At 40.5% G+C, this 144,179-nt stretch overlaps 2 protein-coding genes across 2 annotated transcripts; both read right to left on the reverse strand.

Annotated features, from left to right (window-relative positions):
• Positions 1-38,875: 38,875 nt before the first annotated feature.
• Positions 38,876-39,322, reverse strand: LOC139690473 (immediate early response gene 5-like protein). The gene has a single exon (XM_071587929.1). It carries the CDS (start codon positions 39,320-39,322, stop codon positions 38,876-38,878), a length of 447 nt encoding a protein of 148 aa, XP_071444030.1.
• Positions 39,218-116,167, reverse strand: LOC139690474 (homeotic protein Sex combs reduced-like). The gene is made up of 3 exons (XM_071587930.1): positions 115,114-116,167; positions 44,785-44,997; positions 39,218-39,483 (listed from the first exon to the last, which is right to left on the reverse strand). Exons 1-3 carry the CDS (start codon positions 116,165-116,167, stop codon positions 39,374-39,376), a joined length of 1,377 nt encoding a protein of 458 aa, XP_071444031.1. The 3' UTR covers positions 39,218-39,373.
• Between the last annotated feature and the right edge of the window lie 28,012 nt (positions 116,168-144,179).

A 144,179-nucleotide genomic window follows, 5' to 3' on the forward strand; every position in this document is an offset into this window, starting at 1 on the left:
GAAGGGTGAATTCAAGCTTTTCGATAATTTCACTTCCCGCGGTTCAGGAGAAGTGTAGTATCCATTTAGATTTGAACCCTTTATTCAGTTATTGATGGAAGTTATCTCCATCTTGCGTTCATACTTCCATTAGATTTCATATTAGGGCGTAGAAAGAGGTATTCTGAAATATTTTTATGCAAGGAGAACATTATTTTATTAAATTTTATCTCGTTACGGTTTTGCATGTTCATATTAGTTCATTCTTTCTCGGTTTATTGTGTAAACATTTCCTTATTGATTATTGTGATGGCCGTCATCAACGATAACTATACCAATGTATAATATACGTCCTTAAAAATGCTCTTTTTTAACATCGTTAAGGGAACATCACATTTCCTCTCATAACTCGTTAATATTTTGTAAAATGATTGAAAGTATTTGACCAAGTTGAATTTTCAAATTAAAAACTGGACTTGAACCATATAAATGACCATGAAATTGAGTTGAAGGATGAAGATGAGAATAAGTCCTATTAAATAATGCGTCGAAATTGTTCTTTTTAAAAATTATTTTGTATGGCAGTGATTGCTTTCATTGCATAAACGCAGTCTAAAGTGATGATACGATTGAATCAAACTTTTAAAGATGCAATTAATTGGTTTTCTCACCAAAACATAATTTCTTTGTCCTGATTCGTGTTAGCGGGTAATAATTCGGTTCAAGATTTTCGAAGGAAAGACCTGATACCACAAGACGTTTGAATACTAAAAAAAGCAAATAAATTAGACCAATTCGAAAAAAAATGCGAATAATAATGGATAAAAGGAGATGGGCACGAGTGAAAAAGAACTCACTCTTAAGTGAAATGCAAAATGAAACGGCTAGCATATTCGCCGGGCCAGGACAAGGTTATCTTTCCAAGGAACTGGAGAGATAAATCTCTCCTCCCTCTTGATGATCTGGTCATAAATGATGAACGAGGTCGGCTACAGGGCTGGGGGATTGTGCAAGTGCAGGTGCTAGGTAGAATATCGAGGTTCGAACGCGTAAGGAGATGTAGAGCGGGGAGGGATTCGCGCAGGGGCCGACGGGACGGCGGGAACCGGTAACGTCTCCCTGCGCCTTTTGACTGGACTCCGGTGAATTTACCCAGGAGCAGCTCTGGTATACGTTTGGGGGAGGTGGGCACTCGATTTGAGAAGCATGGAGAAGGAGAAAGGAAAGGGAAAGGGAAGAAGGGATTGTAGGGATTGTGAGAGAGAGTTGGGGGAGGAGACGGGGTCGCAGGAAGCGCGACCGAGGGGAAGCGTCAAATTGATTCCCACTGCGGTCGTCCCGACTTAAACTCCAATTTAAGGGCTTAAGTCATTCGGCTAGTGCCCTCCTACCTTGTCCGGTGGCCACTCTTTTATCTTGTCCGAGGTTGAGGTTGATCGAGAGTCCTTGACTCGTGAGAAATGAGAGACTGTGGACGGGTGCCGATGGGAAGAGGAGCGGCGAGAGAGGGGGTGGAAATTTGGAGGGCACGAAATGCATTCAAATCGGGGGAGGGGATTCCGGAGGGGGGTGTTCCGGGGGGGGGGAATAGGGTGCTGGAGTAGTGGGAGAGGGAGGTCGTGGGGGATGGGTGATCACGCGCGCAATGCACCTTGGACAAACTCCTTGATGGATTACCTCCGGGGAGACTGATAACACAGTAACGCCCGACGGCAGCTGTATCGAAGACCGTCGAGTCGCGGGAGGCGTCTCGCGGGCTTAGCCATCGCTATGCACGGGATGGGTTGGGAAGGAGAGGAAGAGGGCGGGCGAGGATGGTGCGGCCGCGGTGGCTGGTCAAGAATAAATCTGATTGCGGGTAAGCTAAGTTTCCGAAATATTGACGTTAAAAAATATTTGGCCAAAGTTTTAAATTTCTTTAAATGTCCCGATTTAGAAAATTAATTCCAGCTTGAAAATTATCATACTTCTTTCTTATATTATGAATCGATTTTCTTCAGACACGTACATTTTTTTAAGTAAAGAGCCCATTGGTGTCCTTCATTTTGTCATTTTTCCTCAGAAAAACGCTTCTAGTTTCCCGTCCAGCTTGTTTTCAAGTTCATTTCATCATTGAATAATATCTGTGCAATTAGCGCAACTCATGGAACCATTTATTACTCGTAAATTTAACGACAACAAGAAAAAATACGCCAATTCTTTGGTGGTGGAATTGAAATTTGTTACATTGATGTTCTAAATTTAATTTGTAATGCTTAAACGGTTAGAGTCGGTAGACCATGAAAAATCACATAATTAAGTCAGGGGCATCAGGAGGTGAAAATTGACGTTCCTCGTATAGTCCTGAATTTGGCTGCGGCTTCAATTGCAGCACTACTCGTGTGGTAGGGTCTCGAGTGCCACAATGCCAGTAGGAGGTCGGGGGTGGGGTCGTGGGGGGAAGGAGGTCCGTCCCCGGCGGTGGCGGCGAACGTAGGTGTGGGAGGCGGGCGGCGGCTGGTCAGGTGGTCTGGGGTTTGATGTTCCGGGAGGCGGAAGGAGACCCGCCGGGGTTATATTGGTAATGCGAAACAAGTTAATGCAAGTGCATTCGTTTATGAGCTGCGCCGGCGTACAGACGGCGCACCGAGAGCGTCCTTGGAGGCCCGCCGTTAAGCTCCATTCCTTCCCCTCTCTCCTAACGTCCGCCCCGCCCTTCAACGAGAGCAATGCAATGCTCGCTGCATACTCAATCTTGCGCTCTAGAATATATATCATTGCACGTGCACACGCTCGTCTGGGGGCTGCACCGCGAGGGGAGACGGTGTTGGGGAAGTGGCTGGTTGGTAGGGGGCGGGGGCAGTGAAGACCCCCTTGGGGGCGGCGGAGGGGGCTCCAGGGGTGGTGGTGGTCTGGCACGAGGAGAGGTGTCCAGACGGGGAGGGGTGGTGGAAGGTGAACAAAGAGGTACTTCGGTATGAACAAAGTGGGGCGGGGGGTGAAAATCCTGCGCTTCATTTTTACTCCGGCGATTTGCAATTTGCAACCAGCCTCCAACCCCTTTGTCTAATTCTCCCTTTCCATTATTTTGAGGGCCCCCTAGGGTCCCTTTCTCCACTTCTCCTTAGACCATAACTCACTTGAATGTCTCATTTTGATGAATGCCAACTTATACTCATCCACAATTTTTGAAAAGCTATGGAAAATTAAAAAGGTATTTAGTCGTGCTCAAGGCTAGTATTCCCTCCTCACATCTATTTTGTTACTTCACTCATATCAGAATTAGTCTTAGGCCCTTTGTCCTCTTTCTCCTTCCCAATTGCGAATCCAAAAGTCTAACATCTTTCTTTCCTTCTTTATTAATATTGCATATAAATAACAACGTTCAAACACAAAACTGCTGAGTGATATTAAACAGCCGCTGAGGCACTGATACATTTGTTGTTATCCCATTTTGGTTATTAATAATCTTATTTCCTACGTGGATTTACGAAATACAGTTTTATTAGTAAAAGTAGTTCAGAAAACGGGCGGTTAAGGTATTTAGCCCATTTAATAGAGAACACGTGCTACTAATCGAGAGTTCACCGTTGTGTGTCAAGTTGAATATTTTCAGCAAAACACCCGTCGTATGTTTCCATTAGAACTGGAACTTTCTGGGAAACTGTTGGTGGAAAAGGAAAAGAAGTGATTGTGCGTATCAAACGTCCCAATAGGCTTTGCAAGAGTTGAAATATATTCTCACCCATTTACGTGGCCTTGATTTTCGCGTGGAAACGCTGCGGTTTGGTTAAATGTAAATACATATTTTAAAATTGATTCACCTGATGGTTCCATTCATGCTTTAGTATATGTCAGACGTCAGTTCAACAATGCAGACTGAGTATTTGCCTCGTAGTTCAAGCGTTATTTCTGCTTAGCTTTAGGGAAATGACTTAAATTACTTCGTGCGCCATAGTAAAAGATTTTATTTCTACAGTTTTCATGCTACGGTTATATTGACTGAAAGAATAATTTGAATATTTAGTTGTAATTCTCTACTTTAATAGTAAATGAAGCAATCGTTTTGAGAATTCTGGAGGCAAATTGGTGTCACACGTTTTATTTAGTGGGTCATTTACGTAAAAAAAATTAGTAAAACTGTTGTTCTATTTCATTTTTGAACGTTCGCCCGAAAAAAATTAGTGAAAAAAAGAAGTTCAGGATTTAAGTTTATCGTTGAACTTCAGCTAATTTATTGGGACAGCCCTTAAGTGCTAAGTACCTCTTTCAAACCATATTACTGTTTTGAGTGACCTTTGGTGTGATAGAAGTTCATATTTGACAGTAATGACTATATTCTTTCACAAATTCCAAGAAACTCTGGGAGATGCCGCGACAGTAACTTTTAACGGCATAATCCGTTAAATGTGAATTAAATACAAAGCAACAATCACGGTCAAGGCGAGTAATATTTACTCTATGAAATTGTAATTTTATTTAACCTTCAGCCCTTCTATCATCTCAATAACCAAATTTTGGAATGCATTTAATTAGAGTCACTCTTCCTAGTATTTGAAAATCATCCCCAGTTTCACCAAAGGGAAGGATATGAGTGACAACAGAGGAGTTTAAGTCGTGAAAGTTTTAGTGGGTGGATGGTTGGGAAGGGGAGACGGAGAAAAGATGAGGGGATGGTCGATGTTTGAGGTGGAATGGGGCAGGGAGACGAGGACGACTCGGAAAAATGGAACGGGGGCATGCGTTGCAATTGGCTTATTTTTTGACTCCTTGTCTCCATGCGGGGAGCATCAGTTAGTGGGATTCGAAGGGAAACGAGCAAGGCGGGGGGTAAAGGTGGTGGCACGGGGGGCGGGGGATCAGGAGAGGGGGCAAGCTTCGGAAAGGCAAGGTTACTTTTCGATGTCTATGCACAAACAAACGACTGCAACGGCGGAGAAAAATCCATTGCAGCAGAGGAGGACTTGCACTCCGTCTCCTTCCATTGCATCGACTCGTTGAATTCATGAGAAGGAATTGAAATTAGCATTGCCCTCGATTTATACCGGGGAGCAGTGCAAGTGCCATGTCCAACTTCCTTGCACACACATCCCTTAAAATGTCAACTCGCCCCACTCCTACGCCTGTTTGTTCAGTCTTTATTCAACTGCTCTTGGTCTTGGCAAAAAACATTAAAACGCTTTGACGTTATTCAGAGAAATCTGCGTGAAACTATTTGTTATTTCACTGGTTCTACCTCGTCTTGTTTCACAAATATCGGGAATAGTCCCCTGAGGATTCAAGGACATATAACACGAATCTGATACAAATGGATTTTGGAAATTGCGCCAGAGTTCGATTGGAACCAGAAGGGTTGAGTTATGAATAAAGTACGTAGTTACATGCCGGTGACACCTGTATGTAAACTGGGATTATGGTTTTGGTCTATGAAAGTTTAGGGAGTATAAGCTCTTTTTCTTCTTGATGTCATAACCACCTTTCAATCTATATACATTATGTATGCAGATTATTGTAACGAGAGAGTTCACAATCACCTTAACTCAATGAATCATACTTTCGGGTTACTTATTAATTTACTCTTTTGATCGATTTATTTGAATATCTCTTAGTCATTATTTTACTATCATACTTTTTTAAAAGTAAAGTAAAAGTAAAAGAATTCTTATCAGCATAATTTTGCCATATCAATGAATCTATGTATCTCATTTTTGTGGTAATGTGAGATTTAATTGGTAGGTATTTCATAAAATCTAGATTTGAGGGTAACTCGTAAGGCTAAATATACATCAAGTATATTTTTTAAGATTAATAGAAATTATGAAGATCATATAGAAACGTTGTACAATTAATCCTTAAGAAAGGTAGTTTTTAATAACAGGTGGTATTTTTAATCATTCTGATAAAATTGAAACCAATCTAAACTATATTGAATAGCAAGCAAAACTGAAATCTAAACATGCACGATGGCAAAAACTAATAAATTTAGAATTCATCAAAGCTTTTCGTACTTAGTTATTTACTGTATAAGTTAATGGTATACATTTAGGTTTTATTCTATGAAGCAAAAGTATTCATGAAGCAAATAAATAAAACTCACAAAGCTCCCCACTCACTTCCCTCAAATTCTGTTTAAAATATTAATTGAATGAGAAAATAGTGATACATATTCAAATGTACCCAAATCTGAAAAAGTGAAAATTGTGTTCAAGTTTTATAACTTACCCTCCCTGATACATACTATATGTGCTTTGGTGAAAAATATTGGGTGGGACTCTAATTAAAATGTTATTTAGTTAGGTGGCATCACTGAAATGTAGAACATGGATTTGCTTCATCTGTTCAGAATTGTTTTCGTTCTCCCCCCATGGAGCTTTTAGGTAAGGGATCAGTTTTTTCCAAAATAATCCCAAACTTCCGATTAATGACTATATTTTGGTTTGAGACATTACAACTCTGGAGAAGGTTGACAAAATAATAATAAAAATAGCCTCTGTATAAAAAAAACGGAACATATAAAAAATGTCATCGCGTAATATATCGGCGGTCATGCCCCCTGCAAGAATACCAGTGGAACCGTGGGCACCTGAAGTCTATCAATGCGAAAAAACCTAATCCCTTTATTGAGAAATAACTTTTTCAAATATAGATTGAAAGAATCTTACTGTCCACATATCCTCTGGTAGTTACTTGTATAATAGGTGAAAGACCTAATGTTGGTTATTCGTTGATGCGGCTTTCCTCACTATTTTGACTTTGGAAATGTTTCTTATGCTGAGACTTCATTATAGTGATGTGTCTGCATAAGTTGTATACTTATTGAGTATAAGTACGCCATTATGCTATGATAGATGCGAGTATTTGGTCATTATGCTTTTGTGATGGTACAGGGTAAGACGTTTCTCCCTCCGCCTTCTGAATGTCCACATTTCATATCCTTTATAGAATGAGCTCTATTATTACCTATTAAAATTTTCTTCTTGGTTGATTGTTTTAGATGGATGGTAAGTTCACCGTGCATTTTATTTTTTAATCATCTTAAACGGTATTTAAGAGCTTTAGCATAAAAGTATTCTATATCTCTCGGATTCGGAATACATTTCTTGCACATAGATCAAATGATGAAGTGGTTATTGTATCTATCTACAACAAATTCCGAATGTACTTTTTTGATTGGTACAGTTATAAATGAATGGAAAAATTAAATAGAAACTGGGAAATGCTCAGTGATTGGTAGTGATAGCTTCCTTTAAGGGATATTATCGCGTTGGAACGCTTAGGAATTTTCCACACAAATTCCTATTACGACATATAGATATAATTTCTAGAAAATCTACTCATAGTGCGTAGGCAGTACAAGTAGTCTGGATTTATAATTTCAATATATCTTACGCTGAATCGTATTTACTTTTTGGTTATCACGATTGTATAAATGTGAGATTTTGTTATATGACTTCTGTATTGTTGCTTCATAAACATAAAGAAGCTTCCAAAGGAATAGCTTTAAAACGAAAATTGTTTTTATTGGCTGCGTCATAATGTTCGTAAAATAAGAAAATCAAAAGGAGATGCTATTTGCTAATTTCAGAAAACTCTTCCGAGATGAAATTCTGCTACACTATCACTGGCGATAGATATTATGAAAGTTTGTGTTTATATATACTTACTGCGAACATAAAATGCGAATCATATATGTATATAAAACCATAAACATAGTAATCAACCCGAAGGTCGGTTTGGTAGGAGATGGTAGAGTTCACCTAGTACTAAGCCTGACGGCGTGTGAAATTGTGAAATTCACACATCAGGGTAGGGGGGCCAGTTCCTTTCCCTGTGCCAGTTGTGGTTTCCAAGGAAGATCTGGCACCTAAAAAATTACATAGATTGGGTGGAGCTATACGTGCCCAGAGACTTGCCTGGGATACGAACCCAAGACCCTCCAGTCAGTAGTCCAGCGCTCTACCCCCTGGACTACCGCGACCCATATATATACAAAACATCCAAAACTTTGGACTCAATGTATCTCATCAGTTTAACATTTATGCTGCCAGATGTAATATTTTTTTCCACAAAGTTTTCATACAGCCTTCAGTTTTTTTCTTAGCATGAGATTAATTTATGAATGAAGCTCCTTGTAATACCTCTCTAGGTTTAAGTTTCAATGCACTTTCCTCACTGCATGCTTGCTTTTCTATTATTCTCCCTCAAGTTAATTATTTAGTTCTCAGTTCATTTAATTATCTCTCTGATTCCATATTTTGGTTCTTCCACATCCTGCTCTATCATATTTGTAAGCATATCTTTTGAGAGGAGTATCTTTGAACGTACATATGGTTTTTTATTCCATTAAGGCTCTTGCTTTCTCTTCTGGTCCGTAGACTTCCGCAAGATATTATAATAAAAGACCCTTTGACCATGCTCACTCAAGGCTTCTTGGTCCACTCTGTGCCATTAATGCTTCTCTTTGGTGCTTTTATGCTTATCAATTCTCTTAAGATAACAAAACCAGTTTAACACGTATTTCATAGGATTGTAATACTATCATTGTTGTTTCCAAACCACATTATATCATGACCAACACATTTCTCACCTTTTCCCTCCAATTTTCATCGAAAGCACTAGTCGAATTACTTTAACAAACTGCATTTATACTAAAATTTATTCTGTAATTGGCATCTTTTGCTTCTATTCAGTAATTGAGGAGGATCCAATGATGCCAATTTGGCTGTCAGAATAATTTTTATTATCTGATTTGCTCCACATACTAGTAACTACCTCTCTACAGAAACGTCTGTATATTTCCTCACATCTTCTACCACGTTTTAAGAATATTTTTCCAATATGTGCAACTCAATGAACCATTTTCATTATTTCGCCATTTGTATTACATATTCAAACACAAATTACTTTGCTAAAAGCACATTCAGCCTCAGTTTCATTCACTTTGTAACGCTACTAAAGCTAAAAATGGGGTTCAAATAAGTATAGATGTTACATAGTCATGGGGAAACATGAGTAAAACAAACGGGTGAATGTTTTTGGTTGGCATAATGTGTTTTTTTTTAACTTTTTTGGTTAACATAATGTGTTTTTATGAATGTTTTTGGTCAGTATAATGAAAGCACTTCGTATAATGAGTACCTATGCTATAGTTTAGGCGAAATGTGTCCATCCGCTACCCGATAAATGAGAAAATTATGTTTTTTTCATTATGGAACCTAAATGTAATGAAAACGGTAGATGGATAGATAGAGGTCTTTATTTGGGCGAAGTTGAGACCTAATTCCATTTAACCCATCGTCGTATACATATTATATTGGGCATGATCCTTATAGTTACATTCATACGTGCACATTAATACATATGCACAGGCACAAATTCATTTAGCACAGATTTGCGCATCGAAAAGAAAGGGAAAAACAATGTGTGTGTATATATATATGTATATGTATATATATGTATATATATATATATATATATATATATATATATATATATATATATATATATATATATATATATATATATAATATATCTTCGAAATGGAACGCTCTTCGGCGACGCACAAATATATGAAAACACAGATGTAGATTTTTAAACCATAGAAACACAAAGAAAGGACACTCACATATGTAGTTTTGACGTTGAGACGGCAAGGCCGTCGTCTTCAGAAGACGAGATGGCTTAAAAATCTACATTACGGTACATAACGGTAATTGGCTTAGAAACGAGAGGCAGGACACACAAAAGATCCATAACAGCGTGATACGACACGTGTACCTTGCCATCAATCCTTTTCATCTCGTACATTCAGGATGGATGTCAAACATTAGATACATATGCCAAGGAATATGCGAAGGTGTAAACATATAGGAGACAAATGTAGACATACTTATGCATACTTGTGCTTGTATTTGTGCATGATATAGTCGTCAAGATGAAAATGAAGATTTATTCACCAAGGAATATGGAAAAGTGGCAACAAATAAAAAAGAGTCAACAAATAAAAGCCGAAGGGAATCGTATGCGACGGAGATGGATAAAATACTTTTGAAATAAGGATACAAAGCAAGAACATGCATTTGGCCAAGGGAAACAAATACTTGGGATCCATAGTAACAAATTATTCTTTCCTTACTTTCACATTGTACTTTGTGGAAGTCATTCATTTTTAACTGAATGAAATCAATTTGTAATTTTCTACTCTAAGATAAACATTTCCTGCATTTGTTCAGCGTTTAAACGCCATTATCGAATAAACTCTCTAAAACATTGAAACTATGGCTATATGGAAGTACGAGGGTCATCCGGAAAGTAGTACCCGTTCGTGAAATAAAGACACAAAAGTAAATATTAACAAACATAAAAAATTTTATTTGAAAGAGGATACTTTAAACTACTTCTCAACATAATCTCCAAGCAAATTAAGGCATTTGTCATAACGTGTGACAAGTTTCTGTATTCCTGCTGCATAGTCCTTCGCCGCCAGCTCATTGAGATACGCGAGGGACCCATCTTGCACAAATTTTTGCATAATGCAGATGGTGTTTAACAATTTCATGAACAATTGTTCGAGAAACATTGGGAAGATGCTCACAGATGTCATCAATTGTGACGCGCCGATCGTTCCTCACGAATTCGTCAACTGAGCTCACCAGTTGGTCTGTAATGACAGACGGTCTCTCCGAACGCTCATCGTCGTGTGTGTTCCCCCTCCCCATGTTGAAGTTGCGACACCACCGCCGAACAGACGACTCGTCCATTACATTGTCTCCATACACCTCCTTTAATTGGCGATGAATATCACATGGGCGAACGTTTCTTGCATTGAGGAATTTAATCACTGCCCTCACTTCACAACTGGCGGCGTTCTCAATTTTTTTAAACATTGTAAACAATCACAGAAACAACACAGGCAATGCTAGCGTCACGCAACTTGGCTCAGAGAAGGCAGACAAGCCACTGAAGCTATCTGACCTCGTCCAGCGGCTACTCGCGTCGTCAGCACTTCATGCGGCACGAACGGGTACTACTTTCCGGATGACCCTCGTATTTAATCCTTGTTAAAGAGTACACGTCTTGTTTATTTCAGTCAAAATAAAACTATGATATAATAGGAAATGGAAAACCGTTGAAAAAAAGGGTTTAAATTTCCTTTAAGAAACAACTTTTTGAAGCATAAGAATTCTCGTAGTTTTAAGGTACATTTTCATATTATTTTTTGTATACCTTTATCTGGTATGAAAATCTAGGTCTGAGATAAGGGAGTAGAATTGAAGAAAGGGGAATGTAGAAGTCTTTGAAGTTTGGTGCTATCAACGAATGTTAGGCATTTTGGGAAAGTTACAAAAAGCGTTGTTTTAAAGAGACGGGGAGGTTGGGTCGTTATCATAGAGATAAGTAATGTAGTGCTAATTAGTCACACAATTAGAAATGACAGGTTACATATTGAGACATGAACATATATTCACTTTTCTCTTCCCTAATTTGGTTATCAACATTATGCCCATTCCTAGTAGACATGCTTCCCAAAACTCATTAATTACCCAACACCCATTTATCGAAATTTCCAAAGTTTTCCCAGCCCATTAGGAATCCATGCAATCGTTCTCCATTTTCTTTTTATATTTAGTGGTATTCTTACCCTGTAAATTGTACTGAAATTGCATTTCTAAGAGGCACCTTTTAGAGCATTTGACTTTCTTCTCTTCTGTTACCTTTCCACCTTTATGGTATTGCAAAATTAATATCCAAACCTAAATATTTGGTGAACATTTCGGGACAACTTACTTCCCAAGGCATGAGTATACATTACTATATTATCCCGGCCGTCTTTTATCTTTAGGAAATAACCGTATTGGCTTCCTCTGTTAACTCAAAATGCTTATTATCGTAACACTACCAGTTAAAAGTTTGCGTTAGTTGGATCAAATACTCCTCCAGCCAACTTAATTGGACACTAATAAATGCTGACCGGGCTATCTTTTGTGTGTCACCCAAATTTAGATTTTTCTGACATCAATTGTCCTTCCAGGAGCTTCATATTATTGCTACCGACAGTTGGGATCCATATTCACGATACAAAAGTCCTTACACACCAGAAAGGGTGTAGTCAAGGGGGCAGAAATAAATAAGCCTAGCAAGTGAACATTTCCTGAAATATTACATTATACCCTAGAGAAGCTATTACAAGTAATGTCTAAAATTTTCATTGATAGTAAAGATAATCCTCCATGGATTTTACAAAGGAGTATAATGCATTAATCCCATAACAAACGAACAGCCTTATTCTGGCCTCGGTTTACGTTGTTACGAAGTAAAAAAGGCCTATTAATAGGCTAGTATTCCATCACCATAACATAAAATTAATATAACAATCGTAACAAATTATTTCAAAATGAAATGTAACGGAGCAAATTTAATATTTTTACGGTATTTTTTTAAGAGGAATAGAAAATGAAATTTTGAATGGTGGGCCTGATTTGGAAGTTACACTTTGGATCCTACCTATTGGAAAGTATCTCTATGTAATGTTTAGGTGATTTAGTTATTCGACAGATACATCTATTATTCGCAATAAGCGATTATATTTGCACATGTTCTTTACTTTTGCTAAAATCAGAAAGCATTTGAACTAAAGAATAGTAATCATATAAATGTAATCCCGATTTATGAATATCATCCATAATATTTTACATCTATGTGATAAAGCGGGTAAAATTTACTGTACTTGACTTCTCTAAATAAATTTACAACTCTTCATCATGAGTAACTGGTATTCGAAGGTTTAAACAAAGAATAAGGAGATGGGATCAAACCAGGGGAGACAATTGGTTGGGACAACAATTTTACATTCAGAATTATAATTTTTATTTCATTCTTTGTAATCACAACTCGTTTAATCAGGTTGTGGAACTTTTTTGTCCCAAATTCGCAAAACAGAGACTACTGAGATGGATTATATTATTAAAGACTCCTGCACCAAATCGAAAACAACAGATAACATTCAGCCAGGCTCCCAGATTTTGAAGTAGTGATTTTTTCCGCAGGGTTTCGAAGATTCTATATTATTCTTTACAATTATGGTATGGGAGACAGGAATAAAATGTGGCAATTAAAGTTTCAATTTTAGTATATCTGCGCAAACGCAGTTTAGGACACGCTATAAGATAGACTTAATAGGGTTATCTGAATATCTCGGAACCATGAGTGCAAAATTACCATTGAAAACTGAGTCAATGGCATTCACGCGGGAAGGTTTTCGGCAAGGAAGGATAGGGGGAGATCGTGGGGAGTTGTATAAGAGGGCCACCGAAGACGGAAGTACCCATCGGGGGCGAGTGATGACGCTAAATACGTAAGAGATTGCTGATTGACGCCATAAAAACAGACGAGAGAGCATCTAAAATGCAAATTTCCTCGGAAAATGTGCCATTCTATAATACCATCTTTGTTTAAGTCAGTGATGACAAATATTAGCGAGAGAACTCGTGTGCCATTTAATATCGGTTTTCTTGTGGCAACTGTTTAGACAAGGAAACTATACCTCACAATCAGGGTCGAAACGCTTCCTCGTTCGGGATGCGTCGATATATACACAGGAAAAATGTAAGAAAAATTAGAAATTCTATCAAAATGCATCGAATAAAATCAACTTTTATCACTATTTATTGCCAGCAAATCAAACTAGTGATTTCATTTTTTGTGATAGAATTTATAATCATAATCCTAATTCTAATAATTTATATATGTAGTCTATAAATTTGATAATTAATTTGTTTGTCTAGGGACGCATCGCGCTAAGTTGGTACGAAGTAAGAACTTTTAAATTTTTGCACAAATAAGGAAAAAATAGACTAGGTCTGAAGGTTCCGTTCTCTGGAAGTTTTTGGAAGCAAAAATTCCGGTTAAAAAAAAGTTTCTTATTTTTCCGCATACGGATAACAGCACATGTTTGTGTCAGAATTCTGATTTAATGCCATTCACTTCAACAATGAGGGACAATTAAATCACATTATCCTTTATCTGGCTATTATATCTTTTATAAACGCATGTGATGATCATTTCCGACCGCTGAGCATACGATACGGATGGTTCATACGATATACGAGCAGCAAACAGATGCTGGAAAACCAAATTTCATAGTCTCCAATTATTACTTTAAAAAATAACTTCAAAAGTGCATCGTTTTTCCGGTAAACTGCTGCTGCTAAATCTCAATGGATTCGATTTATTTATGAAAACTTTAAAAGTGCATCAGTTCGTTTTTCCGAATTGGATGTTCACTATGCCTCCCAATCTACCTGGTACCCGTAAGCAACCGCTTGGTTGTGGAACAGGAGATGATTATTCACAGGCATGCCTTATCAAAAAGTTATTTTTTCTTAACCTTTAATTAGAAGATAGTTTTGTAAAATAACCCAAATATTATAGATCATGTTAATTAGAGGTACATACAATACAATACCCAATTTGGAGCATTTAGTTCTAGATGTCATGAGAACACAAACACCCATCTACAACGTCATAGTTGTAGTGCATACGAAGGGGTATGTCACTTAGTTATTTGTATTTATGTAATCTTTTCTTGAAATCCTTTTCTTCCTATTAAACACCTTAAGATATCTTTTAGCCAAGAAGAATCTTTCAAGCTTGACTTTGCGTTAGATCAAGGCATATTAAATGGAGATATTTAAAAGACTTGGGGAGGCGAGAGGAGTTTTGGGACAAATCAAGGAGATAGGAAACTTTGATTCAGAGCTCTCTGCAATCGAAACGCATCTTTCCATAGAATCTGCAAAATCATGTTTTGAAAAACGTCATTCTGACAAAAAATACCTATGTACGGAAATCCTATAGTGCGAATTTATTCTATTTAAAGCTGTGCAGATAAATTGGTCTGGCAATGTCGAGCATAGCCGCTAGTAATACTACCTTGATCAAAAATTTCCCGGAATTTATTCAGAAAATTAAAAATACAAGTTTATTCATCTAAATCTATATTGTCCCCTTCAAAGTAATCCCCATCGACTGCAACACACTTATGCCAGCGCTTGATCCAATCCTCGAAACATTTTTTATATTCGGTTTTCGGTATGTCCATCAGTGCTTCCTGCGATTTTTCCATTACTTCCTCTCGGCTGCTAAAACGCGTTCCCCGTAATGGTTTTTTAACTCGATTGAACAGAAAGAAGTCACAGGGAGCCAAATCAGGTGAATTCGGTGGCTGTTGGATGGTATTTGTTGCATTTTTCGTCAAAAAATTACGAATAATGATAGCACTGTGCGACGGTGCGTTATCATGGTGCAAAATCCACGAGTTTTCTGCCCACATTTCTGGTCTCTTTCGGCGAATTGCTTCACGCAAACGTCTCATAACGCCCAAATAATACTCTTTGTTTACTGTCTGGCCTTCTGGCAAAAATTCATGATGCACTACACCGTTGTAATCCATGAAAACCGTCAGCATTGCCTTCTTTTTTGACTGAAAACGACGTGGTTTTTTTGGTCTCGGCTCATTTGGTGAACGCCATTCACTTGCCTGATGTCTGGATTGCGTGTCGTACTCATAAACCCACGTCTCGTCTCCAGTAATGATCCTTTTGATGAATGTGGGATCGGATTCAGCCTCGCAAATCATGTCTTTTGCGACGTCAACACGGTCTCTTTTTTGCATGAAATTGAGGTCTTTTGGCATGCTACACGACGGAAACCCAAATCATTAACCACAATGTCTTGGGCGGATCCATAGGCAATGTTCAAGTCCTCCGCTATTTCTCTGATGGTTAATTTGCGGTTATTGACCAACATTTCTTTTACTTTATCAATTTTTCACCGACTTTCGATGTCGATGGTCTGCCACTGCGTTCATCATCTTCGATTGACTCACGACCACTTCTGAACCGCTCGTGCCACTGGTAAACGACCGTTTTTTTTATAGAATCGTTGCCGAAACACTTTTCCAACATTTCCAACGTCCGTGCGCCACTAAATCCGTTTTTTACGCAAAATTTAATACAAGTTCGTTGTTGCAAATTTAAATCCATTTCTGAAATTGTAAAAAATCGCCAACACACACAGAGATAGATGTACTCTTGGCTACGTAACTTTTGCAAATGTCAAGTTATGACACTAAGATTTAAAGGGAATATCAACAACAGATGTACCAATTTAACAAAAAAAACAGAACTCAAATCGGAACGATGGGAGCGCCACACGGTGGTTATTCCGGGAACTTTTTGATCAAGGTAGTATATACCCTATGATTTTCTTAAAAAACTTGCCTACCTTTAAAATATTACTATTTCATGAAATAATTCTATCATTTTTTACAATAAATAATTACTTTTTCCAAATACGGTATTGTTCAAAGGTGAATGAAAATTTCTAGAGCTTAGGATGGTCAATTAAATTTGCCTCTAAAACCCTTAGGTAAAAAGAATCACCGTCTTCATTTTTGCCGTATACTCTAGTTTCTGTACTGACACTCTATTTTGGGCTTTAGATGTTTGATAGTACTACTTATATTTGACTAGTTAAAGAAATAGAACAATCTTTTGGTATTTCTTTGTAGATATTGTGTGTCTTAGCTATATCAAAAAGCGATGAATGTCGTTTAGGTAACCCATTATATTCCAGATATGGGTTGCCTCTTTATTGCTGATTTTTTTTTCAAAAAACATGGCCACAACCTAGTTTAGAGTATTTCCATTACGTACGTAAACCTGATACATTTTTTTGAACCTTTCGATAAAGTAGATACTTTATCGAAAGGTTCAAAAGTTCCAGGTGGCCAAGAAACTTTAACATTCATTTTATTCAAAACTTTAGCATGTAAAGAAGCATCCTCTTTCCTTTTAAACTGAGGAACAACAGTTCCATTCTTTAAATCGAGGACATTATACCGAGCTTTATACAATGAAAATTTAGGTTTAAAAGGTTCCAATACAGATTCAACAACAGTTCCCTTTAAATTTGTAGGCATAATACCAGATTCACCGAATTCTTTACAAACCTCTAGAGCATTACCACCCTTAAAAGTGTATTGCCGAACTTCAGAATACATTTGACGAATGTACAAATCAATTCGCCCAATCATTATCTTTCGATAGCTGCTCACTAAAGATTTGACCAAACCCCAAGCTTCCTTCGCAAAATATATAGAGGGATTACACAAATAATAGTTGTCGTCCCAGTGATCATCACGCTTATAGAACACATAATCTTCCTCTAGATAAGTACATAAATTATTCCTTAAACGAACAACGGGAGCAGCATATATGCTACAAATTTTGGGAAACTTTCGTCGGGGACGAAAAAGCCGTTTCCGAGGATTGCGACGAGAGCGTAATGACCTCCACTTCGTCCGTACATACTTCCGAAATCCACTCCTCCTTCGGAAGTAAGGCCTTCTCCTCAAGCCAATACGGCCTCGTCGCTTCCACATACTTCACTCGGTTGCGAAGTGCTTCCTCAGTAAAACTGTCGTAATTAGAAACAAATATTACTATTCCCTTAAATTCAATTCGTCTCGCTAATCCACATTTCACCGAAGCCATAAAAGCTTTGCCTTCCAACAAACGTTTCAACATAGACGTACAATGATACTTACAGTCAAACTCTTCAAATAAAACAACATTATGGTAACCGGGGTATAAATCCTGATACGCAAACTTCCCAACATCGGGTAAAAAAACGTATTCCATATTACGTGATCCAATTATGTGTTCAACGTAAGACGTTTTTCCACAATTACTAGAACCAAACAAATATAACTGACTCCTTTTATGGGAAAAATCTTTAATGGCTTCGTTAAACCAATTGGCAACCTCAAAAGCCCATCCCAAATAAGTTACTTCAATACTTTTAAAAGTTAAGGGACATTTTAACTTAGCTTTAAACTCATTAAAATAAGACTGTAAAAATTTATAACGAGAATGATGCTCCGTTACAAAAGGATGTAAAAAAGAAAACTTTTCATTACTAGACGCCCAATGAAATAAACGATAATTAAAATTTAATCTACTAATACTTACATTGGTCAACAAACCAGTATCCTCCTTAGATATGTACTTTAAACAGGATCTGGCAGATCTACAAGGTTGAACATCTATATTTACACCAGGGAAATATGCTTGAATAACTTCACGCACTTGTGAACAGCACAACTTTTCCTTAAAGTTCAACCAACAATGTACATGATAATCAATGTTATTAGATGATTCAGAACTTTCTTTAGATATGCAATAACTAATGAGATCAGTTCTAAAAACATCTAAAACATCAACTCTAGTCAAACTTTTCAGCGGGTCGCTAAGAGTGACAAAAAACTGCAACCCACCCGTTCGATGTCCTGAAAGGAAGTGAAAAAATTCTAAGTATTTTCATTTCCGTACGCGCATAGGTTATTCTAGTGCGCGTACGGAAATCTCCCCGCCAGTTTTCTTATCTGCAAACAGGAAGACCCCCTACCCAATCCACAACACCACGATAATGACGCCGGAAACCACGTCCCCATGACAAAGTAAAACGTTGACGGTTATAATCCCAAATAGTATTCCTTTTTAAATCAAAATATATAGCATAAGGAATATAATCCAAACGTCCCGATATCACAATAAATATAGTAACTAGCTTACCTACATCATAAGGCATAACACGATAAAACATAATACAAGCAAAAAAAATATCCACTGGCAAACCATTACAAATACTAAATAAAGCTAACTCGCGTATTTGTCGAGCCAACAATCTTCCACAGTACATTGAATAATTGATATATTGGGGCCATCTTTCACAAGGCACAGTCGAAATTCTGGATATTGCCCGTATACATGCGGAAGGTTCAGCACGCATAAATCCCACCATTCTACCCATGTTAAAATTGGGTATTGCAGACAATTGTAAAAGCACATTCTGAGGGAGCGACAAGAGCCGCACCAAGCGAGAGTTACCTCGTCGCTTAAGAATTGTTTGTTGAAGTTCGCCGTCCGGTATATTTGCAGCCATCCTCTTATAGATTTTTTTCCAATTTCACGTCCCGTGATAAATGACACAACAGAGTCTGAAATTTTAAAAGTTATCGTTTATTTCTCGACCTGATAAAATATCTCGACCTTAGAATAATTGAGTTAAATTTCTTCCTAAAAAAACTAGGGGTCACAATATTTGCCCTTGAATTCTTCAAGGAGGTTCTCATTAAACTCGATTGCCTAACTTTTAGCCATCAATATATGTAGCCGTCAGTTTTATCAGCTGCTAACAGTCAGTCTGACATGTTTTGAATAATAGATAAATCTTAAATGATGTGCCACTTGTAAAGATGTCGTTTAATCTAGTGACTTAATCACTCAATCGCTCGAATCATATTACTTGCCAGTTTCTTACTAGTATTTTAATAGCATGTAGAATGGATTGTGCACGCCTACAAAAATCATTCACTGTCACACACAAACACCAGCAGCTGCTTCTAGAGTATTACGTAAGAGCAAATGTATACCTTTATCTAATGTTTAATGGGAATGTTAGAAGAACAAATGTGCGGGAATAGAAAACGTTTACTCTTTGGATTTAGGAATCATATTCGGTGAAAGTCTTTATATTTTTGTCAACAGTTTTTCCACTTTATTTCCTTAACGCTATAAATTATATAACCGAAATTAAATTATCAAAAAAATATATGAAATATAGACGTTATCAAATTGAAAACGTCTGAACAATTAAGCATACTGGATTCACTATCCCCTAATAATATCCATGGGACAACAAATTACGCGTATATCTGCTTTTACCAACTTTTTCTGCTGCATCTGCTTTTACCAACACCTTAAACATGAAATTAAATAAAAGAAACGGTCAAAACTTGAATCCAGATTCATCATAGAGGTTCTCAAGCTAGTAGTGTAGAATTATTGTGATATGATCTGAGCATCGTTTTCCTAATCTATCGTCTTAACTCATAAATGAATTAAACTCGGTCCTCGTACTGAGAACTTCGATATTAAAGAGAAATAGTAGTCCTTCTTAAAATTCAGGGTAAACTAAATTAAGTAAAAACACCTTTCTCCATCCCCAAAAGACAAGATCTTTCATATTCTTTGAAAGGGTATGAATTTATACTGGAAGTAAAATCGTGAATTCATATCGTAATATCTGCAGTGCGACGTTTCATTACAGAATAGCTTTCATGTGACATAGTTTTGAGATCTGCAAGGCCGTCATGGAAAGGTAAGTACGCATAGTCCATGAAGGACTCATTAAGTAGTCCATCGCATGTTCCATTAGAAATGACTGCATCGAGCTATGCATTTTTGTAGGAGCGAACTTATTTTCCTATGAAATTTTTCTGACGTAAGGAATATGAAATATTAAATTCCTACGGTATTTGATAAGTTATTTTCAAATTACTGCATTTCAAGTATCTTTGAAATAGCAATATGAAATTTATTTACGCAGTGATAGTTCTTCCATATTTATTAAAGTTTAAAGCCCAAAAGCCAAAAAATTCCAAAAAAAGTCAAAAAAAGGTTTTATCGAAATATTTCTTATTTGAAAAATATACTCTCTCTGTACAATCGTCGCAAATGTTCGTCTTCTTCCATTTTTTTAAGCGTCCGCTAGTAACACTACTACATGCTATCGAGAACAATACAGATTTACGAATTTATAAAAGATTATCTCTTTGCCAATGATTTTACACTAACTGCGAGGCCCAACTTATAAAATCTACCTTTCTCTCCGCTAATTTTGATTTTAGAAATATTGAGCTAGGCGTCGTATGCATTTCCCCACGTTAAATTAATCTGCGTAAATCTCATGCACGATCGTCCAAGCTTTACCCATGATACTCTGCAGGTATATGAATATTGGAGATGGAAAAGAACAGGGTTAAATGAAACGAAAGTGTTCTCGCTGACGTGTTTATTCACAGTAGTTTTTGCAAATTCACCCAATTGTGGTGCTGATCCCATTGAAGAAATATGCGCGGATGCGAAACCAACCCTTCGACATTGTAACTTATTCGAAACGAGTGTGCGGTTGCAGTGCGGATTAGCAAGTCAAAGTGAACGCCGCTCGCCATCCCGTTTCCCACCTTACGCCACTCACGATTGTATGTTTATTCCTCCATCATCTCCATCTTCTTAAGCTAAGCTTCCCAGCACTAGAAACGCCAGTGACAACACGGCTGTGTTCCCGTTGCCCCCAAGAGTTCTTCTTACTAAACTCTGTTTTTTAAAACCCTCAAGCAAAAGTTTTTGAAAACTCATTTGATTCAACTCTAAATTTGAAACTTCAAATTTAGAAGCCATGACGACTTCCGATAAAACAGATCGGCCAAAGAAATGGACCAACAATTGGCCCGTTTCTTTATTCGGGTTCTTGTCGGAGAAGAGGGCAAGCAAATAATTGATATTTTTAGGTTATAATAAAGCATACATTAAAATTCAGCATTTAAGATAGGTTTTTCCGCAAAGTTTGGAATTAAAAATAAGTTAATAAACTGGATTCAGAAATGTCTTTCCAAACACTAAATTGGTCTTAAAAATCTATTTGGAAAGAAGAAATGTCTTTTTTCTTTCCGAGAAAGATAATAGGATGTTTTGTGATTCCAATGCTTATTCTTAAGATAGAAAAAGGAAGATAGAAAAGGTGTTTGGTTGATGATCTAAAATATTCTGGGAATCTCCCAATAAAATTAGATACAGCAAGTCGTACTGATAAAAAATAGTCAATACGCATCACACAGTTTACTGAAGAATGCTACCTTGATGTGTATGTGAATTTTAGATTGAAAATGTAATGCGACTATAACTTTATGGTTACCATTCATGTAGTAACAGTTTGCAGGTGATAATAAATTTTCCTTAAGGCTTCTCATATAATATTGGAAATCTGATAGAAAATTTCCAAAGACTGAAAAATATTATCTCTAATTTATTTTGCAATTCCCTCCACAAAATCACCTGGAAAATAAAGGAATATCTTTCCTTTTATTTTCTTCAAAAGATTTCTTTTCTTTCACATATAATCTTCGATGATCTCAAACGATTATTTTACCCACACGTATGTTCTATTGAATAAAAGGCTATTTATTTCCTTTTCTTCTGAATAGCTAAACAGTCAATACATACATAAAGATATTGAACGTGCATTGCTACGCGTGCATTGCTACGCGTGCATTGCTATGTCTTATTGTCAAAAATTGCTAGAGAAGTCCACCTATTAAAATATCTATTTAAAAACTTTTCATCTTGCTTTTACACTTAAATCCTAATTTACACTACAATTATGGATGACGAGACTTTTTTGTTGATTTGGGCCAGATGCTGTTTTCATGCGTGCCACCTGCTCAACAGCATTTTCTCTGTATGAGTTCATTGACAATTGTTTTAAAAGCCTGAGGAAATTTCAGGACACTCAATCCCTGAAAATGTGGAAGGATATTTCATCCATGACCAAGTGGTGTTAGAAATTACTAAGTGTAATATTACTTTATTCCAATAGGGAGTATAATTACTTCATTCCGATATTAATTTTTCTTCAGTGTAGTATTTCTGTAATTCAGTCAGCAGGAAGAGGCCGCTGTGCTAATGTCAGCTGAGATACCTCCTATATAGATTGTAATATACGTTTTACGCTATTTTCTTTCAAAAAATTGTCCATCAAACAAATGGGATATAAATTGAATTTTTTATCTCCGGATAAACTAGACACATTCACGGATGGTCTGAGAGTGGGCTTTAAGTATGCACATACTACCAAGTGGTTTTGTCAAAATCTTATTTTCTTTATCCATCTCTTCTCTTGTCTCCCTAATATCCTCTCCAAATTTTTGGCTTAAAAGCCACTTATCCTCTCGGGATTTGCCGTCGGCCGTGTTCGACCAATGTTTTATTTCCTTAACCCTCCTCCTCCCGGCCACCCTCGCAACCCTCTCCCCTAGCTCGTCAGCTGATTTTTTTTCTTCGAAACCCCGGCATGGGAGAGTGTTTCGGAGGGAGAAGGGATTTCGGTGTGTCGGGGGTTGAAGAAGGTGGGACACTCCTCGGCTAGAGGGTTCGCTCCCCCAAAGGAGGCGGGGAAGGACGCGTGGGGGAGGGCACACTTTTTAATTACTCTTCCCTTCGGCGTATATGGAGGAATGGCAGAGGCAGGGGAGAGCAAGCGGTGAGGGGAAGGGGGCGAGGGACGAAGGTGGGCTTGTGTCGGAGTGGTGGGAAGGGGTTCGTTGACGCGAAGACCCAATCTCCCCGCCGGGTAATCAATCAGGGACACTTCTCCTGTCCGCGCCCGCTTCGATTCCTCCCCCATCCTCCATGTCCCCCCCCCGCAGCCCCTTTCGCCGACCAATCCTCCACCCTCCTCTCAACGCACGACACCCCCTCACACCTCCCTACCTAACCCACTACTCTTTCTTCGCCCTCCCGAGCAATCCGAAGCTCTCTACTTCTCCCCCCGCCCACACGACGCTACTGCGGAAAGCTATTTCTTGTGCTGCTGCTGCCGGGGCAGTGGAGTAGTCTTGGGATCGGGAGGGGGGAGGAGAGTGCCAAGTGCGGGCGGGGAGGTTGGTTAGGTGGTAGGAATGTCGTTTGCTCTTCGATCGGCGAGGGGAACCAGGGAAGGGGGGAGCGGTCGAGCGGGAGGAAGACGGGGAGAGGGATTGTTGTAGTGCGTGCCTGTGAGGGTGGAAGGGGGCGGCATAGGTATTTGCCGCCGCACAGAAGGCGGCTCTCAAAATTCCCCGACATTTCTATGCATTTTTAATTCCGAGTTTAAAAAATGTGCCGATACTTGTCTTCAACACGTAGAAAAAACCATGAACCCTTTTGTCATGGTGGTAAATTGATAGACCTAAACGGATTTGACAGGAAATACAATGAATATTATTCAATGCTCCAAAGCGGTATCTGCAAGTAAGAAATTTTTCAATTTTAATGTTTTTCTGGTAAACATCGAAAACGTTCCTGTCATTGAATGTTATAGGCTACCTATACTTGGTTAGATCTAGCGTGTGAGAGTAATTTTCACCTGATATCTTATTTTTTTATTTTATTTGATTAGTATACCCTCTGGTTTTATCTCCCCCAATACTAATAATGATGCTGAAATTTGAAATACTCGTTTGAGCCCCATTTATAAATGTAGTTTTTGTCATTAATTTTTAATTATAGGGTATTATGCGAAAAATGATGTACATTATCATGATGATGTAGCCAATACTTTTTAGCATTTATTTCTCTTTCTATTTTTAGCCAGGTGAAAGTTTTGAACATCACTCAAGAACACAAATAATTACGAAAAATTTTGAAATTAATTGACATGCAAGCTCAATAATACATATGGTGCAAAATTAATCCTAATCCTCAACTCCCTGTTAAGTTCACAGCATGTCAATATACATGACGAAACTGGTTTCGACTCATCCACCTTCTGGGATTGCACTACAGGTAGCTGGATAAAGGATGTATAAATATAAAAATGCATATATATCCACACATATATATATACATGTACATATATGTGTATATATATGTGTTTATATATATATATATATATATATATATATATATATATGTATATATGTATATGTGGGTCGCGGTAGTCCAGTGGGTAGAGCGTTGGACTGCTGACCGGAGGGTCCCGGGTTCGATTCCCGGGCGAGGCACTCTGGGCACCTGCAGCTCCACCCAAGCTGTAGTGATTCTTCGGGTACCAGATCTTCCTGGGAAACCATAACCGGCACAGGGAAAGGAACTGACCCCCTACCCTGATGTGTGAATTTTCACATGCCCTAAGGGCTTAATACTGGGTGATCTCTACCACCACCTACTAAACCGACCTTCGGGTTGATTACTGTGTTTATGGTTATATATATATATATATATATAAATGTATATATATATATATATATATATATATATATAAGTATATATATAAAATTAACTGCCTTTTAAAGGAACATCAACCGCGTCCACCAATTATTTTTGTTATTACAGCTATGGGTGCTGAATTAGTGAGACGATAGTTCCATTGTAATTCGTTTAAAGAATTAATTTTCCAGTAATTTTGATGATGGTAATTTTTTGTCGCTTTCTTTCTACTTCAATACTCGTGTACATAAAATCGTAATATGCGTATAATGGAAAATTTTCATTTATCAAATATTAAACGCAACAATTTCAGAGTGTAAAAATCATTCGCCTTGACTGGGACTCGAACCCAGATCCCTCAATATCCGGTCGAGTGCTTTAGCCACTTAAGCTACCGAGGCGTCCTCTTAAACTCTGAAATTTTTGGGGCTTTTAAAGGAACTAGATGTTATGACGAAATACCGTACATACAATGTCACATGCATTCGTAGTCGTGCGCGAGGCGCCACTGTCCACGAGGTTAAAGCCAACTTTAAACACTTATGGTGTTTTCCCTTTGACAAATTCCAAAGAAACTGCGGGAGATGCCGCAACAGTAACTTTTAACGGAGTCATCCGCTAATGTGCATTTCAAATGCAACAATTTCAGAGTGTAAAAAATCATTCGCCTTGACTGGGACTCGAACCCAGATCCCTCAATATCCGGTCGAGTGCTTTAGCCACTTAAGCTACCGAGGCGTCCTCTTAAACTCTGAAATTTTTGGGGCTTTTAAAGGAACTAGATGTTATGACGAAATACCGTACATACAATGTCACATGCATTCGTAGTCGTGCGCGAGGCGCCACTGTCCACGAGGTTAAAGCCAACTTTAAACACTTATGGTGTTTTCCCTTTGACAAATTCCAAAGAAACTGCGGGAGATGCCGCAACAGTAACTTTTAACGGAGTCATCCGCTAATGTGCATTTCAAATGCAACAATTTCAGAGTGTAAAAATCATTCGCCTTGACTGGGACTCGAACCCAGATCCCTCAATATCCGGTCGAGTGCTTTAGCCACTTAAGCTACCGAGGCGTCCTCTTAAACTCTGAAATTTTTGGGGCTTTTAAAGGAACTAGATGTTATGACGAAATACCGTACATACAATGTCACATGCATTCGTAGTCGTGCGCGAGGCGCCACTGTCCACGAGGTTAAGAGGACGCCTCGGTAGCTTAAGTGGCTAAAGCACTCGACCGGATATTGAGGGATCTGGGTTCGAGTCCCAGTCAAGGCGAATGATTTTTTACACTCTGAAATTGTTGCATTTGAAATGCACATTAGCGGATGACTCCGTTAAAAGTTACTGTTGCGGCATCTCCCGCAGTTTCTTTGGAATTTGTCAAATATTAAACATTACTGTTTCTAGAATTAAGCATATTAAACAAAATTCACCCTCAGCGGAGGGTACTTAATTTTCTAATCCAGAACAGCCATATCCGTGTCTACCTTTTTCTTCTGATATTCACGTTAAATTTTCGGAATCGACATGAAATTTTATTATTTTAAGGCGCTTTTGGTAAAGCTATCGCATTTTTATCTGAAAATGGTGATTTGTGATCCAATTGTAGAGCAACCCCTTTTCTCCAAAATTCATCAAATTATGAAAAATCCCTTTGTTAGTGTTGAAGGACGATGGAATGAGTGAACTCTATTTTACATACAGCATAGGTAACATAGTGCCAATCAGATTCTCGAACGCACTAAATACAATCAATGATAAAATTAGGCATAGGAAAATGCCAATTAGAAAATACTCAGTGATTTAATCAATGTCTACATCAAGTAATTACACTCTTCTTCTAACCATTGACGCGGTCATTAACCAAATAGATAAAATAGGTCCAGTTTTGCATGCTAATCTAAATATGCGACGACGATTTATAAAGGTACCAATCAGTGGATTGTATTGGGAAATAATCCATTACTTTTCTGTTATTTTGTTTACTATCACCTTGCCTCGCCCTGTACTTATCAATAAAAAATTGTATATCTTTTGCTAATGCACTTTCCAAACTATGCACTGGTTCCATTACGACCTTTTTGGAGCTATTACTAGAATATATGCATTACACGATCTGAGTGACGGTGAAGGAGAGATAAAAGAGGGAGGAATGGCTTTCTTCCCGACGAACCAGAGCCCAGGTAGATTGCCTTGCTTTTCAAGATTGCCGACAGCACATACTTCACTCAAAAAAACTATAAACGCCAGGCAATGTGGGTGCCGATTAAGGAAAGGGCCATTCGAGCACAGAAACTTGGAATGTGAGAAAATTTAACGGATTGGAGTTAGTGTCTTGTAGACTGCCAAACGGTTGTTGCGTGCCGAGGAAGGGGGCGTGGCGTTCCCTTTACAGACTCCCACGCCGCCGTTTCGGCGCATCAAAGGATGTGTTCTGTGGGAAAGTAACGAGATCGCAGAGAGCCAAGGGCGGGGGAGGGCGATTTACCTTCACCGGAGGGAGCTGGGCGGCGAGGAATGGCCGATGTGGTGAGTGCAAGAAGGGTGTATTAGAATGCCGAAGTACCATTCCTTATTTTGATATTCTATATCATTCGTCCACCCACATCTGTGGACGCGTGTGTGAAAAGAGGGTACATAAAGATGCACCGTTTATGACTTTAACTCCATCATGTTTGCTTGTTCGGAAACAGTTGACAAATTGGTTTCTTGGAGGTAATACCAGTAGTCTATCCAAACAGTTAAAGTGTGTTAAGCATATTTTCACTCGTGCATCATACAATAATGAGCACACGATATGTTTGTGAGTAGACGAGAAATGAACTATGGTCCGAGTCTTGGCATTATACAATTCACTAGCTTTATTTGACTTTTTAAAATGCTGATCACATTTATATGCTCCATATCCTACAATGATGAGGTTTCACCTACCCTTCCTTGATCACTAAATACTCCCTTGGCACTCCATTGTTATTGGAAATGTTTATCATTTATCATTAGTTATAGTAGTCACCAATATCCATCAAGTCTTGGCAAACGGAATTTTTAGTTGTTCAATTGACAATTATATCACATACAGTTGATTATTTTTAAAGAACATGTACAGTATTATAATGAGGAAAGTGTCGGGAGTCCATCATGGCTGTTATAAGTTGAAAAAAGGGAAAAAATAAAACTGAGACACTCCAAAAAGAGAGTGCGTGCTCTTCTATGGTATTCATGCGAGGTTAAAAAACGTTGTTTAAGAAATTCTACAACGCATAAAATAGTCTAATTTGGTATGCTTATGTGTTATTTATTAGCTATTCAGTATGTCTAGTTCTTTTACGGGTGTTTTCATCGAATTGAAAATAGTTAGCACTATAAGTTCAATGTGATGCATGGGAGAATATAAATACAGGGTGCGGCAACATAACTTCCTTTTTTGAAAGCGTTTTGCGTTTGAAAAGAGAAAGTTATGTTGCCGCACCCTATATGTTAAGGTTACATATCTCGCAAAATTAATCATTCATTGGCACACGCAACATTCATTTTGAATTTTATTTGATTCATAAACTAAGTTTATCAACAAACAGTAAAACTTATTTGGGAAAATAATTTTTATACGCAATTTTCACGCTTGTCTAATTGAAATTTCGTCATCATGATAGGTTATGAAACATCGGATTGGCTCATAGCAGCTCTCCAAGCTATTCTGCCTCCTGCAATTCCTTACATTCCTTCATATCTCCTTATTATGATATATCCCATCCATGGTTCTCGTAATTCAACCCTTGAACTTCTCCTGAAATTAACCCCTTTCAAGTATGGTTTCAGCAAACTATATTGCCTCTGGGTATGCCCAGTTGTTTTCATTTCTCTTCTTTGTAAGTGACATTCGTAGGATTCTCTCGCCTGCGTTTCTATGCACACATAGCATTGTAGATGATATCCAGATTCAAATTAGAAGCATTTTAAAAACTTAGCTCTTCTATTTGTTGCACATCATTGAAAATATTAAAATATCTTAAATTATGCCGAAGCAATAAAATTTGAGGTGAGTAGGAAGTTTCGTTTTCTGGAACGTAGATACTATTGCATAATATTTTGACTTAAAATTTTGGAAATACGTAATGTGTTGCCATTCTATGAGGGTAGGCTGATAACTAATGCACACATGCTTGTAGACCACAGAAAAAATGACCTTCAGAAGCACTCCTGGTGAAATGTAAAAGTAACATTTCCGCTTAACATGCATGCGCAGGTTTGAAGTCGTTTCATTCCTCCAGTGTATTTCGAGAAGCGGAAGTATGGAGACGTGTTCAAGTGCTATGTCTAAGCGAGTTAAACAGCGTGTTGTTATCGAATTTTTTAACTGCTGAAAAAGCGACTCCTACTGAGATTCATCGCCGTTTAAAGGCTATTTATGGTGACGATGCTGTTGATAGGTCTACTGTAAATCAATGGGTAGTAACATTTCGTGCTTTCGAGCCTGGAAAAGCCGTAATTGTTGATGAAACTTCTTTTGATTGTGTTTTCAGATGCTTACCGAGTATGTGACCGATTTTCTGGAACGAGTGGCAACTGTAAATTCTTCTAAGTGTATACAGACTCTAAAACACCTCCGACGTCGAGTTTGTCGTGCTGAAGGCAGCCTGGAGCTAATAATTTTGCAACATGACAACGCTCGTTCACACATCTCGCGCGCAACTGGAGAGGCACTGCGAAACCTGAAAATCGAACCGATTCCACACCCTCCTAATTCCCCCGATCTTGCTCCTTGTGATTTTTATTTTTTTCCTCAACTCAAGAGACTCCTCAATGGTAATAATTACACCTCGGAAGATGAGGTGGCAGCTGTCAAGTCCTGGATTCGAGAGTCCGAAGTCTGAAGAGTTTTTCAGTAACTGAATGAGAAACCTTGTTATACGTTGGGAGATATGTGCTAGACTTAATGTTGACTGTTTAAAAATAAATATATGATTTTGAAACTGAAGAATTGTACTTAAATGTACTTTTTGCTCGATCTTGCTATTTGCTTTTGTTTGTGGTCTACCAGAATCTGCACATTACTTCTCAGCCTACACTCGTGATTAAATGAAATCTTCAGAATTAAGTTCAAGTTCCCATTAGCAACTTCCTGCTTTTAACTAATTATTTCGTGGGGTGAGGAAGTCAGATCCAATTAACCACAATTAGTGGACGCCAGTGCGGTTCATGCATCAAAAGCAGTGTTTAGGATTTCTCACAGAACTAGATAATAAAGTTAACCATCGCGCTCACTAGAATTGGAATTTGAGTCACCGACCTTCTTCGTCTTCGTTTTCGTCGTTTAATTTGCGGGTACTTATTCCATGTGGGTGAACTGAGCTGACAATTCTAGCTCTAATTGAAAGTAACTTAGAGAAATACCAATCAAAACTCTTACTGTGTACCAAAGAAGCTCTTTTAAAGTGTTAAATATTAAAATACATTAAGTATTTTCCATCATATGCCGGAGTAAGGTTTACAATCACGCCAAATTTACAATATACCTTCGAATTCAACTATATAAAATTAGAAAATCCATATTTCAAGTTTTTAAAGCATATCTCAGGTTCATAAAATTTGACTGTTCTTTTGTGGAAGAACTCATTGCCGATTAAGGTCACATGCCTACAGGGTTTTATTCGAAGAGGAATATGAACAAAAATCTGAAACAAAACTTTTTTGGTGCAATTTATATGAGAGTAACATCCGCCGGGTACACTCGAAGCTACTGCTAAATTTTGAAAATTGAACACATTCTGTCATATCTTTCCCTCCATGCGACTCTCTTCCCCCTCCCCCCCCCTGCGCTTTCGCTTGCGAGCCTCATCCTTCCCTCCGAACCCCTCCGTCCGCGCTGCATCGCCCATCCACGCATCCCCGACTTCAGAAACCCACGGTGGACTCCTCACAACCATTGCACTTCCTTCGTTTTCAGCCAAAATCCTTCCGACTCCTCTATCCACCCCCCTCTACCCCATCATCGCCCCAATCTCCCTCCCGACTGAATCTCCCCCGCCTCTCCACCCCCTCCTCCCTTTTTTGGGCGCATTGTTTTGATCCCGGCAACCACCATTAATCATGCCGTCGTATCAATGACTGTCCGCCTCCGTGCGGGGTGGGGGCTGCAATGGAGGGGGTGGGGGCGAGGGGAAGGGGGGGGGGGCGCTTGATGTCTCGGGGGCGGTGGTCTGATGGGACGTGCGGGAGGAGAAGGAGGTGGTACGTCGGGATGGGTGGGGAACCAGGGAGTTGGAGATGGGTGGAGGAAGGGGGAGGTGGCCTCTGGGAGGTGGGGTGTGCACGGCGTGGGTGGGAGTGACGTGAGGGAAGTGGGGGAATGCGGGGTAGCTGGGAGGATGGGGGGAAGAAATCTTACGAAGGTTTCCCTTGGAACGGCTCCTGACGGCACCGGAGGCACTTGGAGCGCCGAGGAATGAAAATCGGGATCCACGGATTCCGATAGGATTTGACGAGGCGAAAATGTCGCCGCTCGTCCTTGGCATAAGAGTCTCCTCGGCAGGGATAGGGTGTTGGGAGCGTGAGATGAATGCCGCCAATGCAGGGGAGAGTGGGGTGCCATTGGTGTGGTAGACGTAGGGGTGAGGCCAGCTCCCAGATATTCAATGGAATCTCTCTAAAAGGTCTCTAAACTTTTTTTGTAAGAAATTAGATTTAGAAAAATGTTTAGAAATCCCATTAATTTGAAGGCTGAGTTGAACCCGTATCAATATAATCGAATTATCGACTACGAAATGATATACTAATCGTTTTTTGTAATAATTTAGGAATGCAAATGCGTCAAAGACTAGGCGAAAATATATCTTCTTTGAAAATATATACAAAATAACCAATTTACTGAGATACGCTATTATTTGCCATCATTTTTACAATTTGTTTATCGGTGGTACTCTTTAACGTTATAAGGAACAGTTAAGCCATTTGAAAATGATAGCGTCATATTATGCATGTCAAAAGGAAGGAAATTTTTATTGTTTAGAATTTAAAAAATGCTGTCATGCGCATTGAAATCTGCTGGTAAATATTCGGAAATATCGATTTAATTTGTTATATAAAACACAGTAATCAACCCGAAGGTCGGTTTAGTAGGTGACTAGCTGAATACGCGGCTTTGCACGGGTTAGGGAGAAACAATAATATAAATATGCTACATAAATAAAAACAACAAATTATAAAGTACAATAACACACTACTTCATACAAATTTAAGAATCTTTTTTATTTAACCCCTGTTAATAAACTACATTTTTTGTTTCATATCCAGGAGAAAGAATATATAAATTTTTAGGCGAACCTACTCTGGAGCAAGCAACATAAAGTTGCCCGTGGCTAAAACATGGCGATCTTAGATCAACACCACAAAACTTTAAAGACTGTCCCTGTGATTTATTAATGGTAATTGAAAAAGCTAGCCGGACTGGAAACTGTAATCTTTTAAAGTTGAAGGGAAGATCAGTTGAGATTAGAGGTATCCGTGGAATAAAAATTATTTCACCTTTTCCTTTTCCAGTTAAAATGACTGCCTGGATTATATTTTTCATTAATTTTGTCACACACAATCGTGTCCCATTGCAGAGTTTTGGTGGATCTAAATTTTGCAATAAAATGATTGGAGATCCTACTTTAAGTATAAGGCGATGTTGTGGCAATCCAGCTGGATCAAGTGAATTTAGGAATTCCGTTGGATAATTGACGGCTTCGTCAGCATCCACTACGGTATCAACCGATTTATATTCAATCAAGTCTCCTGGCAGCATGGCTAGTATCTCCTTGTTAATTTCATTAACATCATCGTTCTTAGGAGCAAGAATGGCTCTTTCTCGCAACCATTCTAAATTTTTATAATTTTGATTAACGTTAGGATAGACTGCTTGTATCATATCGCGGACAGTTTTCACCGATACACATAAATCTGATGACAATTTTATCATACCAGATGCTTCAATAACTAATCTATCTTCTCCAATCTCCAAAAGTGTATTTGCAAAATTTTGAGCATTCCCATCTCTTAAGAGGATTCGCATGTTTTGTTTAAGGCTAATTTCTTGGACATGATTCCATAGAACAGAATGTTTTAAACAGGCATAAATTTCATCGGCTGGAGTCGATTTTGGAATGACAGGCAGAGTTTGACGGAAGTCTCCACACAGGAGTACCAGAGCTCCTCCCATTAAACTGCAGTTTCCTCTAAGATCTTGAAGTGTTGCGTTGAGGGCCTCTAGAGATTTTTTATGAGCCATCGTACACTCATCTCATACTATCAATTTACATTCTATAAGAACTTGTGCCTGGCCGCTTTTTTTATTTATATGACATGTGGGATTTTCTTGTCGGGAAATATTAAGTGGCAACTTAAGGGCAGAGTGGGCTGTTCTTCCTCCTTCCATTAATGTCGCTGCAATACCTGAAGATGCAACGGCTAGAGCAATTTCTCCATGAACCCTGATTTCAGCGAGAACTAAATTAATTAAAAATGTTTTTCCCGTGCCACCAGCAGCATCAAGAAAAATGATACCTCCTTCTTGTTTATCTACTTGATCCATTATTGTTTCGTACGCGAATTTCTGATCTTCATTAAGAAGTGGCTTTTTATCCGCGATGTATGCTTCTAAGTCTAAGACATTGTAGCTAGTTTCACGTATATAATCTGGGTAAAATACACCCTGTTGATCTTGTAAAGGTGCAAAAAGACCGAGTTCCACTAAAGTCTTGTTAACCATGGTGATACCCTTTTCCTCCAAAATAATCAAAGTTTTATTAAAAATGTCGGAGTTAATCGTAATATCCAATGTAGGATTTTCACTTCGAATTTTAGCCAGTATATCCTCACTCATTGATTCTTTATATTTTTCCCATAATGTTTTTGGGTTAGATGGATTACAGAAGGTTATTATGATGGCAAACAAAATTCGGATTTGTCCTGGAAGAGAAATCAAACTGGCCTCTCGCAATGAGTCATCCCAGTGTTGATCTCCTTCTAGCAACCCTAAATTCTGGCAAGCTTCTCTGAATGTCTCACATATTTCTCCGTTTACCGTTCTTAATTCTGCAAATGAGCGAGGTCCTCTAATGGTATGTAGGAGCATTCTTAAAAAATAACATTCGGCGTTGTTAGGATGGACTGTGTAGACTCGGCCCAATGCGTCACATGAATAAATATTATTCTCAGGATCAAAGTTGCCCATTTATCTTCTACAAAAGACTTTCCTTGATGTATTCCACGTATAATATCTCGGCAATTCTGAATACAATAGTGTTCTTGCAAAAGTATCCTGCTGGCATAGTTGGAAAAATGCTGTTTCTATGACAGCAAAAAAGTAAACAAATTACATACATACAAACAAACACTCTCCTTTATATATATAGATGGTAGAGATCACCCAGTACTAAGCCCTATACGGCGTGTGACAATTCACACATCAGGGTAGGGGGGCCAGTTCCTTTCCCTGTGCCGGTTATGGTTTCCCAGGAAGACCTGGTACCCGAAAAATCACTTTAGCTTGGGTGGAGCTGCATGTGCCCAGAGTGCCTTGCCCGGGAATCGAACCCGGGACCCTCCGGTCAGCAGTCCAACGCTCTATCCACTGGGCTACCGCGACCCCGGTTGATATATAACATTTGTTATATATCAACTGACATTTAACCAATTGCTCATAATCATGAAGGTGATTTATTGAATTGATTCATCAAAAATTAAAGATACTGCTGGGTGGATAGTGGTTCTATCCTAAGGATATTATGTCAGTAGGCATTACAATTATTTTAACTTATTAATTTGGTGGTATAAGTATTTGTTAACATTCTTATTATGAACTTATTATCTTACAGCAATTCATCCGGGATTTTCACGGTTTTAAATGTTGTATGGTATCTCACTCAATTTAAAAAATGCGTATCTTGGGCTATCTTTTGGGAAAGGTATTGATGATTACAACCGTCTTATTACTTCACAATCGCAGAAGTATCTCTGCGAACTTTGATAACCGTTTTTAAATGGAATAAAAAATTGGGAATAAGTGTTGAAAAATCGAATTTATTCCCACCCTTTCTTGATTTGTTGACTGACATACTTTAGATACGAGTGTATAAGTTACACATGTATTTCTACTACTGTAATGAAATTCACCCGGTATATTATCTTGGCCAGAAGGCGTTCATAAAACGGTTAGCTTATAAGGATCTGCAATTTTAAGAAGACCAACTGGTTTAATTAACCAGTGAATTTTGAAGTATTAATAAGAACTTTTAAAACTATATAAAATACTCGGTCGCATTTTTATTATAATCACTTGTTTAAAATGCTGCTTTGTTAAAAGGAAAGAATTATATTGGTCTAGATAAATAAATCATTAGAATTAAAGGGAATAGTTTCCACTAAATTGGTAAAACAATCCCACGCGTTCTTCATTAAAATATGTGTGTAATTCTTGTCTAATTAATTTGTAAGGTACTCGTGTGATTAGAAAACCAGCATAAATGAAAACATAATTTGTTGAAGCTGATCTTCATTCATTGAAGCACTAAATTAACAACCTCAATGATAGAAGAAAGATTTTTCTCGATATTTTATTGACAGATGTCATTGATGCGTCCTTGTTAAAGGTTTTTCGAAAATAAAGTTATCAATAAAAACAAGTTGTTAAATTAACTGGAAACCCATGTATGATCCATTTTAGCGGAAATAAATTTTTAACGATTATTTTTAAATAAAAATGAATTCATTGAAATTAATGTGACAGAGATAAATACAATATTACACAGTACTCCTTCCATCCCTAAATTATAGTTAATAAAGTACAATTATAACTTACCTTTCAGTCGCTCTGGATTTGGAGAGCATGCAACCACGAGCCCTTCGAAGGGTTCGAGTAGGCATGGAATATGTCGTCAAAAGGGAGACAGTGAAACTCTCTTAATGAATAGCTCCTTGTTATGTACTCCGGTGACAAATCTCGGGAGAATAGGGAGATTGCCTTTTGATCCAGCCGGGATCTTCTTTGCCTTCTAATTTATTTTCCTCAGGATGTGGGTATATATAAAATTGTGACTTGAGTACGTAGGAAACCTGTGTGAGGAAGGTGGGGTGGGAAGAAGGGGTGGGGGGGCGAGGTAAGAATGGAAGGTCTGTTTCGTCGTGAAGTGAGGGTCTCAGAGTCGAGGAGGCGGGGAAGGACGGCGACAAGAGTGGAAATCCCTTCAGACTCGAAGATTTTATATTTAGGAGCGCGGTGGTGGAAATTGGAGGGGATCCTCGGGGCGAGGGCGGGGGGGAGGAGAGTCGAGAAGGGGGAGGGAATCGGGGTTGTGAAGGGGCGTGGAGGAGTTAGTGGGAGTGAAAGAGGTGTGGTGTAAGCCTTTGCCACTCCCCCCTTTCCTGCCCTTCGTCCTTCCCCCGTCCGTCCCCTCCCACCGCCTCTTTCCTCCCTTGCGCCCCTCGTCGAAAGAAACTCCTCGCACACACACACACACACAAATTTTCTCCCTCTCTCTTTCGTGGCGTCGCGGTGTCCTTATTTATAGTAGCAGCCCCTTGCGGTCGAGCATGGATTGCTCTGAGGCATCGTTCACGGGCGCCCGCTCACGCAAGGAACACAGCGAGGGACCCCCCCCCCCTCACTCCACGCCCTCAACCAGCCCTCCTCTCTCCTCCTTCACCATCTTCCCCCTCCTTTTCCCGCCCCCAAATGTCTCCCCTAACCCTTCGCCATCTCCGAGACCCGAATTCCCTTTCCTCTCTTCCCTCCGCACTCTTCACCTCCCTCTACCCGTAGCGCCTTCGTAAAAAAAAGCACGGGGGTCGGAGGACTGGTTGGGCACGAGGGAGCGTGGAGATACCCACACCCCAGACTTCATCCCCCCTCCCGCCATCCCGTCCCCCGCCCTCCAACCAGAAGGCACGGGACCGTGGAATTCTCCCACTCCCTCCCTCCCGCCCTCTCGTCTCTCATTCCAATTCCCTTCAACCCACTCTCTGATCATGGAGTCTCACTTCCACCCTCTGCTCCGATCCCTCCCACTCTAGGTACCCTTTTGGTAATGGCCATCAAACGTGACCTCGCGCTCAATGTTGTCAATGTATTTTTCAGGAATTTAGAATCAATTTCATAAATTTTTTTATGCTATAGGTTCTTTGCATGATGTGCAAACACTGATTTGCCCACGTTCCGTTCGGTGATGATTCAAAATATCGTGGATTTTGATATTTTATTAATATTTTTTGACTTATTTTCCTCAATTTATTAGTACAGAAAATTTCGAAGGACTTGGAGTAATTTTAGATTTTTTTCGACTTATTCTCTAGCCGTTCCATCGCTAGGAATGTAATGGTTACATTCCAAGCGATGGGTATGGTAATGGTAATGATATACATAGCCTTAAGAGCCGATCACTTTATAGTTAATGCGAAGATGCATGTGCTGTTGATGATGGTGATGATTAGGATATCCACTCGGAAATTAATGTTTAGAGATACTTGTGTTATCAACACATATTGTACTGTAGTGATTTTATTTTCAGCCATTTTTTTAAATTTTGATATATCCTCTCCTTCAAAGGTAAACTTACCTTGTAATCCTCCTCTTATCTGACTATTTTCACATATCTGATATTTCCAGTCTCTAAATCATCTTCCAAAAATATAGTTTTTTGGGCTTGGGTCCCGGAATACATTTTTGTTTTTGGTTCATCCCTGAACCCCGTTCACCGTCTCAGCTTCCTCGTATCCTCTCCCACCGCCGCCGCATTTTACCCCCAGCCCTCCGATACGAATCTCTCCCTCCTTCCCGCCCCACCACCTCCTCCAATGTTTTCCCATTCCCTTTCTAGAGGAAGGCGAGCACATCCCCCGTTCCAGTCGCGCCAAATGGGTTAATTAGGTAGGGTGCCATTTAAAACGCGTGGTGTTTCTAATAGATTTTCTAGATTTATAGAATACTTTACAATGTTTAAATACACAGGTCCACTCATTTCTGCCTAATGGATAAGGATGCAGCTGCTTCGCTTTCCTCTTCTCCTCCTCCTCATAATTAAGGTACACAGATTCTACTAAATGTCTCACGAACATCAATCATCAAATGAAAGGAATATAGTTGAACTATTGCAGAGTTTTCTTTTAAAGATAAGAAACTTCATTTCTTTCTCTCTCCCCGGAAAGAAACGTAAGTTGTAAATAGCCTCTTTCAGTACATAACCATGAGTTTTATTTGGGGAGAGAGATATTGTTCATCTGTACATTCAGATTTGTTCCATCCTTGTCAGAAGATCAGCGACAGAAGTCTTTTATTCATACCACAGAACAATTTGAAAACACTTTGACAAAAGTAACTGTTATTATAAATGGTCAACGGAGTGCCATATCAAATTCCGTTATTCTTGAAAATTTGAAATAGTAAAGTTTTTTAAACTCTCTAATAATGGAGTGTCGGTAAAGATACTGCATTCCTGCCAGTATTTATCACGTTGTAATAATTTGACAAATTAACCACTATATTCCCCCTTAGTGACATCCTTTCAGATTATTTAAATGGATGACATAATGCTATATATATGATTTCACTTTACAGTTTGAGGAAAAATCTTTTTCGACTATCGGCAGAAACACTTTGTTTGTGCTATCTTTTAATGCGAATGAAAATTTCATTTTCTCTTCATAAAATGACTAAATTTCCAACACTAGAGGGAGGAAAACATTTCGCGACATATTAAACACAACCTTTTACTGGTCTCACGGCTGAATCAGAGGTCTGCCCGGAATTTGAGGCAGATCTCGACACGAGAAGTCATCTTTGTCAGAGGAATGAGTCATCCTCCCACGTGGCCTGACGACCACCTGATTCACAGAGAACTCGATGCACTCCCCCCCTCCCGCCGGGCACCACACCATCGGGCGCATTCCGGCTGGGAGCACCACATTCCCCAACATCCATCCCTAACGCAATCATCACTCTCGCCTTCGAGCATCGCGACACAACCAATCGGGGGGAGGCGTTCCCGCCGAGCCTACCCCCCTCGCGCACCCGCACTCACTGGTTGTGCTGCTCGCTGTTCACCGAAAACTGTTCCTGCTGCAAGTGCTGCTGCAGCTGGCTCTGGATCTGCATCTGCAGGTCCTCGCCATCCGGAGTGGATCCCGGAGGGGAGGCGTAGGCGGCGTACGACAACTCGCCCCCGCCCGCGGCACCGCCCACGCCGCCACCGCCACCGGCCGCCGCCGCCGCCACCGCCGCCGCCGAGGACAGGCCCCCGAGGTGGGCGTGGTGCTGCGACTGCTGGTGCAGCTGGTGCGCCTGGTGGTGCGCGGCGAGGCCGTGGTGCGCGTGGTGCTGCTGCTGGGCGTAATAGTAAGAGGAGACCTCGTCGTCTCCTCCGCCCCCGCCCTGCGGGTGCCCCTGGTGCGCGTGGTGCAGCTGGCTCTGCTGCTGCTGGCCCAGGTGGTGGTGGTAAAAGTAGGCACCCGCGCGCGGGCCCATGGCACCGACGCCGCCTCCGCCTCCGATCCGGGGTCCACCCCCGGCGATGAGCTAGCTGTAGGGACTGCCGCAGGCGTAGAGGCCGCGCTGCATGGGCCCCGCGGCCCCCATGGAAGGGTGGAAGCAGAGGGCCTCGTCCTGGAGCGACGCCAGGTGCAGGTCTGCAAGGACGCGTGCCGGGTGGTGAGGGCATCGAAACGGGCCAACTACTCGCACTACTAAATGAACTCCATGCAGATTTTTAATAGAGGGCGTGCAGATGAGATTAATAGCACATATTTTCGTTAAAATGGAAATCCGGGATCTGCCAGCAGTGTTTTTTGTTCAGACTTGCTTTAAAATTCTTGAATTCATGTCAAACCTTTAACGTACTTATTCTCCTGGATCTGCTTTCGATTTATTTCTGTATTCTTATACCCGTCTCAATATACGCTTTTTAAATAAAAAAATAATTTATGATTATTATGTATTAATAGTCAAATAGAATTCGAAATATTTTGAATATGTTTTGGAAATGAGGATAATACTTCATCAGAATCTTTGGCGGTAAGTTAAGATTTTAGAGAGCAAAGTAATGGTATTCGCGAGCATGTTTGGAATTTGGAAAAGAAAGCAAAGTAATGCTCTAAAGAAACGCATATTCATTTCAGTAAAATAGTCAATCCATATTGCTAATAGTTCTCAAAATGTATGTTTATATTTCAAAACCAAATTTGATTCCAAATTTTTCTATTTGAAAATTCAATTTTGGCTCTAAATAGTTTCTTGAAGTGCAATATATATTTTAGATTGATCTTTGATCTACTATGTTCTTATATTTGTTGTTTTCTAATTTATTAATCCAGGATATGTTTTGTGTAAGCATATTTTTAAAGATGATATGATGGTTATTTTAGAAAACCAGTTAGAGGAATATTAATCTACCTACATTATTAATGACAAGAAAATTAAACACTAATACATGCCAGTTACATAATGTCTTGCATGGCTAATATAAAAAAAATAATCTGTAAGGCTTATATTTACAAATATTTTTGTATATTTTTATGGAATAGGACAATCAGAGTAGAATTAAAGCATCAAGTTTGAAGAATCAAGTTAATTGGTGTATGCAAATATTTTAAGGTTTCAATTGAATAATGGAAAATAAGCATATCATTAAATTATTTTCCATATTTTTGTTCATTTGAAGATGAAGGAGAAATTATTTAATAATATTTGCATTATTCAATATTTTCATTTGTATATCAGCATTGATACTTATAAAATCAAACAAACTAGTATAAAAATAAAGTTAATAACGTAAGTTTGAATTATAAGTAAAATTTGAGATCACAGTGAGTCTTATGCATAACTGATTTTTAAGCGATACATGAAGCAGTATTCCTTGAAATAGCTTTATTAAATTTGAAACGCGTTAAATTTTGCTACATTTACTTCAGTTTACTGAGTGAATTTTTCATGAACTAAATGTTTGTTCATTTGTGTTTATATTTCATTGTCTTTAGTCTTTGGATATCGATATGATTTGCTTTTAGCAAACATATTATACATCAAATAATGTTTTTCGATATAAAATGCAGATTTAATACGACTTTGTTGAATTCACTCAGAAATATCCTGGTGAACTTGTATGAAAATTAAAACCTTTACTTGATTTTCAAAAGGAAAATAATAACTTCGTAAATTTTTAATTATTCTATTTAATGATTTTAAGTTTAATTTATTACATGGAATGAAATCACAGTATCATGGCAATGGAGTATGACATGGTACACAATCTTGCGTACGATATAATAATAGAATACAGTAGAAATTGAAAATAATAATTTAACAGTACACATATCAATATACATAAAGATCTTTTTAAATTAATGTCCAAGACAAAACAACACTAATGACTTATATTCCAAGGGAAACTGCTCATTTTATAAGCAAATATAGGTATTTTTTTTAGTATTCCATCTATTTAAGCTTTGTTATATTTTTATTTAAAAAACTGCTGAGTTACTGGGTGTTGTGCAATGCATCAGACGATAGGTGGTGGGATTCCTTTTCTATACAAATCACTTATAACACAAACATAATAACATATCTAAAACTGTTTACACTATACAAGACACGATAACACAAAAAATAACATATACAGTCCTGTTATCTCAGGAAATTTATTTTCAACCGACAAAACCATGTTAAACATAAAGTTTTAAATGGATCATCGATTGTTAATAAAGTAAAAAAACAAAAGTATCTAAATGTTTAAGACGTGAAATGATACAAAAATAACAATTTTCATTGTTTTATGTTCGTGTATGTTTCACTTTTTCATAGAGACAAGTAAATACCGAAAGCGTTTGTACAATCTACATACATTTTTTAAACGTCGATCAACGATAAATGTTTCCATATTCACAAACACCAAGACCACATAGAATCCCTTAAATTCAGTCGTTATGTGCGCAATGGATGACTCTGTGTTTAATTAATGCCTCAGTAAAATTACTAATACCTTGAAAATCGAATAAGTTCCTATTTTATCTTTTTGAGGATAAAAGGCGCAGTAAAATGATATATCACGAGGGAATACATATGCTATATATCCTGGGGCTCTTTAATCCTCTTCTCTTGGAATCCCTGATGTTTATGATGAAATAGTTTTAGAGAGCATATACTGAAGATGAGCATCACTATTTTCCGATTGAATCTTACAAGAAAGTTTCTAATATTTAAATAATTTCCGTGTTCTAATAAAAGGGGTAAATTTAATGTTGTGCATAATTCATATTAATTGCGCCACGATAAAGAACCAGACAGCTATTTCTTTGGAGGCTGAGACAATGATATGGTCTTCAGCATAGACTCAAATTATATTAATATTATCCCTGTATGGTTCCGAATTTGTTTTTCAAAATATAACAGCCACTCCTCATACACATTTATCATTAAAACTTGGTTTTCCATATTTACATATATTCCGCACAACCGCGTCAAAATGGTGATGACAGAAATCATCCAATGACCTTACTATTTAACCAACGAAACAACCACCACAAAAATTAAGCATTCATTACTGTAGGCCATTAAATGACACTGGAGAGAAAATTTAACCACTCATTTCTTGAAATATTTCACACCATGATATTTTCAGTTGCAATTTGTTTTTAACTTGTATAGGCATTCATTTGTTACATGAGATAATTATGCTTCAAAATTAACTGTAATTTAGACTTGCGGAAATATTTCAGCATGGTGCACACATTAAATGGATACTGATTTTAATTTATGGTGATTATTTATTGTTCTTCTATATACATTCGATTTATATTGCAATTATCCGTCCCTCGTTTCAAATGGTTCCCAAACATATTCCTAGATTACATTCACACGAAGTGTACGATGCGTGTTTTACGTTCAAATGTACCTAAGCACTAACAGAAGCCATCGGGAAGGAACCTATTCATCGGGGCATCAGTTCATAAAAAGAAGCTGAGAAATCGTCAAGTGTATTTTGTTGTGTTGTTCAAAGACGGAGCTAGGGGATACACAGGGGGTGGCTTCGGCGTCCACGCCTCGAACATGCGTTCTTTGATTTACATCCTCCCGAAAGCACATCCCTCCGTATTTCTCCTCCCGCAATGGGATGTGGAGTCCTTACAGCGCGGTCCCCAAACCGAGCCAACCCTCCCTTCACCCCGACGCTCGCCCTCCTCCTCCACCTACCCCCATCCTCCCCCTAGATGCTTGGAATCTTCCGAGGGGGGGAGGGCGGGGGAGGAGGAGGGATTCGGGTTGGCGAGAGTGAGTGACATCGAACGGAGGGTGGGGGCCCAAAGGGATCCCCGCTGAGCACACCCCCTCTCCCCTCCCCTCTGTCCGTCTCCGATTGATTGACGCATGCGGGAAGGGTGGGGGCGGTTGAAGGAGAGGAGTATCTTCGAGATGGTTTGAGCAGGGAGAGATGGTTGAGAGGGAGGAGGAAGAGGGACTGCTTGTGGAGATCTCGGGCCAACCTCACTCCGCACACACCACCGCCGGGTGGATTTGGTCGCGGTGTGGCCCCCGGGGGGTATTTCGGGGGGGGGGGGGGGTGCCCAACAGCTTCCCTCCCGGACGAGGAACCCGCCGCACGCGTGAGAAGACTCGCGGGTCCAACACCCTCTTCCTTCCAACCCACTCGCTCCAAGCCCGTCAGATTTCTCCGACAATCCCCTCCTAACTCTCCGCGGCATCCCAAACGATCCCACTCCACTCCCTCCGTCCCCCCACACCTCCACTCCCTCGGCCATCTCACCTAACCACCTGGAGGGTGGGGTCAAGCGATAAAAATAACTCGTCGATGCTATTGAAATGTACCCACTGGTGGGAAGTGAAAAAAAATCCTATTGTGGCATCGTCACTCTCTCTCTTTTACTCTTTTTATATTCATTGTATTCGGTTTCTTTGATTAATGATTTGCAATTTATCTCGAGCTCATTAGGTGTCTCATTGGAAGTTTAATGCTTCGTACGTTGAAATACGCATCATAGAAAATATATTTTCTCCCTTTGCAGGTCTTGGCCGGGATAGTATAATCTGACCCGAATGAATTTCTATGAGGAAATATGCTGATTACTCCAGCTTAAATATTATTTTGTATTTTGAAATTCAGGAAAGGAAATTAGCTGTGGTTTAGTTGAATAATCAGTTTCAGTTCTAGGATGAAGTTCATGTAATAAGTAGATGGTATGCGCAATGAACAGAAATTTAAATATGATTTGTCTGATTTAGTCTTTTCTCTTTATTTTCTTACAAAGGTGTACGTTAAAGTTTCCCTAGTTTTTGAATGGCTGAAAATATTTCTAAAGAAATCCATATTAAATCATAGTTGTATGGTGGTGGTTCCCCGTCATTGTGTATTTTACTCTCTTACGCTCACACCAGATTGCCCTTCTGATATGCATAGGCCATGATATTTTTGTAATCTCGTTAGAAAAGTCTTCCATGAATTCAAATACCTAATTATTCTGCATGGGGAGGGCAATGCTAAAGTAATTAAGTTTTGCCAGAGGGGGGGGGGGCTCCGTTGAGTATTTTTCAGCAATGGCCGAACCACTCGAAGGTTAGGTTGGGCATTTATACTAATGTTTGGTGTCTCTCGGGAGATCATAGCAAGGTTGTGGGGGAGGATTGGCTCCTTGGGTTTCTCTGCAAAGAGTTAGAGTGGGGAGGGAGGTTCGGGGACGAGACTCTCTCCACGGAAAGCGGTAAGTCTACGGGACCTACAGGAAGGGATTCCCCCTAGCGAGATCAGCAGTTTGCGTCGCCAAGGTTGGCCAGGTGTGGGAAATGGTGCGGGTGTTGCAGATGGTGGTGGGAGAGAGGGTGGTGGTGAGCCTGGGAGAATGGGTGGTGGTGCGGGTGGTGTGAGGCGGGTCCGCCCGGCAGGTAGTGCGGGGGCATCTGGTAGGTAACGATGTTCATACTGGCCATCTTGTGCTCCTTCTTCCACTTCATCCTCCTGTTCTGGAACCAGATCTTTATCTGCCTCTCCGTGAGGCAGAGGGCGTGAGCGATCTCGATCCTCCTCCTCCGCGTCAGGTAACGGTTGAAGTGGAACTCCTTCTCCAGCTCCAGCGTTTGGTACCGCGTGTACGACGTCCGCTGTCGCTTTGTCTCTCCGTTGGCGTTCACAGTGCCTGCGAAGGAAAAAAGGATGGAGGGGAAATTAATTGCGGTCCTCGATGGTATAAGCCTCGAGTCGAAATCTCCTGGCTCGTATTCTCAGGCTTGTAGAGAATTTGTTGTATTCCAAGCTCAGAGGAGATCGAGTGAAACTTAAAAAACTGCTTTTCAATTAATGCGACATGAGTCCACACGTGTACTAGCATTTGACCGTTACTGATTGATATAAATTGCAAAGGCAGAAAGTCAGGAATAATTGTAGGTACAGTATTTACCTGCAAATGTTTTAATTGAACTTTCAAAGCTTAAGCTTAAAACTTCCTCTTTCATTCATTCATCTGTTAATCATACAATTTCGTTAGCCTTAACTGATTTGGGTCGTAGTGTGGATAGCAGTTAAAAATGAAACTATTCTCAGCTTTGGAAAATTTTTCTTGAAATAAATATGATTATTAATATTTCCGTTATTTCTAAGCAATTTTTCTACACATTATTAAGGCTAATTTTTAAGTAAATATTGATGAAAATAGGTCAAATGAATAATTAAACTTACTTTCTATTTTTTAAACCAAATTAAAATAAGACACTACTATCATAACGTTCCAAATAGAAGTCCCTCTTAAACTAAAACAATTTTGGATAGGCTAATAAATTCCATTCTTTATCTAAAAATAAAAAAAGTAGATGTTTATTATGATAAAGATAATGGTGACGATGGAAAAATTACATATACCTTTTCATTTCAAAGTCAGTGTAAGATGTCCAAGAATGAAAGTCATAGAAAATGCACACCATAATTTCTTACGTGGGAAAATGCATACATGAGTACTTACATTGTGTACGGAGGACTACAGAAAATATTTGCTGAATGTTTATTCTGGTCCTCAATAATATAATGATGCGTTAGTACCAATTTAAAAGATAATATTGATCACTATCTCAGGCTAGATAATATTTAAATATAAACCACAATATTGGAGTAAGCAACGTGATGCTGAAACCAAGTTTTTATATTTGAATCCGTAGCTGTTTTCCGATGACAGCAGCTAATTTTGGCATTTTATATATACAAGATATCCGATGCTGATCAAAGGATTTGCAGCTGTTTTTGAACGTCGCCATTCTGGAATAATTGAAGTGCAAAAACCTGCCTTCAGCGCTTATATGTATACGCCAGGGACGCAGCTCAAACTTCAGACGCCGTCGCAGGCGACGGGCACCAAAGAAAGCGGGCTTCCGCTCTGGCTGCATCTCCTGTTGATGACGGTGACGCGACGTGATACGCGGTACTCGCAACTGGGCGAAAAGAGAGAGGGGGGTGTGGGAGGGGGAGGGGCTCGGGGAGCAGGGAGGCCCTTCGCACGCATGGCCAGCAAACCTTTTCATGATCCCCGTCGCGGGAGGGGTCGTGCTCTGGCGGGTGCCGAAAGTCGCATGGCAATGGACCGCGGGAGATTGATGGAGGCGATGACGACAAGCGGATGGGAGCAGAATTGCCCCACTGCTCCCCCTCCCCCTTCCCGTCCTCCGTCTCACCATTCTCTCTCAGCCGCGGTCGCGGGCAGCGCTACTACTCATCCGAACGAATCAACCGCCCTCCGCCAACCGAGCCACGCACCGAACCCAGCGCGTTAGGAATGGTCCCCTTTTCCCCACAGGATTTCGATGCCATTCTCTTCATTGAGTTCATACCCCATGGAAGAGCGACAGGGAAAGGGAGTAACCCTATACTTTCGCTTTGAGTGAATAAAAAGTAAGCGTCGGCAAATGCTTGAATTTATCATGTTGGCTGAATGCCTGATGGATTAAAATCACCATTATTTAAGGATCGTGTCTTCAAAAATCCCCACTGATTGAAATCTCTGTCCCATATTGAAACAATTAAAGAAAGAAGAGTTCGTGAAATAAAATCGTACCTTTTCTTACTTTGCAATAAAGTTGAACGATACATTTTCAATTTTTATGGCTTTATAAAGAATTTTATAATTTTATATAATGAAAATTACCAGCATTAGTTTTTCTTGCAACTCAGAATAAAATATTAAGAAAGTCGTTGACCGAGTAAGGGTAATAATTAAAGATCCAAAATTTGAATTAATTTTTCCGTTAAATGCCTTATGGTTTCAATGCGTGATGTATTTTCCATTGAAAAAATGTAAAATATGCGTTGTAGATATGAAAGGAATTATTCCACGCATCAATTACTCTTGATTAGTTGCGTCAACGATGATGCTTTGGGTTCCTGTTCATAACTCATTTCATATCACTTCCACAAATTAAAAGGTAAATAACACTCCAAAAATGGCTGTAGAATTCACCGATGCAAAACTATAAAGGTTTTGGTTTAATAATATTTAAAGTGGGACTTATGATTTGAGTGAAAATTGAAGAAGATCGAAATGAAGATATACTTTCGACGTAAGTACACAGTGAACGGCTTCGGTAGACAGCGTGCCTTGTTCATGTTTGATTTCTCCACCGCGCTCTTAGCTGAGTGATGCAATGGCGTGATGTATTTGGAGGGAAGGGGGATTCACCATTTCATCTTGCGTCCGGTGCGATAGTACGACGCTTTAATTTGCTTCTTTAAGTGCCCGGCTCAACGACGAATTCATCGCTCGGCAGCTAACGAGTTTGAATTATTCCGGGAAGTGGCAAGTGGGGCGCATTTCGCGGACTCCCTCATCTGTGTTGAGCCAGCCCCCCTCCCCCAATCTATTTCCCGAGACACTCTTCAATGCCCCGTGGGTCTTTTTCCCTTCCCTTCCCCCATCCTTCCCTCTCTTTCCCCCCTCGGCGACTTCCGACACAGGAAGCGCGACGGCGGCGTTCCGTTGCTCCTGAGAGAGCGGGCCCGCGCATCCCCGACGAACTTTCGTAATTGCGTCCGCGTCATCTTGTGCGTGGGGACCGCCACTGAGCCAGGCTTTCACCGAAGGGACACAAACAAGGGCCCTCTTTCCCTCCTTTTTGATCTCTTCCGTGAAGAATGTCGTTGGATCCGTATTCGGGGTGTGTTCCGGGTTTAAATGGTTGCATTGTTTGATTTCCGAGGCGGAGGATGCGTGGGGCGTTCCTTTCCTTCTTATTTTTACTTTTTTTAAAGATTTGGATGGAGGATAAGGGAAGTGCTTATCCCGCGCCGAAGGTGGGTGGGAAGACGAAGGAGGTTGCGGGAATGGAGCGCGGGACGTTCGGAGAGAGGTTTGGGCGAAGGAGGAAGTGTATTAGATCGTCCCTCCCTTTCCCCTTCTCCCTCTTTATCTTCTCAAACGACTCCTCTCTCTCCCCTCCTTCTCTTCCCCTCCTCCTCAGCCCTTTCCCTCCCTCCACTCATCCCCCGATGGCTCCTCCAGTGGCGCCATTCCATTGGGGCAGGTCCGGAAACAGATGACGACGCTTAGGGGGTTGGAATCGAGGGAGTGATAGATTGGGAGGTTAAGAGGAACAGGAGGTGCGGTTATGACTGCGGAAAGGGTTTATTTGCCTTGTTACGTCGCTCGGGAAGGGGATACAAGGGCTGATCCAAGTCTAGAGCTTTTTTTTCCCTTTACCGATGATTTGCTGGTGACTCGCAAGTTACCGTATTACCACAGTACTAATGTAAAGGTTTTCTCAATATATCAGATTTGAGTGCGCTCATACTTTGGAAGTTTTGCATTTGGGTTACGGTGAAGGTATTCTGCTTACACCGCACTGCATGGGCAAGGTTTACATTTGGTAATCTTGTAATGATATTTATTACATACTCGATGACGATTTAACAAAGCTCTAAGTAAATATGCATGTTTTTATTTCGTACTTATAAATGGAAGGGTGATTATATATATATATATATATAATTATATATATACATATATATATATATAATGTGTGTGTGTGTATGTATATAAGATAGTAAGAACGAGTAAAATTTAACTTAGCATCATTATTACTTAATTTTTATTGATGAAGGATAGGAAATCAATAATAAATAATATTTTGATTGTGGAAATATTTGAATCTACCAATGATTCACATAATTTTCTCTCATTTTGGTATATGTCTGTTTCTTCACCATCCTTCTTAATAAATACATATTTTATCCAAAAAAAGGCGCGCATATTATTGCATTTGGGTGACAAGCCGTATTGTGTGATTGCTATTCGAAAGAGAGAGGTGGGAAACAACCGCCACCCCCGCGTTTTCATTTGAAAACGATGGTCGTCCTTCAGTCACAATTGCTGTCGCGAGTCCCGAACATGCTTACAAACTCGCGTGCACGCGTAATTAACCATCAGCATCGGTGGGAATTTCGAAACGACGGTTGGAAAGAATGAGCGAATGGAAATGGGTTTGCCCCACAGTGTCCACCCACCCACTCAGAAGGAGGATAGTGAAGAGAGGAAGAAAGAGGAATAGGGGTAGAGAACCGGCGGATGCCCGCTCCATAGGCTGAGACTAATCGGCGATCTTGGGGCGAAGAGCGGCAAGTTGTCAACGCGACTTTTGGTTTCCTAGGATGAGGGAGAGGAGGAGGGGAGGGAGGAGTGTTGGGGGTTAAAAGTTGTGGAGGAAGAAGAAGAGGATAGCTTGGGAGGGAGATGTGGAATGGGGGGGGAATGGGAATGTGGGGAGGAAGGGAACAAGAGGGCGGCGAGGAGTCAGAGCGGGGGAGCTGGTGATGGAATAGTGATGCTATGCAGAGTGACGGAGAATGGAGAGAGGCAGGAGGAGGGGGGGAGAGGTAGGAAATGGATGGTAATGAGACCAGTTTTGGAACTTGGCAACTCAGCTGACCCACTTCGCGCCCTTATGGGGGTTCATTTGGGGGATGGCGGTGGCGGGGGGGGGGTCATGGCGAATGGCAGAGGGCGAGTGCTGATCAGTGGTGCAAGGAGGCAGCCCAGGCTTGGAGAAATGCTCGGGAGTAAAATTAAAAGCGAATAATGTATAGAAGGTGATGGAAGTTGCTTAAAGAGTCATGTATGCGCACGGATGGAAGAGTCAAGGATTCGGTGCCCACTATTAATTAAAAACTTGACTTGGGCGAAGTCGACGAATAAGACGTAAAAATCGTTTGAATAGATAAATAATTGCATTGCGTAACTTTACGAGACGCCTCTTTGGGAAAAGGTTTGGATAGACTTTTGAGAAAGCGTAACTTTTACGCATTTTAAATGGCAAACTCGTACTGTGACGACTTCGTTGAAAATTAACGATATCAAAAAGTTCAAGTGAGGCAAAACAAATGACACCCACGTAAATAGAATAGGGGAAGCAATGCCGTAACTGTTATTGAAATCAGTTGAACGTATAATAAACTAAATGGAAGATTTAGGCGTTTAAAAAGCACTTTAGGAAAAATTCCTCGGCGTTCGTTCAATACAGCATTTCCTCCGGTGTTTTCTTTTCTCAGTATGCATCATTCACATGATAGAAGTGGCCTGCGTACTGGGGGCTTAAGCAAGAACAGTAATTTTTCTAACAAAGGCTTTCCCCTGGTTGCGCTTATTATGCGCAGACATCTTTGAGGATTTTTCTCCGCTCTTCCTCCCCTGAAAAAAACTAACTCTACCAACTTACCCACCTAGCTCTAATGGCGCACATGACTTAGTTGTCCGTTGTATCCCTCTAATAACGACGACTACTTTAGAACCCTGAAATGTTTAATTGAATTCCAAGGGAATTGAGAACGAATAAAACAATGAGAACTTAGATTGAATGAGAGGTTTGAAGTCTACTTCGATAAATCATAATATTTGATGTTACTACTTTCGCTCAAATAATTATTTAAGAGTTCAGTGAAGGAGAGAATAGTAATTAGGGAAGCGGTGATTGACTCCATCGAGGCTGTACCTCAGTGGACGAATTGAGCAGACGGAAATTTTGTGGCATTTAAATTCTTAATATTACTATCTTAAAATAACCATAGATGCCACATGAAAAAGAAAGATGATCAATTAAGTAAGGATACAATTTATAAATTGGTATTTGATGTCTGCTATGGTTTTACAAGGAAATTATAAGTTGAGAAAGACGATGTTATAATATATCATGCATTGTAGCTTAAGTGAACACATCCCACATCCTTTTTATCCAAAGAAAAACTAAAATACTAATAAAATTCAACCTTATTTCCAACAAATAAATTGCGAGAATATCATTTATCAATGAGTGAAATCAAACAATGACTTCTGCAGAGTTTTGTAAGACTTAATACTTTGAATTAGAGTTGTTAGTATTCAGGGTTGGGACAAATTTAAATTTTGAATGATTTCCATTAATTAACATTTAGCAAAAGAAAATTAAACTGCTATTAAAATGTAAATTGTGATTGCGGAAAAGACTAATCGTGAACAAAGCTGGTCATATTCGTCAACTTTAACGCGAAAAGAGAAAGTGGAAAGGCGAAAGGGAGTGAGTAGGGGGTTGGTGCTAACAGGTACAAAGACGACTTTGTCGAGAGCGGTAAGAGGGGAGATATGATGAAGAAATAGGAGCGGGAGAAGGATGGCAAAGGTGGAGCGGGCGAAGATGACAAGGTAGGGAGGGAGTGAGAGGCGGTGGAAGTTAGGAAGAAGGAAGAGAGGAGGATACGAAGAGGGGCGGAGGCAGGGAAAGGGAGCGAGGGGGTGGCCTGGCACCGTACAGCATTTTCCGCTAGAGACGACTAAGCGGCGTCTCGTCCCTCTCTCCAAGCCACCCACCCGCCAATCCCTCCCCTGCTTCCCTCCTCCTCTCTCCCGGGGGCCGCCCGTCCGACGATAAGTCATATTCTTCCTTTAAAACAGTGACGGGCTGGACGAAGTTGTGCCGACGGCCTCACTTCCCGATTCACTCGCCGCGCCTGTCATTCAAAACCAGCTTGGACGGAGTCGCCGTTTGGCCCGGGTCCCCTCCCACACTTTCACCCGGCCGCCCCCCCCCCCCTCTAGCCGGCCATGGAGAGATTGCATGAAATGCAGTGACAAGATTCGTGAGGGGGCCCCTGCGCTCGTGAAAGGGGTCCACGTCCGGCCCACTCTCGCAGCACCTTCAATCAATCCTCTCGAAGGACTCAATCGAAAAAGCGAACTCCCGCGTCGACAATGCACGCCTCTTTGATGACAGTTGCCGATGGAATAAAACATTTTTGAATTCGAGTGGGAGGGTGTCAATTCGGTGTGACACCGGTTCATAAACATCCCGGCGACTAAATGAATTTACTCGCCAAGATCTCTGTGACATTTTAAATTAATCTTCGAAAGTACAAATTAATGAATCTATACACACATTAGCTGAACTAGATAATTTATTTTTAAATGACTGGGTAAACCTCTCGTGCCATTTATCTTCCATGTAAGTATGGATTCCGATAATTGAAAGACCTCTCAGAAGTGGAATTCACGTGATTTGAGTGTAATGAGGTACTTAATCGTAACTTTTCTCTTTTTCATGAAAAATTATGCGAATTAAGTTGCTTATTTCTCATTAATATACTCAAGATTATTCATCATTAATTAAGCATAGGAAAATTAAAAAAACTAAAGCCCGTTTTTAGCAGGATTGATTACTAGAGAAGATTAGATCGCTTAAATGGCAAACTAATTGAATTTATCTTTATATGAGCATAAAATGTGGCATGGACATGTAGTATAGTACTTTAATGAAATTCGACATACTATATTGTATAATGATGAAATTGCTACTAAAGACGCAGTATTGGAGTAGGTGCAGTTTTCTTTAACAAACTGTTGGCCCCGTTGAAACGTGTTTTCGTAAAATCTCGTAGTCAGATTTTCGCAGTGGAAAATGCAAATGGAAAGAAACCCTTATGGTGCAAGTATTTATTTCAGAGCGTCAACAGAAATATTTTTTATCGATCTTGAAGCTCATTCTTTCAAAATATTTTGAACGAGTGGCTGAATTTCATGTTTATTACTGGCAAAATCGGTATTTGTTTGCTAATTTTAGAAAAATATTTTGATATTTGATTGAGTTATATCATCGTATAATTTGACCATTAGTGATGAAGATTAAGTGCTCTAAATTGATATTTTTGCTGAATTTAGAAAACCTAAGCGTCAATCCTAGGACCCTAGCTTCAGTCATATTTTTATCATTTCACTGACATCTTGATCAGGTGAAAAACTTTCATGCACGATATTCTCCAAATAAATACGAGAGTCATCCGGAAAGTAGTACCCGTTCGTGCCGCATGAAGTGCTGACGACGCGAGTAGCCGCTGGACGAGGTCAGATAGCTTCAGTGGCTTGTCTGCCTTCTCTGAGCCAAGTTGCGTGACGCTAGCATTGCCTGTGTTGTTTCTGTGATTGTTTACAATGTTTAAAAAAATTGAGAACGCCGCCAGTTGTGAAGTGAGGGCAGTGATTAAATTCCTCAATGCAAGAAACGTTCGCCCATGTGATATTCATCGCCAATTAAAGGAGGTGTATGGAGACAATGTAATGGACGAGTCGTCTGTTCGGCGGTGGTGTCGCAACTTCAACATGGGGAGGGGGAACACACACGACGATGAGCGTTCGGGGAGACCGTCTGTCATTACAGACCAACTGGTGAGCTCAGTTGACGAATTCGTGAGGAACGATCGGCGCGTCACAATTGATGACATCTGTGAGCATTTTCCCAATGTTTCTCGAACAATTGTTCATGAAATTGTTAAACGCCATCTGCATTATGCAAAAATTTGTGCAAGATGGGTCCCTCGCGTATCTCAATGAGCTGGCGGCGAAGGACTATGCAGCAGGAATACAGAAACTTGTCACACGTTATGACAAATGCCTTAATTTGCTTGGAGATTATGTTGAGAAGTAGTTTAAAGTATCCTCTTTCAAATAAAATTTTTTATGTTTGTTAATATTTACTTTTGTGTCTTTAATTCACGAACGGGTACTACTTTCCGGATGACCCTCGTACCTTAATTACCCAAAATCAATATTGGAATTTATTTAAATTATTTCAAATACGAGTAATGCGGATTTCACGCAAGAAAATTCATCAGCGAGCATTAAATGCTTCTATACTTTAAACTTACAGACTTCACTTCGTGGAATTGTTTGATATCAACAGTGAATGAGTTTGTAATTTAAGTTCGTGGAAAGTTACAAACTTATTTAATATGAACATCAAATGTTTCTGCATATTTGACAATCAATCGATCAAAAAAAATACGGTAACAGTGAAGCAAATTCAGACATGATGTGGTAATACGCAGGTTCTTTCAAATATGAGCACGGTATATATAGTATTTATTGCTCCAGACCCTGAGAACGATGGCAGAGTTAGCCGTCGAAATGACCGTCGATTACTTCTTGCTCGGCTGGAAACCCGTGGGGACTTCATAAATAGCATTCGCCGGGAAATTATCAGATCTTTCAGTACTTGTGTTTTAGTTACTTTTAGTTCTTTAGATATTTTTGCATATGTTATTCTGAGGTAAAATTTTCAAAAGGTGAATTGTTTGAAACAGAATTTTCTGACGCAAAATTTCAATGTTCGCAATAGAAAACTGTCTTCCATGTGCGATAAAACCTGTCAATAATTCTTTGCGGGAATTTTTCCGTCCGATACTTATTTTTTTCTTAAAAAACAGTCAGAGCTATGAAGTGGCTTAATCCAAAAATTGGTTCATCACTGCCCTTAATCCCTCCTTTTACAGCACTTAACTATCTTATGCCCCGTTGGCGCTTCTCACTGCGACCGTCTTTGCTTGGCCTGCGCACTTGTTCCGTTATCTATAAAGTCATATTAACATATATTTACATTTCAGAATAAATTTAATGTTCATATACATAAAAGGATATGACGTTGAACATTTTTCAATTTGCCTATTGAGAGAGTACATTTCTTTATTTTTTCAGAATATGGTACAGGTCTACCTTATGCATTTTTGGGAAAAATAAAAAAATGTGCATTTAAATGAAATAATTTTTGTACGCAGCATTGTCTAAGATGCTCGCGGTATATCTTCATAATGTGTTTGTAGGCAAGTATTAGACTTCTCTGATCATCACAAATTTTGAATCACGTGATCGTCAATATGACGATTTTTATATGTGACTTGCTTTATAAATATGGAACGAATTTCCGCCCTAGACAGTTTTAAGTTCTCCTCCACATTATTCATGCCAAGGACGAGATCGGGTGATTCATATGACAGCGTGCACTTTATATGGCTGATGTTATGGAAGATGGATCGCAGATAGAGCCAGTCCAAGTTTTGACCCTCAAAACGTTTTAAATCCCCAGTGCTCTCCGCATGACCACATCCTGGTCAATCAATTGGGCGAGCCACTACGCCCGGCTTTTCAGTACGGGAGCCACCGCTAGATGGCAACGTGTGCGCACCAGCTACTCCGAGGGTGGTTGGTAGGGAAAGTTGTATGCGGTGGGGGAGGAAGCGATCGAGTGGGGTTTGGGAGGGGCGGTTTCGGCGAAGGGGTCGGAGAGAGGGCCAGAGGCGGGGGAGAGAAAGAGATAAGAGGGCGGTTCTCGGTGGTCGTGGCGACGGATTTATGCGATGGACCCGCTTGCCGCGACCTCTCTCAATATCTCTTGCCATGTGCTGAGCAGGGTGAAAGGTTTGTCGACACAGGCAGCATCGTTTGTATGTCCACATATCTATCCATAAAACAGAATTTGAATCCCACAGTTAAATGTCCCACGGTTGTCATCCTCAAAGAGAATTATTTGCGCTTTCTTTGAATGAGATTTTCATTGAATGGAGGGCAAGATTTCCGTTCATAAATACCCTCTCTTCAGTGTTGAACGTACCTATTTTCACAGAAATGGAGGATAGTTTTATTCTCAAGCTTTTTGGTTTATAATTCTCTTTAGTTTTTCCCTTTACCAGTTTCAATGCGTGTAGTCTTCAAGGGTTTTCCATCGGGTCGGGTTTTTAGCTGCCTGGCGTATGGGTGGTTAACTCCACCATTGTCCCCCGTAACACCCTTAGAAAAATACAGTAGGTAGCTATCGAAACAATGGCAGTTGAAAACCTGACCGGGTTGAGAATAAAGAAACTTCACTAGAATTTCGGGCCGGGAATACAGCAAATCCTATGACCTAAATTAGTATCAAATTATTCTTTAAATTTTCAATCTCAAAACATTTTCAATGACACCCCGTGAGGTTAAGTCAGTTAGTTCATCATCCTCCATCCTCCCCTACATTGAAGTCAGGAATAATTATTTATAAAAAAAAGAAATTAAAAACCTTTTGAATTGAATTTTCAATTATTATGAGATCATGTTTATTTTAGCTTTTGACCTTAGACTTGTTAATGAATAAGAATTACTTAATTTTTCCACACAAACAAGTTTGTGTGGAAAAATTAAGTAATTCTTATTCATTATGAATCGTTTCCACAAAGTGACGGCGGATACTATACAGCTTAGACTTGTTATCTGATTACTGGTTTAGGAATATGCAATTGTCTTTTCATTATTTAAGGTAATAACTGATTTTGTAACATTAAGAAAGGAAAATGTAGCAAATTATAAGAATCAAAGTAGCAATAGCAAAGTATAATTCTATTTCGAATTATAATAATAATAATAAAATTTACTTTTACTTCATGTTGGCCTCTAACCTGAATTCACCAACACGGAATTCAAGCACGGTCATATTTATAAACATGCAATGTACATGCAGTACATACAGAGTACTAACACTTTTTAATTGTTAAAAGTCATAGGCAAAAAGGCACTATGAACCATACTAATTGCTTCAACCAAATACGGAGGACACCACTTATTTCGTAAACGGACAAAATCAAGTGTTGGTAAATGCAAAATTCTGCCCTTGTCCAATCAAGCTCCTACTCAACGTATATTTATTCGTGTGGCGTTACATGGCTTATTCGAAACAACCGCTAGGAAGGAAATATATCTTGATCCTCACTAATTCTCTGCCAATTTTTTCGGATGAAATGAATCTAAGGTTTTTGTTGGAACTTCCCAATTCACTGGTTTCTCAGCAGCAAGTTCTACCGCAAAAGCTCCCTCGAGATTTTCCATTAGCACACCAGTAAATGCACATTGATGGCATACACTATGGAATATTTCAATTGCCTCAATAACACGGTGAATAATAAATATGAGTGCATTCGTTTCATAAACTATTTTTTAGTACCAATGACGAATGAAATGCATATTTGTCATGGTACAAGATGATATACATCCTTCTCAAGTAACTTATGGAGGCCAAAAGTATAGATAAAAGAAACACAGCAATTCCACAGTTGATATTTATTGAAAACCATGAATTCACCTCTGTGTGGCATCATCAAGCGAAATGTCTGTTTCTCTTATTTACAAAATGGCGAAACTCCACCTAGTAACGGCGAAAACAAGGTCATATGAGGCAGAAGATCTTTAGCACGAAACTATGAAAACGTAATATATTGGGTAAGCTATATTTTGCGTAGACTTTAAAAAAAAATAAATTTCTTAATCTCCGAAAGGTAATTGGAAAATCCAGTAGGTTGGAGTATTACCTCAACAATGACCAAAGAATGCAGATTCACTTTGTTTCCCATCATTATGTGACCATGTGGCAAATATTTGGTAGTATCCTATTAGGACTCAAGTAGGAAATGAAAAAAAATAAATGCGTGCGGAAACTGAAGGCTTACGGGGAAAATAGTGTGCATCACGCATTAATATATTTTTAATTCGGTCAAATATAAGGTCAGTGCACGGAATAACTTTCTCATCTGATTCACTTCTCTTAGAAGACATACTGAGTGCATTGATTGAAACATGAAACTTTAAGGTTTAATTTCATATCCCAAAAATGAGCATGGGTGTTATCATGTCTAAATTTCCTACTTTTCGATAAATATAGTGTTATATGATGTCATTCCTTATGCAGGAGCATTAGTAGAGGGTATATTTGGTTCGTTGACAGCTAAGAGCATTATAAATCCGGTAGACGTTTCGAAATCACGGTTGATTTAAAATACTCCTCAATCTACAATACAAGAAAGTTCAATTTAATTCACCTCGTGGATAGAGTTTTTCATTCCTGTTTTTTGTTTGTTTGCTTTCACCTTCTTCCGACATTCGGAGACAGCCCTGCGTTTTCGTTTCGCTCCCGTTTCAAGAAAATTCTTTAATGCTCGCTTCTCCTCCTCCTTCCTCTCTCCCTTGCTTCCGTCTCATCTCAGCCTTCCACTTTTCCCGTCCCACGAAACCTCCCATCCTCGCCCTTCTCCCCCCGTATCTCTTCCCCCGCCACTCCGCTTGCACAACACGCCCACGCCTTAAGACGACCGCCGCGGCGGAATCTTCCCATTCCCCACTCATCCTCCAACCTCCTGCCTTTTCTTTCCCTTTTCCTTCCTCCGGGACAAGAACGAAGGGAGACGTGAAGTGCGGGGGGGGGGGGGAATCTCACGGGTACCTCAGCCATGAGGGGTGTGGCGAAGGAGGGAAACGGAGGAAGGGAATGCCGGAGAGTGGAGAAGGGACTAGGGTAGGCAGTGGGAGGCAAGAAGTGAGGAGGGGGCGAAGTAATGGGATCCTATTACAGAGGTGGGTGGAGGGGCTGCCACCGAAAAGAGACAGGATTTGAGAGGGGAGAAGAAATGGGAAAAGGAGAAACGGAAGCGAACGGTAATACTCGGAAGTGAAGGGAGAAAGTTCCAGAGAAGTTAGAAGAGGGCTCGAAGGACAAAGTGGTAGGATGAGTTTTTGAGAGAGAATATGGAACGGACGCACGGATGCCCAATTATAACCAAAGCTATCAAACTCTACTTTGGAAAAATCAGGAAAAGTGTCTGTGGTTGAAAACTGAGATGATTTTTGCCATATTTGTATTGTTCCTCTTGCTATATCGCCGTTGTACACGCCAAATACTCGCATCGTTTATATAACCAACTTAGAATAACAAAGCAGTTGAAAAACAAGGGCAATGGGAAAACGAAACAAAATAAGGGAAGTTTTACAAAGGTATAATAAAAGTATGGTATATGTACATTTAAAGGCATTCAGTGATCATTTAACAGGGTCATTCAGTTTAATGCACTGATTGAAGATCAAATCTTCAAGCATGCAACGAGAATATCTACCTAATCTGTCGGGAAGTGCCTAACTCTTGCGGCAATCAAACGCTTGACCTGATTTCACGGCAGGATAACTCTCTTGTATGGCTAAAACTTCCATCGTCATCGCCATGCTGCTCATGAACAGTGGTAGGTGGAAACAAATTGCGTCAAAATATGACATGCATGGCTGACAATATACCCGAAGGCTACGCAATTAAGGCCTTCCTTTAGTTTTTAAAAAAGATTTTCTTCTAGTAATGTATCACTTTGTTCTGCACGCAAAAAATCTGACATTTACGCCTCGGGGGACTTCTATAACTTTTGTACCGTTCCGCCACGCGATTCCCTCTCTCCTCCTTAGGCATCAACGACCAGTGACGTACTTTGTGACTCGTATGGCCCCATTACCACTGTCAAAATTCAGTTCAGATGAGTAAAACGCAAAATATGGGGGTTGACGGAAAACAACATATCACTGTGGAATGCAATTGTTTTCCTTTAATAGATACGTGGAAGAAATTCCATTTTTAAAAGCTTGAAATGAAAATATCCGATAACATTCTGAGTCGTTTAGTTGGCACTTGAAATAAGATAATGAAGGACATTCAGTCGAGCTAGAAAATGAACTGCCATCGGTGGAGGGTATCTGAGTTTTCAAACGCCAAATGAGCTATAAAATATTTCCAGGGAGATACAGGGAAAGAGAATAGGTAATGAAGTTCTCCAACTACTACGGTTATAACCATAATCGAGTTATCTCACTGAAATTAACTTAATATTTTTGTCGTTTCCTTCGAAGTGAGACCCGGAAATAAGTTGAGCAATGCTTCAACACTCAAACCAATTGTCGTGAACCAGTTGAATGCAGATGCGTGAGAGTTCTCGCCTTCGTTATCAGGTCTGGGGCTTGCATACCACAATGAGACAAGTGTTGGTTACAAATTAGTGAACAATTGAGTGACACATATGAAATCGCATTATAATAAACTGTTGATCTTTTAGCATGCGAACAAAATTCTCGAGGTTCCAGAAGATACCTTGTTCTGAAAAAATGAGATATTCTTGAATATATCCTGTGTAACTTCGAATATCCTTCCGTTGAGAGTGAACGCCCTTCAGCGTGACGCAAGCTGCAAGCATTCGGGGTAAGCTGGAGAGACACATTTGCACGCATATAAATAGAAGAGGTGGGGGTGCGCGTAGTACGAAGGGTGAACAATGTACAGGAAAATCATTGGAAATGAGAAATATGGGTGTAAAGGAGAAGAGAGAGAGAGAGAGAGCGGGGGTGGATGGGTGAGGGGAAGCGGGGACGCTTTCGGAGGGAGGAAGCGAAAGGCGTCGAGCGGGTGGAGGGTCGGTATGAGGAGGTGTGGTGTGGGAGGGGGCAAGAGGGAGGGAAGGGGGCTGGGATGTAACGGGATGGGTTGGTGGGGAAGGAGGGGGTTTGAGGGTGAGTGGCATGTATCGGCCGAGGAATACTTCAAAGGAGGGAGAAGGGGCGGGAGTGGGTTGGAGAGAGTTCGTTCCCACCCGAAAGGTTGCTAGGGAGGGGAGGAGGTTTTTCGAGGAAGGAAGGACGAGTGTCGTTCAAGATCCAATTTCTCTTCCCTTCGCTCTCCCTCTTTCCCGAGATCTCCCGGCCCTGTGCCTTTGCACGCATTCTCCCTTCTCTCTTTCCCTCCACCTCCTGCCTCCCGCCCACACCCGATTCTCTCTCCCCCCCCACCATCTCCGCGTCTCCTCTCTCTCTCTCTCTTCCACGTTTCCTGCTCCTCACTCGAGATATTCATCCCCCCCCGTTCCAGTCAGCCCTCTTCTTTCCTCATTCCCATGGATCACTTCGTCTCCCTCGGTCGGAGCTCGGTTGGGAGCTGGTTTGAAATTACGGAGAGACGAGTGCTGGAAGGGCCCTTACACTTGACGGCCGAAACACTGAGCTTCAAAATGGAGACTAATCTGATGATTCGAAAATCGCTTCCGAATTCACGCTCTCGTTTTGCTAACGGTTCCTCAAAACAGCCTTTTTTGTAAGGAAACTCGATGGAATAGTTATGATAGGGCGTTGGGCGATGGTGACCGTGAGTTATTAGTAGTAGTCCAGTTGTAGGCAGTGTAAATCTTGGAGATACCTGTATTTTTCGCAATAAATGAAGTCTCTAAATTTTTACCATGTTCTAATTTAATGTTATACATATTTTTATAGGCATGTATTATTTCAAAATTTTCACCAGCCTTATTTGCAGAAATGATCTTTCTTTAATTTGTGATGAAAAAAACCTCACAAACAATTTTCTTCAATGAAATTCATCGGTTAACTTAGAGAGATTTTCTATAATTTTGGCCATGCGATATATTAAGAAAGAATGAATTATCCACAAGTTTGGCTTAACTGAAGTGAAAATAGAGATGCTATCGAAGACCTAAATCTGAGTTACTGTTAGAATTGCTGAAATATACTGGAATAGTATGGCTGAATGCGGGGGGTAATCATGTTAAAACAATATTAGGCGTAAATATCAATATCATCGAAAGAATATTATCGGTATTTCGTCAGGCTAATAACAGAAGGGTTTCCAAGATTTTCAGTGTTGGTGGTGGAAAATATTTATGGCCGAATCAAATAACTAGGCATGGTTTTCATTTTCTTACTGGCACCAACTCCTTGTGTTGTGGAGAAGAATTTTTTCCCAAGGCGATTGATTAGGTGAGGAAATATTTTTGGCCAAATGTCACACAGCTTAAAACGTGTCCTCGATCTTTCACCGTAAAAGTTGCTTCAACAACACGGCTTCGCCCCCGCCCACCGCGTGCCCAGATCGCGCGGAACTCAAAAACACAAGACGGAAGCAGAGCGCGCGAGTCGGATGGCGATCCTTTCGACGAAAGGAGAATGCCTCAGGGGAGAGTGAGGCGAAGGCGGGAGAACGGGCACCCCATCCTTCGCTCCCCACGTCAACCCCACTCCCCCTATCACCACGGCGAGTGCTGGAGACAGTTTTTGCGTTATTTTAGCCCGCGCGCCTTTTCAATCCCTCGCAATGAAAGGGATGCTGTCGGGGCAGCGGGTGGGGTACGGGTGGGGTGGTGGTGGTGGAAGCATCGGGACGAGGAAGAGTGGGGCAAGTATTGGAAGTGAGGACTCGGGAGTGGAAGGGTGGTATCGGTGCATGGCTTGAGGAGGAGACGCGAAGACAGGTAGGATAACACGCGTCCAGAGAGCACCAAGGCTTCTCGTGGTTGCTTTTAGACATCCATACTCCTCCTGGTCGGATAGCAACATTAGGTATATGAACACATAAAACTCGAGTACTTGGCGCCAGATCCTAGTGTTTCCTCTCCTTTCTGCATTTACCCACGGCATCTCCCCAACCCACCCCCCGATAACCCTTCTGTTGTCCCGCACCGCCCACTCAAAACCCCTCCTTCGAGGTCTATTCCGTTACTGTCATCTCTTTCGCTCGTCACCCGTCGCGAGTCAAGGGGCTCAAGTTTTAATGATATCCTTCTCGCCGAGCCCATATGTACATGCCTACCGTTTCATCACACGGAGGGTCACGTGGAATGTGACATGGAAATATTTAATTCAATTTATGCTCGGTTTGAGACGTCCTCTCTAGTGAATTCCCCCGCGGATTTCTACATTGGTTGAAATTATAGTTTGAGGGATATTAGTTTTTTTTTAAATAGGGAAGGAACATTATTCACTTGAGTCTACTTTATGAAAGTATCAGTGAATGTAGAGGCCGATGGTGTGTCATTGAACGAAATGATGGTGAACCATTGAACAAAAAATAAGCACTTTCAAGTAAACTACTTTTTTATTCTGACTTTTTACGCAGGTAGTAATATGCAGTAGTGCATGTGAGAGTTTTTTATATCAATTTTGTTTTCATATAGCGTGATAGTATTTATTTTTTATGCGCAGCATCATATATATTTCAAATATACCGCAGATGCTTCTCGTGCTGAGTGAAACTCTCGTTAATACACCCACGAGTAAATTTGGCCAGCTTTTTGATTCTATTCTTTTCATTTAAAAGCTTGCAAGATAACCGAATGTACAGAAATTAATTTTTATCAGCGAGCCTACCATTTCTGACGGCTCGTTTTTGTCCTTCATATTATGGTTCTATTCTCATATAGAGTTTAATTCTGTAGGAAGAGCAGAGCATAAACGTTCAAGCTAGACTCATGGGATACAATACGTTCTATTAATTTAAAGAATATGTGACTTTGAAGTTTCTCTAAAAATTATGTTTCTACCCCATGATACTAACGCATGCTTACACGGCTACGATTTCGTTTTATTAACTTATTCCTTTAAGAAACGCTCGTAAGGGTTTTATCCTTGGGGAAAAAACTTGTTGTTGTATTGTAACATTGTACCAAACCATTGTAACAAACTTTCCATATTATATCCGTTTTGTTATTATAAGTTTTTCGTAGCAAGTATACTCTGCTTGGAAGCCATTATATTCATTGTGATGAGAGTCAAATATCTTAGATTAGCCTGCGTCTACGGAAATTCTTCATCGAGGATATCTACAGAAAGGGATGCTCGGCTGCCAAATAACCGGCTGACATCATTAAGCGTGCCTTGGCAGGTGATACACTTCTCCACTGCTTAACTGAGGCGTGAAGCGGGATAAATAGTAGTCAGTCTGTAATTCATGATGACGGGTTTAATGGCTATGTTTTGGCCAGCAGGTGCCATCGTGATACACAGTATCAGAGTGGCAAATGGGGACATGGGTATTAATTTGAAGAGAATATTGCCAACTACCAACAGAGTAATTATTTTACGTTCCTCGGTCCTAAGCATTTGAAAATGATAGAACGCATCGCATGAAGGATACTGCCACACCAAAGGTTTTCTGTGCAGACAAATTATTTAACTTTCCTCTTCCTTAACCCCCAAGGTTTGACAAAATATTCCGACCTCATTGATCACAGCGTACACTTTATGATGCCGAGGTTAAAATGTCAGCCTTATTTTTGGAATTTCCTATAAAAACACAGTATTGACACATTGTTATCAGATAATTATACTCGGAGATGGCATTTAAAACTACTTATTTATCTATATACTTATTTAAACACAGATAAACTTTAGTGACAAGAATTGACTCACGGTCGTAGATTCTTGAAAAATGTTTCAATCATTTCACCAAGGGCCAAAGTACTACGAGTTGTGTTGCCATGACGACGATCCGGCTGTTTCTAAAAATTTTGGATGGAAATGTGAGTGAAACCATATGTTGCCACCAAGTAAACATGTATGTTTCATGCTGAGATTGAGATGATTTTTATCTCTTCCATAATAAATCAATGAACGGTTGAGTAGGATAAACGAATTTTGATGATTGATATAATACCCAAAAATATACTTCAAAGTGGCTCAACTTGGCGTTACAATCTTTGCGGTGTCATCTCCAGGTGGGGCATTTCTGCTTCTCTTGCTTCATCATTTCCTCGGACAACAGAGGGAAATGAAACGGGTGATGAATAATCAATCTTAAAATACCTCATTCTGGCTTCATCAAGTGTGTGATCCACCTTAAACCGATGTAAAACTACATAATGCGTGGGATATTTGGCAGGCGTCATTTGGTTTGGCAGGCACATTTAGATGATGTCTATCTCTATTAGGAGACATCTCTCTACCTAAGGAGTAATGACAGCAAAAGGCATGTTTGAAATAGGAAGACGATGTGCACCAATATCAAGAGAGTAAGAAAATATAAACTATCTTTGAAATTTATCCAAAATAAAAACCAGTGGAATGGAGAGTTATGTTTTCAAGTTGTTTCCGAAAATACGAATACGCCATTGAACGAAATTCGTGTCATCATATGGTTGCTACTTTGCTGTATTCAAATTATGTTGGTGTTTTATTATGTCAGGAAGAATATTGTTTCTTAATGCCTAAAATTATTGTTTCGTAATATATATGGTGAGAATTCTTCAGTTATTCTCTCAAAACTTTCAAATAGATTTAACATTGTATCCATTTGCAACATAAATTTTTCATCAAAATTTCCGGAATGAATCACAAATTTGTGGATAAAGTAAATTAGTCAGAAAGAGTTTTGGGTCAAAAGGCTCAATATTATTGATAGTTAATGTTTCCTTCGTTTTAATCGTTAAATTAAATTTTGCCACGTCGTGCTCATAGAATGTCTAATACTTATTAGCTTATGTTTCCACAATATCAGCGCATTAAAAACACATAAATACTTGAGTAAATGATTTGAAGAAGTTGATCCAATCCATTTCATTAGATGCGGAAAGAGCGGCATTTCGGTTTTTCCGGCGGCAGTTAACCATCCGCTGCTTGTCTTTGTGACGTATTATTTCGCTCTCCTTCCTCTAAACTGGCATATTTAAATTACTTCCAATGACTTTCTATCTAAGGACTATCTCTCTTTTATTACTCAGCTCATTCTTTCAATTATTTGGTCGCCATGATATACTATTTTAATGCAAGGAAGCTAAGACTTGAGAAGAGAAAATTATTTTCTCTTCCTTCCTATATGCAGTCTAATAATCACTTAAGTGATTGCCAACAGCTAGCTCATTTTGTCATGGAGTGAAGAATCACATTGTTCTTCTCTTAACCCCGGCCCACCTTGCGTTCGATGCAGGACGCAATTAAGTGAGTGTCTGTCAACGTAGACCATAAATTTGTCTGTGGTAATTAACTACCAGTCCCGGAAGGATCGAGCTAAACATTCTACCCATTCCATTGAATTGAAGCATTTAAACATCCATTGGCGTCATCCTACCTATTTTCATTGACGTCATCGAATTTTCCGCAGCATTTCTTTCCTTGAAGATTTCGTTTCCGTCAAAAAATACGTACATCCGGGAGAGATCGCAAAGACCGAAGCTGTAGGGTGGAGATGCAGAAAACGGGCCGCTATGAGTGCGGGAAGGGAGCGAGGGCAGAGAGCCGACTGGGGAGAGAGCACGGGCGGGGGCAGGGCACTGGGAGGCTGCGTGCGGAGGCGCCGCAGGGGGAGGGGGTAGTCGCAGGAGCCGGGGTAATTTGGCGACGGGAGGGAATTAGCACGCGGCACGAGGAGGCGCCGTCTCGCGCGCTTGTCGCGTTTCGGTGGCCGAGGCGTGGCAAGAGGGACTCGTGGGAAGAGTTATTGGCGGCGTGGGGGATTTCCGAAGTCTCGCGACGGAGCCAGCCCTGCCTCCCTCCTGATCCCCCTCCGTCCTCCAATTTGATTCTCCGCCCCCCTCCCAACAAAGGAAGATATCGGGAGAACAGGACGCTTGGGCCTCCCTACCCTCCGTACGGGAGGGAGTTTCTCTTCCCCGGGATGAGAATTCGGAAGGCTCGGAGCTGGGAATGTTTTGGGATGAGAGACAAATGGAAGAGATAGAAGAGAACGAAAAGAATACATGAGAGGAATGGAGTACAAAGGGGATGGGGTGAAAGGTTGGTCAAAGAAACGGGGAGAGGGTCACGAAATGAGAAATGGAAGCAAAGGGGAGAAGGGAAGAGTGTTGTGGTAAATGGGTCCCAAACACGCGACTCCCAAGTCGGATGAAGTTAATCCACTTCGAAGGTTATGCTCAGAATTGTAAAACCCATTAATATGTTTGAGTTTTGACTTCTACTTAAGCTCCTGGAAACGGACCAGCTGAAGCAAAGCCTCCCTCGGCAGAATACTTCTTACTTTAAGGTCCCAAATTCAAACTCGATCAATTTTTAGTGTTATACATGCAAACTATAGCGTGAGCGACAAATATGGAGACACAGATGAATTTCCAGGGGTAAATTAAAAACGAAGTTATGGCCCCATTATTTGGTTTTTCTTTTTCGAAGACACCATATTCCCCAGTTTTATCATCGTTTAATATGAGAATCTAAGCCTAATGCTAAGCCTTTCCTATTTGAGAAATAATTTGAAAACTTATTCTTGTTCCAAATTATTGCCACATCTGAATTGCAATAGCCAATTAATTATTCGCTTATTGACAAAGTACATCTTAAATTATAAGGTTGAAGATGACCTTTGATAGAATAATTTATGTTATGTGATCATACTTTATGACTCAGTTTTTCAGAGAAATGAGATTTTAGGGAAACGTGTAGGAACACGTACCTTCGTATATTTCCCTCTAATAAGAGTCCACTCATCAGGATCGCGCGTATGATCTTAAAAACATAAGGAATGGCCTAAATTTTGCAAATAAATTGTTTTCTTGATGTGCATTTTTTTAATGATTGATTCACAATGAACTATTACAATATAGAATTAATTTCATATTACATCTAAACATTGTAATAAAATGTTTGGTTCACTGTATTTTATCTCTCTAAGGTGGCTAATCCGTACTTAGTATGTAGGCGCGATTTTCTAAAACGGGTGCCAAAAGTTTTAAAATTTATTTAAAGTGACTTAAAGATGAAATGTTTAAAAATATTTTATGGTATTATCGGATTAATATACTTTTGATGGAAGACGCTGATTTATTATATTAATAGAATTTGCATTTAAAAATTTTAAATAAATATGTTAACGACTTTTATATCAGTAGGTATACCGCTTTTCCAAAAGTTACAGTAACATGGAATTGTGAAAATGTCTCTTAATTATACTAATTACAAAAGTTTTTCGACAACGGTAAGCTGGATGACTGCTTCGAGCTAGGGGGTTGAAACGCCTCCAGAGGGATCAATGCTAATGGTATCCATTTAAATGTATTTAACGGTTTTAAAAAATATCTGGAGTTACACTGGGTCGTGTCATCCTGACAAAATGGCTTAAAAAATAATGAACTTATTAAACCCTCTTTTTGCAATCCTTACCACTGGAATAGACCCATTTTCCACGAGAAACATGATATATAAACTTAAGGAGAGCATTGGCTCTTTTCGTGCTCACTCTGAATCTCGCTTTCTCTTCCGCCCACTCTCCATTCCTCTCTCCCTTCTTTCCCCGCATCCCCCTCCTGGCTGGCCCTCTCGCCCGTCCCTGCCCTCCTTCATCCCTGCCCCTCCTCTCTCGGATCCCCTAATAATAGCATGGCGGCACATTCCTCAAGTGCGACGGGAAGACGCGATTTTAATCCCACCCCTGTGAAGTGGCATATGGGAGAGAAGGTGGGGGATGGATGGACGTCGTCGCCGTGGGGGGAAGGTGGGAGTGACGGCAGAGGGTGGCGGAGAGGGGAGTCGGAGGTGCACAGGGGGAAAGCGGCAAGCTCTCAGTTGATACGCATGGCAAGTGTTGGCAGCGTGTCGCCATTATCGAGTTGGATGCCCCATTACGATTCATATCTCACGAGCAATTCCGCCCTCCATTCACCAGCAGGTACAGGAAACACACTGCAATTTTCATGAGCTCGAGTTCCTAATGCGAATTTTTCTGGTTAGCAATTGGTCTTTCTGACTGTCACGTCGTGTTGCGCCTGTTTTATAAAATATGATGCACTTCATGAGAGTAGATTTTAAAGGGTAGTTTAATTTTGCACTTGAAAACTTTAAGCATCTCGTTTAAACTAATTAACTTTTAAGAGTCATAATGTTATGTTATGATTATATTGTTTTCTCTGATATTATGCAAAATATTTTATAAATATATCCATTTTAAAATAGGATAATTTATGAGTACATTAAAACTAAAAAGTATTTATTAATTATGTAATGATTGACAATTGAATGAAATAAAGAATTCTCAAGACCTTACTCTTCTAGACAAAACCTTTCTCCTAACTCGATATTCAACGTTGATATCTTCTTTGGATAGGACTTAAGGTAGTTTTCCTTTTAAATTAGAGCGGCCGTCGGAAGGTTCTTCATTTTAGTAGATAATGACACAGATGAATAATAAACAGCATAAAATACTATAGGAATGCCCTAAAGTATTACTTTATAATGGGAGGTTTATTGAATAGTTTAAGAGGTTCTTCACGGGAGACTTAATGGGAACATTTTATTAACAACAGCAAGGGAAAATATTTCAGTTTGAACTTGAAATCTCTCTGTTTGTAAAGTTTAAGAAACTTATCTTCAATGTACATGAATGTCAATTCAGCGGAGACAATTCAATTCTAAATTAATATCTAGTTTAGATTGTTATGCACCATCATTTTAATAACTAGAGCACTAGATATAAGTGTAAGCTATTAAATATCGAAACATTCTAAGAATGAGGGTAATATCGTAGAAGGATTAACTGTTAATAATACGGTGTTTACCCACCATGTATTTGTTCGAAACAATTTTAAGATCCTGTGTCTTTTTAATACAATGTGTGAAGTGAAATGCCTATTTTTTTAAATACTATTCATCAAGGGGGTGAATGGGGAAATTGCACATTTTCCTGCAGGTCTCTCCAAAATCACAAAAAAAGTTATTTTCCCGCAGCTAACTGGATAGTTATGTTTACGCAGAGGAGTAGCGTGGTTTTGTGATGCAGGATTTAAGATTAGCAGATTAGCAGGCCCGCTGGAATTATCCCTTAACTATAGGAACAAGAATAGGTCTAAAAGAAATTGGATGAATTTTTAGAACAGGAATGTTGTAAAAGGATAAGGATTTGGGCGAAGGAGAAAAGGAGAATGGTGCCGAGTGAGTTTGGAGGAAGAGGAGAGTGGAGTGGGACGTGGGTGAGAGCGAGAGAAGAAAGAGAAAATGTGAGGCATGATGGCGGAGGGAGGGCGAGGTAGATATTAGTAGAAGGCTATGTTATTGGAAAAGAGGGCAGGGAGAAAGAGAAAGAGGAGGGAGGGCAGGAGGGGGCTCGTAAAGCGAAACTCCATGTCTAACGTCACACACTTCCATCCACTCACTTCTTCCTCTCCACCCCAGCTTCCTCCCCCTCTCCCGTTCTCCCTCCACTCATGGGAAAGCATCCCTCTTCCCTCCTTCGCCAGTCAAACACCCCCGCGCACTCAGCCTTCCAATACTCCACCGCCTTACCCTTTCCCCTTCCCTCTTCTTCCAGTCTCCCTCTTCCTCCCTGTGCTTTGCGCACGCCTCCTCTGCCAGAACCGTTCAAACGTCAACCCACTCCCGACCTCACTTCCTAGCCTCGCAGGACCAAACCCCTTCCCTCTACAACTTTCGCCCATCGCCATTAGGTACCTTCAGCGTTTTCAGGTGCATAACTGATTTTTGAAGGAAACATGGAAAAATATTTTTTAAAACAGTCTTTATCACCAAAATACACTTAATTGAGAGGTAAATGGCGTTTCGAAAAAATATCTCGCTCAAGTAATCCAGTTCATTATGTTATAGTTAAAATCCTTCGTTGAAGATCCCAATTTAAATAATTTGAAAACAAGATAGAAGGTTTTCACGAATGGAACGAAAGGAAAAATGTTGCTGCAATCATTCGGTCTAAATTCGGTGCTTATTACCAATGTTTATTCCTCTTGATCCTCGATTAAATGCTTTCCCTCACCCACGGCAAGTATTTTAACCAGAGAAATGTTGACAAACTCAACTCATTACCAGTAAAACAAGCTACTGACCATTAGGAACGAAGCGCCATAGTTGGGAAGCTTTCCTTCAAAAAAATCTCTTTAAATTATTAAAACCCAAAGATCTTTTACGGAATACAAGGGAATGTGGACAAAGGTTACTTTTGCGGAGACCACCCATGAATTTACGCAATGGTTGGTAACATTAGGCAACACTACTTCCCTCCCTCCCTCCTTTACTCACTTCACCCCACCTTTTCCCCTACCCTCCCCGCCCTCTTGCGGCACTCCCTTCCGCCCTCGCGCCCTTCTCCGTGTCTTCTCCTCTTCCATACCCCCGTCACTCGAGTCTCACTGGAACCCGGGCATGCTCTTCAAAACCTGCCACGTTCACGGACTGTCAGAGGCATTTTAGTTTGTGTGCGTGAGAGGGGAGGAGCGGGACTATACGCGTCCCCTGCCTATAGCTGCTCTCTTCTCCCATTTCTCTACCCCCATGTTTCTTTCTTTTGGTGTGCCCACTCTTCAGTATGTCTGTCTTTCTCTGTCCCCACCTCGATCTGTACCTCGACTCTGTAACCACTTCCCTCGCTGCCTCTCAGTGAAACCTTAGCCCGTCCTACACTCGTTGCAACCTCCCAGGGCGGTGCTCCAACCAGTAAGCCCGCCGAACTCTCTCGCCACACCACTCTTCCCCGACCCTCATCCCCACTCTCCTGTCCGCTATGCAAACTATCCCTCTCGCTATTGCCTCTTTGTTAAATATAATCACTCTGCCCTCTCCGTGGGTAACTGTCACTCACTGCAGTGTCGCTCACCTCCGGAACGTCTTTTCCTCATCTATGATCTCTCCTTTCGATTTCCTGTTTTGGAGTCCACTCAGGCTCAACTCATGGTTTAATCGTCTTTGTAATAAAGATGAGGTAATTTTTATTTTACTTGCACACTTTATCAATTTCATTCTCTCTGTAAATGTGAAAAGATGAGAATCTAATTAATGACTGGTGTTCTAGATGAATACGTGACGGAATGATGGTGAAAAACTTTTATACGTGGCATCGTAGAGTAATGTAGGCAACTTGTCGACCAGGACAAATTGTCAATGGAGTCTATAGCCTTTAAGATGATGAAAAAAATTAGGCGAGAAGAAAATGACCAGTAAAGGGAGGATGAATAATTTGGGAGTTTTGTATAAGATTGTAGAAAAGATGTTGATGAAAGTTCGAAGGTGGGGATTAGAGATAGAAGAGTTAGAGAGGTAAAGAGAGAGAGAGAGAGAGAGAGAGAGAGAGACAAAAACGCTATTGACTACAGTATTGATGAATGAAAGCCAAATAAGCGAGCAGTTAGAGAGAGAGAAGAAATCGATTTGAGTTTCTGATAGCACGAAGTTTGGGGGACGGAATAACCCGAGAGGATGGATATGAAATATTAGGGCGGTAGGCTACCAAATATAATTACCATGTTTTGGTGCGTTACTATTAATCCTTTATAAAAATTCAAATTATTTAACCAGCGGGTTAACAGCTGCAGCAGATAACCACATTGCTACTGATTTCACGTGATGCCCTCTACGAGATGGAAAAAAGTTTGAATGAGAGAAGAAAAGAGAATTTTTGTTTTTTTGTCTCTGTCGTAGGACTCAATTTCATTCACGAAAAATTCATGGTAGGTCCACCATGTAGTCGTAGCCGTAGTAATTGCAACAGAATTAAAAAAATTACTTCTTGTCTGATCAATTGCAAAATGGATACCTAATACTCTTAAACATTGAGCCTGGTAAAACTACGGGTACATAAGAGAATTCTAGATTCAGTCTTCAGTAATCTGAAATCCACAGATACACATCTCTCTGTTTACCCCTAGAGTCTATAAATTACTTAGCTACCGATATGCGTCGATTGCTATATCAATCGTATCTTCTCGTCCTCCGCATATGTCTATGATTCATTTAATAAATAATACCTATATAATCACATATAATATTACAATTATTTGGAACGCACTTCTCAATGATATTAGTTTTTCGTATTATTATCAACATATAATGTTTTACTCATGGCAAATTAGTTCGTTTACGAAGAGGAATAACACATTTTACGATGTATTTATTTATAACGATTGCTTTCAGTGTATGAATACTGATATTAAAGTTTCATGGCGTAATGCACGAGAAATATCGTGCATTTCTGTCTAATTAGTTTTCAACTCCTACCACCTACTATCATCATTCCGCGTGTTCATTTTCTAGATATGATTTCCGTACATTTAGCACACATACTTGCAAGTGCTAAATACAAATATTCAAACAATAAACATGTTCAAAGAACTTTTTAGTTGTCGTGAATTACGGAATCGATTTTTACTATTAGTGTAATAACCGTTAAGTTAATTTGGTTCAGAATGACACGTACGTTGAATGACGCTTCTGAAAGGAATATGATCGTGGAGCTGCAAATGTACCTAATCCTGACGTATTAGATGATGAAGAATCATAAACTAGTCAGGTGCTGAAATCACCACGTCTACATAAATGACTTTGACGAAAAACAGAGGTGACGATGTTATATTGGAGAAAATTAGCGGATCTCATCGAGGCAGCTGAAAAACAGGTGGACTTGCGGAGATCTACAATCATTAGAAAGAATGAGTAAATAGCATAAGTGTAGGGAGAGAAGTAGTTACAGACGATGTAATAGAGTGGGGAAAGATTGTCGCACGAACCTTAGGGCTAGACAAATGTGAGCGGGATTGGACGAAAGCAAGAAAAGAGAAGAAAGAGAGTTTGAAGGGGAGAGACTCGTGTCCAGGATTCGAGAGGTCCAGGGTCGGCTAAAATTTTGTAGTGGAATTCGGGTCGGGGCGCTGCCATTATCACGCTCTTTCGGTAGAACCTTGTCCAAGCCCCTTGCCATTCCCCTCTCCCCGTTGGGTTTTTCTCCTTCTAAGCCCTCCTCCTCTCCGCCCCCTTTCTGTTGCAATCTGTCTCTCATCAGAGTGGGCATTAATCTCAAGTCAGCCTTTTACAAGGATTAGGAATTAATGTTGATCCTTATCGTTAATGGTAAAGAACCACCTCTCTTTTTTCTATTTTCGTTAATGATAATCTATCGGCCAAGATTGGATGTTATACAAACGACGCGTGCATCAAACTCGTCAAATTAATCACCCTACTAATTATCATTACAAGACATTAAATAAATTCAAAGGAATTGATTTATTTATTGTGTTTGCCTGGGTAACGGATCCATTTGTGAGTTATTTTAAGCATTATCATTAGCTGAAATTATGTAACTAAATTTATATTGTCGAGTAAAAGGAAGAATTCGAGCCTATGATACTAAAACTTCTTTCGAAATATGAAAGAGCTTGTGACATGTATTCTACAATAAAGTATGCATCATAATCAATTTCTTTTTCATAACAAATAAGCATCAATGTATGTTCATTTATAGATGTTTTCAAGCAACTATCTCTACAAATAAATGCCGATAACCTTTACTGAAAACCTTGTCAATCGATAACCTAATCTTCAGAATCGTTTGCAGATGACAAGTACGAGTATTGCTGAAAACTGTTAGCAGAGAACCTGGTAATAAGAGAATACTCTCCTAAAACACATGATATTAAATGAAGACATTTAACCACCAAAAAACTCGGTTGCAGTTATTAATAGTATAACAGTAGTCAAGCCAGTAGGCAGTAGAGTAAAAAATCCGAAAAATGACCCAAATTTGATCCATGTCGTTTTCACCGCTCTATCTACTTCAGATCCTTTCAATATATCGAGAATTCTAGTACGAATTCCACTGATAGCCCTCTGAAATATTTAGGGGGTTTTATTTGTAGCTCCCTTCAAGTAGAATAAAACTCCCATGCCCCTCGTCTCCCCCCCTCCTGCCTCACACTTCGCATTTCAATTTCACCTCCTCGGCTGCCTCCCCCTTCAACCCACCCCATCTACCCTCCCTCACCCACTCGACGTCCCCGCATTCCCTCTTCACCTGCCACTCCTGTCCCGGCATCTCCGCCTCGCATCTCCCAACAGTGAGACGCGGGACGGATTGGGGGAGGAGGGCGGGGAGGTGAGGGAGTGGATGGGGAAGGAGGGGCGGAGTGGGGAACGGCTAAAGGGGTTGATGATTGTGGCTGTGAACATTCGTCCCGAGGGAGGCGAACGTTTGTCTGCGCGAGGGGCAAGGGGGGAGCGGAGAGGGAGCCGGGGGTTGTGCGGGGACTGACGCCGGGGGAGGGGAAGCGGGGAGGTGGCTGTCGCGGAGGTGGTGGTGGTGGTGTATGCTGTCGGGTTTTTTTGGAAGCTGCGGGGAGGGGGAGGAGCCGGGAGGAGAGGAGTGCAGATGGGCGGGGGGAACGGGGTAGGTGTTGCTGGATAGATATGGCGGATCTATGAAGGGAGGGAGAGTGGCCGAGCTTTCGCTGATCTTTCCGGCCGAGTCCCTCGCAACAAACAGGGCAGGGTTAGATAAGAAGGGAGGGAGGGGTCGTGACTTTCACCGAGGGATGGAGCAGAGAGAGGGAGGCGAAAGGGGTGGATGTTTTGAGAAATCCTCCCCATTCCAGGCCGATCGGAGGGTTTTGACTTGACCCTAAGTACACTTCTGGTTTCTGCGATTTTTCTTTCCTTCCCCTTGTTGCGTCTTCTCCTCAACAAAGGCGTTCTCTCCCTTCCTTCTCTCCACTAAAAAACATCTATCTTTAAGAATCGTGTCATCTTGCTTCTCTTGGTGATTAATACCTTTATCTGATTTGAGCCCCTTAAGTAACATGCTATATGCTACAGTTTCGTCTTCACCGAATTAGTTTGGATATTTTAATGGAGCTGAATTTTTTATCAGAAAATTTTATTCAACCTTACTCAATATCTTGCTTACTCTTCATGATTGTTTTAATGAGCCAAATGTTTCGTGAGGCATGCAATAGCAAGTTACATAGAAGTTTGACCTTAGCGAATCAAACTTTCGATTTTTTTAATTCGCAAATGCAATTTCGCTGACTAAAAATCCGTTGTTTATCGAATTTAATCATACATTGTGGGGGCATAGGAATGAGAAGTCGGCTATTCTACAATGCGTAAATAGTAATTACCTTATATTCTATTTTTATGACATCAAAACTGTCGTCGAGACGTAATCTTCAAAAGGTAGAGACAAACGAGTAAATATTCTCATTTCCATTTATTGAAACCAAAATTCTGGGGGTGGGGGGCAACCTAGAGGACCGTCCCAAACACTCTGGAATGTATGCGATGACGTGAGCGTGTTCCACTGAATAAATCTCGCGGCCGATCTCCTGCGATCATCCCCTCTTCAAAGCTCCGCCGGCGGGTGCGATTGGAGCTGTCGCTGGGTTGCCAAGCAAGCGTGTGTTTGGAGCGAGACAGGGCAGATATTTCCGATGCGTTCTTCATTTCTACAGCCGTGAGAATTCTCGGTACACTCTCTCATTTCAACGTGGCGATCCTGCGTGTTGTTTTCATTTCCTCCTTCTTCTATTTACCGTCCGACTGAAAGGTAGTGTGGAAGAAGAGGCGTTTAAAGTCACCATCGGCCTTTTCTGGGACAGAAAGTTAATCTCCCGTGGAGGTGAAGTCATTAGTAAAAATCGCAGTTACACGCTAGAATAATGCAACGTTATTCCTCTGTAATCCATTGCTTTTCTAGAGTTTCTGCTTAATGATTTCAATCCGGAACGTCCCAGAGAGATTTAGCTGGATGATAATGAAACTACTGAGTTTGAATATATGTACCAATGCTGGTCAGTCGGAATATGAGTTTCCATTCGACCGTTCTGATTAATTGATTGCTTTTAGTGAGACATCTAGCTAACTACTCTATCTCATAAAAAGTAGTGCGTTATTTATTATTTTCGTGAGTTATTCATCAACAAGAAGGATGAAGTATATAGAAGAGCAGAAGAGGAAAGGACCATATGGAGAGCTCTAGGGCAAAGAAGAACTAGATGGATTGGACATACCTTGAGATGGATTGGTTAGAAACATAATAGAAGGAAAGATCCCGCGAGGAAGGCCAAGAGGCAAGTTAAGAAAAAAAGTCGTAAAACAGGGAACCAATCAGAGGATGAGGAAATTAACACTAAATAGGGAAGAATGGAGGGCTGCAATAAACCAATCTTAGGATTGAAATAATGATGATGATGATGTGAGTTATTATTATTTCTGGTTGGCCACTTACTTTGTCCCCTATTTACGAGTTATTTTCTGGTCTATAAACTTCCTACCCATTGGCTATTCAAATTGGGCCGTTATGGGTGTATCTTCCATTTGGTCGTATAGCTCTTTAAATATTGGGAATAACGAATCCTCCATTGAATGGAAAATATTCTGGGACGTAAATAATCTTAATGCGAGTAGCTATAAGATAGTAAGGGACTACTTCTGTAGACTGAACTACAATATATCTATTGGTGATTTAAACTCCATCGCCCGTCGAGGGGCACTCTAATGCTACAGCCAACGCAGTCTTTTTCAATTGGTGTATGGGCCATGAACATCGACCCCCCCCTCTCCTCTCATGCTTCCCCTCTTCCATTTCGCCGTCTGCCTCCCCCTTCTTTTTCGCCAGCCTTCTCTTTCCAACCCCCCCTCCGTCCCGTCCTCCGCCCCGACACCAGCACCGCCACCCACCGCCGCCTCTACCCTGTGCCCCAACGAGGGATTCTTTTCTTCCAGCGCGCCGCGCGCCCTCGCTCCATCGGGTGATTGATGGTTCTCCGCGGCGGAGTTCATGTCCTACCGCCCCACCGCCACCGATCCCTCGCCCTCAGCAGCCCCCAGGAACATCGCTCCTCCCTCCCCGCTGCCCTCCCACCCCATTCCCCCTCCTTGTTTTTTTCTCCCCCCCCACCACACCCTTTCTACCACCGCGCACCCACTCTCCTACCCTCTTTACTTCGCTATTTTCCCCAATATCTTTCTATTTTTTCACCACCTCTCCTTCTCCCACGTGAGCATGGCACCCTTCCTCCTTCTCACTCGTTCTCTCCGTCTCCATCTCCGTTGATGACAGACATCGACTCTCCCGACCCTGGAGCGGGTGTGGGAGTAAGACTCAGTTTGGGACACAGGACACCCGGTCCTTGACCACGCGAGTGATAACGCTTCGCGGCAGAACGATCCTGCCGTTTTGTGGGTGCAATCTTGGGGGTCCATACAGGCAGTTAAGTAATTTTAAGGTCTTTTGAATTGAGGTTATTTTTCTTCCAAACAATATTTAGATTATGATTTCTCTAAGAATGCTTGCTGAGATCACTCTGGAATTCAAATAGAATTACTCAAGGTATACCCATGAATGGCGGCTGCGGAATTTCCATAAAATGGCCATAAATATCTTATCCTGATAAAAATAATACTGATTTTCTGATTTTCCAAAACAAATTTACCAAATAACTTCTGCTACTACAATTTTCTTATTGAAATAACTGCACTCTCTTTGGACAGACACCTATAGGTAATTATAACTTTGAATGTTTACAATAATTTCTATTCGAATGGAACATTTTCTTATCATTGCTTAAGCTTTTGCTCGACCTTAAACTAATGCAAAACGGTTTAATACACGTTTCCAGTTTTTTAATTTTGCATTGATTTTATTCTATGAATTTTCATGTACGATCATAGCGTGAAAATTGAAATATTATTATCATTGAAAATAAAACAAAGCTCATGTACGTATTAAACTTTTACGTTTTGAATCAGGTGTTTTATACGTACTGTAGTGAATTCCAGAGTCTATTTAAATGGTGGTATATATATTTACTAATATCATAAAATCTAAGGCGCAATTTTGATTCAATGTCAATTACTTGTAGAAAAGATAGGCCGAGTGAAAAAAGGATAATTTTGAAATAATATCCTATGTATAACCCTTCGAAATATTTCCAAACATATTAAGCGATACATTTAAGCGTATGCAACTAAATATAAATCAGTCTCCCACGAAATATCTAGAAGTCCTTATTATATCTCGCTGCGGAATGATAATGAAAGTAATTTTTGCTCAATATTTGAAGGTTTCTGACTGTGTGGGAGGAACATTTAAGTACATTCGGTTCGAAAATGGCCGTAAACATTTGTCATCTTCGAGGGGCGTTTGAATGAATCTGAGCATTTTGCACCGTATTTATGTTCATGCCTTTCAAGAGTAAAAATAAATGAATTCCTTCTCACCTCTTACGCATTGCTGAAGCTCATAAGTACATAATTAGATGCGGCATCCGTCCAATCAGGTGAAAGGTCTATTTATCCTTGCTAACTTAAAGCGCTGAACCCAGGTAGTATCGCTTTGAAGAGTTAAGAGGCCTCCAGGCACCCTCTCGCTTTCAATCCTCTTTCTCTCCCTCCTCCTCCCGGCCCCTCCCTCCCTCCACCTCAGCGGCTCAGCTCGCAACTTGCGATAGTGAGGGAGAAAGAGTGAGAGGGAGAAGGAGGGGAGGGATGTTGATTGAGTGGCTTGTCGATCATGGACAGCGGCACCCTGGAATGGCTGACAACGGGGGAGAAGGGGGGAGAAAAGAGGAAAGTGACGAGATGAGGCTTGCACCCACGAGGATATCCGCACGGCGCTATATCTTAATTCACTCTGGTCAACGGTTAATAACACTTTTGTTATGTTCGTCGAAGATGGAAGGGAAATCCCTTTCCTTACAAGAACGCGTGTATTTACATGCACAGTCGCCACAAACAATGGAAGTAAAGAATTGAAATAAATATGTGCCTTTACAATCAAAACCTGTGCCTTATAAACAATATATCTATTTTATGCCGAAGTTAGTCATCAAATTCACTCTAATATGATCATTTAAAAATAATTAGTGGTAGCTTTTTCTGTACATAAATTTCAACTTTTTTGCTTGCTATTCATTTATGTAACCGGTTTTCTAATAGTTTCAGTTGGCAGTTCACTCGGTCATTTACTCCCGATATTTTCAACTCCTGGCTGCATTTTCCTTAACATAAATAGTCAGAAATGTAATTCCTTTAAAGAAAAATTATTCTGAGCTGCTATTTTTCATAGGAATGCCGGTCAGTAGGCAAGCATTTGGATAAACAGAACAAGGCCATGAAATTTCTGACAGTGCATTATTAAATCAATATTTCTTATTAGAATTATGTTTTTAATGAAAATAACTATTTACACATTAGAAATACTTTTTATTTTTCGTGGTAGGTCCAAATTTAAGTCCTTCAATATAGTATCTCTTCATTGATGACCAAATTAACTATGCGTGGAATAACGTGAAAAATTTCTGTAATTTGAATTATTAATTTATTTAATTAAATAATATAAATGCGATACAATAAATAAGTACAAACGTATATCTTTACCTTACTCATATCTGTAAATACGGATTCATGAACTGACAGAAATGTCGTGGATAGCACCCTGCTTGGTGGTCATCTGCCATAATGATAACGAATTATCAGGTGACCTAAGATGGAAACGTCTGCTAAGTACGAACTTTACATTACATTACAATATTACAAACGGATAAATATTTACGTTTTGTTGGCGCACAATTAGAAAAAATATTCAAGCTCCACAATGCATTGGTTGGTTGTAAAATAGTGAAAACAATTGAGAACATATCAGCGTAAAATGAAAATGAAAATAACACACAAAACGAAACAGTAAAGGGTGGTACGTATTTACTTTCTAATAACTTCTACCGCTCTATCCGTTTAGACGGTGCTTTAAAATTGCCTGCTCGACGCAACGCTCTCAAAGCGACATGCAGACATATGAGCAGGCAACGGATCTAGAGAGGTCACGTTTCTTATCAATTCAAAAAGAGTTGCGTAGAATATCAATAAAACATAAAAATGTTGATTTAAGATAAATTTCTTCATAATTTTAGTTGTCTTCACTTAATAAAGGTTCAAGGTACTTAGAAAAGTTTTAAGGAACGGAGTAATGGAGTTCATAAATATAATAAGTAACGCATTTTATCAGAGTATGGGCAGTACGTGCGTGTTACCTCTCACTCAAAAATTACTAGGTACGGCCACTTATGCGAGAGAATGTTTTCCTCTGTGGCCAAGGAATTGTAACGAATGAAACTTCGAAATTCAATTCAAATTCATTTTCGTTGTCCCTTCCCTCCCTATTCTTTTTTAAAGCTCCTTTGTGGCTCCGTCCGTGATGACAGGACGCGACTTCGAGAGAAACTCCTCCCCTCACGTTTGAAACCATCCCATATTATCCAGTGTGTCCCCTTCAACTCCCATCTCCCAAACCGCCCCATCCCCACCCCAACATCCCTCCAAACTTATCCTCACCCTCTCACTTCACCCGACTTCAAACCTCGTCTCTTTCGTATTCCTTTTCAGTCGATGCTCATTATTTTCCTTTTCCTCTCATCCCAGCTTTATTCAGACACTCTGCTATGAGATTATTTCATACTTTTACATATGATGTTTCTTCTTGCCATGGATGTGGAATATCCGTTTGTTTTCATTATTTATGCTTCATTCCAGTTGCCTTGTGCCGTTTAGAGAATTTTCACCCCTTGCATAACTCGAAAAATAATATGTTTTCCCGGGGTTTTTATATTTGGCCCCTAATGCAGTTTCACCTTAGAACCTTAACATTGTTACTAACCGTAGTCTGCTATTACGATAGGCCATGGTCTCACACATTGCCTTGCCACGTTAAACCACTGTTCAGGTAAGCCGCGGTTAATATCATTAATCCCTTTAAACAATAATAAGCTCGTATAAGATTTAATTTAAAATCTCAACGGGTTAATTGTCAAGATATCGGTCATTGGTGTCAATACGGCGCAAGACGCCTTTCTCCAGTTCGATTGTGGATTACGAATCATGAAATTATACCTACATATATATATTTATATATATATATGTATTAATATATATATATATATATATATATATATATGTATATATATATATATATATATATATATATATATATATATATATATATATTAGACAGATTCTGACCTGAAGAAGACCGAAAGCTTAAGCAATCTAAAATGCGAGCGTCCTTTGGCGTGTCATCTATTTTATTTTGTGTTCTATTGTGCCGTCCAAATGTTATACATGTATATTTATTCAGCTATACCTCGCTTTCATCCTACTCGTCATTCGAATTAATTTGCTAATTAGATTCATGATGATAATCTTTGGGTGCTCATACACAATATCTGTTGAAGTGGTATTGATAAAGAGTCGTAGAAGGTTTTTGAAGATTTAAGGTCCCTTCTTGTAATCCTATTTCGGAATGAAAAATTCTCAGAAGTAGGTAAAACTCTTTTGATGTCACCTTATCGTTTAAGAAATTAAAAGAATGCATTTATAGTCGATATAAACTTCGAAACAAGAGTGTGCACTATTCATTGAATTTATACAAACTTTGTGCCTTAGTTGAAGGGAGTAAAACGCCGAACCCTGTGTTACACTAAATTAATCACTGGAACCTCCTTTTAGGCAGCTCTGCGATCTGGACCGCACACATTTATTGCGTACGTGGTTCGTATTCCAGAAACGGAAAAAATCTTTATAAATTATTAACTTAGGAAAGCATTGACGGGGGTTGATTGAAAACTACTAAACACGTCGCTCCCTTGTTAAAGGTGATGCGGATTAACTGGAAATATTACAACGATCTTGTAAAAGTATATACATATAGTTTTGCTGTTAACTCTTGCGAATGGTATATCTGTGTGTAGAATTGTTTTCAAATAACGTAACCCTGAGGTTGGAAAGCACTCAATGAAACCTCGCATGTGAGAGTATTCACACATTTCAACAGTAATCGTACGAGGACGTTAGTAGAGCGGATAGGAATGGAAAGAATACGGCTGAATATAAAACTATCTAAATGAATTATTGATGAACGAGCTCTGAAAGGTTGAAGGGATTTGTGAAGCTGGAACGTCACAAATTAAATTGGCACATTCTGAATCACTGTGACTTGGTATAAACTGTAAAAAAGTCAATTTTGAATTGGGATCACTGCATAAAAATGGATTGGTGAAATACCACACGACAATAAATATTAATGAAGTAGCCATAAGGGTCGATTGACGTTTTTTTAGATGTAAGTAGTCTGACTCACCCTCGGACTGACCTGCTCTCCGCGATTATTTTGCTCCCAGCCAGGGCCAAGGGAAATAGTTTGAACGGAGTACTACCCAACCAGATGGCCCAAATTTCGCCTTGCACGGTGACATTGGTGCGCGCCCCTCCTTTCCATCCAAGTCAACGCCATCTGCATCGCTTTCCTTCATCTCTCTCCTCCGGAGCCGCTGTCGGTCTGTCTGTACACAAACGCACCCACCCTCCCCCTCCGCCCTCCTTCCATGGGCCCCCTAGAAACCTCTCGTCTTGTCCGGAGTCCCCCCCAACCTCCTACTCCACTCCCCCGTCCGCCGCCCCCCTCCCGACGGCCCCTGCCACCTGCTCATGTCCCTCTACCGCTCTTCCCTCCCTCCCTCCAGCCATCCGCCGCCCCTCCCTCCAGACCATCTCCCTCCCTTCCCCGTCCTGTCCACCCCCACCACGTGAGGTCCGCCGCCATTCCATCCCCGCCGTCCGATGCCTCTCCCCATTGGAGCTCCACGGTGACGTAGTGACAGCACTGCGGCCGCCCTGAGAGCTTGGTGCACTCCTACAAGGAACGCCCTCTCTCTCTCTCTTCAAACAGCACCCTTAAACGCTCCCACTCACTCGCATATTCCCAGCCGGTCTTTCCTCCCGCTCTTTCAACCCTCCACCCCGTTCTTCCCACTTTGTGTCCCTGCGCATTACGCCCCCGTCGCTACTAATTCTCTTCCTCTTTCTCTCTCCCCCTCACTCTCTCCATATCTTTTTCCCTCAGCACTTTTTTTCCATTTACAAATCCTTCCACTCCCGGAAACCCCCTCCTCCGCCCTCTATCATCTTGAGGGCACGAGAGGAGGAAAAAATTACCGCGCTATTATAGCCGCCTTGATTTGCGTCGCTTTGGCTGCGGAGATGGCGCCCACGTCGGGTCTTGGGGGTCGCGGTGATTGAGGCCACCTTCCCGAGTGATTTGGCTGGATGGACGGCTCATCTGAGTAGTCAGACTGATGGTGTGGATTTGAGCGTTTACTTCAGTTTAGTTCGGTTCGATAGATGGTGGTAATGATGTTGAGAGATGACATCGTGTTCTGCCGGCCAATTGGTTTTGGCTCCACAATGGCAATGATATGTTCTGCGATTTTGGCTGAGATTCAACTTATTCTATGCATATGTTTATCCACTTAATGACTTCTAAATGATTTATCTACTTTCATTTTCAGCATGAATAAAAGCAATTTTGTAATAAATTCACATGCAAACATGTGTGTGTGCCATTTGGTTTGGTGGCACTAATGCCTATTAAGATTCGACGTATATACGAATATATATGGTTAAGCACATAAAAAGAAACGTTTTATTCGTGTTCTTTGCAGTGAAAATGTAACTATACCGCCATTTCGTTTGTAGACCAGTAGCTCATAAAACTATACTAAAAAAATGGTTATTGCTTTTGTATATATTAATCTAATTGAGGAAACTTTTATGAAGAAATACTTGCATGGAGTTGCACACACAGATACAAGTATGTTGATTTTGCAGCTAAGTTAAATGTCCAAATTCAGCCCACTTTAGTAAACTATAGTTTGTTAATTTGCATGGCGAGGTGAAGTTAGGGTTTAAGTAGGGCAGCGTTCCATGTGAGGCTAGCGGTATGAAACCTTTGAACACATGACTTAAAATGAATCTCATTTTCCTTGAATTTATTTATTAAATAAGAAATATTGAAATATTGTTAAATGCATGCGGAAACTATAATTTATTGCTTTGGCCCATGTTACTCTGGCAGCATGCCCGAGTATGCCATGCCTTGCCCTGCACCCTGCCATGTTTAAGCATTTAGCATTTCCGTGCTTTATTTCTCCATTCATCGATAACGGAATGAAAGTGAATGGCCTAAGTATTGCATTTAGCAAGTGAAAACTAACGAATCTGAAAGAATTTTTGAAAATAGAAACTTTCCTCTATCGTTCCCGGAGGAACATGTAATTTATAATGAAAGAAAAAGGGTTTTTTGAATGAATTGAATTTTTACCAAAGGATTTAATTCAGAGGTCTTGTACAAAGAGCGATAATGAGATAAGGTAGAGGAGATAATCCCCCAAATGAAAAAGATTCGGAAAGGGAGGAGGCGGTGCCCTTGTGATTCATCTTATTTATCGCCACAAAGGGCTTTTCTGTTTCACCTTCACCGCCGCCGTCGCTCGACTACAATGGCTCTTCCGTGATCATTGTAACTCATAAACGTCCCCTCTGATGAATAATACATTATGTAGAAGGTATTGGAAGACTGATTTTAATGACATTTATGGGTCTTTAATAAATAGCTTTCGGAACTCATTTATTCACGTGAATCTGGATAAAAGAAACAAGAGCGCGAGAAATTTTATATAATTACTCTCAGGTGTGCATATAATTTTTTTCACGTCCCATTTCTATTAGAGTCAAGTGGATATAAACTTGAAGATAAATCTAATAAAATAGGGTATAGTGATGGCAATGTTCATTCGTAGGTAGCATACGCAATCATGAATGTATCTTGAAATTTAATCATGGATATTTTTATTAATTTGAACTTTATTTATTTTAAAATATGCTACGAAATCCTATGATTGAATACGCATCCACATTTTGTCATTCATTTTATAACCGAAGAAAATCGACCAAAATCCAAACATGAGTTACAATTTGTTTACTCGGTGCGACAACGATTTGACGGCATATACTCTTCTCAATTTTTTGTCAAATGCCTATTGGCTAAAATGCATTTGCGTTTTCATCAATATCCACGCAAGTAAATTTTTTAGGAAAACATTTATCATGTGGAAACAAAAGGAAATTTGGCAGAGTTACTGAAATAATGAATGCCTATCTTAAGCAAGTGAACCTGTCTCCTACAATAGCATTTCCTTCTTGGCTAAAAATTGAAGTGGGGATCGATTTGGCAGCTGCGTGATAAATGCGAGGGCAACCGTTACTCTCAAGCACAGAAGTAAGTGACACCGGTATCTTGTGATCTCAATATTGATTGGGGACCACAACCCTTGGCACATTTTTAGTCTCGGACCTCGGACAAATCCATACGCTGCCCTCCTCTCTTATCTGCCATCAACGGCGGCAAATCTCAGCCGACATCGCTTATTGGTCGGAGGCATTTTTCTGGTACCAGGGCAGATGACATGAGATCGGGGTGGATGGGGGCCTAAAAGGGGCGACATGGGGGTGTGAGGGACGGCACTGGCTGGAGGGCGAAATAAGGGGGCGGGCCACCCCGCAGGCCTACCAGACCCGCTCCCACACGCGGGCGTTCCCTCACTCTTCTACCCATCCGCGGTGGTCCCACCGAATGACTGTGCACTCCTGATGAGGCGCGTATGACGGCCGATCCGAGCATTGGTCCTCTGACAATGAAGATAATAAACGCTGAGATACGTCAAGGGTGAAAGGGAGGAGTGGTAGGGGTAGGATGAGGTGGGAGGGGAAAAGGAATGGATGGGGCAGGATGGGGAGTTGGAGGAGGGGGGGAGAGAGAGAAGAGAAGAGAATATCTCGCATTGTGAGGAGACAAGCCTTATGAGGGAAGGGTTGGAGAATGGGCAAACGGTCTTGGGTTGAGTGAATGAGTAGTTTGATGTGGACTGAAGGAATCAAAGGCGAGAAAAAATTTCAGCGAATTAAATGGGCACAAAAAGTGTTGTTGAATAAAGAGGTTGTCTAATTTGTACTGATACGGTACTTTCCATGTAGATTTGCCGAGCCATTTAACTAAGTAAACGTTGGAACATAGACAAATGAAATGTTTTAAGTGGAAAGTTAGAAAAGCTTTCTAAAGACAATACGATTTAAGACATTAATTCAAATTAGGCCAACGAATGGAAATTAAAATGTCTGAATGAAAGCTCTGAAAAGGGGTGGGATCGCATGAAATTAATGGGATCGATTTTATCCATTATTGAAATAGAAAGAAAGACTCGTACTTTGGACGGGATCGATTTTGATTGCAATTTTTTCGCCTTGCTGATGATGATAATATGATTACCTAGTAAACGGTCAGTTCCTACTTAAATAATAATGCAACTAAGTTGCTTTAATCTTATGAATAATATATCTCCAAAATGAACGTTGGAAATATTTCCGCGTGTTTTGAATTCATTGAAGGCCATGAGTATTTTAGTGCATGAGAGATCAGTACTTATTTTCATTGTTCATTTTTCACTTTGAACTGTAAATTACTATCATATTTTTGGTTCAAGATTGTTTGTAAGGTAGTCCTCGACAACTAACAGAAGGCTTTAAGGTTCCAATTATCCCTAGTAAATTATTACCGTTTTTTTTCCTCCAGAATCTAGGTTAGTTTTTGCGATTGCAACTTTTCTTATTTGAACTTTGAATTTACTTTTGTGTTTGAAGTTTCTTATTTTTTTCGTAATACGTATTAGGCGTAACATGAGTTTACTTGTTTTGATTATGTATCTCAAGCATGCAGAAATTAGAAAAAAATATTTCAGTATTTTTCTGGTTTAATAATAATTAGTTTATTCCAAGTGCATATGATTATTATGCAATGTATTTAATGATTTATTATAATTGATATAATATTTCATCAGACCCTTTTAATATCGTAACTACTAAATTTACCTTATAAATGTCCGTGATAACATTTAAAACCCAAATGATTTTAAAACATTCAATGTTGCATGAAGTAAATTATTCAATTTGCAAAAAAATGGTCAGACTGTAGTGTCGTGTGCAAAATACCAGATAGAAATGCCAAAGATTTTTGATGTATCTTACCCTCTGATGATACTTGATAGAAACATATTTTTGATATTCTTTTGTAATATTTCTTGGACGTAATTAGAATTTATATTACTGTTAGTGTCTATAAATTCGTTTATTAACATGAAACGCTAAAAGCGATGGATTAATTCCGATAGATATCGGACATTAATTTTCAGTGAGTGTCTCATTTCTATATCATATTGCCATCTGTGTGATTGGTTATCTTATTATATAGTCATACTTAATGGACAAGGTTTATTTAATCAGTGATGACATCTACAGTTGATTCGCCAAGCCAAATAAATCCGAATAAAAAATTTTGTCTTTCGGTGAAAATAGTGTGGTTGCTGTAAACCCCTAATAAATCATAAAAATTAATACTAACACCGGAAATTGGAAAACAGCCGATAAACATTTAGTGTTATCGTATTGTATCAATGTATTTTATTTTACAGGATTTTATGGTTACAGCTCAATCGATTTTATGTATTTATCATATCTAAATGAGATACTGAAGTTCAACTGGTGTTTTCCAGTCGTCATATCATTGTAATATATTACACCTACCGATGAGAAATATACATGATTAAAAGTGAGTGCATGGACAAGTGTAAAATTTATCAGTTAAAATTGTTGGTATTTATAATTTTGGGGCAACGCACTCGCTGACTGACTCACTGATGGCTAGTTATTATCTCGTAACAGTATGGATGTTGCTTCAGTTAAAAGCAACCCCACCACGTTGAGTAGGAGAAAGGGAGTACTAGTCTATGCCTTCTTAGTCAAACGCTTTGTTGTTTCAGGACTTCTCCTAATGAACGTGGAAAGGTGTATATTGAAAAGTTATGTGCCCTAAATGTTTTGGCATATGATCTAAAACATACGTTTTTTTAAAATATGTATAAACTAATATTTCTGCTTGTATAGCTAATACCCTAACACCTTCCGCCACTAGCTCTTTCTTCAGCTTGCAGGGTATTATGTTGATGTGGATGTCTCATATTCCTGATTACACTGACAAACGTCTAATTGAAATGCATCATGGCTAGAGTTTATATGAATATTATTGCAACATTGAACAAGAGGTAATAGGTTTTTCTACACGCGTACGTCCCCGCTGGCGACCACCATCTCGAAATTTCCTGAGGGCTGTGCTTGAAATGGATTCATGTAACTGCGAATTATTTTCTGAGAATAGTTTGATATTCTATATAAAACCATATTGTTTTGTGCAACTGAAGAACACTTAAGTTTAGCGCCCCTATTGTGTTGCTATGTTCGAAATTATATTTACCCCATTCGTTTGGATACTATATTATCATGATTGGTTTTTCGTCTGTTTCCACTCGCTGACCTAACCCTGCACGAACAATGAATTCTGTTTTTTAGGAAAATGTGGAGTCAGGAGATTATTCAAAGGATCTCTGTTCCTGTTTTCTCACGGAAAAATTGGTAAGAGGAGGGTGGAATCTATTCTGGAGAGGCTGGCAGAAGGTATCGGACGAAGATTGGGTTTTCCGTGCCGTGGAATGCTTCCAGGCGAGGTGACTTGCAAGTGTCGCCCGTGTGATGACCGGACCCCAGGGTGGTGGAGTGGTTTTTGGTGGGTGGGAAGGGTGAGAGGGAAGCATTTTCCAGGGGCCCCATGGGTGGTTGCAACGAATGGCTTCGTTAGAAGAAGCTAAGCTTGGCCGCACCGAGGATACTTTTCCCTAGCAGCGTGAGAAAAGGGGCGAGAGGGAGAGAGATAAAAGTCGGGAGATACGCTAAAGGGATCGACGGCCGTGCGTCTTTCGTTGAGGTCGAACTGAGATAAAAAGTAAGCCGTCTCTTCCTGATAGTGATGTCAAAACGTTTTCATGTATATTGCCTTTCTTTTTGCCTTTACTCTTATTCATTTTGAATTATTAACTTTCTATGACTGAAATTGTATTGAATAGTCTGCAGTCTGAAAATTGTATTGAATAGTCTGATTGCATTGAATAGTCTGCAGTGACCATGATATATATGTTGACGGAGCTTTAATAAACTATATGCATCACGCATGCAGCCAGATTTGTGTTCTAGGCCTTTATGAGAAAAGGACGGGTTATTGGGGCTAACCACCCCCATTATGCAATCAATTTTACCCCATACTCGAGTCAGTTTTGCGTATTTAATCGAAAAATGATGTATCATGCACAATTGTATCCAACTTTTGAATGGTGAATTCATACAAATAAGCATCTGGTTAGATATATAACCATGGGCCAATGTACGAATGGTTGCGGTTCTCGTAATGCTACAGGCATGTATTTATACACGTTTTTCCATTTTAACAACATTTTTGCAAATATTTTTAATAAAATACACACCTTCCAAGCGAATAACTCACAATTCATCAGTAAACATTAAATCTCTTAATATGTTTTGATTGATGTTGATAAAATAGCATATATATAGTAAAACATAAAAATGTTGTATATTTTTGGCAGAGTATGCATATACTGTTTTTCAAATATGGGTGACGGCTCCGGATTATCCAAACTTCATCGACCCCGATACATTTTCTGGTTTTAGATCTCATCGTTCCCTTAAAACCCTAACTGCGGTTTAAAGGAAGCAATATTTCATACACAGTTATGTGTTTGAATTATTCGTTAAATTTCTGAAGAATACATATTTTGAAAGCGTGCATTCGTATAGAGAAATAATGAAAATAAAGTATTTAAATTAATATTTTCAAGATAAATGAAACTACATTGGAATCGAAATCCTACCGTTTCTCCTCACCTATGCAAATGATTCCTCCTTTCTTTGCTTTAAAATGTTGTTCGGAATCTACCAGTGAATACAGGTTTGAAAAATATCTTGAGAAATTTCAATAAAAAAATCATTGAATTAATCACAGATTTTGAACATTTTCACTAAATCATAGAGAATAAAATACTATATGCAACTGAGAAAAATTTAAATCTTAGTGATTAGTTGCAGCTTCGCATCTATCATACTATATTCATCATCATAATTATCTTATAAAGTCGGAGCCTTATCGTTGCAGCCATTGGTCTCTCTCCATGGTCGTTCATTTCAGTTCATTGCAGGTTGTTACTCACATAGTACTTTTTATATCATCTATAAATTTCTTTCTTCGCCTTCAATTTCCTTTTTTGCCAATCATTTTCCCCTCCATTATATTTTCCTGGAAGTTGTTACCTAAATCGAAATTCAATTCGCTCGGAGAAAGTTTTAAGGCGTTAAAATTTACCTTATTAATGGAAAAAATTTGGACAGAATATGCCATTCCCAGCTGTAGCATATTATATCACATGCTTCTTTTGTATGTACTGTTTATCCTCTCGAATTGTGGCACACTGTTGCAAAACAGGAGGGCCACCAAGTGCGAGAATCGGGCCGCAGGCGATAAGCATATCATCAGTCACAGCGGGCAATATCTAAGTTTTAAAAACTGGCTGACAAGAAAAATAGATGTGTTGGATATCTCTGAGGATATCTGTAAATGAACTAACTTACATATGATAGCAAGGAGTTGAGTGAGTCGATTGGTCAGTTTAGCGGCATTCCAAAGAAACTTTTCTCCTTGGAGAAGTCAAAGTATTTTATCGTACAGCTCTATCTGCCAAACGCTGTAGGAAATATTGTTTGTAGAATGAAAACCATTTTACAAAGATTCTACAAAAATTATCTGAAAGCCTCAAGAAGGTTAGAATGTCTTTAGATTTTACATTGAAAATATTTTTTATCTGCGGTTCCGGTAAGTCATTTAAGGGTTCTATTTCCACGTTGCATGTAAAGAAAAAAGAATTGTGTCAAAATCGAAGATTCAGATTACAGGAGCTAGGGCTACAGGTAATGCGAATTAATTATTAAAATTACACCCACAGGGAAAATGTGCTGCTTCCAATGATATAACCGGTAACGATAACGAAAGCTAAATCCGTGGCAATCTGAAATACCCCAAGTTATCCGAAAATATCATTATCCGAAATAATCATTACCACCGAACTACGAGAACTTACGTTTAAAATTATTCATATAAAACAACTACTTACGTTGGAAGGAGCAGCCTGGAAGTGAATAATTGTCTATGTAAAATATCTATATTAAATTATAAAATTCATTTACAACAATAATTCTGATACGTAATTGATTACTTCTAAAAAAGTTACTCATTGTCATTATTCGCCACCTCAGTCTTAATCATTTGATGTCTCAATGTAATAGATAAATGTACTTGAATAACCTATACCAAAATCGCTTAATTAGAAATCGGATTGGGTATCGTACATTAATTTCCTTTTTGCCAAATATTCACGTTTTACTTCATGTAATCTTTGGAAAAAATTGAAAGAACCTTTACAGAAGCAAGTTACGAAATATCATAAAGCATTTATCTTTCTGGAAGTTATTACAGGCATAACGACCAGAGCACAACGATGAGCAAAAGTCACTTTAGTATTTTTAATTATAATTAATTGGATAAACGAGCCTATATGACTAAAATAAAATGGTAATTAACAAAGAGATTGACGAAATATCAGATAGAGTTTTTCTGACGAGCCTAAGATGGAGATGTGTAATAAGAAAAGTTGGTGAAAAGTTTTTAATAATGAAGGAATAATAAGAAATTAAGGAGAATATGATTCATTAAATTATTCCAGAATAATACAGGTCTAGTTTTCTCGACATCTTCGACTTTCAAATGAATTGGCTTGAACTGAAATCTTATTTTCCGGTAAAAGTAACATAGGTATCTTATACTAGTTTTACCTCTGTTATATTATTTTGCATGACTTCTTTGGCTAGAGGTTTTGAATACTCTATCTACCGTATTACTGAGTGAGGAAAATCTGGTGATAATAATACGTAGCAAAATTTAAATACAAAAATTGTAATTAAATAGCCTCCATTTTAAAATATCCCTGCTCATTGAGTTAAGGATACTCATCGTGGACAAAATCTAACAATAGCGATTACTTCTTCATCAAAGATTTGATAAAAAAATAAACATTATACGATGTTTTTGATTTTCGAAATGAATAGCCATTTTTAACCTAGGAGAAGTATTATTTGATCGCCTGTCCGTAGAGGTAAACTCAATTACTATTGGACAGTATAAGCAGGGTAAAACATCTATATAGGTTTTAGTCTAAATATTCTTTGAAAACAAAAACGGCTGCATATTCCCACAGGAGTCTTTGCAAATAATAATTTTGCATGTGAAATGTGTGTAATGTTACAGAATTTGAATGAATTCTCCTCTAAAATCCACGAAACACGCAATTGAAATGGAAATACTTATCCTACCGAGTGGTTCCGATCGTTGAAATCTCTTTTCTTCTCTCGATATCTTATGGACTAATTCACAAAAAAAAGTTATGCCAATATTAAATATAATAGGTTCATCGAATAATAGAATAATTTCACCGTAATTTAGTCTAAAAATTGCTTATATTTATCCACTATTTAGCGTGAATATGCCAACGTTTAATTGTAACTTGCGTGTAAAGTAAGTAATTTGGTCGGATCATTAAATATTTGAAACTGGAATAGCTATTAATTAAAATGAAAGGATTTAATAATTACTAATTTAAACTGTAGTGCATATGCAATTGTTTATTTTAGTTGTAGAATTAACACTTTTATGGGGAATTTCATGAATAAAGGAACGTAGTATAATATACATGCATTGGTAGAGAATCAAATCATACTTATCAATCTGCTTACGGTATTGAAAAAAAATGAAAATGACCATTAATTTTTCAAAACGGTCGCCAATTTGCTAGTGCTTAAGGAATCTTTTCATGTTAATCGAACCATGCATATCGTTAAAAAAATTAAGTTATTTAAAATGTAGTTAATTTATGATCATTATTTTTCCATTCTCACTTTTATAGCATATAAGAATAACAGTTTTATTACTTTACCATTTATCACATCAGTCGTGAAAATAGTCAAATTCTCGAATAGGGTACAAGCGGATTGGGTACTTTGATAGCTTGGTTTTTTTTAAAACTATGTTAATTCCCTGAATAAAATTCCAAATAATATTTCAAAGTAGAATGATACTTGATGTATATGCATTTCAATAGAAATAAAATGAGTATTCATCTCTAGCGTGGAATAATTATAAATATTTTCATTAATTCTACAGAACCGAATAAACAGTCTAGATTATGTACGTCTATTCAATAAATAGCGATCATAAATATATAATTTGCATAATATATTGTAAAACATTTTTTTAAAAGTCGTATTATTAACTTATTGTGTAATAAATATTTTTAGTTCATATATTTCACTTCAGTATTGCGCCAGGGCCACTGCTGTAAATGATACATTCAGTTCACTAATGCAACGATCCCCTTAGTAAATAACACGGTTCCAGGTGTAATACAGATAAAATCCTTTATGGTGAAAGTATGCATTTTGCTTTTTTACATAAAGTATTTTTATAACGGCCTAAGTTTTGCTACATCGTGACATCCTCAGGTGTTGGACCTGAAATGTTACGCTGTAACGAAACCTTGTTCGTGATAAAAATATTGTTTGTGGAAAAGCCAAGTATCTTCTTTCATCGCAACGATGCACGTTACGCGGGAAGAATAGTACCTACACAGCATTGAAATACTCTACAATTTTGCATTCAACTGATTCCTAAAATCCTAAATAATTCCACATGAGTCTTAAAAATAATCTGGTATTTCGTATAGAATAGTAATAAAATGGTTTTAAATTTTGAAAGAGTGGAAATAATCAATGCCAGAGGATGGTAGATTCAATCCCGACCGTTCGGAAGTAAATATTTACACCGAGAGAATATCGCCGTATAATGTTAAAAGCACAATAAAAAATATTGAAACTTTCAATGGATGCAATACAAATTTGATAACGATAAAATTTCAAGCGAGGTAGTGTATTGTATGCAATGAGATATTCTATACCTAACGCAAAATCACTAATACCGCTTAAGAATCGTCGTATAGTGTATACCTCATGCTTGCAGATGACCTAACCTCGTGTGGTTTCACCATGTTAGCAAGTATAGGCAAAAGTCTTCGTGGGAAGCATTTTCCGTTATCAGAAGTAGGATTGGTGAACTGAACATGTCCCAAATTGCAACAGCTGCTGCTAACCCAAAACTGGAGTCAAATCAATGCAAGAACATTTTATAATATGATATAGATGTAACATTTATATATTTGGAATCTTTATAATCTCAGGCCTTTCGATTTTTTGCACATAGGTGTAGCGCGCAGTCAACTTTTATACACCTTTTTGTCTTCTTTTAGCTTAGCGTACAACTACTTGAATACAACATTTTGAATCCCTATTTATTGGGAACAATATTAAACAGGTTGCACACGAACGCCGGGTCAGGCTTAGAAAAGATACAAAGTTCATTAACTGGCTAAAATTTATTATTAAAACTTGAATAACACCCAGTACTTTTTTATTCTTCCTCTTAACTAAAAACAGTAAATGTATCACTGCATTACTTGATAAGCTCCATTATATATCTGTATTACTTATATTGCTATGAATTAGTACAGTGTTTCAAAATTTATTTTGATTAAGATGCCAAATTATTTCATTTAGTCATGTATTAAGAGTAATTCATTTGACCAATGATAAGGGACAACGCATTTCACGGAAACAAGTTGAAACAATCATGCGGCATAATATAAATAAGGAGTGAATATTCAATTTCGTGTTTAATCAGATTGTGAATGATTTTTAATTATTTTACGATTTGTAAACATATGGATTATTAAATGTTTTATCACATAGAAAAATTGTCTTTCCACAAATTAACTTCAGCAAAGTACTTGATTACCACTGCATGCTATACGGGTAAATGGAAAACAACATTTTCAATGAAAGCTCCTTGGGTGCTTAACAAATAGAAATAAACCTCAGACGTCAGAGTTATCCTAATTTTAATGAAGCCTTGGCAAACGATTGCTATTGTATGAATTTATCGCAATGATTCATGTATTCAACTTTATACCGTACTATATTTTACAAAGTATGACTAATTAAATAGTATTAGTGCAAATGATGAATATTTTAAAATTTGAAACCAAATATATTTTCTTTTCTCTTCCCATTCTCTTTTCATTTTTAGTATCTGAAATAATTTTTCGTATATGATTTTAATGAGCATCATATTTTATAATTTAATTGTTTTCATTCCTAATGATTACCTCCTTAGGCCTTCTAATCGTTTTAAACTCAGTTAAGTAGTATTCTGCTTATAGTTAAAATAGAAGGAGAATATAACTATTTCAGAGAACACAGGATTACGAGGCATTTCACTGCAACATGAGGTGCCTCCATGATGATACATAAAAATAGTGAAATGTGTTTTGCAAGGAAGTAGTTGTAATGAATACTGTATTGTTTTTTTGTGGATAATAAAACCTAATAAGAATTAAAACCTTCATCTCCAGATTTAACGATTACTTCCGATTCTGTTAACTTTTCATCCTAATAGAATTGTTTCAAACTTCGTCAAATCTTGTTAAACCCATAGTTTGGCATTATATACCTATAAATTCAATTTTTTAGCTCGGTTTTGACCACAAACCGAGATTTATTCTCCAATGAGAAAATTGATCCGCGTTAACATCTGAATTTCACTGCGCTCATAGGTTTGTCTGTCGAAGTCCTAAAAGATACAGCGATACTCGAATATATGCCTAGGAGACCTCCAAATTTGAAATTAAACCTTTTTTTGTTCCCGTATTTCCTTCTAAAGCCACACTAATTTAAAAAAATATTCTCGTATGTGTGAGGTATAAGCAAAGTAAAAGCAATTATATCATTTTGTGTGTATTTATATTACCCATAAACCTAATGCTCGCCGAAGAAGAGAATTCTTTATATCCATAGGTATCGTGAAATCATTTCCTTTTTCTACATGAATTTAAACATTAAGTGATTACAGAAGTAAGCCTCACGATCTTATGTACACACTAGTCGTAATAGACATCCCACACGTTTATTATTTACTAAATGAAAATACTTTAACCTCCTTCAATTTTGCGTTCTCTCTTGTCGTTGAAATTCTATGTTGATAAATCTAAAAAAAGGTGATTGCAGTAGAAAATATCTCACTGATTTTTTCTCAGTTGAACTTGCCTGTTGCGCTGTTTATTTATTCATGTAACTTGACTTTCGTTATATTTACTACCGATGAAAGAGGCGTTGTTTCTTCTGTTTTGCTCTTGTCAGGGGGAACAAAATATTTAAGTATATATAAAAAGAACCTAAGAACCTGGTGTAGACCTCATTTTATGTACGGCATAGCTTTTTGGATACTCATGTGACTGATTTATGCAGCATATGAATGTTATTTATATTAAATAACTGCGTTTTCCAATACGACGATGGAAATGCGGCCCCTTACAAATATACATGTAAATGAAAACGTAATTTTAAGAATAAAATGTCTCCTCATCGGCAACTAATTTCCTTTTTAGTGAAACTAAAATGAGAAATTGCAGTTTATAGAGGCATATGGAATAGTGAATGAAATTAAATGATAGTTTAATATGTGAAATTTATAAACTAAAATGATCCAGAAACAATCAAGTTTAAGGATGCGCTGATGTGATATAAACCCTCATAGTAATACAAATAAAAGAAATTAAGAGTTATCGTTTCAATTAAAAATGCTGACAGGCATTTTATGTGAAACTATCCATTGTTTGATGAAATTTATATTATATGCATGGCATACTTCGAATTATTTCCGGGACTTAAAAATAATATTATGATCAATATAATTATATAATTTTTATGATAAAATATTTTGGCGTACAGACCATGCAATGCATATCTATTTCATTAGTCCATATAACTTACAAGATTTTTACAGTACACAATACGACTTGAATACTAAATTATTTATGTTTAGTTAAAAACGGTGTGCCCATAAAAATTCTTACCTGGACTTATACATATTCATCCTGGATGAGATATTTATAGTGGCTGAGCTTGTCCAAATGAATATATGCTATCTAAAAATGCATAATTTAGTACCTTATTGATTATATCTGATAAAAATAGTAATTTCGGTCAAAAGTCATGGGATGGTTTTTTAAATAAAACCTGCATATCACTTTGGCATCGAACGCAATGTGTCTCCTAGTCTCGTACAGAATTACGGCTATCTAGGCTGACCGGGTATTTCACTTGTACTGAGGAGAAATTGAAATTATCAGTATCAACGCATGCCTATGACTATGATATGATTCATTCAATACTTGTAATTTATTCCAAAGATAATTTTTACAAAATATCGGAAGTAATCTCGATGAAACATTACAGACCAATGCAGACTATTGCAACATAAACAAAAGCAATTGTGGGCATATTACCCAGCCGAGGTCTTCTCTTTTGCCGACGAATGCTTTGAAAATTTCATCTGATTCCATTCTAATCATTCCATCACTGGTTAAAACGTGTCAAAAACCGACATAAAGAAAAAATATGTAAGTTTATGTAACTATTTATTTCACGCTGGTACTGAAATACCAAACGTTGATATTTTAAAATTAAATTATCTTTTATTAACACATACACACAGTGGTAGTTACTTCGAGTATAGAAATACAGATTTTACTAAATAGGTATTTCCCGTTGGTGGTGTTATCTTCAGTTTGTATTCAATAGGCATTTAGCTACATTCAATGTATTCATTTCACATATAATTGTAAAATGGTGGGCATAAAATTATTTGATTAACAAATATTGGCTCAGCTATTTTCGTAATTGCTTGAGCATGCTACTTGTTTATTTCGCCGATAAAGCTGATATTATGGGAAAAACATTGCATGATAACAGGATCGCGATAAAACTAAAATTCATATTAATGAAAGGGGCAGTATAAATCTAATTAAAATGTTGAAGCAAAATTAACGGTTTCGGTCCTAATCCTTGAGAAATATATAATGCGTCAAACTGAAAATATAAAACTTTAGTTGCTTGAATTTTTTATGAAATATATGCTTTGAAGGGTGAAGAAGTATTGGTATTTCTTCACCCTTTAGAAGTACTGGTACTTCTCTCAGTGATGGTGTTGAAATTTATGGTGACATGATCTCACTTACCAGTCACAAGTGTTTAGCAATAAACTTTCAATTTGATGACCTTTTGAAAAGATTAATTCTATGTAAAGATGGGGTTTACTGTAGTTTCACCAAGCTTTTTAAATATTATAATAGGGAACAGATATCGTCATATGTCAGATCGTGCCACTGTAACTTCTTGCGTCGACGCTTGATTTTTTCCATCAAGCTTTTCTAACTCTTAAAAGGAAAACAAAAAAAAAACCCTAGCAAGAATGTAACGTGCAAAAGAGATGGTGGGGCCTTGCATATATTGGAGGATAATGGCATGCCAACATATTGCGTCCATTCGATCGATTATCCACCTGCACATCCAGATTGACACCGCTGCGCCATCGTCTCAGTTGAATAACCGTTCTTGTGTTTATATTTCGATCAATTCGAATAGCAAGAGTGATTCTGACCTTGATCCGAAACCATGCAGATACATTGGTGGAAATAAAAAGCTTAAGTTTGGGCTTTATAAGACTGAGAGCCAGGAAGGCAGAAAGGGGATCTCCGGCTTTTACCTATGCCCATATATTAACTTCTCCCTTGGGCCTCGGAAAAGGAGTTTTCGGTCGCGTTTAAGCGAGCTCCGGACAGCGTCCTTTGATTTCTTATTCATGTACGTTTGGCTGTTGGTTTTCCCGCGCAAGAGTTTTGGGAATAGCAGTTGTATGAATAACGGAAGTGGATGGGGGTCGATTGGAAAACGGGGAGAGGTAGGAAGTGAACTTGAGTTGTTGAGATCGAGGATGCGTGGGGATGTAAGATTGGTTCGGAATGAAATCTTATGGATTGAAGTTGAAGTCAATTTTAATACTATGGGAACATCGCATCGATAAAACAATTAATATATGAGAAATAAGGCTACTGTACAAATAGAAACTACCGGTAGTGATGACAACTAATGGACATTTTTGAAAATTTCTTTGCGAATGAACTAACCGTTCAAAGTACAAAAACCGCCACATGTACATGTATATAGACCATCAGCATTAATCATTTCAAGAAAACATTTCCACGAATTAATTTTTTAGATTCCATAAATGCATTTACGACATTTTTCTGTGTTTATTTTAGCGTTAAAAATATTGCCACCAGTTAATTATAGGGGAACGCTATTGTCCTTATACTCTTTTGTGAAACTGACCCAAGTATCATAATCTCACAGTTAAGTCGATTGACTCTATTTTGACAATCCTCAGATAAATCGATTCTATTCGATAGCCACCGCAAAACCTATATACTTGCATTTAGACAAGATATGCGTATTTTGGCTCTTGTATAATTTGAAGCAGAAGTTCATGTTAATGATATACAGCGGAGGGGAGGTTGATGATAAGCGATCTAAAAGAACGGACGAATTTGAACACGACGGAAATGAATAAAAGATTAGATATGCCTATGTCCGCAGTGGCTAAATCTCCTGACGACCACTGTGGCAAAATAGTTGTCTCAATTTGCCACCGACATATTTATGGTTACTTGATACAAATTGCGGCACACCTTCAGAACAGTACACATTCTAATCGCCATCCTGAAGGGTCAACTATTAGTGTGTGCAATGAAGCTTGCTTCTTTGATAGCTGCCATTCGTCTTAAGATGCCAATTCGTTTAGTTGATCGACGCCCGCGTATTTTGGTTAACTCAAATGCTCGCATGACGGGTGCGATGAAGTTCGCATCGTATTTCAGATACCAATTTAGCGATTCTATTTAGCGAAATTTTAAAAAGTTTATTGAAGAACAAAACTAATACCATCCCCTGAAACTCATGTAGTAATAAATTCCGCGCAGTTAACTAGAAAAACGATTTACCGGCCTACTAAATGAGTGTGAATGTGAGATTTATTACTCATAAAATTGATACACGAGATCTCTCCGGTCTGTTTCCAAACGTGAAGCTTAATACTAATCTTCTTCATTCATTTAGGAACATTTTTTACAGTTGTCTTAACATAACATGTCGTAATATAAAAAAGTGGCAAAATAGAGAATAAAATAATATTCCTTTGTGAAATAAAATGGCGATGAGTTATATTTGTATAGACCCAAAACATGTGATCGCATCAATAAACGAATTGCAGAATCTGTGACAATGAAGACAGAAATTGATCAATGTAGAAATTTCCGGAAGACAGATGAACAGCTTAGATTTACTTGAGAATCCTTTCCGGACAGTTATATATTGTTTTCGTGAAGTAGAAGGTATACTTTTACTATTCCAGTTAAAGATTAACTAACGTTGCTTCATTCTGGCTTCACAATTAGTTTAATTGAAGTTTGTTTATTTCCGAGAGATTAAGCTGAGTTTTAGAGAAATCAGCTGACCACATTTTGCAGTAAAACGCCAGGAAGCACAATTTTAATATACTTAACAATATTAAAATGCTAGTATACAATTGTCACGGCAGATATAAAAAATGTGAAAATCTGCACAATATGAAGCAATATGAAAAAAAATTAAGTGGTAAATTTGGCTGGGAAAGTTTTTACCCAGAGAAAATTGCAAGGCTTGTGAAAATAAATAGATGCCATATTGAGATTTTTCAAGATCTTAAATACTGGTTAGTCTACACTACATAAAAAGAGTTGACAGTACAAGGTAGTCATTGGTATAAGCTTTATACATATAAATTATTTTACAAAATTTATCACATCTATAAAAACTTCCGTCTCAAAAATTGAGTGGTCTCGTAGTTAGGTTAATAACGTGTCATCTGGGAAAACTGAAGGTTGATTTGCTATCCCGTCTCAGGTAATGACGCTGTTTTTATCGTTGAATATTTACCTTCAGGCTATATGCTACCATTTAAAAACTGCGTTTTGGCATTTAGCAGTAATATTTACTACCTAAGCATATATTCATCTACCCCGCGAGCATACTACTTGATCAAAAAGTTCCCGGAATAACCACCGTGTGGCGCTCCCATCGTTCCGATTTGAGTTCTGTTTTTTTTTGTTAAATTGGTACATCTGTTGTTGATATTCCCTTTAAATCTTAGTGTCATAACTTGACATTTGCAAAAGTTACGTAGCCAAGAGTACATCTATCTCTGTGTGTGTTGGCGATTTTTTACAATTTCAGAAATGGATTTAAATTTGCAACAACGAACTTGTATTAAATTTTGCGTAAAAAACGGATTTAGTGGCGCACGGACGTTGGAAATGTTGGAAAAGTGTTTCGGCAACGATTCTCTAAAAAAAACGGTCGTTTACCAGTGGCACGAGCGGTTCAGAAGTGGTCGTGAGTCAATCGAAGATGATGAACGCAGTGGCAGACCATCGACATCGAAAGTCGGTGAAAAAATTGATAAAGTAAAAGAAATGTTGGTCAATAACCGCAAATTAACCATCAGAGAAATAGCGGAGGACTTGAACATTGCCTATGGATCCGCCCAAGACATTGTGGTTAATGATTTGGGTTTCCGTCGTGTAGCAGCAAAGTTGGTTCCAAAAGACCTCAATTTCATGCAAAAAAGAGACCGTGTTGACGTCGCAAAAGACATGATTTGCGAGGCTGAATCCGATCCCACATTCATCAAAAGGATCATTACTGGAGACGAGACGTGGGTTTATGAGTACGACACGCAATCCAGACATCAGGCAAGTGAATGGCGTTCACCAAATGAGCCGAGACCAAAAAAACCACGTCGTTTTCAGTCAAAAAAGAAGGCAATGCTGACGGTTTTCATGGATTACAACGGTGTAGTGCATCATCAATTTTTGCCAGAAGGCCAGACAGTAAACAAAGAGTATTATTTGGGCGTTATGAGACGTTTGCGTGAAGCAATTCGCCGAAAGAGACCAGAAATGTGGGCAGAAAACTCGTGGATTTTGCACCATGATAACGCACCGTCGCACAGTGCTATCATTATTCGTAATTTTTTGACGAAAAATGCAACAAATACCATCCAACAGCCACCGAATTCACCTGATTTGGCTCCCTGTGACTTCTTTCTGTTCAATCGAGTTAAAAAACCATTACGGGGAACGCGTTTTAGCAGCCGAGAGGAAGTAATGGAAAAATCGCAGGAAGCACTGATGGACATACCGAAAACCGAATATAAAAAATGTTTCGAGGATTGGATCAAGCGCTGGCATAAGTGTGTTGCAGTCGATGGGGATTACTTTGAAGGGGACAATATAGATTTAGATGAATAAACTTGTATTTTTAATTTTCTGAATAAATTCCGGGAAATTTTTGATCAAGGTAGTATTTATAAACTGACTAAATGAGCACCATAAGAAAGTAACCGAAGCTATGCGAATTCTGAACACAGTACAATTAAAGTTAATGAAAATCGATAAATATAAGAAATTAATGTGTTTTTTACGCGGCTACTGATTTTATATATCCATGTGCAAACATGGACTCAATACTTTCTTCATGTTAATGCAGTATTCGAAACAATTCAAAATTACTGCAGTACAATAGAAATTCACGACTCTTGAAAAATTCAGACTCGATGAATTGGCTCAAAATGATCTAGTGTTTTATATTTTACTTGCAATTTAAGGTAAAAGGCTAATTTTCATATACTTTCTTTAATGGTATTTTAACTTAATTTCTCGAAGATTATGCGCATATATCCAGTATTTGAATTCACCACGATACGGTACCAACTGAACTAAATTAATATGAAAAAACACACTAGATAGGTAAATATATTCCATCCATTGACACTAAACTTCAGCATTTTGTAATTATAACTAACTTGTATTTAATTGATCTTTTTTCCATTCTTGCAGAGAATACAAACCCATTTATTTTTGCATACGGGAAACTAGCTTTACGCTGAATCGTGATTATAGCTGTCAAAAATGTACGATAAATTTCAGTTAACCATTACGCGGCGCCTTGGCGTCATCATCAGGTACCTGATGATGACGCCAAAGTAGTAGTACCAAAATTAAGAACAGTGGAATAATACATTCATTCCTTCATTTAATGAACTCTTACATGTTAGTGAAGGGGTATGAAAAGCAAGAGACGTCCCCATTGGCTAGCCACAGATATTAAGCTATAAATTCCACAATGACCTGATTACTGAGTATAAATCTTCTTTTGTCAGTGCATTTAGAGATGTAGGAATTATAGCAGTCTCTTAACTAACTTTCTTGAAACATCTATAATGAAATGCGAGAGTGAGAATAAAAGAGTTTAACTTGTAGGTTGATAACCTTAGGCAATGAAAGCGGTTAGACCTATAAAGTGCCTATGGTTATGTAACATTAGTAGGCGCAATGGTTTACGGAAATTTATAGTACATTGTTGACAACCACAATCACGACTCGGCGCAAAGCTAGTTTCCCTGATGCTACAGAATGGATTTAAATCCTCCGGTAGAATGCAAAAAAGATCAATTAAATACATGTCAGTTATAATTACAAAATGCTGAAGTATTATATCAATGGACGACATATTTCCACTTTTATAGTGTTTTTTTCATATTAATTCAGTTCAATTAGTACTAGTGGCAAATTCAAGTATTGAATATACACGCATAATCTTCGAGAAATTAATTTTAAATGCCATTAAAGAAAGTACGTATGCAAAAATCAGCCTTTTGTCTCAAATTGCAAGTAAAATATAAACACTAGAAAATTTCGAGCCAATTCATCGAGTCTGAAAAAATCATGAATTTCTATTGGACTTCCACAAAGTTGAGCCAGAAACCATCGAAAACATTTAAGGGGTTAAAAGTACGTATCAGTAGACTTTATCTTTAAAAATTGTTATGCAAACCGTTCCAAATTAGTATTTTTCTCGACAAAAACAAAATATTAATGAAAAATATTATGATATTGCCATAATAGCAAAACAAACGCATGAGAGTTAATTCATAAAAGCTTTACCTTTGATCAATTATTTATCAAATATGATAAATTTAGGCTTCAAATGAAGTTCAGCAAATATTTGATTATTTTTCTCTCTTTAAATTAAGGTATTTGCTATTTTTAGTTTAACTACCAGTGCTGGGTCACTTATTATTGATTATTTAAAATTCTTTCTTTTGAAGTTGACAAAAATATATTATGATAATATTTAGTATAGCCAATTGTTCATGTTGGTTGTAATTGAATATTACAAACTATTATCAATTATGATTATCGCAACGAATGAGTGACGAGTCTGTTCGGGATTTAAGGCTCAGATAAGTAATAAAGATGATCGGGGACCGAGTACAAATAACATGATTCTGACTCTTGAGAACAAATGTTTTATTCCGCATTGCACTAAATTTATCAATGTCTCACTTCAATGTTTAATAGTCAGTGCACATTTTTGTGGCATTATTTATTAGAAATTCATAATGCAATGTCATGTCAATAAAAAATTCCAGTAGTTTTTCTGACCGTTATTTTTACGGTAGAAAATCATGAAGTTTTGCGAATACGAGAATATACTTTTATAATATTCTCATTTATTTTCCATAATTTATTAATATGACGAAAAGAAAAGGAATTTCAGTTGATTTTTGAGGAATTTTATGTAATAGGCAGCCAAGTATTCCTATCTAATATGCAATGTTATTCATTGCCTTTTATATTTTGTGAACTAAAAGTGTTCTATCATCGGAGAGGAAGCCGCATTCTTTATATTTCTTATTATAAATATCACTAAGACTAATTTTCTAATTCAGACAAGGGTAATTTCCATATTTACCGCTATATATGCCGTGAAATTAGTACCATATTATATGAAAATATTTTAAGGAGGCATCTAAAACTGATTTGACGAAGATCGTGGGTGCTCCGTTTCTTCTTAAAAATATGTTTAAAAGTTTTATAAGTGTACATGGATTAATGTAAGTAATATAGCCAAGCGATTTTGTGTATCTGCTAAAGACTAAATTTTAGAAATTTAGATAGAGCTAGTTGTGGTGAAAATTTATATTTTTCAAGACATTGTGTTTGAGGAAACTCATTAGTGTAATAATTACTTGGCGATCATAAATATTTCAATCGACCCAATAAAACACAGATATTACTCATAAAAAAATTAAAAATTAAATAATGTCATTTTAATTGATTCAATATCCGCGTTCCTTTTTCAGCGGATGCTCAACGATTTTCCAGCGTATTCCCAAAATTTTGGAACCTGCGCCTCCTGAGCAACAGAGTTCACGTCAATTTACCCCGAGCCCCTTCGAGAGAGACAAATGTACCCATCCGCCATTATCTCCTGCAAGAGAGAGAGAGAGAGACCTCTTCTGCTTTTCGACTCAACAGGGCCATTCTATAACTGGGTTCTTTCCCCAACGTTTCCATTCTATTCCCAAAAATCCCACCACACACGCGGGTTCCACTCCCCAGCTTCTCTTCTTCTCCTCCTCCTCCCCCCTTTTTCCTTCCCCCCCAACGTTCACCTCTCCCCCCATTCTGTCGGTCCCACCCCAGAGGAGCATCTCTTCACCCCACCCCACCCTTTTCCAGGCCCACATCCAACCATCCTTCCGTTATTTATGGCAAGCGAGTCTGAGAGTCAACCTCACCGAGAGGAGCAAACGAAAGGGGGCTTCCCTTCCCCCCTACCACGTCTCCCTTCCTCTCCTCCTTTTCTGTTCCTTTCTGCTGCGCCCCCCGCCCCCTCTCGTTCTTCATCCGCCCTGCTGGCCCCACCCCAAAACAACACTCTTCACTAAACATGCATACCAAAGCCCCCTTAAACACATGAACGCGCAAACATTCGCGCGTACACTGTTGCCACTGGGGCAAATCGCTTTCTGACGGCACCCTCAGTAAACCAGACTGAGAATGTTATATCGTAGGCTAATTTTATTAATTGTTATCGAATAATTTTGACCTCGTTGGCCTCTTAATACGCGATGAAGTATCCTTTTGAACAAACCCTTGAGTATGAGGTCAGGTCCTTCTGCTAGTGCTACACTCACATATTTATCTCTGGCAGGAGGTTTTCGAATCGGGGGTGATAAATTGAAATTTTGTTAAAATATGTTAAAGACTTGATATGTTAAGCTCTTGATTATACAAGAACCCAATATTATATCTTGGGAATGAAAAAAAATTTACATGAATAACTGCTTTCCCTGTAAGTGAGCATATGGCAGTAGATATAAAATACGTCTTATTACGTCACCGTCTGAAATTTAATTCTAATTTCTTTATAACCGTCCGATCTGTAAGCGACGTGGCTATTGAAACAGCAAAACTTTTAAGATAAAATTATTATAAAAAGAATTCATTTCTACATCAAGAGCAGTTAATCAGGAGTGACCCAATGGAATGAAATTGAATCCATTTAAATAAATTATACTGTATCATAGTGCAAATAGTATTTAAGGGAATAATTATTTAAGTTGATTACTTCCCACTTCCCTCAAAGTTGTCGGCTTAAAAAATACACCCATGGTGAAGTTGTTTCCAAAAGAAGCATTTTTGAAAAAAATCTTTGAAAATAGTCCATTAATTTTGTATATTTCTTCTTTTTCTGAAAATAAACAAAGCATTTAGTTTCACTGTAAAGCTGAATCGGCTTCAGAAAATTAAACTTTGCAACCCTTGGGGTGGAGTGACTTTCAATCCCTACCAGCAGCACACTTGATTAAGTTGTTGGGGAAACCTTCCAGAATCTTCTCTCTCCTCCTCTATGTCGCCCTAACGTTCCCTCGACTCCTCCTCCGCCTTGCCCTATTTCTCAAGACCTTACTCACTATTCACTCGCACACTCCTCAGCCATTCTTCATTCACTTGACCTTCGGAAAAATTTCAAGCACGAGCGAAATTGCCACAGGCATAGCTACATTGGCCATCCATTCCCAAACTTGTTTGTTTTATTTGTCGTTTATTTGGGCTCGCTTACCCATAAGTCCCCAACCTTTCAGCCGATGCTCTTAAAAACTCACACTTCACTCGTCCTTAACCTACGGGAGCAGCTTAAAAACCACATCTTCGTCCTCCACTCGCCCCTCCCGAGAGTCACCCCTCCTCCACAATTCTTTACACCCTTTTTAACCCCTTACACCCTTTCCTTCCCCTCCTTTCTCACAAGCCCTTCCCATTTCAAAACAGCCCTTTACTTCGCCGTGTCGTAAATTTTGCCTCACTCCCCACACTTTCTCCCCTCACCCTCCGTGAAGAACAGGGAAAACCCTTTGCTGCACTCGTTCTGTCCTGTTCACCGAAAAACCCCCTCCAAAACCCCAGCACCACCATCTCATCTGCATCTCCACTTTCACCCCACACCTGCATCGCGAAATACTTTGCATCTTCCTGACCTCACGCCCCTTTCAAACATGCCCCTTGTATCCCCTCTTCCCATCCTGCTTATGTTTCCTTCTTTCTTAATTTCCCACCCCCCTCCACTCTCAAACCGGGCCTCGCACCCTTCACCGATTAAACCCCTCTCCCCATGAGCCTTCAAACGTTCCCTCTCTCCCCCAAATCACTCCTCCATCCCACCCTATCTCTCTCTTCCTCCTATTCGCGCATTTCATTTGCAATGACGCACTTTGCACCAATTTAAACCCGCCAAATGTACTACTAATTTCCCACTCTTTACACTTCCCACCCCTTCGTGTGTACCCAATGTCTGTCCCTCTACCCTCTCTCCATCTAGCTCGTTTTCTCTCTCCCCCCTGCCACAGGGAGAGTCCCTTGCAGCTTCCCTCTCACTCTTCCCCATCTCCCCCCCTCTGGTTGTCGCCTCCACCCCCCCACCCATCTCTTGCCCCACTCCCCGCTCGCCAGCGTCCTCATCCATCTTTCGTGGCCCGTTATGAAAGATCGTTTCAACTGCGGGGGAATGAAAACATTGCCCGATGAGTTAAAGTGTACATGGACCAAAAACACGGAGCTCATCTGCGCGTGCGAAATTATGAGACCGCGGGAAGGCCGACCGGCTCGCTCTCTCTCTCTCACGAGATGGAACGATTCATTCTCCTTACAAAAGCGTTAAACTGTTCGCTTTCTTTAGCTCGGCGACGGTCCGAGAGTCCCGGATCGAATTTGATTTCCTTGGTTCTCATCTTCCGGAAACGTTGCTTAGCCATCTCTTCATGCAAAACCTTCGTCCTGAATTCAGCTCTAGCTTTCCACTCGAAATCCGCCCAAGCGTATAAGAATTCTCTTGTTTTTGTTTGTAAACTTAAACAAACTGGTTTATCTTGAGTTATGTTATTGATTCTTCCGTCAAGGTGAACTCTGCTAAGCTCTGTGGGAGTTTATTGGTCTCTCTTCAAAATAATTTCTGTAGAAACGCAAACTTCTCATGTCCGATGAAGAGTTATTTTCCTATGACCACTAAATTAAATGAATATGTCTGCAGCTGGCGTTATATAATAACACTTATTGGAAAATGACTATGCATGGTTATTTTAACTTGTGCCACAGAAAATCAGTTGATAGGCAATTATAGATGCACCCATAAATGATGTATAAAATTATGCCCTTAGCAGTGTAAGGCTATATGTCCATGGTCTTTAAATTTGTATGATGATTCTACGATATATCATATTTTTATGTTTGGTCATCCTGATTTTGAATCAACACACAAGTATTTTAATTGAATGTTCTTGGAAAGTACAAATATGTTATTCCAGCTGTCCCTGGTTTTTTGGGACTTCTTCATTGAGTGATTTTGATACCACTGCATGGGGAATGGTATTTGCTTTCATGTTATTAGATTACATCGATCACGGAGAGCTTATGTGAAATAATCTTAAATGCGTTGCGATTCGCGTGGCCTTTTAATTGAGTCACCAAAACATGAGAACACCTTGAGATGATTTCTGGCCGTTGCTATCAATGCAAGTCTAAAAAATCTTTTTGATGTTCCCGGATCCCCGGTGGCTAAATTGCCAAAAGGCGAAATATTTCGGTCGGCACTGCCGACGGTTTCCACTCAAGGGGTGTTCAATTTTTTGTGGAAACCCAACACCACGGCGCCATGCGCACAATAGGCATATGTGTTTGTGTGTGCTTGTGCCTACGAATTACAGCCTCTCGAGTGGAGATTGGGGGGGGGGACGCTAAAATGTCTTCGGTCGAAGCATTCCACGTAACCCTCCCCTCATCCCCCGATCCATCCCACTTCTTTTCTCTCCTCGAGAGATATCAATCCACGCGTCTGACACGTGACCGGCCTCATATATATCCACCGCTCCTTGTGTACCTGTGCTGCCGTGGTCCCCGGGTCGGCATGACGTGTAAACTCCTCTCTCCCGTATAAGCGGTTGACAACTCCTGCGGGAGAGAAGAGGTGGTTGGTGGACGGGGATGAAGATTTACCCCGTAATACCCTCCCATCCTGTGTCCGCGTAAACCTCTCCCGCTTTCTTCCCCTCTCCCCGCTCCCTTGCCACATTTCTTATGTCTTCCCCGGTCTCTCTATACAAATGGATCGACTTCATTTGCGAAAATCCCCTCGAGGCGGGTGAGGTCATCGCTTATGACGTTCTTTATGGTTTATTTACTCTCCCACTTTCCCCAGCCCGCAGACCTCACTGCCTGTTGGATACTTCATCATCTCTCTTTCCGTGATTTCTTGATCACTCTCTGAGCATCAGATATCACTCGCATGTAGTTGAAAGTAAATGAAGGTTAATTCTCTAAAGCGATTAGGTATTTAACGGTAGCTACCCGAGTTGAGACGTTTCTTTGTAATTGAAATTGTGTCACAAAAAACGTACCTAGATAGTTCTTGGACTGCCCCATACGATAATTGACCACTGCACATAGATGCATCGGGAGTGTTTTTTAGAATATGGAGCAAAAATTATTTCATTAATATTTTCATTTATAATCCATCAATGCTGCTAGAAAATATTATCGGCTAAGAAAGGAAATTTAAAGGAGAAGACGCGTCGAAAATATTTAGATAATATACGCGCGTATTTCAGACATAATATATTACCTCAATTTGTTGTAAAGCATTACTCCCTTCCATTTCTAGATGATTGATCTTTCATGGTGAGATATTGTAGGAGAATTTACCAAGCTGGCAAGCCAAGGCCAAATTGCGAATGGAAACGTCACCTAGTTAAAAGATAAATTCTAGCTCTCTAAGTAGAAACTCTTTCACCTTCGTTATGAGACCTCCATTTTCTTCCATGTTTTCTGTCCCTCGAAGCTACATCTACCTCGATTGCGTTGAATTCTTCTATTACCCGGACGTGCGTTTCTTTTGCATCGACCTCGGGCCACGGATTCCATCCACCTATGCGCCCCCGACCCCCGAAGACGATCCAAAGGCGGGAGTGAGGCATCTCACTCCCGCCTTTGGATCCTGTCCGTTACACAGAACGGCCGAAGGAACGAAAAAAATCACAAGGAAGATATCCCTTTTCCCATTGTTTGGCAACGGACGCGCGCGCTTCGAGTCGTAAACCATGCTCCCTTCGGACCGACTGACCGAGCGGCGGGTGGTGCGCCGAGCCGGCGAGCGAGGTTCCCCTCTGCGGCCGAAACCGCCCGCCGCCTCTCGCATCCACCTCACCCGCCCCCGCCTCCGCGAAAAGGCCTTTGAATCCGCGGCCGTCGTCCCACGGCCCCCACCGCGATGCTCCTTAGCGCGCGTCGGGAGACGGGACCCCTCCTAGACGGCGGGCGCGTCCTCCGTCGGGCCGATCAAACAATCGCCCATCGACCTCTTGGAACAACCGTATCTAAGGAGACAAGGCGGAATCGCGTCCACGACCTCCGTGCGAGTGAAATGAAGGGGGCTCTGTGGCCCGCATTCCACCGGCTACTCTGCATCTCTCGGACACCATCAACCCTCCTCCAACTTCAACCCCTCCATTCACCCCTCCCCTTCGCTTGCCATCTCCCCTGCTCATCTTCTCCCACACCCACATCCCCCTTTTCCCCTTAGAACCTCTTTCTTCCATACCCATCCATACGATAGCCTCACCCTCCTCCCTAACGTCCACCCCTGATCCGCCCCCATATCCCTCCCTCTTCCACTGCCGTTGTTGCTTTGATTTATGTACCGGCCAGACAGCAAAAGTTCTAACCTCCCCGTCATCCCATCCCACTCCACACTGTAGATGCCCAAACCCCGAATGCCCACACCACACTTGTTCCGGCTCCAGCAGTGGTACACCCCATCTTCATCCTACCACTCTCCTTTCTTGCTCTCTCTCTCTGCATGCTTTCTGCTCCCACCCTCTTCACTCCTTTCCGGCTCGTGGTATTCTTTGCCTTCAAAACCCGAGCACAACATGCTCACCCAAATGCTCCAAGTTCTCCTTTTCTTCCAGTCTTCAACCTCAAGCTTCTTAATTTCATACTGACACTTGACTTAATGCTTGGTCTATCAGATTAGGCTCCCAAGAATTTAACTGCACATGTCAACCACGGCTGATTCAAAACAAATTTCAGCGTTTCGAGATTCTTTTACTTTTATTTATTGTGAGCCATTCCACCATTTAAGTACTCAAATCATGTAACCTTCGATTTTACGAAATTAGGATATGATATTATAATAACACAGATGATTTAAATGGATAAATAGTCTACTTTCTGCTAATTCTTTTGTATAATATTACTCACATATTATCTATTTGTAATTATTTAATTTCTCCTTAATATTATGTTAAGAATCTAATTTGAAGCTATTAGAGAACTAATATACTTGGAGAGGACGCGCAAATATTTTCTCTAATTAAAAGTTTTAGAGGAAATATAAATGCGCATACAAAGCGACACCTTGGAGGCTTGATGAAGGCGTTTCAAAAACTTACTTTGAATGACCCAGGCATTATGAACAAAATGTAATTTAATCGGTGTGTCAAATGATTGATTCACCGATAAAGTTTCTTTAGGAAAGAATTTGTGCCTGTATTTTATATCCTTGTCTTAGGGATGCATTGAAGGATGGAAGCGACTGCTTATCCTCTCTTGTTTGGGTAATTTGTGAGCCGAGCTAGGAAATGAAGAAGATGTGTCACAATGCTTCCAATATGATGATATATGCTAATAATATTTTATATTATTAAATATTTGATAAGAGAGAGGTGAAGTAAAGTAAAAAAGAGTTGAAAATAATGGACAGGATTCGTTCAAGAAGAATGATGAAGGTTCAATGGACGGGGTGAAATGTTAAAATGCTGTTCTAAGTAGGATAGTGATGGACATGAATTTATTTTGAACAATCTGAGAAAGTGTATTTATCTGGCTCACATATTGAGCCAGGAGAGATAAACCATTGTAAATGCGGTCTGCGAATTAAACATGCTGAAAATCTAACGTCATTATTCTGATTACTGATTTCTGATGGTAAATAATTAAAGACATCGGTGTAAAAAATGTCTGATTGAAAGGAAAAACGTTTTTAGGAGGTTCATTAAAATTTCAAAATCTAATGAATCCGGAGTCATGAATTTTATCGAAAAAAACGCGTGTAAAATTTTAAAACATATTCATTTGGATACGATTAAATGGTTCCTAATCGTTCCACTATAGCAAGTTTTATGGTTGCTTCCCCATCCTCGACCCCTTTCTCGCAATTCATTTCCTCTTTCCCATCGCTTCCTCCCACAAACTCTTCTCCTCTCCCTCTTTCCCACTTTTTTTCCTCTCGGCATCTCTCTCTTTCTTCCTCGGCGCATTTTCTTCTTCCCTTTCTTCCTCCTCCAAGCGCGTGTGCGAGTTTGCGCCGTGGCAGGGGGCACACACAAAGGGGATGAGGGGCTCAAGGGAGGGGTGAGTTTGGCGGGGGATGATGGGAATGGTGGCGATGGAGAGGAGGGTGAGAAGATCGGGGTGGGCGCGGGGGGACGAGCTGAAGGGTCGTCTCGTGGTATAGTGGTGTGAGTCGAAAGGAAATCAAGAATGAGAGGGAGGGAATGAGAAAGAAAAGATTTTGACCCCCCCCCTCCCGAAATGACAACATGACGTCCAAAGAGCAGCGAATGAACAATGGAATGACAAGAGGGTTGGACCGGAAAATATTCGGTGCGTAGGACTCTGTAGGCCTGGAGTTATGCCTGAAAGGATGGGAAGTTTTCCTGGGGAGGGAATTAAGCTGATCCTGCTCTCGGCAAGAGGACAAAAATCAGAAGACGAAGTGGAGTATTCCAGGGAGTGAAGGGGAGGATAAGGTGAAATTGTGAGTGGTAGATATACTAAAGGGTTGAACGGGATAAGGGGAGGGAGATGGGGGACGGAAGGTGAGGATGGTTATCTTTGGATTCGTCCGCAAGGAGGAACCACAACCTTCTCCGCAAACGAGATCGTGGTGGGTAACTCGGGGAGTGAAGGAACCCCCTCCGCCGTTTAAACAGCACTAGATCAAACGAGACAAGGGCTCTTCAGGGCTATGGGGCACACGATCGAGCCGTGCGATACACGGCCCGCCGCCCGCAATCCGAAACACATCAAGGGAGTTGCGCTCCGCGGGTCAGAGATTTGTACGCCCGCCTTCAACCCGTGCCTTGGCAACCTGTGCCGCATGGCGGGAGCCCACGGCATATAAATCCATCGTTCGGCGGGGAAGGGGGCGACAGCACAATACGAAACTGTCCGAGGCTAATACTTTATATTCCCGAACGAGTATGGGTATGAAATTTCTTCGATCGCTTTGCCCGGTTTACCACGGCACCATAATTCTCATCCCGGGTCGTGTATTTTTTGATGGAAAATTAGAACGTTTGTCTCCCTCTCTTTCAGCAGAGGACTGACGGAATAGGGAGCGTCGCGTGACGGGGACGCATTAAGGGGGAAAAGGACGCTAATGGGAATGCCATTTGCCCGCGAGTCCCTTCGTCTTTCCCTTGTATTCCGCCAGCTACCCTCTACTCCTTCGCTTCGGCCTGCCATCTCATGCTTCCCCTATCGTGATTTGATGCAAGTGGTTTGCTTTTTGAGTTGATGCATTTTTCACGAATACTCCATGTGCCATCAATGGGTTTAACTCTATTTTGATTGATCGGTCCAATGCCGGCCAGGCAAAGGAGTGCACTAGAGCACAGACCTATCGTGCGAAGGATGAATGGATCTTTCGTGGAAGTCGAAGAAGACAGAAGTCAAAATTAATGGTTTCTTATTTATAAATATGCGGTCAGTGAAATGAACTCCTAAATGAAGGCAATTATCACATTAATTTCTGTCAATCGTATTTTTAGAAATTAAATATTTTACAGAGAATATATATGAAAAACCATTTTTAATTTTAAGGAAATTTGCTATGAAGAAATTGATTTATTTCATTATTTTTTTTAAGTGCTAACAAAACTGGACGTCAAATTGTTCGGCGCATCCCTTTTTCTTGTAAAATTGGTACAAAAAGAAAAAATCACATTTATATTACCTACTAAAAGCTCTTATGGACACTTCTATCTATTACGGCAGCTGGATATATCAAATACCAATTGCAAAACCATTATCGACTTGAGATTTAAAGGTCATGCACGGTAAATGTGCAATCCCATGGTTTGCGTTGATAAAATACGAAAGGTACCGATATCGGATAGATGCTAATAAAACATTTAAAAATTAGCTAAACTGATTTCATTCCGGCATCAACTGAAAGTTCTATTAGTAGAATACGCTCAGTGTATAAAGTGGCTACTATATTATAAATAGTAGCAATGCCTTGAGAAATATTGCATTTTCCTGTCGGAAGGAATCTTCAAATTGACTACGAGTAATTTCCTGATCGATGGAAATGCCTCCTCTTATGACTTACTTTGGCCGAGGTGAACCCTCTTCATCCACGGATAAATGTGCGGCGGGTTGTTCGAGGAGGAGCCCTGCTGCTTCGAGGATGACGTCGACGAGGACGTGGATGAAGTGGATGAGGTGGAGCTTTGGCTTGAGGTTTGCCTTTGCTGCGAGGAGCCCGTCGAGGCGGAGTTGGCCGCAGACGCCGTCTTGGAGGCCACACCTCCTGCCGTCGCTCCGCTCTCCCCGGCGCCCGCCGCCGTGCGCGGGGCCGTCGCAGCCTCAGCCGCGGCCGATGGCTGCGGTGGCACCTGCGGCGCGGAGGCGGATGCCGCGGGAGCGGGCGGCTGCGGGGCTGAGGGCGCCGGGCACCCCTGGTGCTCGTTGGGGCTCCTCGGACCCGCCTGGGGGTGATGCCCACCGTGCGGTCCCCCCGCGCCCCCCGCCCCGGAACTCCCCGTCGTGCTCAGGTCCTGCGGGGAGCTGGCCGTATTGTCCGTCGCGTATTTTCCCGCTACGCCCACGTTGGTGGGCGTGAGCGGCAGCACTGGGGCCTGAGGAACTAGCGGGGGCGTGGGGGCCCCGGGGCTGGAGTTCGCGCTCGGGAGCTGCTGAGGGTGGTGGTGCTGGTGTGGGTTGTGGTGTTGCTGCTGTTGTTGGTGGTGCTGCTGCGGGTGGTGTTGCTGGTGCGGGCCAGTCAGCCTCTGGTGTCCGTTGTATTCGGCCACTCCCGCCGTGTTGCCATTCTGCAGGTGGCCCACGTGGGATTGCTGGCCCGCCGAGGCAGTGGCCTGGGAGCCGTAGGGGGAGTGGTAGTGCGGTGACACTTGGGGAGAGTAGCAGTTAGGGTAGGGCTGCACTGTGTTCGGGTTGTAATACGAGTCCTGTCCCCCGCCGCCGCCTCCCCCGGCCGCCGCGGCTGCAGCGGCCGCAGCTGCGGCTGCCGCTGCCGCAGCCACGGATGCCGTGGCATCCTGCCCGCCCCTTTGCTGCTGCTGAGGCTGCTGGCCGTAGCACGCCGCGAGGGAATTAACGAACTGATAGGAACTCATATTTGCAGTATATAGTGGGTCTTGCATTCACTTCACGTAAACGTACAAACGTACGTTAACTCCCGTAGACAAAAAACAAATCTCCCTTCCGGGGAACAGTCAAAAACGTCTTTAACCTAACTGAATTACGCCTCAGAACATTTTCCTATCCAAAAGGTTAAATCACCAATACTCGCTTTTTATTTATTATCTCAGTTCACTGTCGTTCATCGACCACAATTCCTTTCGCTGAGGATGCGTCAAAGTCTGAAACTCAAAATTTATTCACCAGCTTCAAACTTTGGAATAACTCTCGGAACCTGTTTCCCGACACGTCTCAAACGCTTTTTGAAACCGATGACAGTCATCTTCGGAGGGACACAAGGGTTATGACCCGTGATGAGTCGGTGTCGTAGTCCACGTCTTCACAATCCAATGTCGAGGAACGATCTGAACACCTCCACGGTTGAATCACAACTCCCCGCCGGCTCAAAGAGGGAGGCCAGAGGAAGAGAGAGAGCGACAGAAGTCCTCTCCCTAGCGCATAACTCTCCACCCCGCGGGAACTAATGCCCGACCTTTCGGCGCGGGGGTGTGCGGGATGGTGTCGGTGGATTAGCGAACATTCGCTCTATCGGATGCCGAGTGATGGACTGTGGCAGAGGGCGGCCGGTGGGTGGTCTATAGAGGTGCCGGCCAAGAGCGCGACTGAGGGAGGTGAGGAGGAAGACGTGAGAGTTGAGGTAGGAGGAGGAGGAGGGATACGATAGGGGGGGACCCCGTGGGAAGAACGGGGTAGGGGCTGATCGCGAGGGGGAGAGGAGGGCTCAGGAGGGTGGGGCTGTGGCCGAAGAGGGAGTGTGGGGGGATATCCTCCCCCTCTACAGGAGGAAGGAGCAACCTGAAGGAGGAAGAAAGGGTAGGAGAGGGTTGGATTGGTGGTTGGGTCGTGGGATGAGAGGGCGGTCGGATGAGCGGTGGTGTGGGTTAAATCTCCTCACGGGAGGGGGAAACGCATCAAGGGACGAAAGGAGTTGGTAGGACGGAGGGGCGCGCAGGGGGATGGATGTTGCTTAAAAACTTTTCGTGTCTCTCCTCTTCCAATGACCGCGGGCGCCTGCGCAGTCAACGGTCAACCCCTCCCCCTTTTCCTCTGCCTCCCCGTTCGGGTGTAACCGCGCGCCCGTGCCGCGAAACTCCGGTGGACCCACCACCCCCAGGAATCCCGGACTCGATTTTAATAACGCACCCCCTGTTCTATTATTTCCGGGAAGAGTCCACGTCTTTGAACACTGAGAGGAGAGCTTCGTCTTCTAGGTGACTCGTCTCAATCCTCTTCGGCGAGAGTGCCCCCGTCAGCGTGTGATACCCCGTGGCCCTTTGCCTACCGGAGGGTCGCGATGACTCGCGATCCGCATTTGGGGTGGGTGAGCGAAGATGCGTTTCGCGACAACCGGGAGTCCGTCAAGAATTACGTGTAATCGTCACGTACTCGGGAGTTCTCGTGTCGGTTTTGAGGGGCGGGGCGCCGAAACGGAGAGGTCGGAAAGGTGAGGGGCGGCCGGGGGCCGACGTGCCCGGCCCGCAGCGGCGGCAGCAACCGCCCGTCAGCTAATAAATTAAACCCTCGGCTAATGGGTGCCACTCGTAAATGTTTTGCGGGATTTTATGGCTTCGCTCTTCCCACTGTATAGTCTTGCTTCTCGCCTTTACCCTTTCCTTATTTCTTCACACTCAAACCACCAATTCACATCCTAAGTACAGAAGACTTGTTTCTTTTTCTTTCACTTCCGCTTAGCGCAAATATACTTAATGACGGTTCTTCCCCGGACACAGCTGGGTATCTCTGAAACTTTCTGAAAGAATCACTTTTTAATTTATACTGGATGTGGGCAAAGAAAACCTAATATATACCAAATTAACTGACGGTTTGACGTCTCAAGGAATGTTTACTTATCAAAACACTTTTCAAGTCCTTCGGCTTAACTTTTTGAAAAACGATTTATCGATTTCTCGTCGGTGATTCATACTATGTACCTTTCTATCTCTATAAAATGATCTAATTATAAATCATTCCTTAGATATTTTTCTACATACGGTTTCTTTTTTCAACTCCTTCGTGCTGTCAGTGAAGCTCACTTAGCTCTTCCAAGCCCCGCGATCTGCTTCACATGCCACTCACACCACACGGATGAGGTCGAGACCTCAACGAGCCGAATCGAATGCAATGTCACTCACAGATGTGTCCTCCCCTTCCGCCTCCTTCACAAGAGGTGCTCCGTGACGTGGCCGACGTGGGTCTCCAGCCCGTGAATTGACCAACGGCTCCTACCGCCTCCTCTTGCATCGGAGTCCTTATGCAGATGTTCTTGGAGATCGGTGTGGGGGTTTAGGTGGGGGCGCTTAGTGGAATTTTATTTTATGTGTATGTGACGATTTGGTACGAGCGATTGGTCACGTCGATCGCGGCGTCTAGTATTTATCAGTTGGTAAGAGGATTTGAAATAGGGAGGGGTATGATGGCGGCTGTGGATTGCTTCCTCTGTCTGCGAGATGCTCAGTTTATTGATGCTGTCTCAAGAATTGTTTTCTGTTTACGCGAAGTGAGAGAAACGTGCGGGCCTGTTAACAGTACCTTCAACACTTCGACACTTGCCTCGTCGGCCGTATATTTTATCGCGCATGAGAGACTGGACTTTTTGCTGTGATCACGGTGAGGGGGCGTCGCCAAACAACGGGGGATGATTCAACCTCCCTCGGCGTCGCCGGGGAGCCTCTGCCGGCCCTCTCCCGTAGGGAGCCCAAAGGGGCGCGCTCCTCTCTCGACCCTGCCGGTCGCCTCCTCCGGCCTCCCCACGGCTGCCTCTCCGGCTTTCCGATCCTCCGTGTGCGCTTACCGCCTTCGGCTCTCAGTCCGTCCTCTCGCCTCCCCGCCCCACGTGCGACTGACAGCTGCCGGGCGACCGGGGCGCGGGCCAGGAAATTCCACAGGTCCCCGCGGGGCGGCCGCACACTCCCCGAAAACACCCCGCTCCTACTCGTGCCGCTCGGGGCGGGGGGGAAGGGAGGGAGGCGCTCCCGTCCGTGGAGATCGCTAAACCCTTTCCCCGCCTCTCTCTCCGATCGGTGGCGGCCGGATCCCGCACCGCACCCTCCGATGTCGCGCGAATTCAGCGCACCGCGAATAAAAACAAAACAGGATCGCAGGACCGAGAAGAACGCGGGGCGACGTCACCTCCAACGCCGGCTGCGAAGAATTATTGCGATTCCTCTCGCTATATATCGGCATGTAAATGTGCGTGCTTTAAAGGCCGGCACGAATGACAAGCACCCTCACGTTGTCTTTGCTGAGTGAGCTGGCGGGCGCTTTTGAGTGACCTGGACGGTGGAGGTGTTTGGGCTCGCTCGGTTGCAGTCGGGTCGTTGCTTCAAAAACGATGTTCAAAATCGGTCACGTCCCGCCGATCGTCCTTCGAGACCCGCGTTCTATAATTCCGTCTCGCACTCGGTTACGCATTCACGATCACGTCCTCGGGCTCTTCTCCGTTCGTCCGACACTAGAGACGCACTTTACTTTCTCGGGAAAGAGCGATGGCGGCAGACGAAACACGCACGCGCAAGCCGCTGTCACGTCTCTTCCTCCTTTCTCCACAGTTCCTTTCGACGAAACGGACGAGAAGGAAAACGAAAATGGGGAAAGAGGGTAGTAGGGGGGTGGAAGAAGGTTTCGTTAATATTGTTCTTTTTTTTCCTCGCGTATCGGAAGCTGGCGGAGGGAGAGGTAGGAGTGCTTGGGGGAGGGGGCGGTTTGTCGTATGTGGGAGGAGAGGTGGTGGCGGCGGGGTGCTGGCTCCCAAATTTCTATCACTCCCCCGCCACTTGGGCACGCTCCCTTCCCACTCAACTCTTCCGCGCGGACACGTGAGCCTTCCCCGTGCACTGGCCTCCGGTTTGTAGCTCTCGTCGCCTCGCCCGTCGCGTGTGCTGCGTCGTTGGCGTTGTATCGCCGACTGAGCGAACGACGTGGAAAGCCAAGTCTCTTATGATCCCTCCCCGTCTCTCTCGCCCGCTTGCTCTCGCCTCAACTCGACTCTCTCGTCTTCTCCTCCTTCTTCGCACTCGAGAGAGTTTTGATCGCGGGGAATCTCGGCCCTCGCGCGGACGAGTGGATGGTGGACGCGGCCGGGGGCGTGGGGTTGGACGGGAGGGCGAGCGGGTGTGATTGCAGCGTGATGTGGGGAGGCGAACGAGAGGAGGAATAAAAGGAGGGAGGGGGTGTAAAATAGTGTCGGGGTGGTTGAATAGTAAGGCCGGAGGGGAGGAAGTCGATGAGGAATAGCTAGGAGGAATGGGGAGAAGGGAGTGGCGCGAGAAAAGTGGCGGAGGGGGGGGGGGTTGTTTCTGTCCGAGGGGTTGCACTCACTCTTCTCCCCTGCCCCTATCAGTCTCACGTGCATTCTTCGCAAGCCTCTCCTCTTTCCATCCCATCTCATCTCCCCCTCCTTTCATTCGCACGCAAAACGACGACCCTCCCGCTCCCCCTACCCACCCTTGCCCAAGCTCTACCCCACCCCCCGTTCCTCCTCAGACCCCCCTTCTCACTACCTCGCCCCTCAACCTACCCCCCTCCCGTGCCACCTTTTCTCGTTCTCACCCTGGCCACTCCGCGACACATAGCTGACACCCCCTTTCGTTCCCCTCACTCACGCCTAACCCCCCCTTCCCGCTTGAACCACCCCTTCGGTTCCTTCAGCACCCCTACCCCCCTACATTTTCTCTTTCCTCACCACTAACCCTAGTTCTCGCATTCTTTTGTTTCCAATGCCCCTCACCACCACGCCCCATTTTTAGTGATGCGAAGAAAAGTAATACCCAAACCCCAACACCACCTCAACAACTAACCTTATTTCTCGACCGGGATAAAGGGAAAATATAATGTACGGCAGCTTCCCTACCTCTCCTCTTATCCCGTCTCCACTAGCCCTCTTTTCATTCCTTACAATTTTCCCTTCTCATTCTACGTCGGGAAGAAATTACACACTCCTTGCGGAGTGGAAATTATTCCCCTTCCTTTCTTTCTCGCTTTTTCCTTCTTTTTCTTGGCCCCTCCCCTTTTCCCTCTACCCCCACACCAATGCGGCCTTCCAGAATCTCCCTGTTCCCGAAAACAGATCAACTTAACTCCCAGACCACACCTACCTACCTCATCCCATGAAGACCTGGAACTGACTGACAGGCGGAAAAAGGATCCACCCCGATGGCCTCCTCCTTCCTCCCTCCGCACCCCGCTTCCCGCCAGCCTTTCACCCATGCCTCACCCCTGGTCCTCCCCTTCCCCATGCACTGTCATGCCCCTTCTGAATCCCACACTCCTCAGCCCTCCCCCCACCCGACCTTTCCTACCCCCTTTCTCAAAATCCGATCTCGGTCTCATGGAGGGAGACGGGAGAGAGAGGACTATTATCGCAATTACCATAATGACGTCGAAAATGCTTCTGTTCCCTCCTGTGATTTCCTTTGCGATACCCACTTCGTGGTTTCAACTCACCTCCTGCTTGATGAAACTATTCTAGTGACTTCATTACTCCTTTCTTTTTTCCCTTTCCTCACGGGAGATTTCTCTCGCATGGAATAACGCCCGCAATTTTATCTGAGGAGAGATTGGGACGCGACTAATCGCTCTAATATATACGATCCAACCTTGAATAGGAAACGATGGATAATGGCTTGCCCCTTTCCTAACAAAACCAGGTATTATATTCCCTCCTACGCTTTAGGAAATACTCTCTAAAGATTTAAAAAAGAAATATTCTCAAAATTTTAGGAGTATTTAGGTGGACTGTGGTAAAAAACCTACTTTCATTGATGTGATTGTATTTTTCATGGAAGAAAAATATGACTGCTGGAGGACCCTGCGTTAGATATTTAAGATAAAAATAAAGTGGTTTGGGCGCTTTCCAATGTTTGTAGCTCATACTGTAATAATTGAAGCGTTCGCTTTCGAGTCGATCAGTGATGTTGATAAGAAAAAGGTGACTCTGAGATACTAGGCATTGTAACAGATCGCTCAAACTTTATCAACTGATATCGACATACTGGCGAATTCGAGGATTCTCCGACAGGTTGGATACACTTTTGTCTCCGCATTGACTCTGAGATACATCTCGCTTTCGTAAAATATATGCCTTGCAATCAAGATAGAATTTTCGCGAAACAGGAAATATTCAATAAGTTTGTGAGATTTCGTAAGTTCCCTCCTGAGCGAAGTGCAAAATTAATCGCCCAAACGGTGGTCTAACTGCCTTAAGGCACACGTCTGCACTGGTATTTCATCAACAACCCATGATGATCTTCGTTGCCTTGTGACAGTTGCGTTTCATATGAGTGGATAGACTACGCCCATAGCATGGACGTCATTCTCATTGCGTCGGAAACAAAATCGCTTACCTTGTTATTTTTATTGTCTCTTGAAATCCTTGTCATCTCAAGGCGTGAGCCCCACATATCAAGAGGCAGAGAGGGATAAGTCAATGAGGTTCAACCCAGTCTCGCTAGCGTATTTTTTCTTGATACACTCCGCGGTCAAGTAATTTACAACTCGACAAGCATACTGCGCAATCATTTTTTTGCCACTGCCTATCGGCCATTTGCACTTTTACCCTTCGCAAACCACGTGTCTTCCTTCTCTCCTCACCCTTCAATGCTCCATCCTTATCTCACCCCGTTCATCCTCCCTTCACTCTTCCCCGTCCACTCCTCTCCTCCAAGCACCAACGCCTTTTATCGCCCGTAATCTCAACCTCAGATTCTTTCTCGTTCTCCCGTCCGGAGATGACATCACCGGTCAGCTGTTTATTCTACTCCCTTCTTCCATACTTGAGCTCCGAGCCAAACGGATGAGAAAATACTCCCTGCCCCCCGGACCCTTCATGCTCATTCGATTCCATCACATCCCGGAGCGAATGATGCCAGAAACAACCTTTCCTCTCCTCCTTCCATCCCCTCCAACCACCCCCTACTGCTTTGCCAGTTTTAACGAACGTAGCTCTGAAAAACTATCCACCCAGTCGAAGGCTGCTGCCGTTTAGAAGCGACGCTCGTCACAGTTTGTATATGCCTTGAGAGTCGTCCGCAAATGCCTCGCGCAAACAGGACTAGATCCTTCTATTCGACAACTCGATGGCTGTTTACGACGCAGGAAGTCGTCCGATTCAGTTTGATTTCCCAAGGTCTATGGTTCCATGTATTTTGTATCGCTCAGAGATATGGTAGTCGTTCGCTTACCCCGACTCTGCATGGTGTAATCTCCCGGCGGAGGTCGTTCCTTCGGCCGGCGGTACGAGGGCCGCTCGACGCGTCGACCATATCGTCAGATTCCCGAGGTTTTATAACGTTTATCACGGACGAGGCGTCCCACCTGTCGTCCCCTTCCTTAAGTTACGCGCCTTTTTCGAACGTGGGGTGATTAGGATGTGGCTTTATTCACCCGAGGACATTGCTTGTAAGCATTCCGCTGCCTTCGCCTTTGCATTCGATGCAACGGGTGGCCCGGATCGTGTTCCCCAGTTTCCGCACTTCCTTTGGCACGAGAACTAGCTTTTCGGAGAAGTTTTTAAAACCCCCACGGAAAAATTTATTGCCACTAGCTCCTCAATGGAGCCTCATAAACTCACTCTCTTCCTTCACCCATTCCCCCTCGACCTCTTTCTCCTCATCGTTATGTCACAGCGCCGAAAAAGTTCTCCCTCTCCATCGCTCTAAGTAGTGATTGTTTCCTTCACCAGATGGAAGCGCCGTCGCCTTTTCCGTTCTTCCCGCGCCGTCCAGCGCGCAAGGGAACGCCCGACTCTCATCCTCCTCGTCCCTCTCCCCTCCCCCGCTCGCGAACTCTCTCCAGCCAAACTTTCTCCCCTCTCCCTGCTTCTCCTCGGCCGACTCCGGGCTCCCTAAATGCAGGGTCAACCTCCCCGCGCCGGCCTTAAACTCAAATGATATGGTGTTCATTCCGAGAGCCCTTGCGGACCTATCATCAGCGACCGAATTTAGCCTCAGACGGTTGGGTCTCCCTCATACGTTCGTCCCTTCATTCTCCCCCTTCGATTGCATGAGGATTTTATTTATGTCATACCCCGCCACTGATTCCCATGCAATGATCATATCTCTTGATCTCTGGCCGAAAATTGGTCTTGAACCAATCGATGAAGCCATTGAACGTTTCGCCTCGGTAGGTATACACATGGGTATTGGACTTCCACATATTACTATTATATTACGACAACTTATTACTAACATTTGTGGCCCTGATGGTAAGCTTAAAGCCGCGATTCTCAGTCTTGACTGCGCTTATCTTGTTTTATTATGTTCTGTCGACTGTTTTAGAAAAATCCTGATTAGAGTGCACAATTTGTAGCAGCTATTCAAAATTCCTTCGTGTCGTCCCCTATGTTATCTGCTTTAATTTGAGAGGTAGACAAAACTGAAACAAGTTTTAAAACTTCACGGGAATCATTTTCCGTTATGAAGTTAGGCTTTCGCTCTTCTATTAAAATTCAAAGAACTAAAGACGTTTCCACTCCATAGTAATTTATTTTTCATTAGGTTAATTTTTTGCTCTTAGTTTTTGATTAAATGTCCAAAGTTTCACATTTCACTTACATCTGGATTTTGTGTCCCCCTTACAATTTTCATTTCATATTTAGCCCATCGCCGATGTTTTCCATTTTCGAAACCAAGGAAATGAGTGGTTTGTGAACGTTTAATGATGCAGGCGCACGAAAAACACTTTTGTTTGAAGAGTAGTGCATCTGTTATTAAGTTATCTAGCGGAAAAGTGATTAACGCGAGCTCTCAAGCTTCAAATTTTTCACAAAAGCAACTTAATGTCACTCGGTATTCGTTCTCAACGGGCCAAATAAAGCGTAGGTAACTTTCTCATGGAAAGGCACGGCGAGGAGCAAGAACAATTATAAAGATATAAAGGTCATGGACTGCTCAAAAAATTCTCAATTAAGGGCATACGTATACCAGGAATTAGTCTGATTATTTTCGAGGCCAAAATAAACTAAAGAAAGGTTCATTATTATTTATAATCGCAAAAAAAATTTTCCTACTCGCATTATAATGCGACCTAAAAGAAATTACAATTCTTCGGCCCCATATTAGTACTCACGCCTACGACCAAAAAAAACCGAATAAGAGGGAAGCGAATTGAAACAGGATGTCTTTTATCCAGCTTCCCACGAAACAAAGCAATCACGGCGTTTACATGGTCTTTTGTTCCCCACCCGGGAAAGGAAAGGAAGAAAAAGCGACATCAGTCTTCCAGGAGTTTTGTTGAAGACTTAATTCCGCCGAATGACATTAGAGGGAGGCAGGAGAGCGGGATCGCCGACTTTTTTTTCCTCCCCCTCCGCCCATTCAACACCGCTCCTCCTCCCTCCATCCACTCGCTCCCTTTACCTCCTTCCATCGCCTCCTTCTGTTTTTTTGCGCGTCTTATTCACCCCATCCTTCTCTCGAGGCCCTCGTCCGCCTCTCGTAAGGTCCACCGTAATGTGATCTGAATTCAGTTTCATTCCCATCTTTCTCCTTCCTCCTCCAAGAATGCATGCATTGCTACCCCACCCACCTTTCTCTCCATCTTTTCGACTTTTTATTCTTTTTTGTCTGGGGTCCGCTTGTCCATTCCGTGCTCAGAGTCCTAGAGCGAGCGTGTCGGTGCCTCACTCCATGGGAGACGGAGATGGGAGGGGGCGGACAAAGGGAACGAGTTTAAAGGATAGGGATGGGGGAGAGAAAGGGAAGGCAGGATGCACTGAGAGGGTAGCATGAACGGATGAGGGAAATCGGAGGTTAGAAAGTTATCGGGAGCTTGGCATATTGATCCCAGTGTCGTTATTCTAAGCATACAAGATTTAATTAAAGTAAAAATTAATATATTATATTAAAGATCATTTGTCATTGATCTTATTTCTACGATTCGGATTTTAATGATCAGAGGACATAGGTCTTTCACTTTAAAATGTATCATTTACCGAATGGGACGCAGTAGTCCAGAGTTAGAACTTTGGACTACTGATATGAGTGCCCAAGTTCGATTCCTGGGTACGCCTACCTTAAGGGCGCCCTTAGCTCCACCCAAACTGTGTGATTTTTCGGGCCCCAGATATTTTTGGAAAAACACAGCTAGGACGGTAAAAGGAGCAGGCCCCCCTACCCAGATGTTTGAATTTCACATACAATTGGATGAACTCTGCCATTACCTATTTAACCAATCTTGGGGTTGATTATTGTTTGTATGGTTTTTATTTACCGTAGTCTACCAGGTAGGGGAATGTTTTTCATGGGCCTTGGAAAGACAGACTACACGACGCGTGAGCGCAAACTATCATGACGCAAAAATCCGTACACCCCATACTGTACGTTACATTTACTCATATCTTAGCTCTGCAAACTTCCTATCGACCTTAATTCCACCCCAAAAACCTATTCTTTAAAAGACATTCCCTACCAAGAGATAAAAGTAATAATTTGTGCCATATCTATGTAGGATACATGTATATAAAATTATTGATCGAATCTAGTTTTTGAAATTCAGTTATTGCTGGATCCACTTTGAGGTCACTATCTCTATTATACTGCAGTACTTATGTTACCTGCTTTACCGTGCCGTTTCTGCTTATTACTCCCTATCTGTGCTCGAGAAATCCGGATTCTCCACGTTTTTCTTATTGTCCAATCTTATTTTGTATTTTGTTACCATTCGTGGACAATTCCACGGAGTTCATTCATTTCAACTGGTTTGCTTATCGTGCGAACACTGTTGAGAAAAATTACTTCCCAAACTGGATGTCATATCTTTGTACTAAAACCTATTTATTTTAGCCTAAATCAAACTAAAGGTTTTTATCTCTTTCTAGAGTTAAATATAGTCCCTGCCATAGTAAGTTTATAATTATTACTTTTTAAATGAGCTTCTAATGGATTGAGGAAATTATAAATATTGAAAACATTTAATTTGAGATCAAGGGCAGAGGTTATATCAAGTTATAACGGGTAATTAACTTTCTTCGTATTTTGATCCTTCGTGTACCCAAAAGTCTACTTTCATCCAATAAATGAAATTTAAGATTCCCGTTAAGTTTGAAATGGAGTGTTGTAGTTATAACCGTTTATCTTCCAACTTACTTTTTTGTTTTTAGAGTAACATGGATTAAATATTATTTTGATTCAAAGATTTAATATAATTCCTTTTTTGGTCCCAGCACTGGCATTAAATTAGGAAAAGATATTACAGACACATAAAGGTGCTTATTGAAGAACAATTCAGATCTTAGATGGTTGAAAATCGTTTCTAGGGGATTGGGCTAATGTTGCTAAGTGGCTAATGTACTTGCCTCGGACCTTGGTGGCATGGTTGAATCTCTGCGACGATTGGTTTTCAGAGATATCCCGATCCTTTCTTAGGGTGTTCCTGCATATACATAGAATGCGGAGAGCAATCACTTCAAGTGGGGTAAGCCATTCTTCAGATGATTCCTTGAATTGTCAGTTCCCTGCCCTCTCCATCAAGAGTAAGTAAATGCCAACGCCGGGTTTCCCTCCACACTTTCCATAATCTCTGAAAACGTTTTCCCCTGCCAAATTACCTACCCATCTCTAATATCTCAAATGCCCTCAACTGTGGGTTGCCTCCAATATAAATATTACTGCATAATATTTTTTATGTTTATTCTATTTTGTGAAACCATCTCTCTTTCAAGGATAATTATTACTGTTATAATTTAATCAATGATGAAAAAGTAACGTACTGGTAAAGTTTCTAAAGTTAGAAGAAAAGTAAACTTTAGGCTTCTATGTCTCCATCGAATTCACCGGAAGTTGAATAAAATACGTCGAGAGGTTTGGGTAAGTATTTAAATTTATCAGTTGATGAAAGCATATGGAGAATTAGGGTAGATCTGAGGATTACAGTAAACGTTTTAGAACATGTTTAGAGAAAAAATGTATTTCTTACCAATCAAGAAGAGATGAAAATTGGAAGAAATTTGCGGAAAAGAGAAATATGAGTATATTAGAGTCGTAAAAAAGAAGAAAGAAACAGAGCGTGGAGTACGAAGGGAAGGCGCAGGATGGAAGAGGTCTTGCTTGAATAGTTATTCGTTTTTGTGACCATCAAAGCATGGTAAATGTTTTTGTCAATTTTAATCAAAGCCTGGATTCTTAGTTCTATTGAATTGTTCTGAAGGGCTGGAGGAGAGAAGTAGTCTGGGGGGAATAATATGGAAGAACAGGTTTTGACTAAAGGACTGTTTTGAAGAAGCTTTTGGATCTGCAAAGTTCGCACTAGCTCTTTTTCTTTCCGCACCATGCCGAGAGCAAGACCAAGTGATGCTGCCTCAGTTAAAGGGAATTCTTCCTGTCTTTCATCGTCCATCTAAACAAGCCGTGGGCGGTCCTTTGCTTTGCTCTTTGAAGGAACACCATTTAAATCGCAGCGAACTTCTGTGCTCTGAAATATCTTTCACCTGTACTTTGCATCGTCACATACATTGTCACGGCGCGCTGTGCGAAAGAGGGTAATGTTTATGCAAGTCATTTTTTCGCAGTGTTCGCGAACAGGTATTAGACATTGTTCTCTTTGCTAAAATTTAGAATGCGCAGCATGCAGGTTTTTCCAAGTAAAATATTTTGTATTTTAAGGAGGTAAAACGTTTTTTTGTCCTTAGTGTTTCCCTTTAAAAGGAAAGTAATATTTTATTGAAATTATTGGGTTAAACAAATGTGGCAGAAAATAGTCTCGTCGCAGATAATGCCAATGTTTAGACTAGTCTGGTGGAAAGATATATTATTGACTAAATGTATTCCCTATGGCACATAAAGTGGCATAGTGCTCCAATGCATATTGTTTTCAGTGTTCCATTTGCCACACTGGGTTTTAATGTACATACTATGAATGTTGTACCCTCTATGATTTAGGAGCTTGTTTATTTTAATTTTAACTTTTATAATTCTAGTACGACTCTTCCTTTTGAAACAAACCTGAGTTTCCTTGAGTTTTGAAACCAATCTTGGTTTGAAGTCAATATTTGGGAAGTAAGCAGAGAAAGAACGGTGGGCTTAAAAGAAAAGTACATACTTCTGTTTTCAGTAATCTTTATTCGTTTTTTCCAAGTTAAAAAACAAGTTGATGATAAGTTGAACTTCAGTCTATATGAACCCTTTAAATGTGAACTCCGTGTACGGGTTACTTTCGCCTCGTAGTTTGAATGAGACAGCATGCACGGTTGATATCATGTCCCTCAGCACTCTTTTCACGTGAAACTGGAATAAATGTAGGACTCAATTTTATCCCGAGTAAGAATTGTCTTGGTGTTCTAAATTAGGCTATTGTAATTATATGCAAATATTTTTCTAATACCTATGGAAGATGAAGTAACGAGAGTTTGGAAGAATTACTTTGTTTCTAGAAAGATAGGAAAACTTATCATATTGTCGAAAAGCATTGATTCTGCCGTGAAATTGGCGCACGCCTCTTGCCCAGTGTGTAAGATTCATTTTTTGCCTCAGACAATCAAAATATAACTTCCTACGGGTGCGAACTTATTGCTTGAATCTCCTAATATTTTTCTCACTAGTTTTAAACGCTTCGTCTTACTATCCGGTAGCCGTGAATACTGTTGGAGCTTACAAAAGATTACGCATACTTGTATCAGCTTTTCGCGAGGGGTGAATGAGCGGATGCGTATCCGTTAAGTAGAATACGCTGTTAGCTTGTGCAGTGCCTGGATTTGTGGATTTCGAGATAAATGACTCTACACATTTTTTCTTGATATCATTTAGAAATTCGTTCTTCCTAAATACGTTCGCATGTAAGAAATGGTGATTCTTCATGAACATGTCAAAAGAAATACCTCGTTATGAGAGTGAACCCGTTTTTTCAACATTTACCATTCTATCGCCTTCCTCTTAGGCCCTATCGCTATTTTTATTTCATTGCAATTGTTTGCTTTCCCGGAGGGTTCGGAGGCCTCCAGAGGAGGGAGATGGGACGAAGGGGTTGGGGGGTAAGGGAGGTGGGGAAGGGAAAGACGACGGTTGCTCAATACTTGGCCTTGCACGAGTTTCCCAAAACGTCATTCCAAATCGCTATCTGTGCTGCGACGTCGCGTTTGACGCGAGGCAGTCCTCCTGTCCCTAACTATCGCATCATCTGTCATTTCTTTTCCTCTCTTCCTTATCTCCTCATTCTCCCTTTCTCACTCCCCTTCCTCTCCGCCTATTTCTTTCCTCCCTCTATTCGCCCCCCTCTATTTAACTGTCTCTCTCTCTCACCCGTTCCCTCATCCCTTACCGATCTAGACTTCCTGCTCGCAGGTTTCATTCTCTACCAATCCTTCGCAAGACTGCTGTTTACCTGATTGCCTGACGAGACCCCTCACCCTCTTTCTTTCATCCCAACCCCATTTCTACTCAATGCTCAGATCTCGATCCCCTGGTCGACTACTGCTCAGCGCCCAGTTCGCACTCACTCCGGCGGCCGACTCCTTCATGGGATGGCGCTATTTCCGAATGGGGGAAGTGGGAGGTAGACGGAGAAAGAGAAACAGAGAAAAGAGTATAACTGAAAGTCATGGATAACTAAAGCAGTATATATTACGAAAGATAGTTTGGAGTGAGGTGAGTCAAAATTAAAAGTTTAAAATAGAAGAGAAAAAACGGAGTAGTTTGGATGAAGTGGAAGTAAAGCATGCTCAGTAAATACTATTTATTTACTTCCAAAATCTTTTTCTCATGTTCCAATTTGTTCTTTTAGTTAACTGTGTCACATTATGCGTTCTTGAAACTGTATCTATCGCATAATCTACTGACCTCCTTAGCACTAGAAGTTGTTAAATCTAGTATACATTGAAAATTCCTTAGCCAATGATAAATTACTCTCGTATACGGATCCCTTTGCTATAATAATGAATCTGTGCCAACAACTGTTAATAAAGAAATGTAAATCTTTTCTCAGAACACTCGTTAATTGTAAAACTTCTTTAAGCCTTTTGAACAGTGCAGTGGCATGAAAATTACGAAGTTTAAGAATTGGGTTTGTATTGATTAGTAGATTATTGTATGGATAAGTAAAGTTTGCTGATTGTTTTAGTGGGATAGGATGTTTCAACAGTTTCATTTTTACGTTCGACGGCCAAATCAAAGGGAAGTTACTCCATTCAGAATTAGAGACTTAACCAATTCTTGCATGATATATTTTTAGTTGAATATAAGCCTAAAAATTTAGTAATTCCCATGAGGAGGGATCACCAATCTGAAACCGAGATTGTAAGTTAATATGAGCAGCTCATTGCATAAAGAATAAGAGGTTTAACTACTTCTTCATTTATGTAACGATATTTAGAGGGCAGGATACGACCCTAAACATTATTAAACATGTTAAAGCATAGACATACATAAGAAGAAGAAAAGAAGGTATAAGAAGAGGCCATCCATCTAGAGCTGATATAATAACTTAATATTTTCTTATTAAATGAGATTTCTGTCCTCATTGACACATGAAATTTAACGTATAACGATATTTCTCAACTCGAATGGTACTATGATGTAGAAGAGATATCATCTCCTATGTAGGGCCATGCTTTCTGGATGAAATAGGAAGGTTCCATTTCCTAGTTCAACTGTCGCTTGCCGGATATATTATATTTAGAACGGCCCATATCCCGCATTGCCATTAGTATCTAACCGGAGAGCATTGAGATTTTGTTTATGGATTATCATCTTCCTTACCTTTACAACCATCTTAATTTTATGAAATACTAGCGATTTATTCACATAATAAATCGTGTTACTTAATAGCATTAACTTTACAAGAAAAAATTAATAATTTTTACTGTAATGGACAAATGGTAGAGATAATAACGAATTAAAAGTATGAGTTAAAGTAGACTGACAGAAATATTTGTTCCATGATCCGAAAAATGAAAGAAGCCCACGAAATTTTATTAACATATTTTGGAATGACCTATGTATACAAATAAGATTTATTAATTAAAAGGAGTATATGTATTCTTTTTGCTGGAAAACACAACGAAAAATCATGTTGGGGAGAAACTAGGGAGAGTTAAAAGAGTAGATGTGCTGAGTAAACGAGACTGAATGGAACATTGAAAGTTAAGTGCTCCTGCGAAGAAATGGATAGGGAAGAAATAGTATCGACTTGGCACCGGAAGTACGTATCCCACAGCTTTTGATTACATCGGACAGGAGGGGGTGGGGATATTTGGTCGGTTGAGGAGATTATCCGAAGACTTGGGCGGGGCGGGCAGGTTACAAAAATAAAAAGTGGCAGAATCCACTGACGCACTCCGTTTGGGATTGTTTTCGAGCCGTCATTTTCCGTTAGGTCCGAAAGACGGCAACGATGGATATTTTTTTGCCCAAGTTCGCGAAAAAAATGTTCCTTGCCAATTCGCTCCATTGATTTGCAAGTTCAGAGCAAATGTAGATGTCTACCCAATCGCTATTTGAACTATTATGTGGCTGTAACAGGTCTCTCTTCTCGTAGTGTAAATCTTACAGAATTTTATTCAGTGTACCAATATAAAAACGAGAATTATATTGAATTATATGGGTGATTCACATAACTTTAATGTGTCAGCACCAAGGGCACTACTTGAGAGGCACCTGGGTGTTCTTATTTTACCAATTATTCTTTATTAGGCTATGATTAAAAAAGTAAGTAGTTAAGGGAAATAATAAATTTAAGCCATTTCTTTAGGTCCATTTCATATTATTTTTATGGTGAATATCTATATGTATATTTTATTGTCCGCGTACTGCACTTCAAATTTTTGGTCGCATTAGAACTGGTGTGATTTGATGCATATTTCAAGAGCACGGGCTAATGAGGTTTAAGGTGAAGAATAAGAATTATACCAGTGAGTCTTTGAAGTATAATTTGAATCTAAACTACTATGATAATTTTTTCGACTAATACATTCCCCAATATTTTTACCTTAACTAAGAAAAACAATTAAGGATAATAATTTAACAGTATGCATATTATACTTTCAATAACATTTTATTTACTTTCAATGAATACATAAATAAATATATTTGTCTATATATATATTTTTTTTGTTTAATACGTGAGACTCTATGGTATATTTTGTGCTCCGCACACGTAATCACCGGAACGTTACATAAATCTCTAAAATGGAGTTCGATATTTTTTCCAGCTGATTTCGTGAACTCAGAATATTACTGTACCGTTTCTTCATGAAATGCGGAAGGAGATATGTGTAACCTTAATGGAGTTTTACAGAAAAAAAGAAAGGGGAGGGTAATTGAATTGAAAGTTGTGAATTGGAGTGTGTCCTTTCCTGCATGCCCTGAGTCCACCGAAAAAAATTAGGCAATTTTTTTACATTCCCACCCCTCCTTTTGCCATTAGGAGTGCGTTGCTACAGCGTGTGCGCTTAACGGACTGTGTCATTGCATTACCACTCACCTGGACGAACTGCTCCCTTTAATGCGCCGGTTCCCCTCTCCGGTTCGTCCTCATCCCATCTCCCCCAACCATACCCTCACCCGACTTCACCCCCGCAGCCAAGGATCACGCTCTCTTTCATGCAGGCGGCGTGGAAATGCCAATGGTGCGCTCCAGTTGCTGCCGTCCAAACTCTCGCATGTGCTGCGGAGTCTGCAGATGAACACGTGCGCGCGTATTATACTATCGGATATTCCTTTCGACAAAATATTCCTTCCATAGACTGCTTGCACCGTCGATCAGCCCGAATAACTAATAATTACGCGTTGACCAGTGATATCCTTCCACCCCGCTCTTTGTCGGAAGCGATTACCGGGTGCAAGTGATTGCACTAGGAGTGACTCTCCATGAAATCAAAGTTACTGGCTAAAGAATTACTAACTAAGGAAAGCTTCATAACAGCTTATACGTGTACATATTAGACTAAATTGCCATCGAATCTATTCACGCATATTTCTTCACAATTGTGTTACTTTGAATCAAATAGTAAACTTAGTTCTATAATTGCATTAGATTTTATGGAACTTCGTCGCCATTGATCCCTCAAAAACAAAGTAAATTACATACGACCTTATCCACGAAAGAAAAATAACCAATAGTTTGATAGATTTTTGCACCTTTCCAAATAATTACTAATGCAATTCTGATTCCCTGTTATCATGAAATATTTGTTTTCTATGCATATATTTTTCTTTTGCTTAGTGTTTTTCAAACTTTCATCAGGGGTTTTAAAAATTATTTCGAAATATTTGCCGCTTTTTTTCGGACATTATTTTCAAATATATATAAATGAGTCTTTTGATGTATAATGTATATATTTTAGATGCATTACCGTAATTGTAAATGCATTTCCTAATTGCTTGTCAAAATAATTTTTGCCGTCATATTCTCAAAGGAGGTGAGAATATTTTCATACCTACCAATTGTTTATGTACGATTGAGATTAAGTTCAAAATTCTAGCTCTTTTTCTGCAGAAATCGAGTATATTAGTAAAATGTAATTCCAGAGAGCAAAAACTGCTTTGTTTCATCCTTAGAAATGTTGCCATTTAGATATTTTTCATTCTTAATGAAACTTATACTTACTTATTTAATTTGTAGCCATCAAATGTGAAGATAAACTTTATCAGCTACTAATTGAATATGCGCAAGAATGACGGTTAGTGTTTCTCAGTGTGTGATTTGGAGTCTGTATGCAGCCATATTTACGCTTAGGTTACAGTATCTTTATGTGACTTTCCATCAAAATTGTTCTCTTGTATTTCCACTTCGGTGTCAGTGATGAAATATAAGTATCGTGTAAATTGATTTCTTTTTATTGACATTCACGATTTTATCTTAATTTACGGATAGAACGAAGAGTTGAAACCCACCTAAGAGCCAACTTTTGATGATTTAAATTTTAAAGGTGCCAACCATTGAGGATCTTGACCACACTTGAAATGATCTCAGAAAAAATTTAGGCTTAAGGTATTTAAGTAAGTAGCTTCAGGAATTACTACAGGAACACCTTGGTCGAGTCACCCACTGATGAGCATTATTGAGATACACAGTGTATACAATACTTAGGAAATAGACCTGCAAATTAAAATTTTTCACTTTCTCATGGGACGAATGAGAGGTCTAAGAATGTTAAGAAAATACTATAATCAGTCAGTAATATACATTTGTTTGGTAATTTCCCATCGGGAAAGCATTGGTCCTTTGGTGTTCAGATTAAATACGAAAAATGGAAATAAATGTATGGGTCCGACGTTGAGCATTTTGGATTTGGTAGATTTGGCCAATGAAAGAGGCACAATCAAAATCAGAAATCAATTTTATCGACAGTAATTGAATAACTGTTTATTTGGGATTGTAATTAAAGATCCAGAATGCACCAAATTCTCATAAATTTCAATTCAATATCACTTAATGACATATTGCCCAACCAAGGCATTCAAATCCAGAGAAAAAAATATACTGTTAAAATAAAGTACCATAATATTTCAGTTTTAATGGCATCAGATGATATGGAGAAATCATGAGGAAGTGAAATTAGTGTCTCACTTCAGTCTTTCCATGGGAACAGGAAATAAGAACTGGAAAAGCATTTGCTAGTCCGTTCAAAATGTTATCTGTTGACCTTTCAACCACACCGAAGCGAGTGAAATAAGCGAAGAGTTTTGATAGAATCTATTCGGATCAATTGCTTAGCATTCAAACTTGAGATGATGCGTCTCAGGGCATTATCGGAGCCGCGTAATTGAATTTGGGGAGGATATTTCGAGGCGTGCGAGTGCACGTCCCCGAGAACCAGCCGATGATGGAGGGAAACCCTCATTTCGAGAAAGGGGCCCGCAACTCCCCTTGCCACGCTCCTCTCCTCCCGTCCTCTCCCCCGCCTCCCCCTTTTTCTCTTCCACCCCCGACACTCACCCACCCTCTCCTCCTCCCCTCACTCCCCACAGCGGAGCTGTTAAATGCTGCTCTGCGATCATCAGTCATTCGCTCCCTTTTGGAACGCCACCCCCCCTCCATCTTTCCCCCCCCTTTCCCTCTTTACCCCCATCACCCAACCTTCACCCTCCTCCTCCCAGCACACCCCCTCCACACGCACTCCCCGCAGAACCCACCTTCTTCCTTTCTTTCCCTGCACCCTCTCCCCCGATCAGCTCGGTGCGGCCCTCTACTTTCCTCCACTCTCACCCCCTCTCCCCGCCATTTTCCCTCGGCTTCTCCCTCCCCCACTCCCTTCAGCACCAACACTCATGCTACCACCTTCTCTCCCCTTTCTTCAGGGCACACCTCCCACTCCTCCTTCCCGGAGGCACTCACCGCCGCTCCTGTCTGTCTTCCTCAGCGTTCCTCTCCCGTGATATTGACATCCTTCGCTTTTCATCGTTTTCCACTGCATATCAATTTCCACCTCGGCTGCCCTCCCTAGTCCCCACCGCTTCGCTCCCACGCCCCTACGATCCCTCCCTCGCATGGAGACGCCCCCCTCTTCCTACACTCTCTCCGCACCCTAGAGTTCTACCTATGCCCTCGAGTGTATGGTGCCCGAGTGTGGAACTCGAAGTTCAGGCGTTTGATCGACGTTACAATGGTTACCGAGATGTTATCCGTATGTGAAGGAGTTCGCCAGCGAAGGGTGAGCGCATTACTTGTGTAATCGCTCAGTTAGCGGCAACGTTGAGTTGGCGATACGATCAGGTTGGTTGTCGCGGGCGAGCGCTGGACGCTCTTGATGTGGGCTTGCTATGGAAATTTGGGTGGGAAAGTGGCGCGAAATGCGGTCACGTGCATTTGAGATATCTATGTATTTCAAAGGCGAATCTAGAAGTAGTCATGGTGGCGGGAGGGTGCCATTGTAACATTTAGTTGATTGTTGAGCTGCAAGTTTATGTTAACGATGATAAAATAATCATGCCAACAGAATGACCCGGTAAAAATAGCGACTTATACTTTTTATCAGGCTTTAAACTTTTTTATCTCTACCAAGCGATCAAGCAAATCCAGGAAATCGAAAGATTTAAAATGAAAAAAAATTAACTCTTGTATTTGAAGGCTTATAAAATATTAACCGATGATTTGTTTTAATACAAAAGCTTAGAATGTGTTGGAATAGTAATTGAATGACATAGAATTATTGAGTAAAATTTGACAACAAAAAGATTATCAAAGACTACCATATTTTGGAGCAAATGATTTAAAGGTTTTTATGGTTATTAAATGGCATGCTCACATTTGAATCGTGAAATTTATTCTGACTCTTCATTGGCATACTATGAAAAATGTGGGTCTCGGTACATTTTTAGCCCACAAAAAAAGCGATCATAAATATTTTCCTCTTACAAGTTATGCATTATATTAAGTAGAATCATAAAAAAGAGTTCTCTTTTCACTTACCCTGCCTTGCTAGTAAAAACTGGTAGAGGGAGTTTTGATGGGTTAATTTAATTAAAATTGGGGCAAAAATAATATTAACCATTTGTCCACTTTTGATAATTGAATGAATATAATTGAAATAAGGTTTTTAAAAATGAAGTGGCCAGGTGTCAATTTGCTATTCAAAAAAAAATTATATTGCATTTGATTGCAGAGGCGAGAGCGGTAATAAAACTAATTAAATAAAGTAATTTTTTAAAGGTAGATTATTGAAAATCTAATTTGTAAAAATTTATATCATAGATAACTTCTCACATATAGAAAACTCTCAGGCTCCTATTGTGTACCTGCAAAACGAGGAATTAGAGTTTTCTAAAGAGAATTATATTAATTTTTAAAAGAGAAGGGAATTTATTTTATGATCAGCATCTGTTTTTTCGTAATTACATTACGAAATTAATGTATTTTAACTATAATCTTTGTGAATTATAAGGAATAAACATGATCATTAAAACATTTATTTGTCAAACTATGGTGTTCAAAAATCTTGACAGGTAGATGTTCCCTGACCCAATAGGTTTCTGTTTTATTTCTTCGACCCTCTAAGTTTAGTTGTGGTTCCACAAAAGCTTCACAATTACGAGTAACTTTCTGCGCGATCATCGTCTCTCCTCTTCCTCGGGCTGCAACCTATCCCTCCCTCCCGTCAACCCCTTCCCTCTGCCCCCAGCTCCAGGCCAACCATTTTCCCAATATTCCCCCTTTAGGACGGATTCACACACAAAGGACGCCCGTAGCGTCACACCCAAACTCCCCGTCCCACCGAAACTCCCGCTAGGCCAAACCCAAACCCCCCCTTCCCACTGTATTCCCTTTTCATTTCGCAGACGCCCTCGAAACCCCTTCCCCATCGCACCGCCCTCCACCCACCCCGCTTTCCGTATTCGGGGCTCTTTTCAAAAGCTCCCGCTGGCGCGCCACGCCCCCCTCTGCCCCCTTCTCTTCCTTTCCCCCTGTCCTTCGATGATTGGTCGACGGGGGGAGGGACGGCGAAGGAAGTAAAGGGGAGAAGGGATTGGTAGGGCTGGAGGAGGAGGAGACGGGGGACTCCGGGATGGCGGTGTCGATTGATTTCCCGCGATTTTCTTCTTTTCTCATTTTCCTCCCCCAAAACCAAACCCCCTGCCCTCCTCCTCCTCCCCCGATCCCTTTCCTCCCCCGACCCTTCCCCGCCTTTGGTTCCCACCTCCCGACTCCTCCCTCACTCGATCCGTCCCCTCACCCCTCAAGCGGCAGCTTCGCGGTTTTAAAAACAGCCCCCGGAATGGCTTGATTATCGACGTTCTCGGTCAAATCTACACATCCGTCTTCTTCAAAGTCCCAGCTCTCCGACCAGTCTCTCCCTCCCGCTCCACTCCTCGCCTGCGCGTCCCTACTCACCTCCTCCACACCATTCACCTCCTCTCTTCCTCGCCAGCCCACATCGGAGGGTGGCGCTCTGGGGGCCCTCTCCTGACGTCGGCGGCGCCTGGAGAGTCAGCCACCTCATCCTTTCCCTCCTCTGTGGACGGAAGGGCGGGAGGGGTTGGAGGGGAGAAAGGACGGGCCTTCGCATATCGGGGTTAATTTACGGCGGGTTATGCTGTCGTTTTAGAGTGTGTTGGTGGTTGTGCGCGCAGGCTCCTGGGTGCCGACCCCAACAACTCTTGTAATTGCTTCAATTAAGTTCAGAATTGATATTCCCGTCCCAACGCCCCCCCCCCTTTTTGGGGCAACTTTTTGAGCGCGCACACTCCCAGGCCTCGGTCGGAATGAACCCGCGTCGGACTCGCGTCTTGGCGTCGTCATCCCGCCGCTGACAGCCTTCCACCTCCGGGCTGAACTGTCACCACACGTTTTGTCTGTGCGTGTATTTATGCCTAGCCCGGCAGTTTACGACAGAGTTTTGCCGTTTCCCTTTCGTAAATAGCCAAAAAATAACAAGATTTAGGTGTACTTATCGTGCCGAGGGGGTACCACATTTCTTCTCTCATATAATGTGGAATACTATTCTCCCTAATGTCCAAGAAACGAAATTTGAAAAATGAATACACAGTTTGAATATTTAAAATAATTTGCACATCCTATAAGTACTAGTTTTATACTTATCACCGAAGAGAATATCTGTTCAAAATTCATGGATTAAGAATTTTGTATAGACTTCATGAGGGTGAAAGGTATTTTTATTTCATAGTGTCAAAAATTTTCAATGGATATGCCAAATGAAGGCAGAAAGAAAAATCCACAGAACTACTTCATCTTGTTCCAGTAAATAATCATTTTAAGATTCTAGAAATTATCACCTTAAAATAATAAGGTAGGTTAAAAACGACTTCATAAAAAGAATAAAACAAACTAAGGAATCAGGGAATTCTGATAATCAATTTGGTAAGAGATTGAGGAACCTCGTACAAAGACATTTAGGAACCTCATACAATTATGTAAGATAATGATAAATGATCAATAATAATGTGATACTTGCTCTCCTTACGGATGTCTTGACAATTACAAATCAGAAATCATTGTCTAACAAATTAATTTGATTATGCCCAAGAATCAATAGTTTTCCGAGAGCCAATTAATTCGGCTTCCCCAGAATACTCCAGAATGATTAACTGGTGCTCCACTGGCTTTAATTTTTACCCGTTCCTCTTCATAATCCACCCCAGTAATCCCCTTTGCCCTTCAGGTTCATTCCCCCAAGCGTTTAAAAGGTTACCCCTTTTTATCAGGCGCGGTCGGGTCGGTGTCACCCCCTTCTTGCTTCTCCTCCCCATCCCACTCAAGTCCTGCGCAGCGGGGGACGACGTCCGCACCCCGCGTCCAGCGGGAGGGCGGACATGGAGCGCGCAGGCGTCCGTCAGGCCACGCGCTCAGTACGCATTCGGCGGCCTTGCTCGCCCGCCTTATAATTGCAATGAGGAGTCGCGTGCGTGCGTCCGGTGTGCCTGTGAACGAGCTGGAGACATGTCGGGGAAGTGGGGCGGACGGTGGGGGGAAGGGAATTTTTGAGGGGTGTGGGGGAGGCGAAGCGGGAAGGGCTTACGAACGGGACGAAGCCGATGTTTGGGCCCGATGTTGCTCACGCGAGATCGGTTTCAACCCTGGGAGACAAACCCAGAAAGCAGTCAGTCACTCAGCCATCCGCCCCCTTCTAACGCCGGCAACTGTTCACTATGCTATCTCCCCCGCCCTCTCACTCACTCCCTCTCCCTCTCTCCCCTAGCCTCTACCATATCCCTTTCCCCCATCTTATTCACCCCCTCCTGCCTCGGTCTCACCTCTCCCAACCTCCCTCAACCTCGCAGATAGGCTAGAGAAACCATTAATCATTTGCTTCACTTTACGCTTTCATTACACACATAAAAAAGAGACTTATAAATAAAAATTTTGAATCGGAAAAAGGTTTCTCATGGAAGTGTATGTTTTTGAAAAAAAAATATATATATATAGGTCTCCCTCCTGCAGTCGTTCGATAAACGTCGATCTATGTTAATGCTTTTGTCATTGATTCAAAGTTCGGCCGGGGCCAAATGGAACGCCTTCTGAGCTATGAAACCGCACACAAAAGAATTCGCGTGCTCGGTGGTCGATAGGGTGTGTGTTCGGATCGTACGCTTATTGTCAAGGAGTTGATGTATGCCCTTCCATTAGGGCTCTGCGACTGAAAGTAGGCCTGTGTGAATTCTATTCTTGACTTTACGGTTTATGTTTGTAAAACTGTGAATGCACGAACCAAAACCATTGTGGGGAGCAGTCGATACGTTTGATAATTTTTCCACGACGTTGACCGGGCGCGACCATGTTGTCATCGTCCAAGCGGTGTTAGTCGATAGAGATTGAGAGTAATCCGGAAACGGCGTCCGGTGCCAGTCGAATCGAATTCTCTAGTTCCAGTTCCGTATGTTTAAATTTTTGTTGGGAACTAAAGCTGTGGATAGTTTACTGCTTCGTGAAGGGAAAAATTATTTCTCCAATTCCAAAAATAGTTTGACACGCAAATAATCAGTTTTGACCCTCTTTTACTCGGAGAGGTTTTCATTGGCCATTACCCAAATAAAGAAAATTGAAGTAAGGCTAATAACAGAGCAGATTACTTTGACGATCATCCCTTTTATTTTAGCAAAGTTTGGTGCAATAAAATTTGCAGCAAAAAAAAGCGCAGAAGATATAAGTACCCCCATTTTGAATTGAAATACCTAAGTGCTGAAGAACTTCTTCATTAACTGCCAAAATTGGTCAAAACTGGGAACAACTATTTTACCTATGTATATTTCGAAAACATATAGTAAGTGTATATTTTTCATTTCCAGCCAAACTCTCTGTTGTTATATTTATAATTACAAACGTTATAAAGCATTTCAATGCTACAATTCCAGGGTGTAAAAATCATTCGCCTTGACCGGGATTAATTTTGAGGCAAATGATGTTTACACTCTGAAATCGTTGCATTGAAATGCTCATTAGCGGATGACTCCGTAAAAAGTTACTGTTGCGGCATCTCCCGCAGTTTCATTGGAAGTTATTAAGTATATTAAGAAAAATACTTAATGACGACGATGCATTCTTTAAACTTGACCCCGGCCATTTCGTTCAACACTGAAAAGTTACCAAATCCATTCAACATCTCCACTGACACCACATCTACTGCATCGATGCGCTCATATACCCAAACATAAGGCTTAAAGGAATACAGTTATCATCGAAATATTTTGTCTAATGGCTGCCAAAATGCATAAATTAACCTTCGTGAAATTATTTTATAACACTATTTTTGATTTCATTAAATTAGATAACCATTAGAGTCGTTACTGAAAAATTATTGTGAAAGCATACCAAACTTAAATAAATTTACGTCTTAGGTATTACTATCCTAAATAAACCTTTACTACACCTTGGGCTTCTCACTTGAATAAATAAGACCGGCTCACTCATTATTCAAAGCAATCATTTTAATGGCTCCGTAAAAGTGATGATTTGACTCACCGTAACCCCTTGGGGGCAAACACTAAGGGGAGGGGTTTAGAAAAGGGAGGGAAGCGGACTTCGGAAGAAGGAAAAAAATAATTCCCGCCTTTCGGGAATTCCCGGTCGCTTAAGAATAGACTCACACGTTCAGTTTCCCACTTCCGAAGTGGAAAACGAAGAAATAAACATTCTATTTGGGCACTCCATCTTCCAAACGCTTCCTGTGAGTCTCACGGTCATCCCTGCACTCCATCTTACCATCCAGCAATGGCCACCCTACTCTTCCCCCTTCTCTTCTTCCCGCGCCCTCGATCCCTACACCCTGAGCCTTTTTACCCTGCCACCGTTACCACTCTACCCACACACCCCTCTCAAAAAACCACCTACCCCCGACCCTCCTTTGCTACCTACGTATTTTTTATGAGTCTCCAGGGTTCTCAGGCCCGCTGACAAATGAATCCCCATAGCATGGCGAGCCTATAGATTTATGATAGTGGACTTGGAGACTCGCTCTTAAGCTTCCGAAAAACCTTCGGTCACTTTAGATGAAGCAATCATTCGCTGGGAGGGGCGATCGCCATCGGAAGGGCCCTCGTTCGCGGTCAGTGTTTTAAGTGACGCGATTTGAATCCCGCGGAAAACGGATCACTCTCCCAGAAGGGCGGATTGTTTACGGGGCCGATCCACAGATTTCAACGTATCAGACCGTTAATCTTTTACCACTCACATCCTTTACTGTTTGACGGCTTGCAGAACAAATAAGGCGTTCATTTCTGGAAGTCATGGACAGTTAGGAACATTTTTGTTGCATGCGGAATTCCAATACTCGCTAGATGCGCGGTTATTTCTTTTTTTTTGTGAAATTTGTTCATTGACTCTTAAGCCGCAGTATCGTTGAAAAACATTTAATAGGTCTTATTGGGACATACAGGTTACCTGCATATTGATATTTTATTTCTCTTCCTATGCTATTTAAAAATCTCAATCTTAAGAGATAAATTCAACTATCGAATGATGCCTATGTTAGAAAAATATACCCACCAACCATTAAAGTAAACCAGTTCCGATATGCATGCTCTCCTACGTAAAATAAATAATCATCACACTAATATATCAGCTGTTAAGAGGATTGGAAAAAACAAAATTGATTTATGATATTAAGTATTTAAAATTCTCGTTCATATTATTTGATCTAGCATAAAGTTCATATATAACAAGTACTATTTTTTTATTCAATTGATTCAAGCGATTATTTTATTTCTACACACTTCTCTGATGTACGTTGTGTGAATGTCATATTCTCAAGTTAATTATTGTGTAGTAGTTCATATATTCACATATGTGCGCAAATGTGTGAAAATATAAATTACATATGCATATATATATATATATATATATATATATATATATATATATATATATATATATATATTTATATACGCACACATGTATGTATTGCATTCAAAATTCGGAAATTTGAAAAAAAATATAGGCTCGGGGTTACTGATACTACAAGTCGAAAATAAACAAGTTATAAAATCATTCCTGTCTTGTTTTAATCACACATTGTATTAGCTTACCACAAAATTCATTATATTTTTAAGGTCAATTAACGGTTAAGTTATTTAATTT

This window comes from Hetaerina americana, unplaced genomic scaffold (genome assembly GCF_022747635.1).
Source record: "Hetaerina americana unplaced genomic scaffold, ioHetAmer1.1.p SCAF_3, whole genome shotgun sequence".
Classification (NCBI taxonomy): domain Eukaryota; kingdom Metazoa; phylum Arthropoda; class Insecta; order Odonata; family Calopterygidae; genus Hetaerina; species Hetaerina americana.

What these genes read in the sequence shown, in the direction of transcription:
- LOC139690474 (XM_071587930.1), bottom strand. Translation starts at nt 116,167, where the DNA reads ATGCAAGACCCACTATATACTGCAAATATGAGTTCCTATCAGTTCGTT. An exon ending in GAGGGTTCACCTCGGCCAAA is followed by an intron (nt 44,998 to 115,113) that starts GTAAGTCATAAG and finishes TTTCCTTCGCAG; the next exon opens with GCACTGTGAACGCCAACGGA. An exon ending in GAAGGAGCACAAGATGGCCA is followed by an intron (nt 39,484 to 44,784) that starts GTATGAACATCG and finishes GCGTCCTTGCAG; the next exon opens with ACCTGCACCTGGCGTCGCTC.
- LOC139690473 (XM_071587929.1), bottom strand. Translation starts at nt 39,322, where the DNA reads ATGGGCCCGCGCGCGGGTGCCTACTTTTACCACCACCACCTGGGCCAG.